Raw genomic sequence first — 144,179 nt, 5'->3', positions numbered from 1 at the left:
TACATCCAACACGAGCTGAGCGAAAATTATATTCAATATTAGAATCTTTTGTATGTCGGTTTGGATAAAAGCGTCTGCTAAGTGTAAATGTGAACTTTATCACTCGCAATTCTGACTTTATATTTGACCATTCTGAAAAAAAAGTCAGATTTGCGAGTTTAGTGTAATTCTGAGGGGGGGGGGGGGAGTCTGAATTTAGATAACAAGTAGCAATAAACTTTTTAAATGTTTTTATTCAATGGCGGAAACGGGCTTCCATATTCTAATCGAGTCTAAAATGTATGAAATATGAATCAAATGTTTCTCACCGTCACCGCTCCAACTCGTTAGATGGCGCTGATTCATTTATTCACCAACGCTTACTGCTAGCAAAGCATCTCGCGAAATAAACATTCACGTGTTGTTACGCTGTGAACACACTACCAAGTCAACAAAACACAGTGAAAATGCGGGATAAACAGAGTAAAGAGAAGAAACCGATAACCCATGACCCTGTGTCGGATTTTGAGAAATGGAAAAGTAAACACAACGTCAAAACGGAGCGAGTCAAACGAGATCGGAAGACCACTTTTAAACGCGACCATGAGGTGGAGAGAGAAAACATACAGAAGCTGTTGAAAAAATACTCGCAGGTGAGATATCATCAGGCTGATATATAAGCATTTATATACTTGTTTCCAGGGGTTACCACGTGTTTATTTGCCTGTTACGCATGTGTTGTTGAATCTGGCTTGACAGATCAGTCTTTTGACATTTAAAAGCAATGTTAGCCCTTTGAATATTGTGTGACAACATGATTGAAGTGTTGTTGATGATTGTTTGTGGTCAGAAAGTCTGTCAGCATAGGTCTTCGCATAAACATGATATTGTTTTGTTGGGGTTCAGTGGAACAGGCCACATAACAGATATGAATGTTTACATATCTAGGATTTGGGTGTTATACACCTTATATTTTATCTGTTGTTGTTTTAGAGATTCATAACAGTCCTGATATCCTTCATTAGACACCTAAAATCCCACTCTGAAGGTTTTGACACCTGTAACTGTTTTTCTAGATCAATCCCAAAGAGGCTGTGAAGTTCTCTGATTTTCCAATCTCAAAAAAGACTCTGCAAGGTGAGCAAACTTGATGATTGCATGCTAACATGTTCATTTATAGCTTATTAATCTTAATAATGATCTTGATGCTTTCATCAGGTCTTCGTGAGGCTCAGTACAGGCAGCCCACAGAGATTCAGAGGCAGACGATTGGCTTTGCTTTGCAGGGGAGAGATGTTCTTGGTGCTGCAAAGACGGGCTCTGGAAAGACTTTGGCCTTCCTCATCCCGGTAAGCAATAGAGCAGCGCTGATGTATTTTGTAGACCAAACTGGAATATAGCATCACCTTGGATCTCTTGGCAAAAGCCCAACTGTAATGGGTTTTTGACCAGAAACCCAACCAGAAACGTCATTGAATTCAGGACGATGGAACTGAAAGTGATACAATCTTAACTTATTTCAAAAGTTTATGGTCAGTAAGATGTATTTATATAAGCATGTATGTATTAAAAAAAATTAATAATAATATATAAATAAAATGTAATATTGAATTACAAAATATTTTGACCAAAAACCCATTGAGAAACCCAGTTGAATTCAGAATGATCAAACTGAAAGTGCTAAAATTGTCATTTATTTAAAACAGTTTGGGGATCATTTATTTATTTTATGTTATTAGCTTATTTATTATTTTGTTTTGTTTGCTTTTTTGTTTTGGAAAGAATTCAGAATTTATTAAAAAAATAAATAAAGCAATATAACAAAAACAATAATATTGTGAAGTATTACAAAATATTTAGTCCAAAAACCCATTCATTAACCCAACTGCATTTAGGAGACAAGACGTTTGGGTTCAGTAATTTTTAATTATTAACTTGTTTTTATTATCGTTTTGTTTTTTTTTGTTTTTTTTACATTTTATTTGCTTATTTTTATTGTATTTTATTATTTATTTGTTTTGTTTATTTGTTTTTGGAAAGGATTCTGCATTTATTTGATCAAAAATACATTAAAACAGTAATATTGTGAAGTATTACAAAATATTTTGTCCCCCCAAAAAAACACACTCAGAAACCCAACTGAATTAAGGATACAGGAAGTTTAAACTCAGTAATATTTAATTATTAGCTTGTTTTACTTTTATTTGGTTTTATTGTATTTATTTATATTTTGTTTATTTGTTTTTGGAAATAATTCTGCATTTATTTGATCAAAAAAAAAAAAAAAAACATTAAATCAGTAATGTTGTGAAGCATTACAAAATATTATGTCCAGAAACCTAATTGATTTTAGGAAGTTTGGGGTCAGTAATATTTAATCATAAACTTGTAATTATTTTATTTTTTACATTTTATTTGCTTATTTGAATTGCATTAATTTATTATTAATTTTTTGTTTGTTTGTTTTTGGAAAGAATTTTGCATTTATATTATTTGATCAAAAATACATTAAAAAAGTAATATTGTTGAATTCAGGATGATGGAATCGAAAGTGCTAAAATGTTAACTTAATTTTCGGGTTTTGGCCTCCAAAAATATGTCATCCTTGCAGCACTCTATACATTTCTGAGGTTTGTTGTAGTTTTTTTTTTTAAGAAGATTGGTGAGTTAATTGTATTTTGTGCTCTGTGCTTTATATTTCTTAGAATATGCAATATTTATAATATAGTATGATATCAATTGTTAGTTATATTTTATGTAAATATGTAATAAACCTTTTAGAGCAACAGAGGAGGTGGGAGCATAATTGATGACAGACTTTTTGACACTCTTTTGCTTTTAAATATTTAATCTGCAGGATTTTTCAAAATTCAAACATAATTTTGAAGCCTCTCTAATCTACTGTGACTGTCTCCAGGTTATGGAGTGCTTGTTTCGTCAACAGTGGACTGCGATGGATGGCCTTGGCGCTCTCATCATCTCTCCCACCCGAGAGCTGGCCTATCAGACCTTTGAGGTGTTGAGGAAGGTCGGCAAGAACCATGAATTTTCTGCTGGTCTTATAATTGGTGGAAAGGTGTGTGTCTCTAGTCTTTGATTAGTATGAATCTTGCTTAATATTTAATATTAAATTGTAAATAATTGTTTTTTTTTTTTTCAATGACTGCAGGATCTGAAAGAGGAAGCAGAGAGGATCCATCGGACAAATATCGTTATCTGCACCCCAGGACGTCTGCTGCAGCACATGGATGAGACGGTCACATTTCATGCTTTAGATCTGCACATGCTAGGTAAGAGGATGCTTAGAAAGTGTTTTAAAAACACCTTTTAGTTGTTTTGTTTTGTTTAATATACAGTTAAAATCAAAGGTTTACATAAGCTTTGCAGAATCTGAAAATGTACCAAAATAAGAGGGATCTTTCTAAAAATGCAGGTTATTTTTTATGTAGCACTGACCTGAATAAGATATTTTACATAAGACATTTACATACAGTTGCAATCAAAATTATTCAACCCCCCCAGAGACTGCAGTACTTTATAAATGTTTTTTGCTCTTTCTGAAGATCCAGGACTAAATTGCATCTACAACAGTTTTCTGGCATATTAAAAGTGATAATGTCAATATATAATGTAATATTTTTGAGTTATAGGATTTTTTAATAACACAGCTATGTCAGAATTATTCAACCCCTATTCAACATTGCTCTTTTAAGAGTTATTTTTATGGTAAGGAACAAAATTTTCTTAAATTGTCTTAAGCCTTTACAAACTTATTAAAAATGAAATTAGCTTGGGGTGTAAAACATAGTATACTCTTAGCCCATGCATGTGCTGAAGGTGAGTAGCAAATATGGTGAAGTCAACAAAGCTGACACCAAATCCATAGAGAAGAAATAGTTTGCTATATTAGAAAGTCTAAAACTACATGAAGATTTCTAAGACATTACATGTCCCTAGAGACACAGCTGGCAGCCGTATTCCTTAGATTAAAGTGTGTTGAACCAGAAAACCTTTGAGATTGTTGAACAAAAAAGCACAATATCGTAAAATGTTTGATCAGATCAACTGAGAAAAACTTGCAATGTACAGCCAAAGACTTGCAAGATGACCAGACGAAAGGAGGAGAAATATTTCAATGCTGTGTACAAGAGGAACACTAGACAAGTATGGCCTTCATGCTGAATCTTTCTGAATACCACTCTTGACCAAGAAGAACAAAAAGGCTGCCTTGAACATGCCAAAATTAATTTGGATAGACCTGTGGAGTGCTGGAAGAATGTTTTATGGAGTGATGTGTCCAAACTGGAACTTTTTGGATGTATGGATCAGTAGTATGTCTGGGTCAAAAAAGACAAAGCTTATAAGCAGAAGAACACTATCTCCATCGTCTAACACGGAGGTGGGCCAGTCCTGTTATGGGGTTGTTTTACTGTAGCAGGAAGTGGAAAACATGACCATACAAAGGATATCATTGATTTATTAAAGTATCAGACCATTCTGGCAAACATTGTGATGCCTTTTGTGCAAAGTCTGAAGCTAATAATCAATGGACTTTCCTGCAGGACAATCATCCCAAAGTATACATTCAAATCTACTTAAGCTTGGTTTAGTAATCAGTCATAGAATGTTTTTAAGTGGCCTGTTCAGTTTCCAGATTTAATTCTCATTGAAAATACATGGTTAAATTTGAAGCAAGCAGTGGCAAAGTAAAAACCAAAGATTATCAGTGATCTGAAAGCTTTTTCAGGGGAGGAATGGCCCAAGATTGCTGCAGAAAGGTGACAGAAGCATCTAAGCACTTCCAGGCAGTGTTTATTGGTGGTTTTAGAGAATAAAAGATTCTACACCAGATTTACTTTCAGGGGTTGAATAATTTTGAACATGAATGTTTAGAGCCAATTTGATTTTTTTTCCATTATTCACCAACTTACGTTCTCAGAATTACTCAAAAGTGCATTAATAAACTTTCTTTAATAGTTTATTGATGCCTTTGTTGAATTGTTTTCACAAAATGTTGTTCTCTGCAGCAAAATGTCTTGTAGGTCAAGGGGGTTGAATAATTTTGATTGCATCTGTATAGTCCACAAGAGAAAATAATAGTTGCATTTATAAATATGACCCTGTTCAAAAGTTTACATACACTTGATTCTTAACACGTAATACAAATTCTTTGGTTTTTCAGCATTTTTGAGTATTTGAACCCTTTGAACCCAATTATGACTGTATGATTTTGAGATCCATCTTTTCTCACTGAGGACTCATATGCAACTATTGCAGAAAGTTCAAACGCTCACTGATGCGTCAGAAGGAAACAGAATGCATTAAGGGCCTGGGGGTGAACATTTTTTGAATTTGAAGATCAGTGTAAATGTAACTTATTTTGTCTTCTTGGAAACATGCAAGTATCTTCTGTCACTTCTAAAGGGCAGTACTAAATGAAAAAATATGATAATTAGGCAAAATGTACACATCTTCATTCTGTTCAAAAGTTTTCACTCCCTAGCTCTTAATGCATCGTTTTTTCATTCTGCAGCATCAGTGAGCGTTTGAACTTAATTATGGCATATGAGTCCCTCAGTTGTCCTCAGTGTAAAAAGATTGATCTCAAAATTATATGGTCATTGTTGGAAAGTGTTCAAATACACAAAAATGCTGAAAAACAAAGACTTTGTGGGACCTAAAGAATTTTTCTGAAGTACAGCAGGCATTTAACTGTTCAGGACAAATGAGGGACTCATGAACAACTATCACTAAACAAAATGATGGCCAAGCTGAATTCTCAGCATCATTACTCTAGTCTTCAGTGTCACATGATCCTTTAGAAATCATTTTAATTTCCTAATTTGGTGCATAAGATGCATTTCTTATTATCAATGTTAAAACAGTGGTGCTGCTTATTATTTTTGTGGAAATCGTGGTATATTTTTGTCAGAATTCATCAATTAATAGAATCTGGCTGACCCCAAAGTTTTAAATTGGTTGCTCTTATTTTCATCCCCTTATTTTAAATAACATGACATATTTCCTCTTCTGTGGCAGTACTTGATGAAGCTGACAGAATTCTGGACATGGGTTTCGCCGACACACTCAACGCCATCATTGAAAACCTTCCAAAAACACGGCAGACCCTACTCTTTTCTGCCACTCAAACCAAGTCCGTCAAAGATCTGGCCAGACTGAGCCTGAAGAACCCAGAGTATGTGTGGGTCCATGAGCAAGCCAAGTTCAGGTAAGATAATGATTTTATAGTGATTTGTGTTGGGCATCTGTGCTAGTCAGTCTGCTCTTTAAGGATAAAGTTCAGTTCCAGAATTAAAATGTTTTGTGATAATTCACTCACTCCCATGTCATCCAAAATGTTCATGTCTTTTTTACTTCAGTCAAAAATAAATTAGGTTTTTTGAGGAAAACATTCAAGGATTTTTATCCATATAGTGGACTTCAATGGTGGCCAGTGAGTTGAAGATTTAAATTGCAGTTTCAATGCAGCTTCAATAGGCTCAGCACAATCCCAGCCGAGGAATATGTGTCTCATCTAGTGAAACATTTGGCCATTTTCAAAAAAAATAAAACAATGTATTCTTTTTAACCACAAATGCACTAATGACGTAGGTGGAAGAACCAACCCAGTGTTTACAAAGTGAACATGCAAAGAAAGTCAAATGCCCTTTACAAAACAAGGTAAAACAACAATGTTGGACAATTTTGAAGTTGGAGAAAATTTGATTAATTTTTCGCCCTACCCCACCTTTTTGTGTGACTTTTTCAATGTAAGAGCTAGTGCAATTGATGAGCATTTGTGGCTAAAAAGTTTGTGAATTTTTTTTAGAAAATTACCAATTGTTTCGCTAGGTAAGACCCTTATTCCTGGGCTGGGATCGTGTAGAGCCCTTTGAAGTTACATTGAAACTGCAATTTAGACCTTCAAATAGTTGGCCACCATTGAAATCCACCATATAGAAAAAGATCCTGGGATGTCTTCATAAAAAAACCTTAATTTCTTTTCGACTAAAGAAACAATTACATGAACATCTTGGAAGAAATGGGGGTAAGTATATTGTCAGAAAATTTTCATTATGGAAGTGAACTAATCTAATTAGAGCCATCTTTTCACACTGAGGACAACTGAGTAGAGCTGCATGATTCTGAATAAAATGAGAATCACAATTCTTTATTTTCACGTCTCTGTTCAAAAATGGGAGTAACAGTTAAGGGGTTAATGGATCGTCATGCTCATATATGGATCCATTGCTCTGCTGGTCCATAAATCTGGCACGATCAAAGTACTACTCTTTCAATATTCAAAGTGCTAATAGAGACCGAATTTTCCAAGCATGATACAGAGCTATCGACACAACTTATTATAGCCCACATACTAATAACAGCCTAGATATTTTATGTAGCCTAATTTGCGCGCATTGGGGAGTCGCTCTCTCAACGTGGGGTATTAAAATTGCTTTTGAATGGGTGTTTTACTTTTGGTTTCGTTTTAACGATCCCGCGAAACTCTCGACGGCACTGAGCGTGCATTCTACAATAAAAGAGATTACTTTAACAAAACCATTTGAAAGTGGGTGGACACCAACGGGATTTTAAAAAGCGTGTCCCCAGTGGAAATTACGCCGCTGCGTGAGTGGAACTCTTCCGCTGAGTTATCATTTGATGTGAATATAGTCCGCGTTGTACAGTATATTGAGACAGAGGCGCCATGAATTGCATCTGACAGAATGTGCGCTGAAGATGAAGTTTAAATGGTTATGTAATGTTGGAGAGAACGGCGAACCTGTCACTGCATCAGCTCACAGCAGTCTGTGCAGTAATTAGGCTAGCAAAAGTTTTGTAAAATATAAATAAAATATAATTGGCTGAATTGTATAAATGCTGGATTAAGATCGTGAAGGGGGTCGAATCGAGATCGCGATCTTTTAACGATTAATTGTGAAGCTCTACAACTGAGGGACACATATTCGGCTATAACAGAAGGTTCAAATGCTCACTGATGCTACAGAAGGAAAAACGTTGCATTAAGAGCTGGGGATTGGAAATTTTTAAACTGAATGAATGTGTACATTTATCTTATTTTGCCTAAATATCATATTTCTTTCTAATTTGTGTCCTCATTTAGTCAAACATGTTGTTCCAACCCTGTATGAATTTATTTCTTCTATTGAGCACAAAAAAGAACGTGTGTAACCAAACAGTTGCTGGTAGCCATTGACTTCCATAGTATGGAAAAAAGATCTGTGGAAGTCAAAGGCTACCAGCAATTGTTTGCTTACCCACATAATACTACAAAATGTCTTCTTATTTTTGTTCTAATACTCTGATCTTCTCTGCAGTACTCCAGCCACTCTGGAACAGAACTATGTTGTGTGTGAGCTGCACCAGAAAGTCAACATGCTCTTCTCGTTTTTGAGGAGTCACCTTAAGAAGAAGATCATAGTCTTTTTTGCCTGCTGCAAAGAGGTAACAACTCATATCATTTCTGATCTGTAGTAAATCTCAGGGTCTGTTTTCATAGAATGCAGTGTGGCTGAAAAGTCTGAAACCACTAGTTAAAAGTATATAGTATTACCTTTTTATGTGTGTTTGTGTGTGCAGGTCCAATATCTGTTCCGGGTCTTCTGCCGGTTGCGTCCGGGTATCTCTGTACTTGCTTTGCATGGCAAACAGCACCAGATGAAGAGGGTGGAGGTTTATAATGATTTTGTCCGCAAGACCTCAGCCGTCCTGTTTGCCACAGACATTGCTGCCAGAGGACTTGGTAATGGAAATTGATTCTGTTGACAAATGCACATATGTAACCCTTGACCCTTGACTTTTAAGTAGCAAAGGTATATTTGTCTCAATAGCCAAGAATACATTGTAAAGGTTAAAATTATTGATTTTTCTTTTATTTAAAAATCATGTTCCATGAAGATATTTAGCAAATTTCCTACTGTAAATATATCAAAACTTCATTTTTTATTAGTAATATGCATTGATAAGGACTTCATTTGGACAACTTTAAAGACGATATTCTCAATATTTTGATTGTTTTGCACCCTCAGATTCCAGATTTTCAAATATTGTCCTATCCTAACAAACCATACATCAATAAAACCTTATTTATTCGGCTTTCAGATCATGTATAAATCTCAATTTCAAAAAATTGACCCTTATGAATGGTTTTGTGGTCCGGGGTCACATACTGGCTTTCACTGACTGAAACTAGGATTGTCAGTTTAATATGTTATTTGAGAAATCTCAGCAAATGTTTTATTAATGAAGCATGCATTTTTGTTTGTGGTCCTAGACTTCCCTGCAGTGAACTGGGTTGTGCAGTTTGACTGTCCTGAAGATGCAAACACATACATCCACAGAGTTGGCAGAACAGCCAGGTAACACTGTTTTAATCTGTATTTAGTAATGCTTTGTATTACTAAAGCTTTGTAAAAAAATCTTAACAGGAATGTGACTTTCCACTAGAGTGTTTTATCTGTAACACTAGATGGCAAATTTGATCTGTTCCTCATCACTCCCATGTTTTGTGTACATATGGACCAATGTTGACATGGCTCTTACATAAAATCATATTTAACCACTGTACAGATTTGACTGATTCCACTGGATTCATGATAGATTAACAGCTGCTCAGCTATTGAGTTTTTCCATTTTTGGCTCTGGCTTGACTTGTTACGGTCTCACCTTGAGGGCAAGTATTAGGCCCTGCATAGCTACAGAAATATGTCAAGTTTCTCTGCGCTTAGAGCGAGACAGCACACACCTGCCATCCACCCAGCTGCCAGCCTCACTCTCTTTTTTTGTGCTACACTTGTCTTTTTAGTGTAGAATCGATATTCTCAGTAACTCCCCTTCATAGATCACCACCCTCAGCAGAAAGCTCATGAGCTTTAACACGAACACTCACAAAGCTGAGCGTTTAAAAAAAAAAGAAACGTTTGTGTGAGAGGCCTGTATTGCAGCAGACCACCTAGTGTGATCTTAAAGGGATATTTCACCTAAAAATGAAAATTCTGATTTTATGCACTCACTTTTGTAGTGAAATATTCCTTTAACACACACGTTCTCTCTTTCTCTGCAGGTATAAGGAGGGAGGTGAAGCTCTTCTTGTCCTATTGCCCCCAGAGGAGAAGGGCATGATTGCACAGCTTCAAGAGAAGAAAGTTCCCATTAACAAGATCAAGTGAGTGCATACCTCCCTTTACTTGTCTGTGTGACTGCATCAGTTGTGCAGTGAAAATAAGACGAGCTTGGAAATAATGTGTAGTTTTGTCAGTGCTTTAGTGTGTGAGACATGTGGCCTCTCTGGATGCTGGTTCATCAGTGTTTAGCACAGACTGTTTTCATATTGTGAAAAAATGGAGGAAGTCATATGCATGCTGAGAATGAAAGATGGCAGCTTAATGCAAGTGATCATATTAGATCATTATGATCAGTGATATCTGCTGTGAGAATGCAACTGCTGCAGTCACAGTCTCCACGGGCCTGATTTTATGTTTGCGGTTAGTCAGTGTTACTGTATTCACAGAAATATCCTAATTTAACCAGAATGCTCATTTAAACATTGGCTGGCTGAAATGGGCCAGAATTGGCATTTTTAAAAGCAGTATGTAATGATTTTAATTTACATTTCAATTAAAGGGATAGTATACCCAAAAATGAAAATTACCCCATGATTTACTCATACTCAAGCCATCCTAGGTATATATTTGACTTTCTTCTTTCAGATGAATACAATCAGAGTTATATTAAAAAATGTTCCGTCCAAGCTTTATAATGGAAGTGAATGACTTTTTAGATTTTGAAGTCCAATAAAGTGCATCCATCCATTATAAAAAGTACTCCACATGGCTACTAGGGGTTACGTCCTCCACAGGACGTAGATGTAGCATAAACTCCATTAAGAATATGCTAGTCTCGTGAGAACCACGTTTTGTTAACCGCAAAGGAAAACCAAACTCCTCTTGGGTTATATAGAAATCCTCTGACATTTTTCCTTAAAAATCCTCATTTCGTACAACACCTCTCTCCTATGAATGCGAGTATGACAGTTGGTTGGAACTATTATGGCAAAAATCATAATCAAGATTATTTTGGTCAATATTGTAATCACAATTATTTAACACGATTATGACTGGATCCAAAACTTTATATTAGTGATTTATTTAAAGATAGCAATACAACAGAAAAAAAAGAAACAAAAAAAAAAAAAAAAAACTGCTTTTTTGGGAAAAAAATATACTGAATACTTTTATGCAAGTCTAAAGTAGTCTAAAAGCCTACTACATTGAATGTGATTAGCGTCTTCACTGTAAGAATTAAACATGCTTTCTTATTAAAACTACAAAAGTCTTTCATTCAAGAGCAGTAAGTGATTTTTCTCTTTGTATTTTTACGTTTTATTAATATTAAGTACAGAGACGGCAGAAGGAATATTATTTATTGCTGCTTTAAGAGCCACACAGATCCAATATACTGTTACACACGCATTTTCATTCTCAACTGTTTATGATCATTTAAGACATAACTGACAAGGGTTTACATGAATAATCACCAAGCGGCTTATTTTGAAATATTTGTGCATGTATTTGACCGTTTAGCCGCGCACCTTGGGCTAAAAGATAACTTTACATGTCCGTGTTCCGCTCCGTCTCTGAGCGCATGCACAGAAATTAAAAACACAACATCAAAGAAACATTAATAAATCAAGCACGTCCTGTTTTTGAAAGTCACTTTACATGATTTTGCTGATTTGCATGTGAAATCCACTGGAAAGGGGGTGGAATGGGGCACAATAATCGTTTAATCTCGATTACTGTATTTTCATGATCGTTTAAAGCCGAAATCAAAACGGAATTTCGATTAATTGCACAGCCCTAGAATTTACGGTTTATAAAATTTTAAATATGGATGTTTTTCTTACACAAATGCATCAGTTAGCTTTAGAAGGCCTTTATTAATCCCCCGAAGCCATGTGAAGTATTTTTATGATGGATGGATGCACTTTATTGGGCGTACACATGGGGCTGGGCGACATGGGCAAAAAAAAAATCACAATACTTTTTTCATAGCAGTCGATATCGATAATTATCACAATAAATGTCAAATTTTTATTTCTTTCAAGTTTAAAGGCAGATTTTTTTCCTTCAAGATAAAAGCTGTAAAAACCAAATGGTTAATTGTGGTTTTAAACTATTCTTTATGGTCAGAACATGACAAACACTTCATTCTTTTGAATTCTTCACACTTTTCCAATCATTTTCCCTGACAAAATAAATAAAAAATAATAAGAAAAAAAATAATTTCTTAGTTCTACAACTTCTAATAAGTTATATTGTTTCAAATCAAGATAATATTAATAATAATATAAAAAAATGTCTCTTAGAAATACACATTTGATAGTAGCTTGAGTTACGATGCAGATGTAGATTTATGTTCACTATAAAAATCAGTAATATCGGTAAAAATTGTAGCAGCCTCATTTGTAAATGGTGAAATTTAATTGTTCTGATTGTTCAAGAGTTTTTTTAATTAACCATTGGTCTTTCACAGTAGCATACATTTAGTTCATGATAATCACAGTTAAAGCAACAAATATAGCAACTCAGTACCATGGTAAAAATGCAATATGTTTTCAATGTATTTATATTAAAAACAGTAGTCTAAATACATTTAGTATAACTGCATTAATGCTATAGCTTAAACAAAATTGTAATTATATTCCATTACTTCTTCAATGCATTTAATATATGTCTACATTAATAATATATAAAAATTCGACACAAATACCCACATTTCTGACACAATACCATGGTGCAGTTATTTCTGCACAGTAAATCTATGGTAAATGATGCTGATATGTAAATTAAAAAGTCTTCTGACTCTATCATTGCCCACAGTGTCTCTCCTGTTTGTCAGCACTGTATATATATATATATATATACATCTGCACTGACTGCTTGACAGATGCTAATACCAGGTGTAAACGAACCCATTGACTTGCTCATTTGTTTTAATTCGTTCACAGGGTGAACCCAGAGAAGTTGGTGTCCGTCCAGCAGAAGTTGGAAGCTTTCCTGGCAGAGGAGAAAGAGCAGAAGGAACGAGCACAGAGGGTAAGGCCGGAGGAGACCTGACTTCCTGTACAGTCTGTCACACCTCGTCTCAAACACAAAAGGTTGATTTTACTGTAGAGCCAGGCTTTTAGGATAATCTGATTGTGTGCCTCACGCTCAGGGCTGAGCTTTGTGAGGCTCATTATAGAGAGAAGAACAGCATGAAATGTAATCGGGCAAATTGCTGCCATGAAACGCCTGCTTGTGCACTCTCACTAATGTGTTTATCAGGGATAAGTTTTCAGATATTATCCTCTGTAATGCCTCTTCTTCTTTTCTTTTTTTCCCCCCTCCTCTCAACGGCAGTGTTTTGTGTCCTACCTCCGCTCCGTCTATCTGATGAAGAACAAAGACATTTTTGATGTTTTCCAGCTCAAACTCCCAGAATATGCCATGTGAGTGGACGCTGTGAAGTAATGCCCAGTACCAGCAGTCCTCTGAGTAAATGTGTTTGTGTGTGGCATGCGAGTCCACTTTGAACACATTTATGAGGACTTCAAATGATGTGTCATCGTTATGCAATTAAATCTTTCAAAAAGAAGCCATCACCATCTGTTTGAAACTGACACTGTTTAATATATTATTTTATTCATAATTCATTATAGTCTAGTGGTTAGTGTCCTGTCCATATTCTCGTCTGTATTTCTCTGTATCTTGTCCAAAAAAGTTACCTAAAAATTGTACAAAATCACTGCATATTCAGCAGTCATATTTATGATCATATTTGAACAGTTAATTTGTTATAAAGCAGCAACTTTTATTTAAAAATTTTCTTGTCTTCAAATGTCTCTATTAACAAAAACTAGCAAAAAAGAACTAAAATGGTAAAAAAAAATCTGTCACTATATATTCAGCAATCATATTTATAATCATATTGTTATTTATTATTTATAATCATATAAGTGTTTTATTTATATATGAATATACATTTTTTTATTATAGAATATACACTACCGTTCAACAGTTTGGGATCAGTAAGATTTTTATATTTCTTTAAAACGGTTTCTTATGCTCATCAAGGCTGCATTTATTTGATCAAAAATCCAGAAAAAATGGTAATATTGTGAAATATTATTTTAATGTAAATTAGATGTTTTCTATGTAAATAAGTTTTAACATGTAATTTATTCCTGTGATGCAAAGCTGAATTTTTAGCATCATTACTCCAGTCTTTATTGTCACATTATCCTTTAGAAATCATTCTAATATGCTGATATATTATCAATGTTGAAAACGGTTGTGCTGCTTAATATTTAATATTTTGTTGGAACCTGATACTTTAATAAATAAAGTTAAAAAGAACAGCATTTATTTAAAATAGATTTTTTGTAACAATGTAATCTACCGTTTGAAGGTTGTGGTCAGTCAATTTTTATTCTTTTTTTGAAATAAATTAATAATTTTATTCACCAAGGATGTGTTAAATTAATAGAAAGTAATAGCAAAGACTTATATTGTTAGAAAAGATTTATCTTTTGAATTCCTTAAATTTTAATGTTCAAAAAAATTAAGTAGTACAACTGTTGCCAACATTGATAATAAAAGTAATAAATCAGCATATTAGAATGATTTCTGAAGGGTCATGTGAGACTGAAGACTGGAGTAATGGCTGATGAAAATTCAACTTTGCATCACAGGAGTAATTTTTTTTAAATTTCACAATATTACTGTGTATGTGTTTTGAAGTAAATGCAGCCTTGAACGGTGGTGTATATTATAAATACATTTTTTTTTTTTATAAACCATTAGATTTTTTTTTTGTTTTGTTGCAACTCTTTATAAAAAGGGCTAAAATGTTTTTTTTTTTTTAAATGCATTTGACCATTAAAACTGATATGTTTGTATTACCTCATCACTGTCAGGTCACTGGGTTTGGCGGTGGTGCCGCGGGTCCGTTTTCTCAATAAGGCCCAGCAACAGAAGCGTGGAGCAGTGCAGGATGACAGCGGAGCTGCAGGACATGAGTCTGATGATGAGCTGAAGAGTTTCAAAGCTCAACTCAAAGGAGAGCAGTGTAAGTCTCAGTCCTCACAGTCTGAGGAGGAAGAGGATGAGAAGGAGGAGGAAGATGGTGATGAGGAGGAGGAGGAGGATGATGATGAGGAGGAGGAGGAGGAGGAGGATGATGATGATGAGGAGGAGGAGGATAAGGAGGAGGGGACGTCCAAGCCTGCAGCTCTGCTATGTGGCTCTAATGAAGAGGATGAGGATGATGACATACTGACTGTCAAACGTAAAGATGTGTTCAATGTCGGTGAAGAGAGCAAGGATGATGAGGTAAATAAACAGTACACATCTGGTGTAATTACAGTTATTGCACCTTTCTGATTAGCTGTGTTTTGTGAACACAGGAATTATTAGCGGTTAAGAGGTCCATTTCAATATAAATGGTTGCCGGAGGCAATTTCATGGCTGAATGTTTGATTTTAAGCACCTGCTAGTAATAAGAGTGACTAAAATAGGCCAAACTATTTATTTGAAAAAAAATGTCCTCACACTTAATAGTCACACATAACAGAGTAATAGTCACATTTTGCAGAACATTCCTGAATGCGTCATTTGCAGTTATTTTAACATAAAGCAGGACTAATCGAGATTACAGAATCACAAATAATCTATAAAAAGGTTTGAATACAAAATACACACTTCAGCTATATCCCAAACATGGAAAATAATTGATGCAGCTTATCTTTGTAACTGTGAGAAGAATGTGTCCCAGTGCAACTGTGGTGTTTAATAAATTGACATCTTTTCACAGCCATCTTAAATCTTTCTGCTAACGTCTTGGCTGCTGTGACCCATTGCACTGTAATTCAGAAAGGCTTATATTCAAATTCTGTGCACTTTGTGTTTCGAGCGCGTTGTTTTAATAGGCCTGCAGATATGAAGAGATGCTAAATTATGTAACACTCCTCTCAATATGCCTTTGAGACACAGTTAACATGACTCCTGTGCAGACCTGGCAAGTTTATGAGAGACGCGGACCTGTGAGTCATGTCAAAATTGCCTGATTTGTCTTGAGGCTCCACAGTCAAATACTGCAGCACAGTCAGATGTATATTTCTTAAGTAATTTCAAAACTTCCATACAGCTACTTTGCCAGAATAAGGGCTGTCAGTTAATTTAGTGATAATTTAGTTCTATAATTTAGTGTTATTATTAAAAAATTATTGATTATTAAACATTTAGTATTATTAGTAGTGTTTTAAAGGATAATGATTCTTTGAATTGGCTGAACGCGACAGTAGAGACATTTCTTAAAAACATTTATTTTTAAATAAATCCTGTTTTTTGAACTTTACATTCATCAGTCATGGTTTCCTCAAAACTGTAATATTTTGAGGGAAAAAGTCAGACTTACGATAATAAAGTTAAAAAAAATTGTGAAAAAAAAAAATTACAAATACAAGAATAAAGACAGAATTACGAGAATAAAGTCTAAATACTTTGAGAAAAAAATCTAAATATTATGAGAAAATAAGTCAAATGTACGAGAATAAAGTCAAAATTATGATAATAAAGTCACAATATTTTGAGAAAGTCAAAATTACAAGAAAAGAGTTTAAATATTTTAAGAAAAAAAGTATAAATATTTTGAGAAAGTCAAAATTACGAGAAAGTCTAAATATTTTGAAAAAAAAAAAGTCCAAAATATGATAATAAAGTCGAAATATTTTAAGAATAAATTCAAAATTACGAGAATACAGTCGAAATATTCTGAGAATAAAGTAAAAATTAGAGAATAAAATAAAAATATTTTGAGAATAGTAAAAATTACATAAATATTCTGAGAATAAAGTCAAAATTACGAGAATAATGTCAAAATATTTTGAGAAAAAAAATCAAAATTACAAGAATAATGTCTAAATATTCTGAGAATATAGTAAAAATTACGAGAATAAAGTTGAAATATTTTGAGAATAGTAAAAATTACGTAAATAAAGTTGAAATATTCTGAGAATAAAGTCAAAATTACTAGAATAAAGTCATAGCAATATGAGAATAAAGTCAAATATTTTGAGAATAAAATCAAAATTACAAAAATAAAGTCAAAATATTTTCAGAAAAAAGTCAAAAATATGAGAATAATGTCAAAATATTTTGAGAATAAAGTCAAAATTACAAGAATAAAGTAGCAATATGAGAAAAAAAGTCAAAATATTTTAAGGAAAAAAAAGTCTGGCAATAAAGTTGTAGCAGTGCGAGAATAAAAGCAAAATATTTTTTAAAAGTCTAAATTATGAGAAATCAAGTAAAAATTCTGAGAATAAAGTCAGTATTTTGAGAAAAAAAGTTAAAAAATAAGAGAATAAAGTTGTAGCAATACAAGAATAAAGTTGAAATATTTGGAAAAAAAAATAAATTACTAGAATAAAGTCGAAATTCTGAGAATTAAGTCGTAGATTGCTGTCAATCATGTTTTTAGCATTTTATACAAAGTTAATTTTAACCTTCAATATTATAGTAATGTACCAGCTGACAGTCATGTATATTTTACAGCATTAGTTGAGAGATTATTTTTCCTTAAGAAAAACTGTACCTGATATATATCCAAAAAAAATCTGAATCGAATTGCAAGCTTGTGAATCAGAATAGAATTGTGAAATTTGTGTCAAAACCCAACCATAATATAAAGATCTAAAGACATTTACATCAATTATTTACACAACACAATAATCAAATGTCTTTGAATTATCATCTTTTGGTGGCTTTTCTCTGTGATTGTGGATATATTGATTAGTGAACACCTTGTAAATGATTTGATTTTGATTTTTATAATCAATCAAGTCGACAGTCTTTGTTAAAATGCGATGTGCAAGAGCTAAAGGCTGTTATGGTCTAACTGACACATGACCGTTGAAGTGCAGATGAGCAAGTACCTTTTTTCGAGTTTGCAGAGTGTTAAGTGGAAAGTGGTTTTCCTCAAGATCTGAACCTTTTCACATCTCATCAGCAATTGACTTTAATGACTGCAACGGAGAAAGTAATATTGTGGAGTGGTGTTGGGCGTCTCAGTGTCCTGGTTGAATGACAGGATCGAATTAACTTAAGTTTCTGGAGCTCATTTATGAACTCTCTTTTTTAATCTTGGCCCCAGGGAGGTAAAAATGACAGCTTTTATAATTACATCTGCTTATGTAGAATACATTTTCTCTTTTCTTAGGGTGCAGAAGATAAGGCTAAGAATAAGAAACAAAAGGAATCGAAATTCAAAGGTGCAAAGAAAATACAGAAGAAGAACTTCAAAGTCAACACTAAGAAGATCTTCACTGAGGATGGAGAGGTTTGTATAATCAGAAACACATTACTGAGAGTCATAAAAAGCTGTGTATAGTCGTGTCCGAAAGTTTTGAGAATTACATAAATATTGGAAATTGGAAAAGTTGCTGCTTAAGTTTTTATAATAGCAATTTGCATATACTCCAGAATGTTATGAAGAGTGATCAGATGAATTGCATAGTCCTTCTTTGCCATGAAAATTAACTTATTCCCGAAAAAAACTTTTCATTGCTGTCATTAAAGGACCTGCTGAGATCATTTCAGTAATCGTCTTGTTAACTCGGGTGAGAATGTTGACGAGCACAACGCTGGAGATCATTATGTCAGGCTGATTGGGTTAGAATGGCAGACTTGACGTGTTAAAAGGAGGGTGATGCTTGAAATCATTGTTCTTCCATTGTTAACCATGGTGACCTGCAAAGAAATGCGTGCAGCCATCATTGCGTTGCATAAAAATGGCTTCACAGCCAAGGATATTGTGGCTACTAAGATTGCACCTAAATCAACAATTTATAGGATCATCAAGAACTTCAAGGAAAGAGGTTCAATTCTTGTTAAGAAGGTTTCAGGGCGTCCAAGAAAGTCCAGCAAGCGGCAGGATCGTCTCCTAAAGAGGATTCAGCTGTGGGATCGGAGTGCCACCAGTGCAGAGCTTGCTCAGGAATGGCAGCAGGCAGGTGTGAGCGCATCTGCACGCACAGTGAGGCCAAGACTTTTGGAAGATGGCCTGGTGTCAAGAAGGGCAGCAAAGAAGCCACTTCTCTCCAAAAAAAAACATCAGGGACAGATTGATCTTCTGCAAAAAGTATGGTGAATGGACTGCTGAGGACTGAGGCAAAGTCATATTCTCTGATGAAGCCTCTTTCTGATTGTTTGGGGCATCTGGAAAAAGGCTTGTCCGGAGAAGAAAAGGTGAGCGCTACCATCAGTCCTGTGTCATGCCAACAGTAAAGCATCCTGAGACCATTCATGTGTGGGGTTGCTTCTCATCCAAGGGAGTGGGCTCACTCACAATTTTGCCCAAAAACACAGCCATGAATAAAGAATGGTACCAAAACACCCTCCAACAGCAACTTCTTCCAACAATCCAACAACAGTTTGGTGAACAACAATGCATTTTCCAGCATGATGGAGCACCGTGCCATAAGGCAAAAGTGATAACTAAGTGGCTCGGGGGGGAAAACGTTAAAATTTTGTGTCCGTGGCCTGGAAACTCCCCAGATCTTAATCCCATTGAGAACTTGTGGTCAATCCTCAAGAGGCGGGTGGACAAACAAAAACCCACTAATTCTGACAAACTCCAAGAAGTGATTATGAAAGAATGGGTTGCTACCAGTCAGGATTTGGCCCAGAAGTTGATTGAGAGCATGCCCAGTCGAATTGCAGAGGTCCTGAAAAAGAAGGGCCAACACTGCAAATACTAACTCTTTGCATAAATGTCATGTAATTGTCGATAAAAGGCTTTGAAATGTATGAAGTGCTTGTAATTATATTTCAGTACATCACAGAAACAACTGAAACAAAGATCTAAAAGCAGTTTAGCAGCAAACTTTGTGAAAACTAATATTTGTGTCATTCTCAAAACTTTTGGCCACGACTGTACATTAACTGTGATGTATGTGTGCAGGTGGTGCAGCAGTGGCCTCCCTTGCAAAGGACCATGGTAGCAGATGAAGAGGAGGACGGGGAGATGTCTGGCATTAACATGGAAGCTGCCAAAGTGCGACTCCGCAAGGAAGACCAGGAGTTCGACAAGATAGAGTACCGTCGTAAAGTCAAGGAGAAACACAGGGTGAGAGCAACCGTTCAATCATATTTTCCATCCTCCTGGTTCATGCCAAGTCCATGTGAATCAAAAGTCTTTTTTAAATCACTTTATTTATTGTGTTCAGCTCCAGGTGTTCAGATTAAAGTAATATTGAAGGAGCTGAGGGCAACGGGCAATCGAGAAGACACTCTGGCCCTGTGGCTGGTGCTCTCGCAGGTTTGGGCAAATCGAAATAACTGAGATGCCTGTGCAGGCAGCGTGGCTTGAAGCTCCAGGCATCAGTGCTTAGATTGGGCCTCTGACTTATTACTCTAGTTCTGAGTATTGGACAAGCTTTTAAAGGATTGCTCTCCGGCAAAATCGCACCATTTGCGTCGTTCCAGTGCAGTGTTTTCTCCTTGCGAGTCAAGTATGCTGAAGTGCATCCCTAGTTTATGTCTGATGCAGTTTTCAGTTTGTTTGTTTTTAAATCGATCGCTGGGAGAGTGTAGCTCAATGAGAAAGCACAGAAGTAATGGGATCTATTTCTATAACTGGACACAGAGCCGATGAGCACCATGTTCTTTTTTTTATGTCCTGTTTTGTTGGCCCTTCTTCACTCCAGTTAAACTTAAGTTAGTTTTAGAACATTTTTGCTGTTTTCCACTTTTTTTTGTAATAGTAGTGAACAGAGGGCAGGAATTCACTTTGTACATGTGAAAAACATGGCTTAATATGACTTCTAACCAACATGTCAAACAGAAAAAATATACACTACCAGTCAAAAAGATTTTTAATGTTTTTAAAGAAGTCTCTTCTACTCACCAAGCCTGCATTTATTTGATCAAAATACAGCAAAAACAGTAATATTGTGAAATTACTATTTAAAATAACCATTTTCTATTTGAATATGTTGAAATGTAATTTATTCCTGTGATCAAAGCCATATTTTCAGCATCATTACTCCAGTCTTCAGTGTCACATGATCCTTCAGAAATCATTCCAATATGCTGATTTGCTCTTCAAGAAACATTTGTTATTATTATTATTATTATTATTATTATTATTATTATTATTATTATTATTATCAATATTTAAGAATTTTTTTCAGGATTCTTTGATAAATAGAAAGATCCAAAGATCAGCATGTATCTAAAATAATTTTTTTTTTTAACAATATACACCATACCATTCAAAGGGGTTATAGAAATTAATACTTTCATTTAGCAAGGATGCTTTAAATTGATCAGAAGTGATGATAAAGATATTTATAATGTTACAAAAGAGTTTCTATTTGAGATAAATGCTGTTCTTCTGAACTTTCTATTCATCAAAGAAACCTGAAAAATTGAATAACCTAGAAATGCATAAAATTCTGGAATTAAAATATTTTAGAAACTTAAAAGGTTAGTTTGTGCACCCAAAAATGAACATTCTGTCTTTAATTACTCACCCTCATGTCGTTCCAAACCCGTAAGACCTTCACCTTCAGAACACAAATTAAGATTTTTGATGAAATCCAAGAGCTTTCTGACCCTGCATAGACAGCAATGCAACTAAAATGTTTTATGCCCCAGAAAGGTAGTAAGGACATTGTTAAAATAGTCCATGTGACATCAGTGGTTCAACTGTAATTTTATGAAGCTACGAGAATACTTTTTGTACGCAAATAAACAAAAATAACAGTACCCTTGTGAACACACGTTGAAGACTGGCATGGAAGAGAGGAAATGGTTGAATAAAGTTGTTATTTTTATTTTCTTTGCACAGCATATAACATTACAGTTAAACCACTGATGTCACATGGACAATTTTGTCAATGTCTTTACTACCTTTCTGGGCCTTGAATGTGTCAGTTGCGTTGCTGTCTATGCAGAGTCAGAAAGCTCTCGGATTTCATCAAAAATATCTTAATTTCTGTTTAGAAGATAAAGGAAGGTCTTCAGGTTTAGAACGACATGAGGGTGAGTAATGTAATGACAGAATACAATTTTTGAGTAAACTATCCCTTTAATTCTCAAATTCAATATGAATATTTGGCCTTGGTTTTAACTGTTTTTTCGTAAACCGAAAGTTTGTTGTCCATGATAACCCAGCATAATACGTTGTATATCTTTCACTTCTCAGCCAAGCAAAAACTAAAATAAAATAAAACCTGCTGGTACCAGTTTCTCCTGCCAATTTCTCCTGCCAGTGCTGTCAAGTGCTGACATGCAGATTGGCATACAGTAAATGCTATTTTTTCCATTTTTCTCCTGAAAGACTCAAGGCAGAAGACATTGTCTTGCGTCTGTGAATGTTCCTGTGAAACGCCTAACCATCCTAATACATTCTGATTTTGTATTTCGTGCTGTCAGAGATTTTGAGAGGCAGCTACCCAGTAATCCATCAGATACGTGCACATGCTCATTAATCAGACATGCTGGGCTCTCTGGTGCCTTTGTGTTTCATATTCTTAAACAACGTTTCAGACATCATGCATAGGGGGATTTCTGTTCCTTTAAATGGCTGATGGGTTTTGCTGCATATGTGACGTGTGCCAAGTCAGCAACTCTGTGTGATCAAGACATGTCAGTGAAGTTTAACTTGAAGAGTAGGCTTAGTCCTTAGACCTCCTAAGCTATAATATCAAACTTCTGCATTTTTTAATGAGAAGGTAGTTTCATACAGTACCACAGTGTTCTTGTGAGGATGTGGGAGGATAATAACCTATTTATAGAGTTTTTAGATGGAAGAATGTTCTTGGCTTTTTCAAATATGCTCTGGTTAAACTCAATTAAATTTAATTATAACTTTTTTATTTATTAAAGAAATGAAAAAGCTGTTGTACACTGTCGTTCAAAAGTAGGATCAGAAAGATTTTTAATGTTTTTTTAAGTAGTTCCGTTTATTTGATCATAAATGCAGAAATAAGTAATATGAAATATTGTTGCAAATTGAAACAACCCGTTTTCTATTATAAATCACTTATTAACTTATTTTTTAGGATCCTTTGAATTAAAAGTTAAAAAGAACTACATTTATTCAAAATAGAAATCTTTTTAAGCAATGTAAGTCTTTACTATCACTTTTTAAAAAATCTATTTTAACACATGCTTGCTAAATGTATTTCTTTCAAACAAAAAAGAAAGAAAGAAAAAAATTACTGACCCCAAACTATTCTTTTTAATGTTTTATTCATCAAGGATCCTGAAAAAAGTATCACAGGTTCAAAAAAAATGGCGTTTTCAACATTGTTTAAAAAAATGAGCATATCAGCATGATTTCTGCAGGATCATGTGACACTGAAAACTGGAGTAATGATGCAAAAAAATTTGCTTTTCATCACAGGAATAAATTCTGTCTTAAAGTATATTAAAATAAAAACTACTATTTTAAATTGCAGTAATATTTCACAACATTACAATATTTTTCTATATTTTTAGTCAAATAAATGCAGAAAAATATTCTTTAAAAAACATTAAAAATCTTACTGATCCAAATCTTTTGAACGGCAGTTTTAGTTACCTAAAAGTAAAAGCAAAAAAAGTCACTTGAAACTAAAATAACACATGAAATATTTCTTAATAAATTACCAATTTTTAATTCTATAAGAGCATCCAGTGACATTGAAAATTGTAATATCTGCTCAAAGTATTTTGCTAAAAGAGGTCTCCATCTAAGATCTCCATCTTTAAAAACTGTTAGTTTAAATGTTTTATGCAACACAGGAAGACTCATTTAATGGCAGCCCACCACTGTCGCTGACTTTGATTTTGTGGCACTGATATTTATGCAATGACGTATCCAAGTGAACCGATGGATGCGTTTCCACATTTAGCATCATTTGACATTTCGAAAGTAATGAAAAGCCAATGAAATGCACTTGACATTGGTTTTATTACACTCTCAGCGCTCTGATTTCCATTCAACCCTCAACCCCTTAATATTTCCCTCTCCCAGACATCTGTGAGTCACTAGTGATGTGTATAGTTGCGTCTGGCAGTCCAGTCACCCCTTCATATAGAAAAGTGACACAAGACAAACATAAAGTCCTATTCATTCTCTCTCCAAAAGAAATGCAGAACACTGAAGTTAAATTGTGCTTTCTTTTCCCCTAGTCTGTATAATCATTTCAACCCTGGCTGTTTGACATGTTTATGAGATTGTGCCATGAGCAAACCTGTGTACCTGAGAACCTATTTATTAAGTCATTGCTTTTTTTCTTTTGTTTTCAACAGGAGAAAAGACTGAAGGATAAGGCAGCTCGAAATAAACATCGTCAAGAGGTACGTCAGCCTTAGCTCAAACTAATGAGAGCTGGTAATTTATGTGAATTAAAGCAACAGTACATTTAAAGAAATTTCAATGAGTTGAATGGTCCATAAAATGGTTTATGATTTGAAATGAGGAACTCTTGTCAGGAAGTCAGAGGGGAGAGATGCCCCTCAGTCTTTGGCCTTTCCCTCCCGCAGACATCGCATAATTCACAGGATGGCAGCTGTCATGTGTCCCGTCTCTCTCTGCCTGTCCTCGCTAGGGGATTGAGCTCTGCGCTTCCATATGGAAATGCAGCTGCTGCTCTCCTCTCGTTTGTCATCTGATCAATGCAGCAGCCTGTCCGAGAACGCGTGACTATTCATCACCACGCTAACAATGAATCTCAGCGCTCTTTTAGCGTTCACTCATTCCTTCAACTTAACAGCCCGACTGGTGGTTGATCTGTCCATCGTTACACATGGTCCAGATTAATTTAGAGAGCTATTGAATCGTCCTTTTGACAGCATGTGTTGTAACAGATAGCAGTGCTGCTTAATGTCCTGTCAGTTTCGCTTCTTTTGGGGCTCCTCTTAAGACATTTGAGAAAATAGATTGTCATTAATTGCTCACCCTCATGTTGTTATTTCTAGTTTGAAGTTCTCACTGTACTCCAGAGTCTTTCATACTGACCGGCGTTTATGGCTGTTCTCGTTTTCTGGCGTTATTCAGCGCACATAGACGCATCTGTTCAAAGCGCAGGTCTGTCAGCAGAATTCAAATGGGTCTTACAAAGCATGATTAGATTACAGCACAGGCAGAAGCACCGCTGAATACAGAGTACCCCGTACCTGAACAGACCCCATATCAGGTCCAAGCACAGATATACACGCCACCCCTAATCAAATCTTTGATGGAAAAAAGCTGTTTTACACTGTAGATTATTCAGACCAAGTACCACCCATTTAGACATGAAGACTTAGATGATTTTCATTTTGTCACCTTATCTGAAATACAGTTGAGGTCAAATTTTTACATATACTTTGCATACACCAAACATAAGGGATCATACAAAATGCATGTTATTTATTATTTAGTACTGACTTGAAAAAGATATTTCACATAAATGATGTTAAAAGACATATAGTCCACAAGAGAAAATAGTTGAATTTATGTTCAAAAGTTTTCATACACTTGTTTCTTAATACTGTGTTGCTACCTGAATGATCTACAGCTGTTTTCTTTTTTTTTTTTTCTTTTTTTGTTTAGTGATAGTTGTAGTGATGAGTCTCTTGTTTGTCCTGAACAGTTGCTGTTGTTCAAAAAAAATTCCACAAATTCTTAGATTTTTTTTTTTCAGCCATTTGTGTATTTGAAGCCTTTCCAACAATGACTGTGTTTTTGATACCCATCTTTTTACACTGAGGACAACTGAGGGACTCATATGCAACTATTACAGAAGGTTCAAATGCTCACTGATGCTCCAGAAGGAAAAACAAAGCATTAAGAGGCAGGGGTGAAAACTTTTGATCAGAATGAAGATGTGTAAATATCATTTTTGTTTTATTTAGTACTGCCCTTCAGAAGCTACAAAAGATACTTGGATGTCTCAGAGAAGACAAAATAAGTTACATTTGCCCTGCTCTGCAAATTCAAAAAGTTTTTACCCCCAGCTCTTAATGTATCAGTGAGCATTTGGAACTTCTGTAATAGTTGCATCAGTTGTCCCTCAGTTGTCCTCAGTGTGAAAAGATGGATCAGTCATTGTTGGAAAGGGTTCAAATACACACAAAATGCTAATAAACCAAAGAATTTGTGGGACCTGAAGGCTTTTTCTGAAGAACAGTAGACAGTTAAACTGTTCAGGACAAGCAAGGGACTTATGAACAACTATCACTAAATAAACAAACAGACAAAAACACAGATGTGTATCATTCTGGAAACAACACAGTATTAAGAATCAAGTGTAAACTTTTGAATGGGGATAGACTCATTTTTATAATTTCAACTATTATTTTCTCTTGTGGATTATATGTAAACATCTCTAATGAGGACTATCTTATTTAGGTCAGTACTAAATAAAAAATAACATGCATTTTGTATGATCCCTCTTATTTTGGTCCAATAGTTACAATTTTGCTGATTCTGCAAGGTGAGATCTGTTTAGATGTGCTTAGTACTGTAGATCTGTGAATTTACAAAGTGTAAATGTAGATGTATGGTGTTCTGTGTAAGAAACAAGGTCGAAAACTGCTTGGCCGCAGGCATTTGTTTTTTTTCCCTGTCTTAAACCAAAGAGAAAAAGGTCAGAACACGGGTCAGGCTGCACACAATAGACCAGACCAGGATTAAGAAGCTTGCCTGAGGGCACAGCAAGTCAGTCTGAAGGTGGCGCAGACCAGTGGGAAAATAAAGCTGGTTGTGACCAGCCCAAGGTCTGAGTTGTTAGGTTTTTGAAACTTTTAATGAACAAAGACAGGGCTGAAATCGATTCTTCACCACTATCGCTGGAGGAAACGGACACTCTTTGGTTGTAAATGATCAAAGAGCTGACATATTTAGAGAGATGGTGTCCATTGAGCAGGATGTGAAGGAGCTCTAATGGCCACAAGTATGTTTATAATACCTAGCGAGATCTATCCATTAACATTCTTAATGTCAGTTTCTCAGCTTGTGCACCTGAGAAATTTGTATCTTTAGGGGTTCAACAGTTCATCACAGGGGCAGTACCCTTAAAAGGACATCTTTGCACCTTATGTGTCTCAAAAAGGTTCATAGTAGTGCCTTAAAAGAATAGTTCACTCAAAAATTTAAATTCTGTCATTAATTACTCACCCTCATGTCGTTCCAAACCCATAGCTTAGTTCATCTTCAAGACACAAATTAAGATATTTTTGATGAAGTCTGAGAGCTTTTTGATCCTGCATAGACAGCAACGAATCTGACATGGGACATCTTCGAAGAAGACTGATACAGAAAAGAAGAAATTGTTGAATAAATTCATTATTTTTGTCTTTTTTTTTTTCTTTGTGAACAAAAAGTATTCTTGTAGCTTCGTAAAATTATGGTTGAACCTCTGATATCGCTATTTTAACAGTATCCTTACTACCTTTCTGGGCCTTGAATGTAGTACTTGCGTTGCTGTCTATGCAGGGTCAAAAAGCTTTCGGAATTCATCAAAAATATCTTAAATTGTGTTCTGAAGATTCTTTGGAACAACATTAGGGTGAGTATTTAATGACAGAATTTCAGAACTAACCCTTTAATTGCAAAAGCTGCCGCCATATAAGATATAATATAGATAATAGAGAATAGATCAGATAATCAGTATTACTGATGCACAGTATGTAATTTAATGTCTTCCCTCTGTCGCACAGGAGAAAAATGATGATGATGATGAAGAGGATGGGGAGGCGTATCTGTCAGGTGCGGATGAAGAATTTGACCCCAGCACACTTCCTGACCCGGACAAAATCCGCAACTCTGAATCCTCTGAAGAGGAAGAAGGGTAAGAGTAAAACTTTTGTGAACAGCATGAATGACTTTCACCACTTTCCAAGGTCATACAGCAATTTCGTCTCTCAAACCTCTGATTCATCTCAATAAAGACTGATTGAGTTTTTCACAAAAAGCTAGGAGCGTTAAAAATGCACAAGACGTGGCCCAAAGGATATTGATCGTCTAAAATACAAAGTTTCTAATTACGCAGAGCACAATTGAATGCCTATATTTGAGCGTTGGACCAAATATCATATTTTTCCCTTATCATTACATTGCGGAGGTATGCAGGGCTTTGTGTTAGTGGAAAACCATTACGCTAGTAAATCAAGCCAATCAGTTTGACACCATATCACGAGGCCGTAATTATTCCGAAATGAGGAATTGATTCTTCTGATACTTAATTACTGCCTCGGCTTTCTCAGCTCTCTCTGCTTGTATTGAGTTTGTAGTGTTCGATTAGGCTCAGGCATGCTGATCCGGTGTTCTTTTTGTACTGAGGTCTGCTGCAGAATTGCCTCTTGGAGGAGGTATCCCTCTACAGGGGAAAATGATTCATGATGATTCATTTTCCCCATGGCAGCATTAACCACAGATCCTTTAGTTGGCTGTAGATAATCTATAAAATGCATAATTACATCCAGATTTAAAGTAAGAGGCAGGACCATACGTTATCCGTTTTTTTTTTTTTCTCACTCTCGTTTTTCATCTTTCATTCAATCCTCTCTTGTAAAACCCTGATCACGTCCTCGGTTCTCATTCGCCATCGTCTTTCCATCTGTCGGCCCGTACCTTTATGTCTCTGTTTTTCTGTCATTCATTCATGTACGTGCATTAAGAACGCTCACTGACACACACAAACACTTTGGGTGTAGCAGTGCAGGTGAGACGGCATAGACAGCAGCAGTGGCTCTGATTAATGACTTGGTGCGGTGTGTTTACTGCATGGCTACACTTACTGAATGCAGGAGAGGCTCCTGCGTTGTAAATCTGATAAATCTCTCTTTCTTCCTCTTCCTTTGGCTCGCTCGCCCATTTTCTTTTCCGTCATATCGAAGGCTGGTGTTTGGGACGGGAGCCAGAGGCGTCACTAACCCTGAGCTCTTTCCTGTTGCGGTACCTGTCTTCCTGCTTTGCTGTCTTGACAGATACCCCCCTCCCATAAATCTAATGGGATCTTATTGGCCCTGCCTCACCTCTGCCCCTGCCAGCGCTTTGTGTCCAGAATAGCAAGATGCTGGGCAAATCTTTGGAAATATTCCTTAAAGGGAGAGTGCAGTTGCAATGAATGCTGAGTTACTGTAAAACGATTGAGTGGTCCATTTGTAAAGGTTCATGAGGTATCAATTTAGGTATCTGTCAATCCTGAATTATTCATTTACGACTCTCTTTGTAACTATTCTTTCTCAAGTTTAGTTAACTGGCTCATTGATTGACTTGCAGGAGTTAACAAATTACATTAGGGAATCCAACAATTGAAATGAAAACTGTTTTTGCGGTATATATTAGTGCGATTATTAAATCTTAAAAGCTGTGATTTAAATAAATATTTGCTGCATGTTTTAGAGCACTGTGTTTAAACTCAAACAGCTTGTGATCTGCACCGTTTTTAGGTAGCTTCAAATAAAATGGTTTTTGTCAACAAAAAATTTTAAGGACTCTGCACTAAGAAAATAATAGCTTGATGGTTTGTTGTTGAAAATAAAGAAATTAAGACGGCCATAAATATTAGTATTTTTATGTTACGATTAAACTGTAAAATTATTATTATTTTTAAAAAATATATAATTGTTATAAATATAAATATTATAATTTTACTAACATGAATGAACAATGAGCAATACATTTATTACACTATTCATCTTTGTTAATGTTAGTTAATAAAAATACAGTCGTTTTGTTCATGTTAGTTCACAGTGCATTAACTAATGTTAACAAACAACTTTTTTTAACATTAATTTTAATAATGCATTAGTAAATGCTGAAATTAAAATTTAACTAACATTATTAAATGTTGTAGAAGTATTGTTCGTTCTTAGGTAATGTTAACTAATGTAGTTAACTATGTTAACTAATGAACCTTATTGTAAAGTGTTGCGGAAATGTAAATATTAATAATTCTTGTTTTAATATTTTTATGCAGCCTATTGACTAATTTTTATAACACTGCCCAAAAACGTAAAATGCTTTATATAATAATTAAAATGTTTATGGCTTATACTGCTAACATTGTGTTTGCCATGTAAATAGCCTTAAAGGTCCACTGAAGTGCCTTGAAATAGAGACCTGCGCGGGACGGATTTTTCAGTCCCGCTCCCGCAAGATTGTGTCCCGCGCCCGCCCGCTCCCACGGAAATAAATGTTATCTCGTCCCGCTCCCGCCCTCGACATTCATGTTTTGTCCCGCTCCCGCCCGCAAAAGCCCTCTGTTGCATTGGGTCCCGCGGGATTGCAGGTCTCTACCTTGAAACACGCAGCGTTATTCTATGTGGTGACGTACTTTAACTGAAACAAAAACATATCGCCCAGCCCCGCCGACTTATTTTTAATAGCCAATAGCATTCCATTAATATCTGCTCGGGCTAGAGCCGTTAAGCTAGGTACAGCTGCATTTGTAAGCTTATGACAGCCACAGAGTAATAAATCACCCCACAGATTCAATATGAAACTCTTGCTAAAACAAAATAGTGATCATAATCATGCTGAGGCTGTGTAGTTTAATACATGCCGATCGCACATGAGCGCTTATGATCTGCTCCGGGTTATTGCGTCTCTGTGTAGGGGGCGGGACACTACGGACTCTAAAGAGCATTTGATTGGACAGAATGTTTGATGAGAAACTGAAGTGCACGGTGATATCATCAAAATCCTTGATACATATTGGCGGAAGTGACGAGACTGTAAGTTTTGAATGTCCATATCTTGTAAACGCGAATTTTGTCGTTGTTTTGAAGAACACTAGCTTATAGATAATCTTAAGACTAATATATTCATACTAAAAGCCAAAAAACTTTAATTTTGATTTCAGGGGGACTTTAATACTAACAAACCTTTAAAAAAATTTAATTAATTAACAAACAAACTATTAGTAGTAGTCATAGTAGTCATAGTCATATTGATATATAATCACAAAATGGTGGCAAAATTGTGCTGCCCTTCAACTAAGCACAGCAAACCTAGAGATTTAAACACACACACATTTTAAAGTGCCTCTATTTTGACATTTTTAAGGTTTCTAATATTGTTTTGAGAGTACAATAGTGTTATCAGGACGTGTCATTAATGGGCCATATTGGCAACACTGAATGTAAACTGAGACTTACATTTACATTTATTCATTTGACGGACGCTTTTATCCAAAGCGACTTACAATTGGGGAGAACAACAAGCGATTCATCCTAAGAGTCAGATCGAAGCGGGAAGTGCTCGAAAATACCATATATCAGGCATTGTTAGATGAGTACATGCTAGAAAGACAAGATCAAGAAAGTATTTATTTTTTTTTATTTTTTTTTTTTTTGGGTCAGATAGATTTGAAAAAGATGGGTTTTTAGCAGTCGTTTGAAAACTGTTAAGGAGGCAGCATTCCGGATAGGTGTGGGAAGATCGTTCCACCAGCCAGGAACAGTGACCGAGAATGTTCTGGAAAGTGATTTCATGCCTCTCTGTGGTGGTACAATGAGGCGTCTTTCACTAGAGGATCTCAGACTTCTGGAGGGAGTGTAGATGTGTAGTAGTGAACAGAGGTAGGCAGGTGAAGAGCCGGTGACTGTCCTATATGCCAGCATCAGTGTCTTGAATTTGATGCGAGCCGTAACCGATAGCCAGTGCAGGGATATAAAGAGAGGTGAGACATGGGCCTTTGTGGGCTCATTGAAGACCAGCCGTGCTGCTGCATTCTGAATCATTTGTAGAGGTTTGATTGTACATGCTGGAAGACCAGCTAAAAGAGCATTGCAGTAGTCCAGCCTGGAAATAACCAGGGCCTGGACGAGGAGTTGTGTAGCATGCTCTGTTAGGAAGGGCCTGATATTTCTGATGTTGTGCAATGCAAACCTGCAAGATCGAGCAGTCTTAGCTATGTAGTCTTTAAAAGTCAATTGGTCGTCAAAGATTACACCAAGATTTTTGGCTGAAGTTGATGGGGTAATTGTTGATGAACCTAACTGGATGGAGAAGTCATGCTGTAGAGTTGGAGTGGCAGGAAAGACAAGGAGCTCAGTCTTTGCCATATGGAGAAGAGGAGAGGTCCATGAACTGATCCCTGAGGAACCCCTGTGACCAGTTGATGAGTTTTAGATACCTCCCCTCCCCAGGCCGCCCTGAAAGACCTACCAGAGAGGTAGGATTTGAACCAGTGAAGTGGTGTCCCTGTGATGCCCAGCGATGAGACGGAGGACAGCAGGATCTGATGATTCACTGTGTCAAAAGCTGCAGATAGGTCCAACAAAATAAGTACTGATGATTTGGAATCAGCTTTTGCAGTCCGCAAGCTTCAGTGACAGACAGTAGCGCAGTCTTAGTTGAATGGCCGCTTCTGAAACCTGACTGGTTAGCATCCAGTAGGTTGTTCTGAGTGAGAAATAAAGATAGCTGGTTGAAGACAGTGTTTTTGCTATGAATGGAAGGAGGGAGACAGGTCTGTAGTTGTCAATGAGTGAAGTGTTAAGTGTAGGTTTTTTGAGCAGTGGGGTTACCCGGGCCTGCTTAAATCACTTATCAAAACATGACTTGCATATTTTGCTGATTATTGCTGTTGAAAATGGTCGATTATTGTCATGTTTTGGGCTGTACTAATTAGTCAGTCTGGAAAAACATTTGGAGTACTATTAGACTGCCAAAAGTTATAACAAATTAAGCATAAGAGTGCAAAGTGTCTGAAGAACAAAAGACTTATGTAATTGACCAAACTGAACCACGATTTCCAGGGCATTAATCTTGACAACGTTTCTGTTTGTTCTTATCATTTCCAGTCTGGTAGGTAAAATATTAGGCTAATGTCTTAATTAATACTGCTCGCACATATCTTTACCACCTATTAACTTTAGTTTGTCGAAATATTGTGCCCTTTCCTGCTTACTAAATCCTTCTCTGTATGATTTAGCATATTTCACATATATGATTTAGACAGTATAAATGAGCAGAACCAATGTATTCAGTAGTACATTAACCATGCAGTTCATGCTGTTGTTTACATCCGAGTATCACCAATATGGCCGCACATCCAGGTAACTGACCATATTGTGACGTAAGTGCAAACCCTCTATAGGTTTACAGCATGCAAGGTCTTTTTTGATTTAGATGGGGATTTCAGAGCGGGTTTGTGAGTCATTTAGTTTAGGTCGGAATTTTGCCTATCAATTTATTAGCGTATTTATCTTTTATATTTGCTTAATTTAAAAGATAAGATATTGTTTGATAAGTGAGATCACTGATTGAAGTCCTTGAAAATCAAAAAAGTAGTACTTGAGAAGTCCTTAAAAGTCTTCTGTATGAACCCTGATAAACTGTGTTCCTAAAGTACTCACCCTTATGTCATTCTGTACCTGTATGACTACATATTTGGTAAAAGTTTTAATACCCATTGACTTCTATTGTAGACTGTGACATGAGTATATGACCGAATTTAGATTTTTGCTGAGTTTACACTTTAATTTTGATATTTTTATCAGCAGTGCTTTATTTAGCTACTCCTTTTTGCACATTCCTAATCCTGAGTTATTGAGCTGGTCGAATATAGCCAGCGATTTGAAACTCAAAATAACCAGAAGCCCTTAACACCTTAATGATGTGTGCAACACTGACAACCCTGACTGCTATAGTGCAGAGGATGGATTTTCCCACCTTCAGGTGGTCTCTGGACAGAACTTTAATGACATTAGTTGTCCTGGATGAGTACACCATTCATGTCTTAACTCATTTAATTAAGTTAAGGCCATTTAGACCTTCTATCTTAATTAGATCCTGTGCTGATCTGTCATCCTTTCTGCTTTCTTGATGGTTTTATTATGTAAAAGAGCTGTGCAGCAACCACTTTAGATGAGATCCCTAATAAATAACTTCTGTCTACATATCTCATGACATATAAAACCTTATCTGTTGCAAAGAAGGCACAAAAAGCTCTCAATAAAACATGCTTTAAACAGTCTAGCACTTGAGATTTCTAGCACTCACAGTGTGTGCCAGAAAACCTGTAACTTTTCATAATTAAACAGCTTAAAATAAGTCCAAAACTCCAAAAATGGTGGAAGTCCAATAACTTTCCTTCCTTCAACAACTGAACTTTTGTTCTTGTTATAAATGTGACTCTTATAGACCAGAGGACAGCTTTTCACACCTCAGAGTCTCTTGACAGGACCTTAATAGTATTAGTTGCCCTGGATGTGCATGAATGCACCATTCCAGCCTCATTTAATTAAGTTAGGAATCGTCTGCATTGGCTATCAAGGTCACCCGCATGGGCCGGTACATTAAAAATCCCATTCACCTCAACTGGTGATAGGAATTGTCAACGCCTCCTAGATGTATCTCACATGATTGCTTTCGCAAGTGCTTTGGTGCATCAGTGGTCCTGTGGGAAATGATCAATGCCTTGTTTTGCAAATGCACGTTCTCCAAAGAAGTTTCAGACAGCTCAAGGAAAGTCCTTCCTAGCTCAGCGCATATCCTTGCTGCGTGATCTCAGATTGACAGCTGAAAGCTGCTGTTGTGTTTAGAGATGAAATAAAAGTAGCACATCACAGGATCTCTTGTGTTTACAAGTAGGGGATGGGATAGGATAGGCTGTGCCACTTTTTCTGAAGTTGTCCTCTAGGCAAAGGGAAATTAGATTCAGGTTCAACAAATATACCTAATTATATTTCAAGGTGTCTTATAAAGTTTTCTTCTCAAAAACCAGCATTTTTTCAAAGCAAGATGTTTTTTTAAGAATGATGAACATAATATAAAAAAACATTTCAATATTGCAGAATCCCATTTCACATTTTTATTTACATTTTCTTAAAGATATCCATGATACATCCTAGCAAGCTTTAATATTCAAAATATTAATGTAGCCTATTTATACAAACAAAAATATATAAGTGACCCTAGACCACAAAACCAGTCATAAAGTTTTTTTTTTATTGATATAAATTAATAATCTAAAATAATAAACTGAACGTTGAATAAATTACATTTCCATTTATGTATGGTTTGTTAGGATAGGACAATATTTGGCCAAGATACAACTATTTGAAAATCTGGAATCTGAAGGTGCAAAAAAATCTGAATATTGAGAAAATCGTAAATTTACATGGAACATGATCTTTACTTAATAACCTAATGATTTTTGGCATAAAAGCCAAAGGCATGCAATGTATTCTTGGCTATTGCTACAAATTTACCTGTACTACTTAAGACTGGTTTTGTGGTCAAGGATCACATATATTAGTTATTTTCACCTTTTAAATTAATTTGCTTATACTATATAATTTAAAAGTTTGAGGTCAGTATTTTTAAGTAAATTAATACTTTTAATTAGAAAGAATAAATTAAATTGTTAAAAAGTGATCATCAAAACATGTATTATGTTACAAGATTTCCATCTCAAATAATGCTGTTCTTTTCAACTTTGTTTGTCAAAGAGTCCTAAAAAATGTAACAATTTTCCACAAAAATATTAATCAGTTCAACTGGTTTTAACATTGGGGGGAAAAAATCAACGTTAACATTAATATATATTTTTTATTTTTCTCAGCTTATTACAATAATTTCTGAAGAATCATGTGACACTAAAGTCCGGAGTAATGATGCAGAAAATTAAAGGGATAGTTCACCCAAAAATGAAAATTTGATGTTTATCTGCTTACCCCCAGGGCATCCAAGGTGTAGGTGACTTTGTTTCCTCAGCAGAACACAAACGAAGATTTTTAACAAAAACCAGTGCAGTCTGCCAGCCAAACAATAGAGGTGGATGGGCACCAAACCTTTAAAAGTAAACAAAAACATGCACAGACAAATCCAAATTACACCCTGTGGCTCGTGACGATACATTGATGTCCTAAGACATGAAATGATCGTTTTTTGTGAGAAACTGAACAGTATTTATATCTTTTTTTACCTTTGATACACAGCCATGTCCATCTGTCCTGAGCACGAGCTCATCATCCGGCTCGTGACATGTGTATGCATAACCCCTCACACCCGGGTCCTACCACAACCGCTCCGAGCGGGTCTCGAACCCGGGTCTCCGGCACGGGAGGCGGACGCACTAACAAGGAGGCTAAAGGCTGCAACCTCTAGCGTCAGTCGCTAGTGCGTCTCTGGCCTCCATTACATATGCGCTCTGGCGTAGTATACGCAAACGCCGTAAGGGGAAATCGGTTAAAAGCCCTGGATGAGTTTGCGCAAGCAAATGTAATCTTTTAGCTTTAAATCGGTTTGAACAATCAGGATAAACGCAAGTAATTACCATTTTAAATAGCCGCTATATCCACAGTCTGTGTGCACTGTGTAAACAATGAGTGTCGTATACACGCGACAGATAGCTTCTGGCGTTTACGTATACTACGCCAGAGCGCGTTCACCTGTAACGAGCCGAAAGCTAAACTCGTGCTCAGGAGAGATGGACGTGGCTGTGTATCAAAGGTAAAAAATGATATAAATACTGTTCAGTTTCTCACAAAAACCGATCGTTTCCTGTCTTAGGACATCAGTGTATCATCACAAGCTGCAGGGCGTAATTTGTATTTGTCTGTGTATGTTTTTCTTTCCTCTAAAGATTTGGTAACCATTGACTGCCTTTATTTGACTGACAGACTGCACCGGTTTTTGTTAAAAATCTTCGTTTGTGTTCTGCTGAGGAAACAAAGTCACCTACATCTTGGATGCCCTGGGGGCAAGCAAATAAACATCAAATTATCATTTTTGGGTGAACTATCCCTTTAAATAAAATAAAAATCAATTCACATTTCCAATCACATAAGTAAATTGCATTTTTAAATATATTTAAGTAGAAATTTAATTTAAATTGTAATAGTATTTCACAATATTACTGTTTGTGCTATATTCATGATCAAATAAGCATTAGAGACTACTTTAAACATTTAAATATAAAAATATATATATATTTATTATTACTGATAATATTGTAAAATATACATTGAAATAGATTTTAATTGTGATGCAAAGCAGAATTTTCAGCATCAGTACTTCAGTCTTTAGGGGGTCACATGATCCTTCAGATATCAATCTAATATGCTGATTTATTATCAATGTTGGAAACGAAATTTAAGTGAAATTTCCTTTCCTAAATTCTTTGAACAGAAAGTTAAAAAGAACAACATTTATTTCAAATAGAAATCTTTTTTTTAACAATATAAACTACAGTTTAAAAATTTGGGGTTAGTAATTTTTTTTTTAATAAAATTTAATCTTTAATTCTGCAAGGCTGTTAAATTATTAAAACATGATAGTAAAGTCTTATATAGTTAAAGATTTAAATTTTGAAAAAATGCTGTTCTTTTTAAAGGAACACTCCACTTTTTTGGAAATAGGCTCATTCTCCAACTTCCCCCGAGTTAATAAGTTGAGTTTTACCGTTTTGAAATCCATTCAGGCGTTCTCCTGTTCTGGTGATATCACTTTTAGCATAGCTTAGCATAGATCATTGAATCCTATTAGACCAATAGCATCGCGTTCAAAAATGACCAACGAGTTTCGATATTTGTCCTATTTAAAACTTGACTCTTCTGTAGTTATATCGTGTACTAAGACCAACGGAAAATGTAAATCTGCGGTTTTCTAGGCCGATAAGATTAGGAACTACACTCCCATTCTGGTGTAATAGTCAAGCAAGTTTGCTGCCGTAATATGGACGCAGCAGGCGCAGTAATATCACACATCGCCTGAAATTCGGTCACAATTTCAAAAAGCCGGTCACATTAGAAGTTACCTAGCTGGGAATTCATTTCAGGTGCTGCGTGATATTACTGCACCTGCTGTGTCCATATTCCTTATTCACTTCCTTGACTATTACACCAGAATGGGAGTGTAGTTCCTAATCTTATCGGCCTAGAAAATTTTAATTTTTTTTTACATTTTCTGGCGGTCTTAGTACTCAATATAACTACAGAAGAGTCAAGTTTTAAATAGGACAAATATCGAAACTCGTTGTTCATTTTTGAACGCGATGCTATATTGGTCTCATAGGATTCAATGATCTATGCTAAGCTATGCTAAAAGTGATATCGCCAGAACAGGAGAATGGCTGAATGGATTTCAAAACGGTAAAACTCAATATCTAGCCTTTCTTCCCTATAACCCTTTTTCTGTCTTTGTCTTTGCAGCGATTCATCAGACCACGGCGGCAGGAAGAGAAGTTTCAGCAGCGACAGCAGTGAGGATGATGATAGTGATGATGAAGTACAGCAGACAAAGGTGGGCAGCAAGAAGCCCAGGAAGGAGTCCACAATAACTCCTCTGGACACTGGCCTCTCGCTGGCTGAAGACGAGGAGCTTGTGTTGCGTTTACTGGGCAGTCACAGCTAGTTCCTTTGGAAACAGGTTCCTTCACCTCCAGAGTTTCTTTTTCCTTGTACTTGTATATCGAGTTCATAAAATGCCCCTTGGCTAATAAAATTTCTCCTGATTGTGATGGCAACTTTAAGATTTATTGCCGCACATGTCTTTATGTGATTTATTGTGTGAGAGAGCAGGTTATAATTTCCTTTCCTGCCTCTTTCCTTCTTTACATCCACTCCTCCTCAAGACAGGAATTGAATTCTCATGCGGCGTCTTGCCAGACAGCCTCAAATTACCTAAAAACTCCTGTTTTGCAGTGAAGCAAAAAAGCAGCGCAGCTGATGTCAATCCTGATAGAGAACCACTGTGAAGTCCCAGGTGCCATCTATAACCTATTACTGTTAAACTGCTCTCATTATTTCTGGTTTGAATATTGCCTTCCTGTCACATTGAACCGTCACTTAATGTGTGATTTAGTCTCCCTCATTTCTGTGGCGGAAATAAAAATGGAGGGTTCTCGAAGAAAACTTTGGTTCGCTAATATTGCCTCTTATTCAACACAAATCCATCTTTCTGAATTGTCTGGTTGTCTGCACTTAGCTGGCTCATGTCAGGTGGGGGATTGGATTGGGTTTATATATAGACACCGTTTAGCACCAGCATAACTTCGCATTGTGCAACGGTGACCTTATCCAACCCTGTTTTTTTCAGATTCGTTAACAGCCTCTCGAAGTGTTTTCGAGATGTAATAATTCGCCCACTCTCATTTGACTGCTGGTTTTCCATAATGACATGGGTTTCAATGCACATTACAGTGTGTTATTAGAGCCACTGTTTAACATACACTGCCGTTCAAAAGTTTAGGATCAGTACGATTTTCAATATTTTTTTAAAGATTCTTGCTAATCAAGGCTGCATTTATTTGATCAAAAATACAGAAAAAACTGTTAAATTGTGAAATTATTGCAATCTAAAATAACAATTTTAATATACTTTAAAATATCATTTATTTCTGTGATCAAAGCTGGATTTTCAGCATCATTACTCCCAGTCTTCATTGTCACATGATCATTCAGAAATCAGTGTTGGAAACCTGTGATACCCTTTTCAGGATTCTTTGGTAATAAAAAAAATTACAAATATAAATATTTTCTATTAATATAGGTCTTTACTATCACTTTTTATCAACTGAACATTCTTTTTGAATAAAAGGATTAATTTCTTAAAAAAAAAAAATGAAAGAAAGAAAGAAAAAAGACCCCAAACCCTTGAACCAGTAAAGATTTCTGTTTAAATCTTTTTTTTTTTTTTTTTCATAAAATAATCCCGAAAAAGTATGTTCCAAAAAAAAAAAGGAATATTCGGTAGTACAACTGTTTTCAACATTGATAATAAATTATCTTAGAATGATTTCTGAAGAATCATGTGACACTAAAGACTGGAGTAATGATGTTGAAAATTTTGTTTTTCATCACAGGAATAAATTATATTTTAAAGTCTGTTAAAATAGAAAACTGTTATTTTAAATTGTAATAATATTTCACAATATTACAGCTTTGTCCTGTATTTTTGATCAAATAAATGCAGCCCTTTTAACAAACCTTATAGCTTTCGTTAGTAACATATATATTGGATTTATATTATTTTTATATGGATGACCCCACACCTCCACACAATAAGTAATGTATGGAACTATGAGCGCGCAATACACTACAAAATAGATAACGTTTTTTCAATCAAAATATGTTTATATATGATTTGGACATTTTTGTTTTTACATGATTGATATGTTGTTTCCAACATAATTTATGATCAGTTATAACACCCAAAAATTTCTATTTCCTCATTTTTAATTCTTAATTTAACTTTATCGTTACTTTGTTGATTAGTAAATATTATAAACTTCGTTTTACTTAAAACCATCAATTTGATTTCCACTGTATTCAGAAGCTCTTCCAAATTTTTTTCATCAGAAAACAAAACCATTTTTTTTTTTTTTTTTACTTTAGACACTTTACAAATCTTTATGTATAGTACAGATACTTTAGGGCCTAGCACCGAACCTTGCGGAACACCACAAGTAATTTTGTACAAGTAGTATTGATATCAGTCATCAAGGAAACTTTTTATCCAGGTGAAAGCTCTTATACCATATTTCTCTAGTTTCATCATTAATAAGCCAAAATCAGTAGTGTCAAAAGCTTTTTTTTAAATCTAGAAACATAAAACATAAAAATATCACAATAATCCACACAACTCCAGTCCAGTCCAAATGCAAGTTTATATCATGTAATTCTGTTTTTTTTCTTGCATTTGGCAGTTTATATCTTGCAGTTCTGACTTTTCTCACAATTATGAATTTGTATCTCGCAATTCTGACTTTTTTCTCGCAATTGTGAGTTTTTATCTTGCAAATTCTTGCAAATACAAGTTTATATTTCGCAATTCGGACTTTTTTCATGCAATGCGAGTTTATATCTCTCAATTCTGACTTTTTTTTCCACAATCTTGAGTTTATTTCATGCAATTATGACTTTTTTTCTTGCAAATACAAGTTTATCTTGCAATTCTGGCTTTTTTCGTTTCGAGTTTATCTCACAATTATGACTTTACTCACAATTGCGAGTTTATATCATGCAATTCTTTTTTTCTCACAATTGTTGTTGAGTTTATATCACAATTCTGACCTTTTTCTCACAAATACAAGTTTGTATCTCGCCATTCTGACTTATTTATCGCAAATAGAACAGAAAAAAAAAAGCTTTTATTTAAATCTAGGAACACCCCCACAGTACATTCATACAGCCTCAAGTCTTTTTGGGTACGATGGAACAATGTTCTGCCAAGAAAATTTTCTGCCATTTTTCTCTGCAGATCTGTCAGGTTAGATGGGGACCATCACTGGACAGCCATTTTCAGGTTTTTCCAGAGACCACTCAAGGGCATTAACAGAGCTATTTTAGCTGTGTGTTCAAGTTCATTGTCCTTTTGGAAGGTGAACCTTCTTCCCATTCTGAGGTTCTGAGGGTTTCATTAAGGATATATCTGTATTTTGCTGTTTTACACTATTTTCAATCAAATGAATGCAGTCTTGTAGAGATTTTATTCAACATACTTGTACTAAAAGCCAAGAAATGTCTAAATAAATTGACACTTTTATTGCACATTTAATTGTGATTTCCAGCATACTGGACATATATGATGGAGGATGTCTCTTTTCACAGTGGGCTTGTTTTTGCTCGCTCTGTGTAGTTTGGAGATGGCTTGTTTATTCGTCTTTGATTCTTATCACTTATCACCTTTACCGAACAACTGCAGGCAGGCGGTTCTCGTAGTGTTGTGGTGGATGTGACAGGCATGCACCTTGATGTATTGTGTTTGTATATGACTGGGTTGCATGGATTCTCTTTGTGTTCTGGGTTTGTGGGTGCAGAGTCATCCATCACAAACGTGAGTTTATTAGGCGCCTTCATCCTGCCTGGAAAGCTATTTCCCTTGGTGCTATTTCTCCCCTCTAATGACTGTTTCAGCACTGAGGAGTGTGTAGCCCTTCAGACTTTTCTCTGTAGCATTGTGCATCCAGACCTCAATGTACATGCACATGTTACTGGTAATACGAATTCAGATTGCAGCGAGTGTTTTGTCTAACAAGGAATGATTGGTAAAGAATTGCTTAACCCAAAATTGAAAATTGAAAATACTCATCATTTACTGTCTCAAGTCATTCTGGACTTCGTGCCTCTCTTCTTTAGAAGTTTAGCAGTTCTCCTCCATGCAGTAAAGGTGGATGAAGACCAAAAAAAAGACAAAAGGCACCATTGAAAGTGCATTAGATGATGTGTGGGCTGCCATAATGGTAGTCCATATATCTTGAGCACTATATTCCAAGTCTTTTGAAAGAGCACAATGGCTTTGTGTAGGAAACAGACAGAAATTTAAGTCATTATTCACAATGGTGCTTTGAAAAAGCTACCATTCATGTTGACTGTATAGAAGAGACAAGCTCAGACAGTCTGCTATAAATGTCGTCTTGTATGTTTCACAGGAGAAAGGATTGATCCTCTGTGGTGAATGGGTGCCGTCAGAATGCAAGTTCAAATAGCTGATAAAAACATCACAATAATCCACACGACTCCAGTCCAGTCCAAATGCAAGTTTATATCATGCAATTCAAATTTTTTTTCTTGCAATTGCGAGTTTATATCATGCACATTCTCGCAAATGTTTATTTCTTGCAATTCTGACTTTTTTCTTGCAAATACAAATTTATTTCTTGCAATTTTTGCTTTTTCGTGCAAATGCATGTTTATTTGCAGTTCTGACTTTTGTCACAAATACAATTTCGTATTTAGCAATTCTGACTTTTTCACCCAAATGTGAGTTTTTATCTCGTAATTCTGACTTTTTTCTTGCAATTGCAAGTTTATGTCTCAATTCTGACTTTTCTTGCAATTGCGAGTTTATATCATGCAATACTGACTTTTTTTCTCACAAATGCGAGTTTATATTGCAGTTCTCATTTTTTTTTTTGCAATTACAAGTTTGTATCTCGCAATTCTGACTTCACCTAAAAGTGAGTTTATATCTCGTAATTCTGCCTTTTTCTTGCAGTTGCCAGTATATATCTCACAATTCTGACTTCTCACAATTTTGAATTTATTCCATGCAATTCTGACACTTTTCTTGCAAATACAATTTTTTATCTTGCAATTCTGACGTTTTCACGCAAATGTGAGTTTCTCATCATTCTGACTTTATATCTATATATTTATATCTAATTTATATCTCACAGATCTGACTTTCCTCGCAATTGCGAGTTTATATCATGCAATTCTCACTTTTTTCCTCACAAATGTGACATTATATTGCAGTTCTGATTTTTTTTCTCGCAAATACAAGTTTGTATCTCACAATTTTGACTTAAAGCAAATGTGAGTTTATATCTCGCAATTCTGCTTTTTCCCCGCAATTGCAAGTTTATATGCAATTCTGACTTTTTCTCGCAATTGTGAGTTTATATCATGCAATTTTGACTTTTTTCAGAACTGTGTTTATATCGCACTTCTGACTTTTTTCTCACAAATATGAGTTTATCTCATAATTCTGACTTTTTTCTTGCAATTGTGAATTTATATCTCACAATTCTGACTTTTCTCACAATTGCGAGTTTATTTCATGCAATTCTGACTTTTTTCTCACAAATACAAGTTTATTTCTTGCAATTCTGGCTTTTTGTGCAAGTGCATGTTTATATGCAATTCTGACTTTTCTCGCAATTGTAAGTTTATATCATGCAATTCTGACTTTTTTTTCTCATAACTGTTTATATCGCAACTCTGACTTTATTCTCGCAAATACCATTTTTTATCTCGCAATTCTGACTCTTTCACGCAAATGCAAGTTTATCTCATAATTAATTCTGACATTTTTCTTGCTATTTTTTGAGTTAATATTTCACAATTCAGACTTTTCTCACAATTGCGAGTTTATTTCATGTAATTCTGACCTTTTTCTCACAAATACAGGTTTATTTCTTGCACTTCTGGCTTTTTTCGCACAAATGCAAGTTTATATCTCAGAATTCTGACTTTTCCCACAATTGCAAGTTTATATGCAATTCTGACTTTTTTTTCTTGCAATTGGGAGTTTATGTCATGCAATTCTGACTTTTTGCAAGTTTATATTGCAATTCTTACTTTTTTCTTGCAAATACACATTTGTATCTCGCAATACTGAATTTTTCAGATAAATGAGAGTTTGTATCCTCCTCCAACTTTCACATCGTCTGATGTTGTTTTACCTTTTAGGTTGTTTATTTGCACATTCGCTTTGTATTCTGATTAATTCTGACTTTTACAATTAATTCTACAATTTAACATCTTGTGAAGTGAAAATCTATGTGAAACTTTAAACTGTTGCGTCAATAATGCATAATAACGCTTCCTCAAGTGAAAAAGTCCAGTCACTGTTGTCCTCTCACATCAAAAACAACTGACATATTTTTTTTTACTTGTAAACAGTGCTTAATCTGTGCATGTTTCTTGAGCTCTTGGTTCAGAAACTTTGACTTTTTCACTGGAGAAAGCAATATTATGGATACTAATTTGAGGTAAAAAAAAAATAATTATTGTAATTAATAAATAATAATAAAATTAATGCTTCATAAGAAATATAGTTATGTTATAGTTGTGTGGATTACTTGTGGATTATTGTGATGTTTTTATCAGCTGTTTGGACTTCTGACGGCACCCATTCACTGCAGAGAATCCATTGATAAGCAAGTGATGTAATACTGAATTTCAACAAAGGGAGTGAGCAAATGTTCATTTCGGGGTGAATTATTTCTTTAAGACTTATAGAAGCAGATTTGAAAAGTATTTTATAGGTACAGTACATCCCAAAGATAATGATGCAAAGTGGTTGACTTGATTCCATGCAAGCTGTTATAAAGAATGGATCAGTTGCAGTGTCTTTTGGGAGAGTTGTCATTAGTGACAGAAAAACTTTTATTTTAGATTTACCACTTCTGGTGTCTCTGATCTGGTGAATATGTATGAGAGCAGCTCTCCATATGCTGTAGATTGTAACACTGTAGAACACTGAATATTATGATCCACAGCCTAGACTTAATGAGATGCCCAAGGTGCTGTTTATCTCTTTCTGTTTTCCCATGGTGACAGTATTGTTGTAAATCATGAGGATTATGTGAATTAAATTGGCCATTTTTTACTTACAATGTATATTGTGAATGGGGTGAATGGGTTCACATCTAATTATAGTGTATTGGGAAGTCATTGCAAAGCGGTTGCCAAGTTGTTTATTGGCTCTTGGTCAAGGTGAAGATTATAAGGCAATTTAGCTGTAGTTGTGTCCAGTGCTGACAGCTGAAGAAAAGATCGGCAGGACCACTAGAGATGAAATGTTGATAATCACAGGACCATTTTGGGTTTAAGGGTTAGCACCTTCACCATCTTTGAGGTTACAACTTTTAGAAGTTTCTTTCTGTGTGAAAATTGTATCAACGATGAAACCCAGTGTGGACAGTGAAGAGCCTGAGGTACAGATTAGATTGTATAGACATCAGCATATCTCTATCCATAATATTGCTTTCTCCCATGAAGAAGTAATCTTGTCTGAATCTGGAGCAGTTCTAAACTAATATATTGGAGGATTCTGATGGGATCGAGAAACAGGGAATGGACTTTTCATTTGAGGAAGCGTTATTAATTTACACACCCCCATGTCATCCTAGATGTTCATGTCTTTCTTTCTTTTTCTTTCTACTTCAAAAAGAAATGAAGGTTTTTTAGGAAAATGTTTCAGGATTTTTCTCCATATAGTGGACTGCTGTGGGTACTACTACAACGGGTTGAAGGTACAAATTGAAGTTTCAACGCAGCTTCAAAGGCCTCTACACAATCCCAGCCAAGGAATAAGGGTATAATATAATTCTATCATTTTTAACCACAAATGCACATCTTAAACTGGCTCTGTGATGCGAATCTACGACTTAATGCATTACGTATGTTGGACTAGTTACACGTGTTACAGAATTGCACGTTTACATCACGTTATTCAGATTTCTAACTTTTTCTTATAATTATGTGATACAATTGGCAAAATAGCGAGATACAAAGTCAGAATTGCAGGATATAAACTAGCAATTCTGCAAGTTAAAATTTTGCAATTCTGACTTTATTTTTTAGAATTGTGAGATATAAACTTGCAATTGAGTTTTTAATTTGTATTTGCAAGAAAAAAGTTGATTTGCATTGGATAAACAATTGTGAGAAAAGTCAGAATTGTCAGAATAATGAGATATAAATTCAATTCTAACGTTTTTTCGCATAGTTTGTATTTCACAATTCTGACTTTTCATGCAAATACAACTTTATTGATCTCACTATTCATTTTTCTTGCAAGTTTATCGTGCAATTCTGAATTTTTTAATTCTCAATATAAACTTGCAATTAAGAGTTTTAAAGTCACTCGCATTTGTCTTGCAATTCAGACTTTATTCTCACAATTGCGAATTTGCAAAAAACTCCAACTCATTTTCTTCTCCAACTTCAAAATCTTTGACAATGTTGTTTTACTTTTTATGGTAAGGCACGTTTCACTTTCTTTGCATGTTTGTTTTGTAAACACTGGGCAGTACCTTCAGCTACATCACACATAGTCTCGCGTAGCCAGGCCTTCAGACTGACGGCTGAAGGTCTGGAATTCATGGCAGCTTTAATTGGCCAAGGCCCGCCCATTAGGCCGTTTGACCGACATGTCAAACAACCAATCACAGTTCGTTTTGTTCAGTGTCACGTTTCGGGGCGTAGAAATGCCCCCACAACAACAGACTGGCATGCAACAAGTCAGTCATTGAAATAACCAGCATTGAAAGTTAACGAAGAGGAGGGAGAACAAGCAGTAAGTCAGTAATTTGTTCGCGAACGTCGCAAATGTGTATAACAACAACGGCGCCTGCATAAGCACCTTTTAGCAAAACGCTGAGTAAATCAGTCTGCGCTTTGTTTCCCGGCGGACCGAAAATAAACGCGACACTCGCGTGTTCCGGATATCCGATCAAATTCAACTAATCAGATCACGACTTCGACATTCCTGAAGTGTTTCCAGTTAAGTGTACCATATGCATCAGACGTTTAGCTGAGGCTGAGACTACGTCACACATGACCTTTTATTTTTGAGTACGTAATGCATGAAGTCAAGCTAGTGCAAGATGAGCATTTATGGTCAAAAAGTATATACATATTTTTTTTTTTTTTTTTTTATAAAATGACAGTTTTGCTAGATAAGACCCTTCCTCAGCTGGGATCATGTACAGCCCTTTAAAGCTGCGTTGAAACTGCAATTTGGACCCTCAACCCATTCGCTTCCATTGAAGTCAACTTTATGGAGAAAAATCCTGTAATGTTTTCCTCAAAAAATCTTGAAGAAAGAAAGACGTAAACATCTTGGATGACATGGGGGTGAGTACATTAAAATGAAATTCACTGTAACTTTTTTCAAAGACATTTTAGTGCAATTAGAATTTTTAAAACCCTGAAGAAATGTACATTCAAATTACCTGTTCAAAATGTAAAATACACGCAGATGTATGCATGTAATTTACAGCTACAGGATATTTTCAGCACCGGACAGCACCTTCTCTCCAGCTCTATCTTTCAGGGGATTTGTTATTGTTGGCCGTCGTCTCATTTACATGCATGTCCACGCGGTCCCTCTCTGTGAAGTGTTTACTGGAGCACTTCATTGATTCACTAGCCTTTGGTGCTCCAAATGTTCCTTCTCATGGGGTTTATTTGGCCGAGTGAGCAGTCTGAAGCTCATGCGTCATTAAAAATAAATGGCGAAAAATGATAGGGGAGCACGCACTGAATCCTGAGATTAATGAGAACGCTCTCTAGGGCTACTGTTTACCTCAAGTCTGAATTAAAAAACTCTTATAACACACCTAAATGACAAATTTAAGTTACTTCACAGCGTCTGCCAAAGATTTCACTTAAGTAAACTATGTTAGGCTATTCTTCAATATAAATGAAAGAGACTTTTTAATCGTCTGTCTGTGGTAGTAAAGCACTTTTACCTCAAACAGTAAAGTTTAATCTTTTTCAGTTTTCGTTTATCTCTTCATGCTGGTTTGTTATTGGTAAGCAATTTACTGTTAAACGTGTGTGACATAAACAACATATGTTTCGTTTTGTATAACGTGATAACGCAAGGGAACGTGCCTACAACCTCATAAAATTTTTGCAACGTTGTGAAAAAAAATTACAACGTCAAAAAAACACATCTGTCGTATTGCCCACTTACAATAAACATTAACAAAGGATTTTACAACGTGTAGTTGAGACGAAAGCTCGCAGAATACGTAATGAACACAGGTTACGTCAGACATCTGTGGGAAGTCATCTTTCCAAACCAACACCTTTTTTCCACAGCAATTCAGTGAACGGGACCGGGCTGTTATATCAGGTACGGATACAGATTTAATTAGCATTCCTAATTTACCAAAAGCAATTTTTGTTATCAGTTTATCGTTTTAAGTTTTAAAACACCCTCATTTTTTCTCCCCCTTGAATTATTTCCAGGGCTGTCACAAGAGATGGCTAACCGGCTGAAATAAATCCACCGACAAACGGATATTTCTAAGCAGCCCACTTGGAATTGTAAATCTGTGAATAATGAAGGCATCTGAGATTACGTGGGGCGCTTTTAACGGACCTGCTGAGATTAACGGGACGCTCACGGAGAAAGTTCAGCACGTACTTCAGCCTTTCTCATCCACCGTCGCTCTTCTGGTGCTGGGAATGGCCATTATCGGGATTATATTGCTGTCACTGACCACCTACCACTTTCACAAAAGCAAGATGAAGAAGAGGAAGATGCTGAAGGCGCAAGAGGAATATGAGCGGGATAACTGTGGCTCCTCTATCCCGGTCCGAGTGAAGCCCGCGCTGAGCCGCTGCGTGATTGCTCGCCCCGCTCCACCGCAACATCCACCGACAAACACTGAGGCGAAACACCGGGAGGGAGTCGTTTTGGACGGAGTTAACGCTACTGGCTCCTCATAACCAATGAAAACTGTGGCTTTTGTAAATATGTAAAATAAGCAGGCGTCTATAATCTCTTTATTCGCGTTGGGAAACCTATGGTGGACTTTACAAAGTATCTGAGTAATGACAGTCCTTTAATTTAATAACGCGTTCTAAGTGGAAATCAATGGATGGTGAAACACAACAGTGGACCAGTGCTTGAAAGGAATCTTGATTTGGGATTCTCTCAAGATGCTGTCCAAGGTGCTGATTGTTTTTCTCTACTCATTTAACCCATTTAATCCCTCAAATAACATGTACTTTTGAGTTTGAATGGTTTTAAACGAGTAGCTGAATAAATGAATCTAAAGATTGTTCTGATTTTATGTGAACATTTTTGTCACATGACTTCTCGTTTAATTTCATGTTTGGTTATTAAAATTTTAAAAAGATGCTGTTAATGTAGGATTTAAATTGCTTGTAATGTTAAAATTAAAATATAAAAAGTAACAATTTTATTATTTATTTTTATTAAATTTTATATATATATATATATATAAAATTTAATAAAAATAAATAATAAAATTATTACTTTTTATATTTTAATTTTAACATTACAAGCAATTTAAATTTATAGTAATATATAGTACTTTTAATGTTAAAATTAAAAGTTAAATAAAAAAGTTAAATTTTATGTTTTTGTTTTACATTTTATTTTTTGTTTAAATTTATTTATTTGTATTTATTTTTTATTAAATTTTTGTAATTATAATTATATATATATATATATATATATATATATATTAGTAAATAAAATTACAAAAAAAAAATATATATAGTATATAGTACACAGTAGTGTATATAGTACTTTTAATGTTTAAATTTAAACAATAAAAAGTTACATTTTATTATTTATTTGTATATTTATTTTTATTAAATTATTTAATTTATTTAATGTACTATTATTTATATATAGCAAATAAAATCAAAAATGAAATAAATAATGGAGTTCTTCTAAATGAAGTTCTTAGGAATGCATATTACTACTCAAAAAAAAGTTTTGATATATTTATGGTATACAATTTACAAAATATCTTCATGGAACATGAGCTTTAATTAATATCCTAATGATTTTTGGCATAAAAGAAAAACTCATAATTTTTTTTACAATGTCTTTTTGGCTATTGCTGGTAAGACTGGTTATATCTATATACATTTTTTGTTTGTTGTTATTAATTTTATTGGCCTATTCAAGGAGTGTAAAGCAAAATTTGGGATTAAATGGGTTAATTTTGTTTAATCATGAGGGTAATTAAAAGACTACGGCTTTACTATTCTACTGTTAGAATAGTATAAATATTATTATTAGACTGTATGTTTATTTGTAATTGAGATGAAATAATATTGCAGAGCTTATGAGCTTTTGGTTTAATATATGCAATTTATTTTGCCATATCCATAACCAAGCATTCAGCAGAATCATGTACTAATCATACCAGTATTAACACACATTGATCTGTCAGATCAGATTTATGATTCTTTTGTTATTAAAACATGTATTCTAATAGTTGTGATGATTTTCATGTAGATAATAAAGCTTATTTGACTACACATCCAGCATATAAACTGAACATTGTTGTGTTTTCCCACATTTCTTATGGGATCATATTCAAAATATTTGTGCAAGACTATTTTCTGTATTTCTGGAGTCTGTATCAGTGATGCATGCTTGGACTCTCATGAAAGCCTTTGTTTTTCCTCTGGCAAAGTTTCAGCGTAATGCACGCCAACCTGCAGATCATCTGCATCTTGTTATTGGAAAGCATGACAAAGCACAGTTTAAGACCATTTTTCAGACAGAAATCTGTTATTTTCTTATTAGCCTGGGTGTTTAATCTTTAAATGAGATCACTGTGCTTCACTGATCATGTGTTTATAAATGTATGAATCTGTACTATTCTAACATTTCATCAGTAATTTCAGAATTAGTTATCTGTATCTAAACAATGATTAAAAACAGGCTGATTTTCCATCTCAGTGGACTATGTCTCCAAAGATATTACCAAATACTTTTCATTTGTCTTTATCTGGATGCAGCTGAGTGTACAGTAGCATATAATTTTGTTAATGTTTAAAGAGACTGCTTCCTATTGTAACTGTTTATTTTAAAGGAAAATGTTGATTCCTGTAACTAAGATACAGCTCAACTGATTAAGTAACAGTGATAATAGCCTGACCCAGCATTACACTCTGGAAGCTGTTACAGCACGCTGCATACCTGTCAGCAATTTTGCGGCAGCTCCAATTTATCCTTTGGGTTAAAAAAAAGATATTTCACCTGCCTCTCACTGTCACAGCCATCTTGATTTATGACGGGCTCCTCTTACAGGCTTGTCAGCTCAGTAACACGAAATTCACAGTTTATCTCCTGTGCACGCTTGAATAAGACTAAACACGAATATAAAACAACTTTCAAAATGTCAGTCATATGATGCGCTCTTAAAACGTGTAAAGTCAAGGATGCATTCAGCTGATCAAAAGTGATAGTACAGATGTTTGTGATGTTGCAAAGGAAATTCAACTTTCTATCAAAGAATCCTGAACAAAAATGTAGCCCAGTTTCCACAAAAATATTAGCAGCACAACTGTTTTCAACATAATAAAAATAAAATGGTATCAAATTACTTTTAAAATGTCAAATAATCTATGTTGGGGAGTTACATGTAACTGCGTTACGTAATTTAATTACAAAATTAATGTGACTGTAATCCGTTACAGGTACTGAAGAACAAAGTTTAAAAATTAAATTACAGTTCCAAAGGAAAATGTTAACAATTACGAAGAAGGTTACATCTGAATATTTCATTATTCATTATATAATATTATGTAAGGAAAAAATAATGATGAGCCTTGAATTCTTAGAAAATAATGCACACCAGAGGTGGTGATTCGAATTTTCTAAGAACTCAATGGCCTGTCATCAATTATTCTGCTTATACTACTGTTATACCTTAAGAGATCGATCAGATGATATATTTCAAGACATTCGTCTGGTTTTTGTCCTTAAAAGGCTATTGTGAGTAGGATTATTTTTTTACGCAGCTCATCCCGCCTTCTTTGCTAATTCAAAAAGGTCATTTTATACCTAGTATCCACACTTGAGCCATTGATAGCAGCAACGTTGCCAAGTCCATGGTTTTCACGCAGAATTGGGCTACTTTTATACTGTTGTCGCGGGTTGTTTTTCATGTCTGTGGGTTGAAACCCCCTGGAACGCAATTTTTTTTTACCAGGGACCCCCCTCGAAAGGTGATTGGGTTACTTTTGGGCTACTTTTGAGTAGCAATTGGGCGGGTATTGTTGTGAAAACCTGGCAACCCTGGATAGCAGACTAAAGTCCCGTTTACACCAAGCACGATAACGATAATATAACTATTAAGATAACGTTCTAAAAATCCTTTCAAATGTAAGAGAATAGCAGTGTTCACACAACAACTATAACAATAAGGATACAGGGCAACGATATCGTTGAGATCACTTTTTTAGAATGATTTTTTTTTACAGCTGATGAACGATAAAACACTGACAGCTAATCAGACTTCATTCAAATTTAAAAGGGCTTGTGCATTTGAAATAGCAGGCGACATTGTAGAGAAGCAAAGAGACATTGCACAGCAAACAGAGTAACATAAAATATAAAATTACCTCAGGAATTCAGCGCTAGTTTGGACAACATTGTCTTGCCTCATTTGAAGTTGCAGTAGAAAAGAGTATGTATTGTTTTTATTCCACTACATTGACTGCGTTAGAGATCAGATAGTGATGCTACTGTATGTGTGTGCATCTGTGAGGGGGAGAGAGTGGGAGAAATAGAGTATGTGCTTTCCGTACATGATAAAACGTAATTTTGTTGCAAAAACATACAAACAATCTGTTGTTTTTATCCTATTGTTTACTGTATTTATTTGTTTGGCCAGTGTTGTTGTGAGTTTTGCTTATTTTGCATTTTTAGGCTATAAGGACCTTTAAAGTAACTAAAAATCGTGTTGCGAAGTGATATAGACATGTAATGCGGTCAAGACTCAAGAGTTGCCTGGAACTACGTTTGCTGTGCCTTTCCCTGAAAATAATGCACACATCATTAAAACATTCGTCGGCCAATCAGATTTAAGCATTCAACGCCCCGTAGTATAATATACAATAATAATGTTTACTATTTTTTGTTATTATTTTAAATCTGCATTTAACTTCAATACTCAAAGTAAAGAAAGATGTTAAAGTCTAATTTTGTGGTGGCTGTGCTTTAAAATTTAATTATAATCTTCATTCAAGTGATGATGGATTTTGAAAGTCTGACGGTAACTTAATCAGAGTTGAGTATTACTGTAAAGTTAACCCTTTTAACAGTTGAAAACATTAGAAATCTTAAAAAGTAACTCAAAAAGTAATCAAATGTAATCAGTTACATTAATAAAGTAATTGAAATAGTTACACTATTATATTTTAAATAGAGTAACTTGTAATCTGTAACCTATTACATTTACAAAGTAACTGTTTTTAGAATGTTATTAAACACTAGATAACCTTGAATGAACATTCTATAAATGTTAATTGAAGAATGTTTGTAGAATATCTTAAAAACAATAACTTTACAGAATGTTCTGTTAGCTGGAAAAGAATTCTGTTTCAAACACTGACAAAAATAATAAGACTACATGAATATAAACTGAGTTTGAAAATGTCAATCATCATATTGTACTTTAAATGTGCACAAAGTTGCTGGAGGGTTGTATTTCTCTCAATGCCACATACCAAGGCTGTTAAGCTATCTAAGACATGTTGGATAGAAATCAGTGCCTGCAGGGGGGACGCTTGCCTGTCTGTCCGCCGGGACAACAGCTACAGCAAACCTTTTTGGGCGGGCCTTCAAAGATCTGGGTATTTAAAGACAAAGTGTGATCGAGGCATTCTGACTGAGCACCAGGACTCCTCGGCAAAAACCTGGACCCCAGCTCTGAGTGCAAATATGACAGAGTCAAGCTTGCGTATCAGTGGGGGAGCCGTCAGATTTGGAGCCACCTATGGAGGCAACCGTCTGTTCTCTGGATCCAGGGGCAGTGGAGGCGCTAGCGCAGCTCTGTCCCGTTCGCTCGGCTTGGTGAGAGGAGGTGGAGCAGGAGCCGGTTTTGGCCTGGGAGGAGGTTTGGGTGCAGGTTTCGGGGCTGGAGCTGGTGCAGGAGCTGGATTGGGCCTCGGCGGAGGTGCTCTCGCTCTCGGTGGAGGCCTTGGCTTGGGTGCTGGTGGAGCCAGAGCAGCGGGGTTGAGGGCTGGTGTGGCTCCACTCAGAGCCCGTCTAGGGGGCAGAGTGTTTAAAATCGGAGGCTATGGTTTCAACCCATCCTTCATCAGCTCTACCACTACGGTGGATGCAGGTGCCGGTCCAATGCTAAGCATCGACCCAACACTCCCATCACTAGACACGGTGCAGGTCACGCGCTTAAAAGAAAAGGAGGAGCTGCAGGCCCTCAATGATAAATTTGCATCTTTCATTGATAAGGCGGGTGAAATTCTCATTTGGAATTATTTTCAAGCATTTTCACAAACATCATGCCATATCAGATTAATTTATGATCAATATTACGTTGTTTCACAGGCCAGGTCTCTGGAGCAGCACAACGCAGTACTCAAAGCCAAGATTTCCATGTTTACTAACCCAGAGCAAGGTGGACCTGCCAGCACCTCCATCCTTCTGACCTCTGCCATCGGAATGTATAAATCCCAGATTGACAGCCTCACCGCTACTAAAGAGGCCATCATCGCTGAGATTGAGCACTATAAAGGCATTATTGATGATGTTCAGGCCAGGTGAGTCCACAGAATGTCTAAAGAAACTATGGTGTGTGCACACCAAAACTTTTTAATTATATGCATGATAATTAAATGTGACTCAATCAACGTCTTCCGTGCAAGTAAAAAAGCTGAAAATTTGCATTACGCGTTGTCGCACAAGCCAATAAGCGAAAAGCTTATTGACACATCCAGACATGTGACAGAAAATGGAGAGCATTACACAATGTTTTTTTGTTTTGTTTTTTTTTGACACAAAGAACATCCCGCAAGTAATTTAGAGCAATAATGCGATGCAAATATTCACTACTCTTTTTGGTGTGAACACACCATTAGTGAACAAAAGAGACTAATATTTGATTATCTAAAGTCAAATTAGTCTACACACAAATATCTGAAGAAAGCCAATGTAATTATTCACACAATTAGATCAGACAATGTGAAGGCAAATGACATGAATTGTGAGACGCTATTGCACAAAAAAAAATAAAAAAAAAATGACGCATTGGCATGCAAGTCAATAGGCGAAAAGCTTATTGACACATCCGGTTTGACATGTCCGGTCGTATCAGAAAAAGGAGAGCATTATTAAATTTTTTTTTCATGCAAATGACACAAAATACATCCCACAAGTAATTTATTGATGTAAACGCACAATATATGCCTCAGTCGCATCTTCTGCGCAAGTTGAAAAATGTCAACTTAAGGAGAGACACTGCAGGCAAAAATGCAGTTTTTTCATGCACCTATCAAGTTTGAGATTTTGTGCTTTTTGGCTTTTAAGTGTTTTTTTTTCAGACTAGTGGAAAGAAAACAAAAAAAAAGTGTTTAATAGCACTTTATCTATTTGTGTCAATAGATTTTAATTAATGCATATTATTAAAGGCTATTTACTCAAAATATTTTTTTTCTTCTACACTGACCCATAAATCTCCACTTCAGTAGCACTTAAACACACCAAACTTTGCATTTTTATTCCTGTCTATATCCTGAAGGTTTTTACAGAGGGATTTGTATATATATAAGTAGTTTTTTTCTGAATTATGTGGTGACGAAATGTAATACCCAAAATCCCCTCTTTAAAATCATTTGAAACCGACTTCATCCAGTGTTTAGATTTTTGTACTAGAAATGTATGCAAATTAGTGCATATTTCATTAAACAATGCCTCGTTTGCATATTTAAATCTAACGTTTTAGAAAACTTGTAATACAAATTTTTTTTGCAATTATCAAAGTAATCAATCAACTGGGTAAGTAAGACAATAACTATTAGTTAATTTATTTACCCTATTTACCTGCAGTGTCTCGCCTTAAGCAGAAAATTCACCAAGCCAAAAGGTGAAGAGCGTATTGACATATCCAGTTTGACAAGTCCGGTTGTATCAGAAAAAGGAGAGCGTTATTCAATGATTTTTTTTTCGTGCGAGTGACACGAAATACATCCCACAAGTCCTTCATTTTCTGATACAGCTGGACACGTCAAGCTGGATGTGTCAAGCTGTTTGCGGCAATCGCGTCGCACAGCACAAATTTGCTTCATTGCATTGACTTTGTATGTGTACTACGCAAATAATTAAATTCGCTTTTGGTGTGCACACACCATTAGAATAATAATGCGATTTGAATATTTACATCACATTTGGTGTGCACACACCATTAAAAAGACACTTCTTTCAAAACCATTTAAAAACATAATGACCCCAAACTTTTCCAAGCTACTTGCATTAAAGAAACTTTACCTGACAGCTCATTTTAGAAGCACTTTTATCTTTCAATAAAGTTTTTCATTACATTTGAGTACACATTTGTAATTATGTTCTACTGCTGCTCGACAATATTAGTTCTGCCTTCTTATTGGCACTTTGTGGTTTGATTTTAATACTCTCTATATGAATTGCCGAAGTAATTCTACTATAATGAGTATGTAACGTTTCTCAAATTAAGTCTTTATATCTCTGACCACCTGCTTAGGAGATTGTCACAGATAAAATATGCACTTTGGGTAAGAACGGACCAGACAGGAGGACAATTACTAATGTACCTGCACATTCTCTCCTTCTTTATTGTCTCAGATATGATGAGGAAACTGCTCAGACCAAAACTCTGGAGCTTGACTGGACTGCACTGAAAGAGGTATGAAATATACATTATCAGGAAGGTTCTTATAATCTTACAGATGACTGACTCTCACAAATTCTTTTCCATTAGGAAGTGGATAATCTCTACCTTACCATCTTTGAGTTGCAAACCACCATCGGTGGTTTGGAGGACCAGATTGCTCTCTCCAAGCAGGTGTATGATGCTGTGAGTCTGCAGGATAGCTCTGTGCCTTTATTTCAACAGTGTTAAAATGGATTATTAATTTCCCAATGGTCTAAGCTTGTGTATGTCTGTCTGCATGCGTGTTAGAAAGTGAAAGAGGTGAGAAACATCGTGTCTGGTGGTGTGAAGTCAGCAGTGTCTATCTCCGTGAATAACGCAGCCCAGGCACAGGATCTGACCTCAGCGCTGACGGAAGTCAAAGCTCACTATGAAGTCCTGGCTCAACGCAGCAAGCAGGATGCCCTCCTCTCAGTGCAGGACAGTGTATGAAAACTTTGCTATTTATTGAGAAGACTGTACTAACTCCCATTTAGAACATTATGTACTGAAACACTTTGAAATAAGGTTGCCTATAATATTAGTTAATTATTTTTATTTATAAATATTTATATAGAGAGAATTTAAATGTATTTATAATTAATTTTTTTCACATAGAATTTGAAAAATTATCTATTTAATTTATTATATTATTTTAAAACAGCATTTATTCAATATATAATATATAAATATATTTTCTAACAGTGTAAGTCTTTACTATCACTTATCAATTTAACACATCCTTGCTGAATAAAAGTATTTATTTCTTTCAAAGAAAGAAAGAAAGAAAGAAATTACTGACCCCAAAATATTATAGGTAGTGTATATTGTTACAAAAGATTTATATTTTAAATAAATGCTGTTCTTTTTAATGTTTTATTCATCAAAGAATCCTGAAAAAAAAAGTATCACAGGTTCCAAAAAAAAATATTAAGGAGCACTGTTTCCAACATTGATAATAAATCAGCATATTAGAATGATTTTTGAAGGATCATGTGACTGGAGACCGGAGTAATGATGCTAAAAATTCAGCTTTAAATCATAGGAATAATTTATATTTTAAAATATAGTGAAAACGAAAACACTATTTTACATTGCAATAATATTTTACAATATTACAGTTTTTCCTGTTTTATAATGTGTTGTAATTAAACATAACATTAAAAAAATACAATTATATTACAATAGAATATTTATTATTATGTAGAATAATTTTACATAGTACTTTGATATAATTTTATTATTATTCTAATTGAATTGAATTATTTTATTGCATTTACTCTAATTAACATATACATTTAAATTGTGTTGTGTATCATAAATGCAATTATAATAGAATAAATATTTTACTTAATAATTTATTATTAATTGGGTGGGTTGGTGGATAAATATATATAGAAATATATATATATATATATATATATATGTGTGTGTGTGTGTGTGTGTGTGTGTGTGTGTGACCCTGGACCACAAAACCAGTCTTAAGTCGCTGGGGTATATTTGTAGCAATAGCCAAAAATACATTGTATGGGTCAAAATTATTGATTTTTCTTTTATGCCAAAAATCATTAGGAAATTAAGTAAAGATCATGTTCCATGAAGATATTTTGTAAATTTTCTACCATAAATATATCAAAATGTAATTTTTGATTAGTAATATGCATTGTTAAGAACTTAATTTGGAGAACTTTAAAGGTGATTTTCTCAGTATTTCGATTTTTTTGCACCCTCAGATTCCAGATTTTCAAATAGATGTATCTCGGCCAAATATTGTCCTATCCTAACAAACCATATATCATTAGAAAGCTTATTTATTGGGCTTCCATATGATGTATACATCTCAGTTTTGTAAAATTTAACCTTATGACTGGTTTTGTGGTCCAGGGTCACATATGTATATATGTATGGTTGTAAAGTTGTAAGTTATTAACATCTCAGTTTAATAATTTAATATAATTTTATTAGTTTATTCTAATTGAATTTATTCTAATTTATTAACACACACACACACACACACACACACACACACACACACATATATATATATATATATATATATATATATATATATATAAATTGTGTATCATAAAATGCAGTTATAATATATTATAATAGATATATTATAAAAAAAAAGATTAAATAAAGTAAAATAAACGAAGATTGATACAGAGAAAATTTACTTCACTAAAATTTGCCAAAACTTCAATTTCCAAAACTATTCTTCTTAATATTATGCAGTTTTAATATATATAACCTTGTTGTAATGTGATGCCAAAGACTAATATTTACATTATTTAAAACTTTCCAAATTAATAATAACTTTAATGCATCTTTGTACAACTTCATAGTGAAACTCATTTAATCTTTTACGAACTGCCTCCCCCAAGTGGCGAATCCTTGTAGTGCAAGTCTGAGGCTAAGGTCAACCCACAACCTTTTCTCTTTCTTTTTCGGGCCTATATAGCTCTCCATGATGTCTGTATCCTCTCAACCCGCTTCTCAAACACTCACTTCAGCCAAGGAAGAGCTCAGAGTTTACAAACTACAGATTGACTCTGTGCAGAGGGAAATCGACAGGCTCAAATCTCTGGTAAGAACAGAAAGGGTTAAACCCCCTTAGATTAAAGTTTACCTTTTTCTTGGCATCCATGTGGATAACTGTTGTCCTTTCCATTGACAGAACCTGCAGTTGGAGTCTCAGGTGGATGAGGCAGAGTGTCATTCCAACTCCCACACAGAGACGTACCAGGATCAGGTTCTTACTCTTAAGTCCCAGCTTGATGATCTCAGAAAGGTAATATATAAATCGATGAAGACTAAATGATAAACACATTACTTTCAATGAATAAAAAGTGAAATAACATAGGGTTTTTTCTTCAGCAAATTACTCATTACGGTCAAGAATATCAGGAGCTTCTTGCCAGCAAGATGTCACTGGATGTTGAAATCACAGCCTATAAGAAACTCCTGGACAGTGAGGAGAACAGGTGAGGAGGTTTAACATGAGTAGATAACATTTTGCTCACTCAGCAATCACATTGTATCTGTCTCGTGGACCAGGTTGAAATCTGGAGGTGGTGTCACCGTGCACATGTCGAAGACTGTAGTCGGAGGAGGAGGAGCAGCGGCTGGAGGAGGAGGTCTAGGCCTGGGTGCAGGAGGTGCAGGCTTTGGTGGAGGTGCAGGCCTGGGAGGAGGTGCCGGTCTAGGTCTTGGAGGTGGATTTGGGCTGGGCGGAGGCCTAGGAGGTGGTCTTGGGGGACTTGGGCTGGGACTCGGTCTCGGTGGAGGACTGGGCTATGGAGCAGGTGGAGGAAGTTCCTTCGGTGGAGGGAGCAGTTACTTGTCCTCCAGCCTGAGCAGCAGTGCCTGTAAGTAGACTATTCATAAATGCTTTCATGCACATACAAACTCTTTAGATGTCTTAGGCCAAAAACTGGGATTTAAAATCTAATTTAAAGCCAGAAATAAAATGAAAGTTCAAGAACATTATGAATATTTTGAAAGATGAATGGAAGATGAGTGAGAATTAATTGATTCTGTTTTATTGTTAGCCACTAATCATATAATAATAATAATAATAATAATAATATGCTTAAGCACCTATTGAGTCCATTGGTTTTCTTCTTCTTCCACTCTGGGAGTCTATGGCAGCCCATAGAACCGCTTACTGAAAAGATATGAAATTTGACACATCGATAGCAAATCTGGAGTCTCTAACTCAAACTCTGTAGTGCCACCGATAGGCCAAATTTGCACTAATATTTCTGCTAATAACTTTTAAAGCATGAGTTCTAGAAGCAAAATTTTCTACGCAGATTCTTTGATGTATACCAAAATAAAAATTTCTAGGTCCAAGATGTTTCAAATTTGAATTATGCAAAAAATCTACTTTTTAAAATATATTTTCTGAACAGTTTGACCAAAAATGATAAGACTGATCTCATTAGATTTGGAGTACCATACCGAATCAAATGACACTCAGTTTTTCTGTGTCACCATTTTGAGCATGGACCGTTTTGTATTTTGTAGTAAAATGCTGTATTTTTGAAACTCGTTTTGTATCGTTATGAATTTTATAGAATCACTTGCCAGAAAGTTATGAAATGTAACAGATAGAGGACAGTCTCATCATTAACCACAGCAAATTTAGAGTCTCGAACTCAAACTCTCTAGCGCCACCAGTAGACCAAATTTGCACTCATGTTTCTGCTAATAACTTTTGAACCATGAGGTCTAGAAGCAAAATAGAAGCAAAAAAGAAATATAAAAAAATGACATTTTTGTTTTTATTTTCTGAACAGTTTGACCAAAACTCATAAGACTGATCTCATTAGATTTGGAGTACCATACCGAATCAAGCGATACTCAATTTTTCTGTGTCACCATTTTGAGCGTGGACCGTTTTGTATTTTGTAGTAAAATGCTAGCCTAGAATCTAGACGCGCCCCTAGCGGCAGCAAATTACATTTGCTTCTGAGGGCAGTCTAGTTACTCTCAATGCACTTAAGATTTCGAAAAAAATCCAAGATGTACCGGGCCAATCACAAGTCAGTGGGCGGACTTAACATGATGACGACTGACCTGCGACCATAAATTCCGTCAGACATTCTCTGGTTCCGTGAATTACACGTGAAAAACTGAACAGTATTTATATCATTTTTTACCTTTGATACACAGCCACGTCCATCTGTCCTGAGCACAAGTTCAGCATCCGGCTCGTGACATGTGAACGCGCTCTGGTGTAGTTTTGCATGTATACAACACTCATTGTTTACACAGTGCACAGAGATTGTGGGTATAGCGGCTATTCAAAATGGTAATTACCTGCGCTTATCCTGGTTGTTCAAACCCATTTAAAGCTAAAAGATTACGTTTGCTTGCGCGAACTCATCCGGGACTTTTCACTGATTTCCCCTTACGGCGTTTGTGTATTCTACACCAGAGCGCGTTCACATGTAACGAGCCAGATGCTAAACTCGTGCTCATGACAGATGGACGTGGCTATGTATCGAAGGTAAAAAATTATATAAATACTGTTCAGTTTCTTGGAAAAAACGATCGTTTCGTGTCTTAGGACATCAATGTATCGTCACGAGCCGCAGGGTGTAATTTGGATTTGTCTGTGCATGTTTTTGTTTACTTTTAAAGGTCTGGTGCAAATCTATGTCCATTATTTGGCTGACAGACTGCACCGGTTTTCGTTAAAAATCTTCGTCGCTCTGACTACGTCACCTTCTTCGTTGCTCTGATTGGTTGTAGCGCTATCCTGTTGCGTGGAGAGGGAGTTTGAAAGACAACCGTTTATCCCACCGCTCCGGTTGAGCCCTGTCTATGGAGAGTGCCCAGACCCTACATTTATGTGGGTCTGGCTTGTCAGGCTAGTAAAATGCTGTATTTTTTAAACACTTTAATGTAATGTTATGAATCCTATAAATTTTATAGAATCGCTTGCGAGAAAGTTATAAAATTTAACAGATAGAGGACAGTCTCATCATTAACCACAGCAAATTTGGAGTCTCTAACACAAATTCTCTAGCACCACCAACAGGCCAAATTTGCACTGTTTCTGCTAATAACTAAATTATTTTTTTTCTTCTGATTCCTTGGCTCATACCAAGTTGAATAAATAATTTTAATTTCTATGGTCAAAGAGTTTTCATAATTTAGAATTTTCTGAAATATCTACTTTTTTTAAACTTTGGCTCAGAAATTGGCTCAGATCATATTCAGAGCAGTCTGGCAAATAGTTATCAAAAGCTTTTTGATATTTCAAATCATTTTCATGAAACGCACTAATGGATTTGACAAAATTCACACAAAAATGGACACGAGGCTATATCTTCAAAACGCTTTAACGGATTCAGACCAAACTTGGTACGTGTCACAACAAACCTGAGGGCACACTTACTGGTAAAAAGATATAACATTTGTTTTTATATTTTCTGAACAGAATCTACTTTTTCAAAATTGAACCATAAGGTCTAAAAGCAAAATCCTTTTTTCTTCCCATTCCTTGGCTCATACCGAGTCGAATGCATACCAATATTAAAATGTCTACAGTCCAAGATTTTTCGCAGTTTTGAACTTTGTGGAAAATCAATTATTTTGGTCAAAAAATATTTTTTTTTGACATTTTTGTTTATATTTTCTGAGCAGTTTGACCAAAAGTCATAAGAGTAATCTCATTAGATTTGGAGTAGCGTACCAAAATCAAATGATACCAAACTATATCATACGCTTTAAGGTATTGTTATGAATCTTATGAATTTTATAGAATCGCTTTCAAGAAAGTTATTAAATTTTACACACAAATAGAAGAGAGTCTTATCATTAACCACAGCAAATTTGGTGTCTCTAACTAGCTCTCTAGCGCCACCAACAGGCCAAATTTGCACTTATATTTCTGCTAATAATTTTTGAACCATAAGGTCTTAAAGCAAAATTATTTTTTTTAAGTTTGCAGCACTTCTTACTAGAGCTGGGCGATATGGCAAATTTTTTTCAGTCGATATTGATAATTATCACAATAAATGTCAAATCTTTATAATTATATCGATCAATTTTAAAGGCAGATTTTTACTCTCGACAGTTAATTATTATTTATGGTTTATTGTCAGAACAGGACAATACTTTCCTAACAATAATCAATTGAGGTAGAATATATAAAACGTTTTTATAAAAAATAAGAACTGTAAAATGATACAACACTTGTAACATGGCTCTGACTGTAAATGCAGAGTTAAAGTGATTAAGTATATTTATCACTCAACAAAAACAAGAATAGACAAATCTTTTCAGCATGCCAATCCCTTTGTGCAGCTGAATTAACACATTTTGTAAAATGTTTTAGCTGTCTGACAATATAAATAGTAAAAAATAATAATAATAATGGCTCAGGGCTCTACACTTACTTTTCTTGCTAGGAGCACTTGTGTTCCTAACTTAAATTTAGGAGCAGTCAAAATTTTAGGAGCACATTCTAAACAGTAATCGAAACTCTTATTAAAAAAATTAGCCTTCCTATTACGAGGTGATCTTTGATTCTTCAAAGTGATTTACAGGGGAATTTTGTTTTTTACCTTTTCATATGTTTAATGAGGCTCAGAGGTGAGTGCAATCAAAATCATAAATTCATGTTGAGATTAATGTAAAATCTATAATATAAACTTTTGAAAACAGAAATATTAAAGATTTAAATAACTGAACAGATCTGCCAGCAGGTGGCGGCAAGACACTGATTTAATTACTGAATCATATCAGTCATTTGATTCGTTTGAACGGATGGTTCATTCGGGAATAAAGCGAGTGACTGTCTTTATGAATGGGACATTGAATCGTTTCACTAGATTCGTTTAAAAACGCACGTTCATTCATAAACGAAACACCGCTGTGTTTGAATGGAGATGCGCGCAGTTGTGACTTGTTTCAGACTACTTTTGACGACGAAATAAAGCAAAATCAGGAATAGTGTTGTAGTCAGTCAATGTAAGTCACTTAATAATAACTTCTTGTTTATTTAACTGCTGTATTAGATCAATATCTCATTTACAAACCACCTTAAAATTATTAAAAGCTGTCACTCATCTTAGTTCGCGATATCACAAAGCTCTATTATAAACAACGACGCTCTCTTTACTGCACAATCAGTCTCTTATTTACACTCTCTCTACACTTTATGAAAGGATTCGTGAGATCTGTCTCTGTCTGTGATACATTACTCAATGTTGCAAAAACACGTAGAAACCTTTAAATCTCCGCTGAGCGCAAACACGAATATGCTGATCGGGTCAGTCGCACATGGTGCTCCTAAATATTTTTTTACAGTCGCACGTACTAACTTTTAGTCACAAATGCCAGTGAAATGGTTGCACTAGAGCCATGTGGCTGTAAACTAAATACTGCATGCGGCATCCGGAAGTGCAGGCTGCAAAATTACGCATAGTGCGTAAACATTATCGAGCACTTATCGAACTGTCATTATCGTTTTATCGGGGGGAAAAAAACTATATCGTGATAATTATCGTTATCGAATTATCGCCCAGCCCTACTTCTTACCAAACTTGGTATGTGTTATAATCAGCATGACCTGAGAGCACATAAGTAGTTTTGGCACAGTACCACCTACTGGTCAAAAGATATAAAATATTGACTTTTTCGCTCATAAATACTGACCAGCTTGGCCAAAAATCACAAGATTCTAAATGGCAGGTCGAATCGAACAGTGCCTTCCTATGTTGGCCTTTTTGGGTGCTGGACATTTTAAGTTTTGTAGTAAAATTCTGGAAAGCTATCATACTGCAGAGTTCAGCTTCAACCCTAATCCAACACACCTGGACCAACTAATCAAGGTGTTCAAGGTGGCACTTGAAATGTATAATATTTTCAGTTCATCTTTTCCTTCAAATTTGTGTTGAAATAGAAAAGCAATTTTACTACTGCTTTTAGACTTTAGGAGTCACACTAACATGCTGTGCGTCATTGAATCACATCTCGAATGGTGAAAATGACATTCACAAAGGAATATTTTGCAGTGAAATGTCACATTCGCTTGTAGTCACACTTTCCATTGTTTTCACTCAGTGTCATCCACTGTTTACTGAAGATTCACAGCCTCCACTCTTCAAGCCACAACAGAATGCTGAGCTTCCACATATGGGGCGGCGAGGACGCTTCATGAAGAACACCTCCAATAAAGTTCACACGTTATGACCGCAACATCACGAACATTTCAAATAAAAATGATGTTTAAAATAAATGACGTTCGATCTGTACCAATTTGAACACCAGATCAAAAGGTCTGTATTGTATTTCCATGCATCACTTCTTGCTACAATAAAAATAAAAGAAATTCCATTCTGGTTATTACCGAGGAAAAACACAGTGGTCTTTAATCTTTCCATGTAATAACATGAATCACATCACAGTTCTAATAAACATAAATTAAATTAAATGAATAATATTATTTTCAAAAAAGTCAATAACTTTTTATGATAACACTTTACAATAAGGTGTCATTTGTTAACATTAGTTAATATATTAACTAACATGTACGCACAATGGACAACACATTTATTAGACGTCTTATTAATTTTTTTAGTAGTTAGTTAATAAAAATAGTTGTTCATTATTTGTTCATGTTAGTTCACAGTGCATTAACTAATGTTAACACACCTTGTGATTTTAATAATGCATTAGTAAATGCTGAAATTAACATTTAACATTAACAAGAAGTATTGCTCATTCTTAGTTCATGTTAACTAATGAACCTTATTGTAAAGTCTTACCAGTTTTACAATAAAGTTAGTTAATGTTAATTAGTAACCATGAGCGATTACATTTTTGTTAACATTAGATAAAATAATTGACTGTTCATTATGAGTTCAGGTCCATTAAATAATATAACTTTTAAGTCTAATAATAAATTAGTAAATTGTTACTAAAATATCTATAGACATAATTAAATATAAATGTTTTCTACATATTGTTAAATAAATATAATTCATAAAAATATATCTAAGTTTTATATGAAACAGCAACAGATGGCCAATGTGCTTATCAACATAAATTCTAAAACAATAAAACCCAACATAAGACAAAGGATGTTAAACAGGGCATAAAAACAACAAACGACAGAGGACATCACAAGTTGTAGGCTAAAGAGAAACGATAACGATCTGTTCCAAAGCTTAGGTGCCTCTAGTCTAGATGGCTAGGTTTTATATTTGATTTGAAAAACTTTCATAAACTTTATAACATATTACATGGACTTTTATTTAGCTATGTGAAGGTCTTTGTCGACTGTTACACCATTGTTGTAGTAGAAAACAATTTTACAAGACGCTTAAAAAGCGGAAAACATACCCACACACCACCTACGGACTCAAATGTCATAAACCCGAAATAATGAAACACTATGCTCGAATTAAAACCTACGTCTTGCAACCATAAACTAGCCTTTATTAGCTGCAACAGACCTTCCAACGTATTAGTTCGTTATAAAATCAGACTCGGCCTTTGAAATCACATTTTGCTCCACTTGAAGAAATAACACCCAGATTCTTGTTTGCAACAGTTTGTCGCCAAATGCTAATTAAAGGGCTGCATTTCAAAGGTTTGACATTTTGTATGACAGTTAACGCATGTAGCGAGCAGACTTGAAGCAAAAGTTTTCACCTCTCTGTGTCTTATGTGTTGCTGTGGGTTTGTGGTGGTCTCTTCTTGGTGTCCGGCACGGTGTTGCACGGATGTGGTTAGATTCAGTTTGAAACAGGAAACACACGGGTTCATACTGCTCTCATTAGTCCTTCATCTCACTTCAAGCAATATCCATCACAATGGAGACGGACTGAGAGGCCTCGCTAAAGGTAACCGCTCACTTATTACCACTCCTCAGAAATCAGTGACTGACTGAAAACTGCGCAACGTTTATTGTATGAATTGCTTCGGAGCAGAAAGCTTTTTAATAACCGAAGTAATATGAGGAAAGCTGGTTTTAATGTCATCAGGTAATTCTTCACTATAAATAATCTGTTATGAATTAAAAAAAAATCGAAAGAAATAAAACAAAGCAAGAAACGTACGATAGTTAGTAACATGCATCCTGTGGTTCAGGTAGTTGCTGATGAAACAAAAAACTCAGGCTTCTCATACACTGAGAGACTATCACGTTGAATCATCTCACATACTAATAATTTCGCTTATCTTGTGCACTAATGCTTAGTGCCATTGTGTCACAGCGATAAGAGCTGTATTTGAGATTGTAGCCTATGTGTGAAGAGAATTGTATTTTCTATAAAACCTTTTTGAATCTTTTTGTTCAAGGCATGATTGAAGTCCAAAGCCAGCAAGGAGTTCTCCTTGCCATCGTTTCTGTGGCCTGCCTTGGTTGTATTTATGCTCTCTGTATGTGCTGCAAAAAGAGATCTTGTAAGTAATCTGACATTACGCTTTATTAATATGCACTATGTTTTTCATACAGTAGCTGTGGCTTTAGGTCATTGTCATCATGTCATCATATGCTGTTTTTTTTTTTTTTTAGTTATGCAACAAGAGGATAATGACCTGTATGACCAAGATGATTTGTAAGAAAAATGTTTGATATATTTGATATTTGTAAATGTTAATTAATAATTCATTTGCTAATTGTATATATATACACACACAGGACCCTGGACCACAAAACCAGTCATAAGTAGCACGGGTATATTGGGATATTAAGTAAAGATCATGTTCCATGAATATATTTTGTAAGTTTCCTAGTGTAAATATATCAAACTTAATTTTTGATTAGTAATATGCATTGCTAAGAACTTCATTTGGACAACTTTAAAGACGATTTTCTCACTATTTAGATTTTTTGCACCTTCCGATTCCAGATTTTCAAATAGTTGTATCTCGGGCCAAATATTGGCCTATCCTAACAAACCATACATCAATGGAAAACTTATTATATATTATTATTTAATGTATAATCTCATATTTAAAAAAAAAAAATCGACCCTTATGACCTTATGTTTTGTGGTTGAGAGTCACATACATGTAGTCAATAGTTTTCGAACAGTATGATTTTTTTTTTTTTTTAAAGAAGTCTCTTCTGCTCACCCAAGCCTGCATTTATGTGATCCAAAATACAGCAAAAGCATTAATATTGTGAAATATTATTACGATTTAAAAGAACTATTTTCTGTTTGAATTTATTTTAAAATGTAATTTAGTCCTGTGACCAAATCTAAATTTTCAGCATCATTTCAGAAATCATTCTAACATGCCGATTCGCTGTTCAAGAAACATTTATCATTACTAACAATATTTAAAACAGTTGAGTAATTTATTTATTTATTTTTTCGGGGGTGAAAGCCGCATATTAGTATGATTTATGAAGGATCATGTGACTGGAGTAATGATGCTAAAAATTCAGCTTATGATTAAATTACATTTTAAAATATATTCAAATAGAAAACTAAATAGTACAAATATTTCAAAATTGTACTGTTTTTGCTGTACTTCGGCTCAAATAAATGCAGGCTTGGTAAGCAGAAAAGACTCCTTTAAAAAACAAAAAAATCTTTCTGTTTAAAACGTTTTGACTGGTAGAGCGTGTGTGTGTGTGTGTAAAGATAACTTATTATTTTTGTGTTCAGCAATCAAGATTATGCGGAAAGCAGAAAACCTAAAACAGGTAAACTACGTCCACTTTTAACACATTCCGAAGGGGAAACTCGTCTCATTATAGACTTATGTTTAGTGTTTTACCTTCAGAATATTACAAAACACTTACTTTTACACACATTTTCTGTCAGAGAAAAGCTGACATTCAAAATGCGCTCGTCATTAGCCAAGAATGAGATTTTATTCATATCATGTCATTTTTTTAAGTGCTAAGACCAACCCAAAGAGAGACGTTGTCAACATCAAGGTAGGAACATTTAAGCAGCTATTTGTTATTATTAGTGTCATTTCCTGTTATAGTCATGCCACTTTATACTCTATTATTCTGGGTAGGGAAACTGAAACATAACTGAAAGCATTCAGAGGCTGTAATGATTAAATGAACAAAATGAAGTCTTCGCTGAATAGTCATAATAGAAAGATCAAAATTAAGGCGATGTTACAGGCGTGATGATTTTTTATTTTATTTTCACAGGCGATCTCCAATGAACACACTTATGAATAGTAAGAGTTTTTCTTTTGGAATTTGTTATGTTTAAGCTGTTATCTCTATGGTAACAATTTAGGATTTCTCTCTCTAAAATGTATTCAGTTTATTTTTTTTGACACTTTCCACGTAGGTGACCACGAGAGTTATCAAAACCTTCCAGATGGTAAGTGTCATCATTATTGTACTTGTAAGACATTACTTTTGATTAAAGTCATTTTAAATACAAACTTGTAACCGATAGTAATGCATGTATGTGTTTCTGCAATAGAAAATGGTATCTTGGAACCAACATATGTGTGAGTATTGTCTGCAAGATACTAATCAAAGTCTTAGACTTTGTCTTAGACAAAAGCGAAGTTTGTTAAAAATTATTCCACAATCTGTGTTTGATACTCATACTTTTTTTTTTTCATAGGGACCCAATTCCAAATTTTGTTTATGCAAACGAGGATAACCCAGGTAAATGTGTGCTGATAATGGTCATTGTCTATTGTAACCATTTCACAGTTCACTCTCTTCAGCTGTTCACACGAAAAAATGAGGTCAAGTGACTGAGTACCAAGAAACCTGTGAACGTCATAAAACTGTAGATGATAAATGCAGAGTGCAAAAGCTGCTGAACAAAAAGTGGCAACAAATCACACACAACTGAAAAATTGTTCACATGTGTGTGATTCATTGCACTAATAAACAAGGTGCTTAAAACAGTTCTTTTAATGAAATGCTTCATTCACATTCCAGATGCAGATCAAAATGGGGATACATACCAGAATTTCAACCCAAAAACAAATGTGCGACATGACTCAGGTTGGTGGTTATTAATTTATAAAATTACATTTGGCTTTACACACACACACACAGACAGCCGTTTGTGATCAGTAGGATTTTTACTTTTGTATTTTATCTGTAAACACACAGAAAGTGCTATTATGAAATATTTTTGCAATTTAAAATAAGTTATTTTTTTTAATATACCTTAAAATATAATTTATTTCTGTAATGCAAAGCTGAATTTTCATCAGCCATTACTCTTCAGTATCACACAATCTTTCAGAAATCTTTAATATGCTGATTTATCAATGTTGGAAACCGCTGTGCTGCTTAATATATTTTTTAGAACCTGTGAACCTTTTTTAGGATTCTTTGATGAATACAGCATTTATTCAAAACAGAAATCTTTTCTAACAATATAAGTCTTTACTATCATGTTTTATCAATTTAACACATCTTTGCAGGATAGAAGTATTAATTTCTTTCAAAAAAAAATATTTACCAACCCCAAACTTTGAACGGTAGTGTATATTGTTACAAATAATTTCCATTTTGAATAAATGCTGTTATTTGTAGTGTTTTATTCATCAAAGAATCCTAAAAAAGTATTACAGTTTCCAAAAAAAAAAAAAAAATTAAGCCACACAACTGTTTCCAACATTGATTATAAATCAGCATATTAGAATGATTTCTGAAGGATTGTGTGACACTGAAGACTGTAGTAATGATGCTGAATATTCAGCTTTTCATCACAGGAATAAATTTGGTTTAAAAGTATATTAAAACAGAAAACCACAACTTTAAATACCTATTATATTTAACAATATTACTGTGTTTTTCTATATATTTTTATCAAACGCAGCCTTGATAAGCAGTAAAGACTTCTTTAAAAAACATTCAATATTTTCAACAGTAGTGTGTGTGTGTGTGTGTATATATATATATATATATAGAGAGAGAGAGAGAGAGAGAGGACTGAAATATATGTAGTGTACAAGTATTTTTTCTTCAATTTTTTTAATTCAATTTTTTTTCAAATGTAATTTATGAATGTTTTTGAATATTTAAAATACATATACATTTAATACACTTTTTAAAAAAAAATTAAGAATTAAGAGCAATTTAAACTTTTTTTTACTTGACATGATTTTTATTTATTAAAAAAAAAAAAAAAAAAAAACTTTCTTTGCTTATTATTGTGTTTGACACAGTTTCTGCAGATAGCTATGATTATGAAAACTGGGACCAAAGACATGAGGAAGGTAATATGTTTATTATTAAACCAGTGGTTCTCAATTCCAGTCCTCGCGCCGCACCGCTCTGCATATTTTGTGTGTTTCACGTATCGCTTCAGACGTTTGTTCTATTCCAATGTTACTGCCCTTCGAAGTGGACACAGTTCCTGCACGGAGTTCACTTCTAACCAGCTGGTTATTTGAATCAGGTGTTAACTAAGAGAGACATGCAAAATATGCAGAGAGGTGGGGCGCAAGGACTGGAATTGAGAACCACTGTATTAAACCAATAACAGTGATAAAACATTTTTATGATTAATTTGAGATGGCGGTACTCACTTTTTTCCCCCTTTATACAGAGGAACCAGACTACGTGAATGAAATCACACAGTGAATAGGAACCATGTTCACATCAGAAAGAAATCTCCAACACGTTTTCCTTTTCACATTTTGATTTTGGTTTACTGTTATTAAATTAAAAGAATACTGTTTTGAATATTGTTTGAACTTTAAGTAGTCAAATAAGATTGAGTGTGAATGTGTGTAGAATTGTCATCTTTGTTGATCAATAAACAATTATTTAATTTATCGTCAATAAAGTGCTAGAAACTACAAGATGCCCTAAAATAATTTACGCATACAAAGGGCACTAAGCATGAAGGCTACATATTAAGAGAGCTGTGAACATTGTAGCCCATTTCAGAGGTGTGACAAATGAGTCAGATAAGTATCCTGCCCTTTTCATCACAAATGAAACAAAGCTATCAGGTTAAGAGTCAGATTTAGGTGGGGGAACATTATAGTCATAGTATAAGGTGTATGTTGGTGTCTGCATCTGCTGTTGCTAATGTGTTCCTCTCTTGCTTTAAAATTGTCATTGGCATCACTAGGTTGAAATTGAAACCTCTAGTTCTGCTAGACTATTTCTGACATATGGTATTCTCATTAGGTAAATGGAATTAGTTCTATGCTGCACTTTACGCGCCAAGAACTTTGAGACCAAAAACAGGTCCTCACTCACAAACATCAAAAGGATTTTGTACATTTTTATTACGGCAATTTGTTGTATTTTTACAACTATTATTTTTTTTCAAAATATAAAAGTCTTACTATATGTCCCGTAGATTAGGACAATGTGGCTGAAGTGTGATTATTTGATAACATCTCGTCTTTAGCTTGCATCAGGTGCAGCTGTCTTGCTGCACAGGCGACCCAGCAGCCCGGCCATTTGTAATAGAGAGTTCACCCCTTCTGCCACTTTCATATGCGTGTAGCCAATTTCCTGGGGAATCGAAAGTGTGAATAAAATAAACATGCAACTTCTTGTTTCTATTAAAGTAATTTAAACAATTATGTTATAACAGTAGGCAAGAGCAGGTCACCTTGTGGACCAACACGTTGAGACTATTTTATCTCTGTAACATCACTGATATAGAGTACTTTCACAAATGTGAGAACATTTGTGTGATGCTGCCTCTATTGTGTTACAGAATGGAAGTTTTAAAATTTAAAGGATTAGTTTACTACCAGAATAGAAATTTTCAGATAATTTATTCACCACCATGTCAATCCACGATGTTCATGTCTTTCTTTCTTTAGTTGAAAAGATATGAGGGTTTCTGAGGAAAACATTCCAGGGTTTTTCTCCATATAGTGGACTTTAATGGGGATCAACAGGTTGAAGGTCCAAATTGCAGTTTCAGTGCCGCTTCAAAGGACTCTACACAATCCCAGACGAGAAATAAGGGTCTCATCTAGTATAACGATCAGTCATTTTCTAAAAAAAAATAAAAGTTTATATAATTTTAACCATAAATGCTTGTCTTGCACTAGCTCTCCAATGCATATATGCGTTTTCACACATAATGTAATCACGCTGGAAAAGGTCTTTGTCTGCGTACTTTGGACCAAAAAGGTAGGGTAGGGCTCCAAAACTCCATTTAATATTCTCCTCTAACTTCAATATCATCTGACATCATTGTTTTACCTTTTTTGTAAAGGCCATCTGGCTTTGCACGTTCACTTTGTAAACACTGGGTCAACCACAAAATCATTCAACATAATTTAGGGATGCACCGAATATTCGGCCACAAAAGATTTTTATCACCGAAACAACACGGCCAAAACAGTATGTTGACGCAAACAAAACGCAGCCTGCACGTGCTTGTCTGAAGCAACACGTCTGCGGTGTGGACGTATTTCAGTTGATCTGAGAATGACCCACGGATAGCGATTTGCAAAACTTGTAATGCCGAAATTTCAAGAAGGGGGTGTGTCTGCAGTCGTGCTTGCAGTGATGAGAGCAGAGATCGAGACAGATGTAGCTTTCAGTGAGTGAAAAACAATGGCTTTACATTGGTGTTACGTCGCAATATTTTAAAGATATGTCTTTTCTATATATTGTATTTTTAAAAATATTTATGTTTTAAACCATGGAGGTGAGCCATTGGATATCACACAAGCAATGTGAAAACTGCGCAATATGTTAAAGTGAAAGTAAAAACTGACAGTGCTTTCAGCATCTGACGTGCATTTTCTCTGAGACAATGAGAGACGATTATACTTCGTATGCTGATATTAATTTAGTCCCCTATTTTTCTTGTGCCCTGAACATGGTGTGAAAAAAATAATAAAAAGAAACGTATTTTGTGTAAGGTTTGTTTTTGAAAGTGTTAAATAAAGCTCTTAATTTTCATTGATGACTGCAGTGTTATTAGGGGTTAAGGAAGTCTTAATTATGATTTCAGGTGGTCTTAAATGTGGGGACTGAAAGACAAGAATTGCGATGAAACTTTAATAAGTATGAATAAGTATGAGCGCTGCACATTTCAAAGTCATTTGCTGCGCTGTTTTGTGTACTACTAATCTGATAGCGCCACCTGTTTGAAGAGAAACACGTAAATTGTTGTAAATGTGAACTGATGGATCCACACGATAATGTGTTATAAAATTTAAACAATTTAAACAAAGGCAGTAAAATATACGTATATGTTATTTAAGTAATATAATATTTGATTGATAATAATTGTTTAAATTAATATAATTGATTTATTCTTTGAAACTTTAATATTAATTAATGCAATTGCAATGCCTTGATTTTAGTAGGATTAGTACACAGTCATAGCCATAAATGCAATGGTACTAATAATTGGCATAATTCTTTCGGTGTTTCGGTTTTCTGCCTTGGTTTCGGCCAAGAATTTTCATTTCGGTGCATCCCTAACATAATTGTAACATAATTAACCTTTTTTTGTAAAGTGCGTTTAACTTTCTTTGCACATTCAATACACTGGGTCGGTACTTCACGCACATGTCATTTCACTAGATAGGATCCTTATTCTTTTGAAGCTGCAATTTGGAACACCAACCCATTGGCTCCTATTAAAGTCCACTACATGGAAGAATGTTTTCCTCAAAAACCTTGAATCAAGAATGAAAGGCAAGGCAATTTGGATGACATGGGGAGTAAATTATCATTAATTTTTTATTCTAAAAGTAAACTAATCCTTCAAATCAAATGTAAATGCTACTTAGGGAGGTACTACAAAGGTAATACACACCTTAATATACTCCAGCTTCAAATATTCTGCCATCTGAAAGGTCTTACACACTCTAAAGATGTTTCCGATGATGTCCTCCGGTGAGTATCCGAGTGACCAAAGCTGCTCAATTACCTGGAGAGAGATGCATTTCAGTCTCATCCAGTGACTGTTATTTCTTAAACAGATTTCGAATAATTTTTAGGGCTAATGTTTAGTAATACCTTGTAGGCTTCATCAATGTTGGCGTTGACACAGTGTTCCAGCATGCTTTTAACCAGCAGAGGATGTGGCTCATCGCACACCTGCAGACACAACACTTTTAGTACTTTATCGCCAATACACTTTTTTTACTGAAATGATTTCCATGCATTAGAAAGAGACAAAAATAAAATGTATATCCAAAAATACCTTGAACACATTTTCACTGTTGATGTAACCAAATCCAGAATTTGTTGACTGCAAGTTATTCAGAGCCTATATTAAAAAAAAAAGTTAAAAAAAAAAAAAGTCTATCAACAATATTTTTTAAAAGTTATGTAGAGCCTAGATAAAAATACATTTAAAAAATTAAGTGAAACTAAAAAAAAAATAATACAAAAGACAATAAATTAACATAAAAAATACAAAAATAAAATAATTTTTTTTTAGGTTATTATTGTACAATTTCTAAAATGTTTATTTTTTTTTTCTTCTTTTTCCTATCTCTAATGTTAATTTTAAATTAACACGTACAGTACCAAAATTACCATTCTAGATAAACTAAATAATACTAATAATATAATTTATTTTTATTATAATTATTATTCATAATACACACAAAAATAGAAAAATATATTTTTCTGACCTGTCTCATGTCCCCTTGAGCAGTGAAGATAATGGCTTCTAGGCCATCATTGGTGACATGTAAGTTCTCCTTCTCAACCACCTCTGTCAGACGCATCATAATCTGGTCATCTCTAAGTTTACTGTAACGCAGCACTGCACAGCGGGACTGGATGGGCTCTGCAACCCAAAAATGAGAAAAAAATGAGAACTTTCTGTTTTGTGTATGCGCTGGCATGTACTTTAGTGTTACAGTTCATTTGAAGCACGTCAAAGATTTAAATGTCAATCTACTGTAAACAGCACTAGTGTTTTATGTGCCACGTCACTCACCTATGATCTTATCTGATGCATTACATGCCAGAGCAAAGCGTGTGGTTTTGGAGTAGATCTCCATTGTTCTTCTTAGAGCCTGCTGGGCTCCATCTGTCATGCTGTTTGAGAAATACAAAAACATTTGCATGAAGCACTTTATTTTATATACATATATTTTTTTTTAAAGGGAACCACAGGTATTAAGACTTGTATCACTTAATATAACGCAAACAATGTATCTTACTGAAATATGTAGTAGAAAACCCATGAAAGATTTACATTTTAAAAAATCCATACCATTCATACATATTTTGGACTATGGGGGCACCATTATTTCAATGACGTCAAATGGTTGCCTTCAGTGAGCTACTGGTGCTACCAGTTGCTATTTTAGGAAAGTAAAATACTAATACAATGCCACATTATGCGGCTTTCGGTTATAATTTTCAGTCAAAGGCCAAAAAGAGAAGCAATGTACGACTTCACTGCTTTCCTAGCGATAAGAAGAGGAGAAAACAATGGGAAGATGCCTGTCAACGAATAAAACTTCTTAAAGACCCACATTTTTGTTCTCTCCACTTTAGCGCTGATGCCTTTGAGACTTTTAGTCGACCACAACTATTGAAAGAGTTAATAAATGGCAGAGACAAGAAATGCTAGATGCCATTCTGGCAGGATGTAAACATGCAGACGCTTGTCATGATTAGGGATTCTCCGATCCGATATTCATATTGGGTATCGTCTCCAGTACTGCCATGCTTCGTCGGATCAGGTATCGGTCATAGAGGGCCGATCCAAATCCGATATTGTGCGTATTATTCTGTTACCATTAAGCCATATAAAAGCATTATAAAACAATAACATTTTTGTGCACTATATTTCAAGTCTTCTGAATCCATACTAGGGCTGTGCAATATATCGAACGATATTGTGAGGCGCGTTTAGTCAATGAAGCCGGTGCTTTGATTAGTAGTAAATCTCCATCACGTGCGTTACGCTCAGGTTCCGCTGGAGCGGCAATTGATACACAGAGACGTAAATCTCTGACAAGCTACGCCATATCGCGCTAAATATCGAATGCGATATTAAGCTCGATATGGCGTAGCTTGTCAGAGATTTACGTCTCTGTGTATCAATTGCCGCTCCAGCGGAACCTGAGCGGAACGAATTGCGTGTACAGAACGCTGACGGTAGTTCTGCCAGACAGGTTCAAGTTTACTTTCGGTTTCATTCTCTGCTATCTTCAGTGAGTGGTAAATGTGCGTGCATGAATGTAAATGAATGTATTTTTTTTTTACCCGTCACACTGCGATGATGTTACCACTGTATGTCTGATCGTTGTCATCAGTTCATGTTGTAGCTCAGTTCAACAGAATGTGGAGAAGCCATGCGCGTGTAATTCACGTGCATATGTTTAGCGCCATTTTATCTCATGGTAATTCTAATGAATTCAGATGTTACTGAGGTCAATGTTTATGTTTACTATATACAGACGGATTCTGAAATATCGTATTTAATTCAGCCTAAACCATATTTTACTACCTGTTATCATAATGACTGCAATGCTGGATAAAATAATGCTTACATTTCCTCAAAAGCAGCTACAAAGAACGAGCAAGAACATGTACATTATTAAAGTACTTCATCACTAATTAGTGTAGCCTTGTCTAATGCGAGTTGCACTTTAAAAAACACTCCGGTTATACTCAGTTAATCTATCTACACTACATGATGAATAAATCTCTTACCCATTTTCACTGCTCACGTTTGCTGCGCGTTAAGGCGATGCGACCACTCTATGCTTGTGTTTATACGGCGGCAAGTTTCTGAAGCATAGAACCGACTCTCTGCGCTGCATCGCTAAAGAGGCGCCTTTTTGACGGATAATAATAATAATTGTCTTGCTATCGTCAAAGGCATCCGCAAGAGGCAATATCTCTGACTATCGTCGATACACAATACTATCGTCTATCGGCACAACCCTAGTGCCCAATCTTGTTCCCGGAGATCTACCTACCTGCAGACTTTAGTTCCAGCCCGGCTGCAACACAGCTCTCTGTAATTATCAAGTGCTACCTAAGAGATTAATTAGCTGGTTCTGGTGTGTTTAATCAGGGTTGGAGCTGAACATTGCAGGATAGTAGATCTCCAGGAACAGGATTGGGCACCCCTGGTTTAAGCCAACGCTTGTATCCATCACCACCTGTAAGCCCTTTCAATTGCTGTGGTCATCGTATAACTACTTTATTTTCCGTGTTGTGGTAAAAGTAGCAACACGCTACTAGCTCACAGAGTGCAACCATTTCACGTCAAAATAATGGCACACCCCCACAGTCCAAAATATGTATAAATGGTGTGTGTGTTTTTTATTTTAAATAACGTAACTGTTTATAGGTTTTCTACTACATATATCAGTAAGAGACATCATTTACATTATATTAAGCCGTACAAGTCTTAATACCCAGAATTCCCTCTCATTTAAATTTATTTTTTAAAGAAATATTTCTAATACTACTAAATCACATACAAATATTTTCAATAATAAATACATGTTTTTAAGAAAACAATTATTCTTACCTGTCAGCCTCATCCAAGATTATGATCTTGTGACGACCTTTAGGGAGTGTGACCTTTTGCTGGGCAAACATTTTGATTTTGTTTCTCACAACATCAATCCCACTGAAATTAATAAGAGACAAACATTAATTAACAGTAATTAAAATGTGAATATGACCATCCAAAATATTGGATACACAGAAATCCTATTTGAAAACACTCATTACTTGTACAATCCCTTCCTCTTACCGGTCATTTGAGGCATTCAGCTCAAGCACAGCATCTTTCATAGCTGGACCAAGAAGAGCTCTAGCCAAACACAAAATGCTGGTTGTTTTCCCCGTGCCAGGAGGACCCTAAAAACAAACATTATCTACATTTTAACGCATAGTGACACGGTGACACCTAGTTCTGAAAGCACATTTTAACTTACAGCAATGATGATGTTGGGCACATTTCCTTCTCTTGCAAACACCTGCGGCAATAACAGGGCAAAAGAGAAAAAATTAGCTTTCCAGAAGCTCACTGACCACATAAGGCAAATCAGTAAGTTAGCCTATGTGCTATCTGTCATACCGACCTCCAGTCTGCTGACAGTTTCCTCATTTCCAACGATTTCATTCAACTTCAGAGGTCTGTATTTTTCAACCCTGTTAGAAATAACACATTTTAACCAGAATTACTTAATACAGCGAACATGCAGCTGCAGAGAAAAGAAAGTTTGGCAGTTTAGTTGCTGTAAACACAACTGCAGCCTCGCTATCTTTAGCGACATTAAAGTGATTGAAATAGCACAACAGCGCGCTTACAAACAGTCAAAAATCGTACCACGGTAGTTCATAAGCATTCGTTGATGGTTTCGGTGCAGTATCCTCCTTTTTAGGCGGTCCGTCGGCTTGACCTGGTTCACTGTCTGCCTCTTTCATTTCAACATCCATGTTGCCCGTGAGATGCGCGTATTCCCGCCACTACAGGAACAAAACAGAACTGAAATGACGCCACTTCCGGAAACGAGAGCTTGTGAGTTTTTATCCAGAGATTAATATTATTATTAAAAAATAAATACAATTCTAGTACTTAACAAACTAAAACGGAAAATTAAAAATCTAATTTTAAAAATAAAAATAATATTGTTTATCTTCGTCTTTGAGATAATTCGTTAAAGAAACACTAAAATGGTTTAAATTCTGTATTTTACACCAAAATGTTACAGAATTAGCACAATACTTGAATAGATTTAGCATCGAACATCGAGCAAATATTAAAAAAAGATTGGATTTATTTATTTATTTTATGAACTGACTGACTTACTGAATGAATGAATGAAAAAATCTGACTTGCTTTTAAGGTTTGGTGAAACTCCTAACCTTCAGAGCATCTGTTGGCCAATCTAAAGTTTCTTACACTGAAAAAATGTAGGACAATGATCCCTAAAGATACTGAAAACATGAAGATAATGGCTTTACTAGCTGCTCTGAATACACAATACCCGACCCAAAAACAAGAACTGTAGGTACCGATCGCAACAAGATCTGTGTCTGTGTCTGTGTCTAAGTAAAAGCTGAGGAGGCTGTGATATATAGTATGACTCAAACCAAGTGACTTTTTTTATTCATAAAACAAATAAACAATGAAATACTGTAGGCCATGAACACTAATATTGTTTCTAGACTACACCAAAATGTTACAGAATGAACACAATGCTAAAACAGTTAGCGGCCAACAAGCCTATAAAGTCAAAAACCATCTGACCCAGGTTTTAGATGCATAAAGCATCTATCCACCTCATTTTTCACGTAAGAGTGGCACACATTTTGTACATTTTATGGGTCTGACTTCCGGTCTCATCCACATCCAGCTATTTTTAGTTGTACAACAGCTTGTTTTGCTGCTTGATATTGCAAATTGTTGTTTTAATGTATTATCTTAATTATGAACACACTTTTTTGTAGTGTAAACAGTTCTACCATTTACCGCACATTGTTATTCTTCCTGTTATTTTCTATAGAGTGTTTTCACAACACATCATCAATCGTCCATATTGGCGGCACTGAGTGTAAACAATGGCACTAAACCGAACGAAATCGCATATTTAGCTGATTATTGCTGCTGAAAATTATTTATTATTGTCATGTTTTGGGCTGTACTAATCGGTTGGACCAGGAAAAACATTTGGAGTACTATAGACTGCCAAAAGTTTGTGGTTGGCCAAACTGAACCAGGATTTCCAGGGCAAGAATCTTGACAACATTTGTGTTTGTTCCCTGCTGAAAAAACAGCTAAAACCAGGTTGGTCTTAGCTGGTTTAAGCTAGAAGTACCTGGTTTTAGCTGGTCACGCAGCGCTGGAAAAGTGGCTAAAACCCCTCTAAAACCAGCCTGCTGACCAGCTAAAACCAGGCGGGGGCCGCCTAGGCTGGTTTTAGCTGTTTTTTCAGCAGGGTTCTTATCATTTCCGGTAGGTAGGTGAAATATTAGGCTAATATCTTAATTAATACTGCTTATATGCATCTTTATTACCTATTAACTTAAGTTTGTCAAAATATTGCGCCCTTTTCTGCTTACTAAGTCCTTCTCTATATGATTTTGCAGCTTCCACGTGTTTTTCCCGTGGTTTAGACAGCATAAATTAGCAGAACAATGTATTCAGTAGTACATAAGATTAGATTGAACTAATCATCTGATGGCCAAAGCTGTTTGAATTCTCAACCTTCAGAGCATCTGTCAGTAGACCAGAGGTTTCTCAGTAAATTTGTTTTAGCTGTGTAGCAGGATACACGACCTTGGTTTACTCAACATGATGCCTATCTGCTTGTTTTATGTGCTTCGTGGGCGTGGAAGGATCACAGACGTTTTCCTTTGGCATTGTGTACCATCAAGTGAGAAAAAACTTGTTCGCAGATTGGAACAATTCAAAAGACATTTATATGTGATCTTATTAAAGGGGATAGTTCACCCAAAAATGAAAATTCTGTCATCATTTACTCACCCTTGTGTCTTTCCAAACCCATAAGATGATTGTTCATCTTCGGAACACAAATTAGGATATTTTTGATGAAATCCAAGAGTTTTCTGACCCTGCATAAACATGCGGTTATATTTTGTTAGGTTTGTGAACATCTGTGATGTTTTGTTTTTTTTTTTCCTAAAAGATACAATAATTTGTATTGTGTCTCCAATTTGGATAACTCATAGAGCATATTATATAGTTTCAGATACATTTTTAAAAATGAGCAAAATACTTTTGCTAATATAGATTATACTTACATGAATGCATGTAAATACATTGTTTGCCTTTTTTTTTTTTTTTTTGCTGAATTGCATTTTCGGGAAAGAACTTTGTGTAAAATCTGCAGATGACCTTCACAGAGTCTGTTGGACAATCTGATGTTTCTCACACACGTCATTCGTATGGAGAAACTCCATGTATATAGGTCAGGGCAAATAATTCCTTTTTCACTCAACACGCTGAAAACATGAAGGGGGTCATTGCTGTTCTCCTGGCAGCTCTATGCTTCAAGGGACTCAATGCTGAGTGTCCCGACCCAGCCACACTGAAAGACGATTATGGAAGCAGGCTGTGTGCTCAGATGTTCGAGGACAGCAGCTACTACTATGATGAAAGCTGTACTGGCAAATTCTTGTACGTTTATCCTGATGAAGACAGCCCCATCATGTCATGGGCTTGGAATAACCGGATTTCGTCTATTGTGGTTGGCCGAGGCTGCTCTCTGACAGTGTGGTCGAAATCCAAGAAGGAAGGATACAAGAAGAAGTTTTCAGCTGGCATCGTGTACCACCTTAAGGAAGTGAAGAAAGGCCTGTTTGGAGACTGGAACGATTCCATCTCGGGATACTACTGCACATGCTAGACGAGAAGCATGAGGCTGAAAGGACATTAACATAATGTCAATAACACAAGAGTAAAGTTGTAACTCTGATAAATCTGTGTCTTCAGATGTTCTGCTCATTGTGATTCTGCTCAAGTGAAGTAAACACCACATGTTGCTGCAGAGGATCTCTGCAGGAACGTGATGCAGAAACATTCAAGATCTTGTGCATGATTCTTTTTTATTGAATTCAGTGTAATGAAACAATCTTACAGTTTCACAACTTTTTAGTAAGATGTCAAATCCGTTAACAAAACCAATATCAGTGCTTGAAATTGAAAGTGAAACATTTTAGTTTTATACATTGTTTTTCCTGCTTTCACTTCACTAAACTGCTCACAAAAACTCTTTAGCACTGTAATGATCTTTAAAGGTGCAAAAAAAATCTTTAATTTATGAAAGACAAATTACAGCATGTTTTCACAGGACAGTATTTACATAAAACTTTCAGCCATAATAGAGTCGTTTAGCCAACATGAAAAATTCTCACATCTCATACTTTCATGGATTTATTCTCTCTCTCTCTCTCTCTCTCTCTCTCTCTCTCTCTCTCTCTCTCTCTCTCTCTCTCTCTCTCTCTCTCTCTCTCTCTCTCTCTCTCTCTCTCTCTCTCTCTCTCTCTCATCACTTCAGTTTTGGAAAGGTATTAACAAGCAATAAGCATTTTTCTAAAAGTGATGTACATAAAAAAAATCATGGTATTTACAATAGAAAACATACAGTTGAGGTCAAAAGTTTACATACACCTTGCAGAATCTGCAAAATTTTACCAAAATAGGAGGGATCATACAAAATACATGCTATTTTTAATGTATTACTGACTTGAATAAGATATTTTAAATAAAAGATGTTTACAAATAAAAAAATAACAGTTACATTTATAAACATTTCTTAATACTGTGTTGCTATCTGTTTTTATTTTTATTTTGCTTGTTTGTTTGTTTAGTGATTGTTCATGAGTCCCTTCTTTGTCCTGACAAAAAAAATTAAACTGCTCAGTGCTCACTGTTCTTCAGAAAAATCCTTCAGGTCCCACAAATTCTTTGGTTTTTAAGCATTTTTGTGTATTTTAACACTCATATATATATTTTTTTATTTAGTACTGCCCTTTAGAAGCTACAGAAGCTACATGTTTCCCATAAGACAAAATACGTTAAATTTACCCTGATTTTCAAATTCAAAAAGGTTTTACCCCCCTTAATGCATCATGTTTCCTTCTGGAGCATTAGTCAGTGTTTGAACCTTCTGTAATAGTTGCATATGAGTCGTTCAGTTGTCCACAGTTTGAAAAGATGGATCTCAAAATCATACAGTCATTGTTAGAAAGGGTTTAACCCTTTTTTATTTATTTTACAGTCTTGATGTTTTAGAGTGTTACCACTTCACTGCTGTGAGCTTTTCTGCATTATGACTGAATTATTGAATGGATTTCACATATTCTCAAAACATTGTGTGATTGGATGTGTCTATATCACACTCCTGATCTTCACTCCTGAATGCCTTCACTACTGTGTACTTTTTAAGTTTTGTGTCCGATTTGTCGATTGTGCACACAAATATTCTCTGAATTGCTGTGTTTTTGTCTTTTTCCCATTCATTTCCTATGGTCAGTCATTTCTGACCAAAGACCAAGAGTGTTACTATTTTTTTACGCCCAATGTTCAAATCATGTCCTCAATTTTTTCTGTGTTCACATTCCGAGTGCCATAAAAGTCACTAAGTCTCATTGCATTCTGATGAAGCTGTGATTTTTAAAAATATAAAATGTAAAATTCTCCGGTCAAAAGTGACCGAAGACCGCACAAGGATTAAATACACAAAAATGCTGAAAAACCAATGAATTTGTGGGAACTTAAGGAATTTTCTGAAGAACAGCGGGCAGTTTAACTGTTTAGGACAAACAAGGGACTCATTAACGACTGTTAATAAAAAAAAATAAAAAAAAAACAGCTGTGGATCATTCAGATAACAACACAATATTATTATTTTCTCTTGTGGACTATTTGTAATGTCTTTTGTGAAATATCTTATTTAGGTCAGTGCTACATAAAAAATAACATGCATTTTGTATGATCCCTTTTATTTTGGTAAAGTTCAGTAACATCTAAAAGCAAAATATATGTACTTTAAAATTGTAAATTGTTTAAGCTAAAATTAGAACTTGTTTAAATGACGTTTCCCTACCTCATGTCCTTAAGTAATTTTTCTTTTTCTTGTTTTAAAAATACATCAAAACAAATTTTAGTAAGGTTTTTGTTTAAAACAACCTTAAGAGAAATAAAAATCCAGTGGGTTAAGAAAAATACAATTATATAAGTATGTTAGGGCATGTATTGTGCCCCTTTTCGCAATATGTAATACAAGTCTCAGGTGTCCCCAGAATCTGTCTGTGAAGTTTCAGCTCAAAATACCCCACACATTATTTATTACATCTTTTTGAGTGGAAGCAGAAACAAGCTCTTTAAATGCAAATGAGCTACTGTTCCCCGCCCCCTTCCCCACCTCGGATCTCAGATACACTAACAAAAAACATCTGTTTGGTTTTGTTATTGTGTCTATCATGTTGAAGTCATGCATTTTAAAGCCATATCAATTTAAAATTTGGTTTGCCTTTTGTAAACAGGTTTTTGCACTCTTCTCCTTGATTTGTTATATCCTTAGGCAGTCTATAGTACTCCAAATGTTTTTCCCGGTCCAGCCAATTAGTACAGCCCAAAACATGACAATAATTGACCACTTTCAGTAGCAACAATCAGCAAGTTTCACTCACTGCTCTTGAATAAATAATTTCTGTACCTCTAATAAGAACACATTTCTTACTTCAATGTTGACGTCATATTTTACAGTTTCTGCAAACGCTTGTTCTGAGACACTGCTTAAGATTTATGAAGATTAAAAAAAGGAGTGAGTGGATTTTATCATTGAAATGCACCTTACACAGAAATGACATGTGCAAACATTTTACTACAACCGCCAGAGGCGAGTTCTGAAATGCTTATCCAAATATACTAAGTCCTGTAGCTTTACAATATGGCACTGAGCCAAAGAGAATCAGGAAATGACTATGCAACTGTGTCTTTTTTTTTTTTTTGGACTGGAAGAGTGACATTTCTGCATATTAATGTATATCAAACATGAAACGAGTAGTAACTCTTTTCTTTTCTTTTCTTTTCTTTTCTTTTCTTTTCTTTTCTTTTCTTTTCTTTTCTTTTCTTTTCTTTTCTTTTCTTTTCTTTTCTTTTCTCTCCCTCACTCTCTGAGTGATCCACCAGTGCCATGATTAAATATTTAAATGCCAAAGCTGATTGTTCAGCACCTAATTCACAGCTGGATTTGGCTACATTTAGCTACATCTGCACTGAACATGTAGATCAATAAATCATGTCTGAAAACAGCTGCTAATGAGCCAGTTGACATTAAAGCCCTGGAGAAGAGCTTTGAGCCACCTGCGGCGAGTTTAACAACCAATCCTTCCCCAGGTATTAATGATGAGAACTGAAACACTTAACCACAGCTTCACTTTCTCTCCGGCTTTCACAGTCCTCAAGTGGAATTCATATCAGAAGAGACATTTTAATCAAGTGTGCAAATATTTATTACTCACAAATAATAAAAGATAAAAAAAAAATGCAATCACATGCAGGATAGCTATTAATATCCTTCTGTCTGTCTGTCTTTTCAGTTTGTTGGAGGTTTTATACTGCAAATACAAATAATAAAAATGATTCTCTATTTAAACCATCTTGCATTAATTATTTTATCTTTTTCAGTTAAATGAATGTTTTATATGTCTGTTGAAATGGCAGTTTTTTTATTGAACATAATAGCTCAGTGCAGCTCATTGTGGTGGCAGGTATCACTCATATGCTATTATGCATGACTGAGATATTCAGCTGAAGGTCACACCCCATGATGCCTGTGACTTGCCTCTTTAGCCCAATATAGGGGGAGGAATAAAAGCTAATTATGAGAGGTGGCAGCTTTTCCCATCTCTCCACTCCTTACTATCTCTTCATTCAGTCCTGGAGGTTGTAATGTGTACAACAAACAATCTACGATAACAAAAGTTGTCTTCTGCCAGCAGCATCACGGATAAATCTGGATCAGCAGTGGTAAGTCATTAAGATATATAAGCAGCATGCTTTATTAAATCTGGTTTTCTAAGTTTAGTTTTGGCTTAATATATAATTTTATATTTTTAATTAAAAGTATGCTTCAAATCTTAAAGAGCAACATGCATTTGTTAGTTAAATTAGGTAGTTTATTTTAAGTATTTGTTGTAAAAATATCTAGTATGGAGTGAAACATGTAATATAATATGACAAACAGTTATGTTACATTATATTTCATTGCTTTGCAGCTGCATAATTCAAATTTTGGTGCGCTTAGATTTCCATATGGAAATCTATGTTGCTAGTAACGAAATTTCCGTGTTCTAAATTTCTGAAGAAAAAAAATTAAATGCTCTTAAAACTGTTTGAAACTCATTTCAATAGAACATCTCAAACAACATATGTGACCCTGGATGACAAAACCAATCCTAAGTAGCATGGATATATTTTAATAGCCAAAAATACATTGTATGGGTCAAAATTGAAAAAAAAAAAAAAAAAACGTTTTTCTTTTATGCCAAAAATCATTAGGTTATTAAGTAAAGATTATGGTTCATAAGGATATTATGTAAATTTCCTACCATAAATATATCGAAACTTAATTTTTGATTAGTACCATGCATTACTAAAAACTTAATTTGGACAACTTTAAAGGCATTTTTTTTTTCAATATTTTCAATACAACACCCTCCGATTAAAATTTTCAAATTGTATCTGAGTGATATTTAAATCTCAATATCAAAACATTGACCCTTATGACTGGCTTTGTGGTCCAGGGTCACATACTGTTCAGCTGTTGAGCGAAAAGTATGAAATTGTGACTTTAATGTTAAAAGTGTGAAGCGCATACTATGACTTTATATTAATAAGTGAGCAGATTATTTGTGGTCTCCAGAGGATTTCTGCACTCCTCTGTTTCACCTCTCCCACTGAGCCTCATCCAAAACACAACCAGCTGAGACCCAGCAAAACAATTACTGCAATTCTGCAACAGAGATGTCTTTAATACCCTAGAGGAGCCAATAGCGTTGTCTTCTTAGGGAACTAAACCATCAGACATCTGTAGATCTAGAGGTGAGTTGTTATCTACCAGATGCATTTAGCTGGACTCTCCTGGGGTTTGTTTTTTTTGTGCTGTATTCCTGCAGGGTTAATTTGGGATCTTCAAAAGCAGAATGTCTAATAACATGGCCAAGATTGCAGATGCGCGGAAAACAGTGGAACAACTCAAACTGGAGGTGAACATTGATAGGATGATGGTAAGACAAATCTTTATAGATTTACTATTTAACATACACAATTCAGAAAAAAAGAAAATGCATATTTATGAAATGTATTTCTTTGCACAGGTATCTAAAGCAGCAGCTGAGCTGATGGCGTACTGTGAGTCCCATGCAAAAGAAGACCCCCTGGTGACCCCCGTACCATCCTCAGAAAACCCCTTCAGAGAGAAGAAAATTTTCTGCACGATTCTGTAGATGTTATTTATAGTCCACAATGTTTATTGTATTATTTTGAAGACATTCCAGAGCCAAATTTTTCATTGATTTCATAAATATTACGAATAAATGTGAATAATCTCCCTTTATGTTTTAGGCTACAAGAGCAGGTTTCTTTGTGTTTTGGAATTTTCATTCATCCAGGTTATTATAATTTAGTCTTTAGTAATTAATATATGTGACCCTGGACCACAAAACCAGTCTTAGCAATATGCAAAAATACATTGTATGGGTCAAAATTGACATTTTTTCCTTTATGGCAAAAATCATTAGGATAGTAAGCAAAGATCATGTTCAATGAAGGTATTTTGTACATTTCCTAGCGTAAATATATCAAATTTTAACTTTTGATTAGTAATATGCATTGCTAAGAACTTTATTTGGACAACTTTAAAGGCGATTTTCTTACTATTTAGATTTTTTTTGCACCCTCAGATTCCAGATTTTTAAACAATTGTATCTCCCCCAAATATCATTTTCCCTAACAAACCATACATCAATGGAAAACTTATTTATTCAGCTTTCAGATTTATAAATCTCAATTAAAAAAAAAAATTGACCCTTATGACCCTTATAATGTTTTTTGTGGTTCAGGGTCACATACTATTTTTTCCTCACGGTGGCGCTACGGTTTTAAAATGTTTGTTGATCTCCATTCATCCATACATTACAGCTGCTATGAGTGTTTGGTGAGGTGCTTAGCCCACACAACAGCAATAAAACAAGAGCGAACAAAGTTCATTCTGCATAAGGTTTGTTTGTTATGTGACTGACTATCAGCTTCCGTGAATAGTTTATATATTAACTTCCATGAACCTTTCCTGTACAAATTCATCGATACCTGCATACCTACATTTCTAAATTTGTATTTGTAACCATTTTTGTTTTTAAGATACTCTATACAACATTATGAACGCGAATAATTAAACACAAAAAAAGTATTTAATTATAATAATAAAGCAGCTCCGTATAGAAAAACGTAAAGTTGGCACTTAACCAGGAGCAGGTGGGCGGGTCTTCTATTCTAAATTGCACGTTGCTGCCATGGTTGCTGTCAGTCAAACTCATGAGGGGCGGGGTCATCTTTCATAACGCAAGACAGCAGGTGTGCTTTTTGAGAACAGGTAACTAGGATATTCCCATCACAAGACCCGTAGAGGAGCACTGGGCGCCCTGCCGTGACAACACAGGCCAGAGCCAAGGTAAAGTAAACAAACAAGATTACACCATTTAGAATTAAACTCTACATGGTCAGTATTTGCCTAGAATTAAATTATAGAAATACGGACCAGAGATTACTATTTTATGAACTATATGAATACGAATACTGCTTAGTTTTGAGCTCAAACAATCATTTTGTTTGTCTAGGGGTGATGTATATTAATTACATTTAGCATGGTAATCAAAGTTTTAATTAGTTTTAGTGTTACTAATGTAAAATTATCATAAATTACAAGTCTATTTCAAACAAGCAAGACATATTTTCGTCATTTTTTTATTTAGCCTATTTATTATTATTGTTTTGTATGAAGGTGGTCTCTATACGCAATTTTAATTGCAGTAACAATAACAACTATTTTAAGTATATTGTATCTGATATTGTTGTTACTAAGTCTCCTTGGAGGATTCTGCCTAGACTACTGAGATACAATAGTCAACTTGATTCCTTGCAAGACAATAAGCTCCCACACACGCGCGAGTAAATAAAAGCGCTTCTTACCAACCGGGAAAAACTTGATTTCCAACCTGATTGACGAAAGATGACTTGAAGCGTCAAGACAAAGGCGACAGCTGCAAGGAGAACTTCCTTAGATTCATAATATTTATATAAATTGAACTATATCTGATCTTTAGACAGAGCTTTGTTACTAATTGTTTACAGTTGATATGGATCCCAACCAGAGATTCACTGCCTTAATATTTCTAGTTAATATTTCTAACATTCCTATCAATGACATTTTTCATATCTATATATTTATTTCTTTACTTAATGATTATCAGAGAACTGCCTTTTGTTATTGCTTCAAGTAATAAAGGCTTATCATACTGAACTTTGGTTTGTATGACACGATGACTAATGTTCAGGTCCTATGAGAGCCAGGTTTAAACAGCTTTCCAGTTTCTGGAAGCTATTTTTATGTATTTTGTTGTAGCTGACATTGAAATGTTAAACGATTCACATTTTTAATAGTTCTCATTGGGTTTTTTTAAGGGGAAGGATGGCCAACTTCAAGGGACATGCATTACCTGGTACATTCTTCCTGCTGTTTGGCCTGTGGTGGTCGATAAAGTACCCATTCCGACAGATACAGAAGAAAAAAGACAGGCAACATGGAGACAGGGGCAGACAAATGCACACTGTACTCTTCAACCGCATAGATTTAATCGAAGGAGCTTTGAAGATCTTTTTTGCCTTTGTTGGTGAGCTGCAAATCATATTTACACACTTTACCCTGGTTTCATATCAGATTTCCTGTCATTGAAAAAGTATGAGAATGACATGAGGTAAAATAATCATTGTGCTAATAAAATGAACATTTATGGACATATACAGTTGCAGTCAAAAGTTTACGCGCATCTTGCAAAATGTTAATTATTTTACCAAAATAAGAGGGATCATACAAAATGCATGTTTTTTTAATTTATTTAGTACTGACCTGAATAAGATATTTCACATAAATGATGTTTTATTATAAAAGTCCCTTGTTTGTCCTGAACAATTAAACTGGCTGCTGTTCTTCATTAAAATCCTTCAGGTTTCACAAATTCTTCGGTTTCTCAACATTTTTGTGTATTTGAACCCTTTCCAACAATGATTTTGAGATCCATCTTTTCACACTGAGGACAACTGAGGGTTCAAACACTCTCTGATGCATCAGAAGAAAGCACAATGCATTTGGAGCTGGGGGTGAAAACTTTTGAACAGAATAAAGATGTGTACATTTTTCTTATTTTGCCTGAATATCATATTTTTCCATTTAGTACTGCCGTTTAGAAGCTACAGAAGATACATGTTTCCCAAAAAAATAGACAAAATATGTTACATTTACTCTAATCTTCAAATTCAAAAAGTTTTCACCCCCGGCTTTTAATGCATCGTGTTTCCATCCGACACATCAGTGAGCATTTGAACCTTCTGTAATAGTTGCTGAGCCCCTTATTTTCTTGTGGATTATATGTAAACATCTTTTATGTGAAATATCTTATTCAGACCATAAAAAAAATAACATGCATTTTGCATGATCCCTCTTATTTTGGTAAAATAATTAACATTTTGCAGATTCTACAAGGTGTATGTAAACTTTTGACTTCAACTGTATCTTGAAAATAGTTAATGAATAGGAAACACCAAAATAGACATTTAGCAGAATGTCCAAGCTACTCTCTGTACTAGAAAGTGAATGTAGACGAGATGATGTCAAGACAAAAAAATGCATCAAAATGGACTAAAGTTAATATTCACTGAAAATCCTGTTTTGGAAATGCCTGGTTGATTGAGGTCACTATTTACATATATTGTATGGAAGAGAGGAGCTTAGAAATTCTGTCATAAATTTCCCTTGTTCCTTATTTCAAACGTCAGGAGCACTGTATTTTACCATCCTGTTACTTATGTACATACTATGTACTTACATAGTAATTAAAATAACTAGCTAAAAAGGTACTAACCCTGAACCTATCCTTAAACCTAACCCTACCCCATAAAGTTTCTTAGGCAGGTACACTGTAAGTACACCCAAATGCAAGCCAAACCCAAAAATAAAGTGTTTTACACTGAAATCTCTCTCTAGGGATCATGGCAGAGCAGTTTGTACCCGATGGCCCTCATGCACATCTGTATCAGAATGGCTGGGTGAAGCTGATGAACTGGCAGCACAGCACCATGTACTTGTTCTTCGGTATCTCTGGCATTGCAGATGTTCTCAGCATGTCTTCTCGCCACGTGCCAGTTGGTCTTGACCGCCTCTCCCTTTCTTTAGCTCTCTTTGTGGAAGGTATCATGCAAAATGAGTCATTATTAAAGTAAATATATACAGTGGTAGCCAGCCATTGAGCTTCCTGAAATGTCATTCCCTCTCCTTTCCAGGGTTCCTTTTCTATTTCCATGTCCACAATCGTCCCACTCTGGACCAGCACATTCACTCTCTGCTTCTGTTTGCGGTGTTTGGTGGAGCCGCCAGCACATTGATGGAGGTGTTTAAGCGAGAAAACACAGTGCTGGAACTTCTCAGGTGCAGTTTGGCCATCCTACAAGGCACGTGGTTCTATCAGGTAAGGATCTTAAACTCGTAGAAGAAATTTCTGGTTTAAAAAGAAAATGTTGAGATATCTGTTGTCATTTCAGATTGGGTTTGTGCTGTATCCTCTAAATGGAGAAGAGTGGGATCTGGAAAGACATGACAACATCATGTTTGTCACCATGTGCTTCTGCTGGCACTACACTGTGGCTCTGCTGATCGTGGGCATTTGCTACTGTGGAGTTTTTTGGTGAGTGGACACCATTTTGGATGAATCCAAATGTTTCCACTGTTTCGTTTTGCTTATATTGTTCTCATGATGTTTCCAGTGCTTCAAAATGGTGTGAAGGAAGGCAGCTAGGCGACATGGAGATGGGCCTCAGAAAGTGCACTGTTTCAGATTCTAGCTCCCAGAAGGCTTTGCTCCAGGAATCAGATGAAGAGTAGTGATGACTCCCAAGACTTAATGCACTGAATCCAAAGCTTTTTACTATTTTCTCTTTCTATTGGACTACACTACCAGTCAAAAGTCTTTGAATAGAATGTTCAAGTTAATGTTTTTAAAGAAGTCACTTCTGCTCACCAAGCCTGCATTTATTTGATTCGAAGTACACCAAAAACAGTCAAATTTTTTAATATTTTTACCATTTAAAATAATCTTTCTATTTGAATATATTTAAAAAAAAATGTATTTATGATTTTTTTTACATGATCCTTCAGAAATCATTCTAATATATTAATTTGCTGCTCAAAAAATATTTATTATTATTTATTATTATTATTATTATCATCATCTTGAAAACAGCCAAGTAAATTTTTTCCAGGTTTCTTTGAATAGACAGTTCAGAAAAACAGCATGTATCTGAAATACAAATATTTTTGTAACATTATATTTATTTATCTTCACTTTTGAAGTCATCCTTGCTAAATAAAAGTATTCATATCTATAATTTCTTTTCTAAAAATTAAATTATACTGACTCTAAGCTACTGAATGGTCCAAAATTGTTACAAAATGTTACAAAAGCTTTTTGTGTCAAATAAATGCTGATCTTTGGATGTTTCTATTCATCAAAGAATCCTGAAAAAATACACTCAACTTTTAGAATTTAAATATTCTAAAAATAGGTTTTAAATATTGGTAATAATAATAATAAATGCTTCTTGAACAGCAAATCGGCTCATGTGAGGATCATGTGACACTGTAGACTGGAACAATGATGCTGAAAATGTAGCTTTGATCACATGAATATTCTTTTTTTTACATTTTAAAATATGTTACAACAGAAAAGTGTTATTTTAGAAAGTAAAAATATTTCAGAAATTGTACTAATTTTGCTGTACTTCGACTCAAATAAATGCAGGCTTGGTGAGCAGGAGAGACTTCTTTAAAAAACATTAAAAAAACTTACTGTTCAAAAACTTTTGACTGGTACTGTATATGAGTTTATGTTTGCATCATTTCACTGCAAAAGATTTAAAAGATTTCCTTGTGCTCATGCTGAAAATATCATATTCGAATAGACTTGTAAATAATGTGGTTGTCACAGGTGTCAGACGCACCTGGAAAACCCTGAGATTTGCCAAACTAGATGTATAAAATAGATCACGATATTCTTTTAGGATATCAAACACTTTGAATGATATTCACTCCAATATACCTAGTTGCATGACAATGCATTCAAATATTTTCTAATGAAATGTAAATAAAAAATATACTCGCTTGTAATTGTTGTCAGTTTGATTCATGTTACTGACCACATTATGTAAACAAAGTGGCCCAAACCAGGCAAATAGTTTTTTTACATATACACAATTTAAATGCCAGGTTAAGCCCTAGATTCGGTTTGGTTGAGTTAACATGACAGTTGTTTTGTTTTGATTTGTTTCGCTTAGCACAGTCATTTATTTATCATAACACAAACAGTGGCTACTGAATATAAACAGTACTTGTTAAATTACATTTCTTTCGAAGAACATAAGATATCAAAAGCACAAATAAACTTGCCTGTGTACATGTCAACAGCTTCTTGAGAAAGGCCATTCACTTTAACCAAGATCATAGACTGATATGACCCTTACAGTATATCAGCATCCAAATCCTACTTCCTTTTTTCAGGAACTTCAGCAATCAGCAAATAACTGAAATGCTGGGAACAAAGCTGCGTCAGGACAAGTACTTAGAATCTGACACTGCTTTGCCCATATCAAAATATCATGGGAAAGTAGAAGTTTTTTTTTTTTTTTTTTTTAGTTTTGAGGTATATGCTGCTTTTAATGATGTTTATGAAGAGGCTAGAGCTATGGCCTTTATCTACTGTAGGTCTCACTGAGGATCTGGGTTTGTCTTCGGCGAGGGTGCTGTAGAGACCACCACCGTCGACACTGTGGATTTCGGAGAGCTGGCGGCTGTGCGCTGTAGCTGCTGCGCCGGTACCGTCTGTATTCGAACCTGGGGCACAGAAACAAATTTGGTTTACTCACACGTATGGTTTGGCTTGTAAGGCCAGTTTTAGTTTGTTTAGGAGTGAGGTAGTGAAGTCTGATGAGTCAACCTGTGTGGCTTGTCCCTGCTGCTGTAGCTGCTGCAGCTGTTGAGCAGTCACAAAGCTGACAGGCTTGTTCCCAGCAATCAACTTGGTGCCTGCCGGCATGGTAGTCAGGATAATGTTCCTCCCCAGGTTGCTGATACTAAAAACAAAACACATATTTGCCATTTCAGCTAATAGGGAACTTTAATAAAAAAAGCCTACAATTTAAGATTGCCATTTGTTTACTAGGACTGGGCTCGATTCGATTCAATATAGATTACTTTGGATATATATAAGGGTACAGAAGATCGCAGATTTTAAGTAAAAAAAAAATCTCAACTAATGCTGTAAAAGGTACATGAGAGTCAGTTGGTTCTACATTAATACTGAAGGTTAAAATTATAATATTAAACAAAAAGTTGACTTTAAATTACATCATTACATGTCTAATCCAATTGTTTTTTAAAATATCTGTCCCTGGACCACAAAACTTGTCTTAAGTAGCACAGGTATATTTTTAGCAATAGCCAAAAACACACAGTGCATTATTCAAAATTGTTCGATTTTTCTTTTAAGCCAAAAATCATTAGGATATTAAGTAAAGATCATGCTCCATGAAGATATTTTGTAAATTTCCTACTGTAAATATAACAAAACTTAATTTTTGATTAGTAATATGCATTGCAAAAACTTCATTTGGACAACTTTAAAGGCGATTTTCTCAATATTTATATTTTTTTGCACCCTCAGATTCCAGATTTTCAAATAGTTGTATCTCAGTTAAATACTGTCATATCCTAACAAATCACACATTCCATTTTCAATGGAAAGCTTATTTATTCAACTTTCAGATTATGTAAAAATCTCAATTTTATAAAAAAAAAATTTACCCTTGTGACTGGTTTTGTGGTCCAGGGTCACATATAAACATTTAAATTGAGTCTGTCATAAAAACGTGACAGCCATATTAACAGCACTGAACGTAAACAATGCCACTGTCGCATATTTTGCTGATTATTGCTGCCGAAAATGGTCAGTTATTGTCATGTTTTGGGCTGTACTAATCGGTTGGACCGGGAAAAACATCTGGAGTACTATAGACTGCTAAAAGTTATAACAAATCAAGGAGAAGAGTGTAAAAAACAGGAACAAAAGGCGTTTGTGGTTGGCCAAACTAAACCAGGATTTCCAGGGCAAGAATCTTGACAACATTTGTGTTTGTTCTTATCATTTCCAGTCAGGTAGGTGAAATATTAGGCTAATATCTTAATACTGCTTGTGCTTATCTTTACCACCTATTAACTTTAATTTGTCAAAATATTGTGCCCTTTCCTGCTTACTAAGTCTTTTTTCTATATGATTTAGCAGCTTCCACATGTTTTTTCCATGGTTTAGACAGCATAAATTAGCAGAACGTGTTCAGTAGTACATTAACTATGCAAACCATGCTGTTGTTTACATCCGAGTATCACCAATATGACTGCGCACCCGGATAACTGACAAAATTGTAAATCCTCTATTGAAGCAACGGGACAATCAGTTTACACACGTTTCATGCTGCTGCTTCTTATGAACCGAGGTGCTACAACGATCTTTCACTCCACATTAAACATCGCCAAAATGGCATTTATTGTTTGAATACTGTGATAAAATGGACAGAATTTAAAATCTGAGACTTTGTTTCACATCAAAAGTTAACAAAGCACAAAGCTTATTGCCATTTATTGAATGGGAGGCGTGCTACAATGTTTCGGTAATTACCTAAAAGCTAGTCTCAGCCTCAGACGTCACGCCCACGGAACGTTGGCTAAACGTCTGATGCATATGGTACACTTAACTGGAAACACTTCAGGAATGTCGAAGTCGTCATCTGATTAGTTGAATCTGACCAGATTTCTGGGAGACACGAGTGTCGCGTTTATTTTCGGTCCGCCGGGAAACAAAGCGCAGACTGATTTACTCGGCGTTTTGCTAATAGGTGCTTATGCAGACACCATTGTTGTTATACACATATGCAACGTTCTCCGTCTTCTTCGTTATCTTTCAATGCTGGTTATTTCAATGACTGACTTGTTGCACGCCAGTCTGTTGTTGTGGGGGCGTTTCCACGCACCGAAACGTGACGCTGAACGAAACGAACTGTGATTGGTTGTTTGACATGTCGATCAAATGGTCTTATGGGCGGGCCTTGGCCAATGAAAGCTGCCATGAATTCCAGACCTTCAGCCGTCACTCTGAAGGTCTGGCTACGCGAGACTACCTAAAAGCAGACTAGACTAATCAGCTCTTGGGATTTAAGAATCAATATAGTTTCGTAAAAAAAAAAAAAGAATGGATTAAAATCGAGGAATCAATATTTTTATACCCATCCCTATTGTTTACTATTAAATGATGAAACAGAATGCTTACTTAGTGCTTATGTTCCCTTTAAGTATGGGAGTAGTAACCACACTCTTATTTTTCAAGGGTTGGCTGAGGACAGATAGAGGCACTGTGATCCTTGTGGGAAGTTTCCCCTGAAAAGAGCAAAGATTAGAGTTTCAATCATCATCATAACAGTTGTGCACAACAGACAGTAGCTCTGCTCCAAAGCCTAACTCCATCCTAACTGAAATTACATCCCAGATTTGCAACACTCTATAGTGTGTGAATGATGTGCTACCAGAATAGGCAGTACATTTTTGTGACTTTATTAGATTTATTTGTTTTATATTAAAGGGTTATTTCACTCAAAAATTTAAATTTTGTCATTGATTACCCACCCTCATGTTGTTTCAAACCTGTAAGACCTTCATTCATCTTCGTAACACAAATTAAGATATTTTCAATGAAACCAGAGAGCCTTCGGACTCTGCATAGACATCAATGCAACTGACATGTTTAAGGCCCAGAAAAGTAGAAAGGATCGATAAAATAGGCCATGTGACATCAGTGGTTCAACCGTAATGTTATGAAGCTACGAGAATACAAAAATAATGACTTTATTCAACAATATCTACTCTTCCGTGTCAGTCTTCGACGTGTGTTCCAGGAATACCACGACTGAACATGAACGCTTGTCGAAGACTGACATGGAAGAGAAGAAATTGTTGAATAAAGTCATTGTTTTTGTTTTCTTTGCACACAAAAAGTATTCTCGTAACTTTAAAAAAAATTTTTTATCAGTGTCCTTACTACCTTCCTGGGCCTTGAACAAGGTAGTTGCGTTGCTGTCTATGCAGGGTCAGAAAGCTCTCAGATTTTATGAAAAATATCTAAATTTGTGTTCCGCAGATGAACAAAGGTCTTATGGGATTGGAACGACATGGGTGAGTAATTAACGACAGAACTTTCACTTTTGGATAAACTAGCCCTTTAATACTATTCAGGATTCAGAGAAATAAATTACACTTTAAAATATATTAAAATAGAAAACAGTTTTTCGAAATAAATGCAGCCTTCTTTCGAAAGCATTAAAATATATTACCAACCCCAAAGTTTTAAACAGTTTTATAAATTTTTCTACTAAAAAGTGCTTTTTGAACAACCTTCTGTCACACCTATTAATTCTGAAAGGTGTTGATGAAATTAATCAGATACTGTACTAAAAGACAAACTTACAGCTTGTGTGGCTACAACAGTAGCAGTGACGGGCACCTGTCTGACTGTGGCCGCAGCAGTGCCCAAAGAAAGCGTTGATCCTGTGCCTGCAGGGCCCAGCGTCACGCCTTTGGCCCCTCCCACTCCACTGGTGGCTATGGTAACAGTGGCTGCCCCTGATGAAACCGTGACAGGCTTTGTACTTGTGCTGGTTGTGCTGATTGAGACAGTCTGACCTTGTTTCTGAGGGATTACCCCAAGGTTTGGCACTATTCGAATAGTGGTGCCCGCTTTCGAGTCGGACGAGGTGACGGTTGAGAATGTACGGGCCTTGGAATCAGCCATAGTGACGGCCAAGGCGGGCATGAGGCGGATGGCGGTGTCACAGGCAGCCTTCAGCTCCGGGTGAACCTTTACTAGGGTGGCCGGTGCTTTAGCAGCCAGGTTCTCAGCTGTCACGGATACAGCGGTGCTAGAGGCAGGAGGTGAGGGCTGAGGTTGAGACACGTGTAGTGTAGCAGAGATGCTCTTGCTGCCTGAGCTTGTAGCACTGCTCAGCATGTCTGGAGTGAGTTTGACAGTGGCCACTGGAGATTTAGTGAGGGTGGCCATCATGTCTGGGGTGATGCGAAGTACCGTTTGACCTTTGGCGTCGGTCGTAATTGAGGAGGGAGGTAAGCGGAGGACATCCTTCCCCTGAATGCGGAGGTTAGTGGCAGTGAGAGGGATCCCTGCCCCGCTTTGGGTCTTTACACCTAACTGACCAGTGATTGCAACCTGAAAAAAAACAAACAAAAGTGAGTGAGATTCAACATGGAAATAGATAGGTTAAAGTGATTTTCATGTCGTTTCAAACCCCTAAGTCCTTCGTTCATCTTCAGAACCAGAATTAAGATAGTTTTGATCAAATTTGTGAGCTTTCTGATGTCACATGGACTATTTTTTAATGATGTCCTTACTACCTTTATGGGCCGGGGAACATTTCAGTTGTGTTGCTGTTTGTGCAGGGTCAGAAAGCTCTCAGATTTCATCAAAAATATCTTAATTTGTGTTCTGAAGATGAACAAAGGTCTTACAAGTTTGGAACGACATGAGGGTTACAGAATTTTAATGTTTTTGCGTGAACTATCCCTTTAAGTAAGCATAAGATGACACCAAAGGTAATCTTAATGCAAAAACATTAAGATTCACATACACCTTGCAGAACCTGCAAAATGTTAATTATTTTACAAAAATAAGAGGGATCATACAAAATGCATGTTATTTTATTTAGTTCTGACCTGAATAAGATTTCACATTAAAGACATTTGTTCTTTTGTAGTCCACAAGAGAAAATAATAGTTGAATTTATAAAAATTACCCTGTTCAAAAGTTTACAAAAACCTGATTCTTAGTCATGTGTTGTTACCTGAATGATCCACAGCTTTGTTTTTGTTTAGTGATAGTTGTTCATGAGTCCCTTGTTTGTCCTGAAAACAATAAACTGCCTGCTGTTCTTCAAAAAAATCCTTCAGGTCTCACAGATTCTTTGTTTTTTTTTTTCAGCATTTTTGTGTATTTGACACAATATTGTATTTTAACAATGACTATAAGATTTTGAGATCCATCTTTTCACACTGAGGACAACTGAGGGACTCATATGCAACTATTACAGAAGTTTCAAATGCTCACTGATGCTTCAGAAACAAACACGATGCATTAAGAGTCTGGGGGTGAACATTTCTTGTATCTGAAGATCAGGGTAAGTGTAACTTATTTTGTCCTCTGGGAAACATGTAAGTATCTTGTATAGCTTCTGAAGGGCAGTACTAAATGAAAAATAATATGATATTTAGGCAAAACACAGCTGTGGATCATTTCAGGTAACAAGGTATTAAGAATCAAGTGTATGTAAACTTTTGAACTGGGTCATTTTTATAAATTCAACTATTATTTTCTTTTGTGGACTATATGTAAACATCTTTTATGTGAAGTATCTTATTCGGGTCAGCACAATATATCATGCATCCACAGCTTTACCTGGTGTAAACAGTGTCTAATGCACTTTAAGTCAGTGCATACCTGTTTGATAATATTCTGGCTGCTGACACCCTGCAACACTGCAGGTGAAGTTGGGTTGTGTGCCGGGCTGGCGGGTGAGCTAGTCTGAGGTTTGGTTACTGTAACCGCAGAGGCAAGACCTGGAACAGTAAGACTGGCCTGGCCCCGTGAAGCCTGCACCTGAATGGGACTTCCTGCAGACTGGCCTCTTAGTGGTAGAGTCACCACCGCCTGCTCAAAGACAGACAAACAAAAATGTAATAGAGCTGGACATGTTGTCTGTTTATACTACACTGAATGCACACGTTATTGTAATCTGAGATGCTACAGCGCACCTGTGTAATGTTCTTTCCATGGGCCACAGTGACCGGCACCCTGATGTGGTGAGGGCTCTGATGCACCAACGTGGCTGCTTGTCCCGCAGAGGACGTCTGAAGACCGGGCTGGGCGGTGACCACTCGCACCTGAGGCAGAGAACCAGTGGCAGCTGAGTGCGCCACTACCCGAGTCGCAGGCTGCGGAGAGGCCTGCTGGGAAACCTGTGGACTAGGCTGACTGGCAGATAGCAGCGTTCCTAACTGAGGCATGGAAGGAGGAGACACCAACAGGACACTGTGGGTAAAAAAAAAAAAAAGACATTATGATCATTAAAGTCAAATAATGAAGAATGGAGCATGTGAGTAATGATACAGCTGAATTTTAGCTTTGTGTTGCATTGTTACTTTGAAAATTTCCGCTGAATTTTTCCCTGAGATGCACTTCAAAGAAATAGTTCAACTAAAAAAGGAAACCATGTCATTTCCTCACCCTTATGTTGTTTTACACCTTCTTGACTTGAATAGAAAAGGAAAGACTTTCGGTAAACATTCTTTGGAATTTTGAATTTCCTCAGTGTTCCGCAGATGTCAGTCAGTCATATGGGTTTTGAAAATGACGTACTTTGAAGCTGAAAATAATTTGATTGAACTAACTGTAAAGGAACTGGTATTTGCCAGATTAGCTCCTAAAGAAAATTATTTCTAAATTGTTTATCAGCCACTGACCTGGGATTGGTTTTGACAGGTTCTGGGGCGCCTATTTTGGTTGGAGTAGCTGCTGTGGGAGGAAGTGGTGATTTAGGGGTTCCGGGTGTGCTTGGTGTGGGGGTAGTGGGAGGTTGAGCCAGACTGGCAGCTGCAATGGCTACTCCTTCACTCCCTGAGCTCTGACCAGCCTCTGCAGCACCGTTCTTACTTCCTGGTTCCTTGCCACCTGCCTTCTACATTACAAACAAACACACACAAACATAAACATATGCAACAGGTGATGCAAATCGGATGGATCAACAGTGACGCTTTACATGTCAAATTAGCGTGAGACACCAATGTCATGGATGAGGGTGGAGGAACTTACAGGTTTGGGTGCTGGTTTGGGCTTCTGCTGCAGAGCTTTCTTGGCTTTGGCAGCTGCAGCCTGGGCCTGGTGTATTCGCTCTGATTTAAGAGAGATATTCAGATTTAGTATCTGGACTATTTAACATTAAATTAAGCATGTAACTTTGCTCCTAGCTTTTATTTGCATTGTTATTTGAGAATCAGGAAAAACTCAGGAAGCATCTGGTGTGCAGGGCCATGTCTCTAAGCTGGGAATGTGTTGGTATTGATAACTAAAACTAAAATTAATACAAATAATTTTTTGGCATTGAAGTTACAAAATATATAAATACACTACAAGTCAAAAGTTTTTGAACAGTAAGATTTTTAATGTTTTTTCAAAGAAGTCTCTTACTCTCACCAAGCCTGCATTTATTTGATCCAAAGTAAAGCAAAAACAGCACTATTTTGAAATATTTTTTATATTAAAATACTGTTTATTGAAAGTTATTCATGTGATTTCAATGCTGATTTTTTAAAATCATTACTCCAGTCACACAATCCTTCAGAAATCATTCTAATATTCTGATTTGCTGCTCAAAAACATTTATTATTATTATTATTATTATTATTATGTTGAAAACAGCAGAGTAGAATTTTTTCAGGTTTCTTTGATAAATAGAAAGTTCAGAAGAACAGAATTTATCTGAAATTACAAATGTCTTTATCATAAATATTTAGTCAATATAAATCATCCTTGCTACATAAATAAATGACACTGATTCCAAGCTTTTGAATGCTACAGTGTATGTTACAAAAGCTTTTTATTTCAGATAAATGCTTATCTTTGGATATTTCTATTCATCAAAAAATCCTGATCAGCAAATCAGCATATTAAAATGATTTTAGAAAGATCATGTGACACTGAAGACTGGAGTAATGATGCTGAAAATTCAGCTTTGAAATCACAGGAATAAATTACATTTTAAAATATATTTAAATAGAAAACAGTTATTTTGAATAGTAAAAATATATCAAAGGTTCAGAGGTTTCTTTAAAAAAAAAACCATTAAAATTCTTACTGTTCAAAAACTTTTGACTGGTAGTGTATATATTTAAATATTTGATCAAAAATGTACTTTTTTAACTTATATTTTAGTTAGCTGCCAAGACAACATTTTTAAGTTTAAGCTGACTAAAACTAACAAAAATAAACAAATGCCAAATACAAATGTATATACATAACCAAAAACTAATGAATGACATAATTACTAACACTTAAACTGAAATTATCAAAATAAAAAGCTATTAATATATATTAAAACAAAATTAAAGTACATTTATAATACTAAAATTACACAGCTTTGGTATCATCCTGGAATGACTTTGCATGTTCATATTTACCAATAGCAGCATATAGAAACCTGATACAGCCTGCTATTTTCTGAGTACTAAACCTGTTCTACTTGTCAGGCAATATAAATGGGATTCATTAGTGAAGAGTGACAACAAGCACACGCAATGATCGATATTCTGCCTGTGGCGATGAAACCTTTTTGACTTTTTACGTAAATGCATTGGTTACAGGGCTGCTCACCAAACTCCTCCTGGCTCCGGTCTCTGTGGAGGTAGATCCACAGCTTGCGGCCGATGTCGTATTTCACGCAAGGGTCTTTTTCGTAGTGCAGGCGGTCGAGGGCACCGCTCACCACTGTGTTTACCTAAAAATGGACAAAATGTGAGTGTAAGAGTGACTAATGTGTTATAGTAGTAAACACGACAGCACAAAACATGTCTGACCTGAGCACTGGTGACATCAGGGGCTAAGAACTGGGAGTCTTTGAGTAGCTCACAGATTTCAGCTCTAGTGCCTTCTCCATTAGGAAGCCTGGCAGCAGCATCTCGCACTATTCATGCAAAAAGAAAACACATGCGTGCTCCTGTATTGAACCTCAATTCAAATCTGATTTCACTTTCTGAGAATAATAGTTCAGCATTCAAATGCTCATGTCAATCCAAACCCATTTGTGCTTCTTTCCACTGACTGTTCTTGTCATAATAAAGAAACTCAAATAGGATTGGAATGAGATTAGAGTGATTCATTCTTTTTTTTGAAACAGTTATTTTTTTAAGGAACTAACACCAGAAATGCTGAAGAAAAAGGAAGATCATAAATAATCCATGTCAATAAAATCCCTAACAGAACTGCAAAAAGAAAGAGAACACAGCGGTTACCAAGAGATAGTATGGTGACATAGGCCGGTCTGTCGGAGCGCAGTAGAGAATGCTCTCGTGCTTTATTGAGCGAAGTCTCCTTGTCAAAAACTCCCTTGACTGGTCCCACCACAGACTCAAAGCCGTGCATTCGGTAAGTAAAGGCTTTATGCGGTTGATCATAACGCTGCTGCTCCTAAAAAACACAAACATTTAAGTTATTGAAAGAATAATAACAGACTACATTCCAAAAGCGGTGCAACAATGTAAAAAACAATGCGTTTGACAGCACGCCTTCTTAGGGTAGGTGAGACCCAAGCACTAACCTGCTCTTGAAAAACATGCCTTTCCTCTCCTGTACTAGGCCTCACCACGTAGTCAGTCCACCTATACACAAAGTAGGGAAAAAAAAAAACAGTATGAAATGCATGCGTGTGTGCACCAGTCTTAGCTAAAAAGACAAAGGAGTTGTTGTTCAAGTATGACACTGGCTAAGTAAACAGGCCATAATCCACTGTCAAACTCACACTCTGGGTGTTGGAGGAGTGAGCTCTGCAGCTTCTTCTCCCTCTTGCTGTAAAATACATATAAAATCAAAAATTGCTGAGTATGCCATTACATCATTGTGAAAATACATATTAGGCATTTACTACCTTGACAATCACATGATCCTTTGACTCCAGCCATAACTGGCACAGGGCACTTAGATCTTTGTCTCCCTCCTGACTTGGACCTGCAAATATCAGTGTAAAGAAATGTACAATATAGGTCCCACAACCAAAAAACACATTTAAAAAGCAGTTAAGCACTCAAATCAAGATCCTTTTATTATCTATTGAAACCTATTATAATATTTAAAATATCAGTAAATAATTTTTGCATTTTATTCCATTGCCATTTTTAATAATATATATTTTAAATTTTCTTTTAAAGTGAAGTAAAAAAAAAAAAGATATTTTCTTTAACTTCACTTTCAAAAAAACTAAAATATATTATTAAAATGGCAATGGAATAAAATGCAAAAATTATTTCAGTATGATTTTCATAAGTTGAAATAAAGATATTTTCTTTTAAAACTTTATGTAAAAAATGTGTTTTAGTCCATTGACTGAGACTGATTTTCACTACATCCCTACATTTATGATCAGGAAATATTCATGTGTCCCTCTCTCTAACAGCAACATGGTGAGTAGATAGGCCACTTCATTTTAAGGTAAATGTGTTCAAAAGTATGAAAAATCTGTGTGTAACTTAGAGGAACGTCACTACTGTACACCATTTTTCTATAATTAAACACCCTTATTTGGGAGTTACTCCATAACATTTAGTTTTTATATGTTCAGAACTGTGCTAGCTAACCATGTGCTGATAAGCATTTTTGAGCTAGCTCCAAAAGTATCTAAAATTGTCACTACTGAGACCAAAACATACGGTAAAGTTTTGGTAGTGACATCTTTGTTTTTTTTAGGGTGTTGTCCCATAAAATTGTCACTACCATAACAGTCACGAATAAAGCATATCATTGTTTCGGTAGTGACAAAATTTACAAAAATATACAAAATTTTGTACAGTTATGCAAATTTCTTAGTATTTTTGTATGTTTTAGTAGTGTTTTAGTATGTGGGTTAAAATGCTGTAATGAATTTACACATGATCTAAAAACCCCTGGATCTGAACTACACCTTTTTTTAGATTAGTTTTATAGACAAATATAAATTGAATGCATTTACAAAAGTAACATTTTTTCAAAAACAACTGGAGTGTACATAACTGTTCAGTAAGATTTTTTAAAATACTTTTATTCAGCAAGAATTTTTTACATTTCATTACAGTCACTTTCGGTTGTGTACACTGTACTTCTCTTTGAAAATGGTTAGAATATTACTTTTGTAAAGGCATTCAATTTATATTTACCTATTAACTAAAACAGCAAGATACAATTAGAAAAAATTGGGGAGACCATCATACCTATCCACTTCCATTGCTGGGAAAGTTCCTTGAACTCCACAAAAGGTACAAAGCCTGTAGGCAGAGCCATTACACCAGCTGACAGAAAACAGAGATATCAAGCAAAAGCCTAAATATCAACATGCATCATTTAAAATATAAATCATAAACAAATAGCTGCAGGAATTTATCATAAAAAAAAAAACATTTATAAAATCAGGCACACCTTTGCTCTCTCCAGCGAGAAACTGTAGAGCGGGCACTGCCAACTCTGACCAGCAGGGGGCCATAGAGAACCAGGGGTTGAGTGTGCTGGCTGGAGATGACTGCCACTGTTGGACTTTCTCCTCCATCTGACAGCAACAGAAAAATGGAAAAACCACAATGCTTAGTTTAGGATGAGCAGCAAGGTCAGTGAAATATCTATTTCTGCAAACTTCAGGTATTTCAGATATTACTAAGTTTGGACACTCCCGACTGAATGTATACAGCATTTCTCATGATTACAAGACTTTTTTGGTCTAAAGGAAATGCAGAAATTAGTTTTTCTAATTTTAATTGAATTGACATTTTTTATTAAAATTGTATTCATTTACAATACTACAACTTTAAAATGTAATGTGCAAAAACTTGGCAACATATACTGGAAGTCCTTTAAAACAGCTTAAGGATCCCAGGATGCACCTTATGAAGAAGACTGTGCGTAACCAAAGTATGATGAATGTTATATATAAGAATTTTTCTATTATTTCACTGCTTAATTCCTATACCATATACCCTACTGTTCAAAAGTTTGGTAAGATTTTATTTGTGATCTTACGCTCACTAAGGCTGCATTTATTTGACTAATAACATAGTAAAATGTCAATATCATAATCATTTAAAATAACCGCTGTCTGTGTGAATACTTTTTAAAATGTCATTTATTCCTGTAATGGCAAAGCTAAATTTTCAGTGTCAGATGATCCTTCAGAAATACACTTATTTGTATCAAGATTTAAAGTCTTTGCTGTCATTTTTGATCAACTTTAACTTACTATTGAAATCTTACTTTGTATTACAACTAAATGGTAGTGTGTCTGCATATTACATAGGTGCTACTTGTACCACGGAGGATGTTGCTAGACTTTCCAGTCTGAGGACGTCCTCCAGCAAATGAAAAAAGCTCATGGCTATCTCTTCCACTGTGTCAGGGCTCCTCTGGGACTCATCCATGGGCCTTTGATACAAAGTGAAACAGATGAGTGTTTAGATATTTAAATGCTGAGAGTTTTGAACAAAGTATCTTATGCACAGTAGAAAGACCTACTCTTCTTTAACGCTTTGTGGAGGAGCAATGGGGACATCAGCAAGACCCGAGTTCACAGAAGGTGCTGACATCTGAACATCGCAGACCTCCTCCGATTCCATTTTTATAGGCCGCATCTTTTTCTTCCTCCTCTCTTCCTTTATTTTCTTCTTAGGTAAAGCCAGGTCAAAGACAGCTACAGGGCAAAAGCACAGACAACGAGTACATAGATTTCCACATGCTGCAATCACTCATGCAATTCATAGTCGGATAGTTCACCCATAAAATTAAGATTCTGTCATTAATTGCTAATGTGTCAGTTGCTTTGCTGTCTATGCAGGGTCAGAAAGCTCTTGGATTTCATCAAAAATATCTTAATTTGTGTTCTGAAAGTGAACAAAGCAGGTTTGGAATGACACGAGGGTGAGTAATTAATGACAGAATTTCCATTTTGGGTGAATTATTCCATTAATAGAAACAACTAAGCATATTATTCTCACTTGTAACAGATCCTTTTCTGCCGATGTTGACTCGTGACATGATATCACCAAGATGGAGGTCAGAGGTCATCAGGTCAGGGTGGTCCTAAAAATGACATCATTACTTATATCTATATTGTCTTTTAGTGCCATGATTTTCAATCTTGGGTCAATCTTGGCACACAATGTGTGTGTGTGTGTGTGTGTGTGTGTGTGTGTACCTGGTATTCATCACGTTGTGGTGACCAAATGTCCCCACAAGGATAGGAATACCAGTAGATTTTGACCTTGTGGGGACATTTCTCAGGTCCCCATGAGGAAACAGGCTTATAAATCATGCACAATGAGTTTTTTTGAGGAAGTAAAAGTTTGCACAATCTCCTGTGAGGGCTAGGTTTAGGTGTAGGGTAGGTGTAGGGCGATAGAAAGTACGGTTTGTACAGTATAAAAACCATTACGCCTATGGAATGTCCCCATAAAACATGTAAACCCAACATGTGTGTGTGTGTGTGTGTGTGTGTGTGTGTGTGTGTGTGTGTGTGTGTGTGTGTGTGTAAAATATTTGTTTATTCTAAAATAAACATCACAGAGTTTCTTAAAGGAGAAGTTCACTTGCAGAACTTTTTTTACAGATAATTTTCTCACCCCCTTGTCATCCAAAATATTCATGTCTTCTTTGCTTCAGTCCTAAAGAAAAAATTTCATGATTTTTCTCTATATAGTGGACTTCTATGGTGCCCAGAGTCCGGCTTCAAACGATCCCAAACGCGGTTGCAAATGAACCCAGACAAAGAAGAAGGGTTTTATATAGCAAAACGATTTTTTTATTTTTTATTACAATTTATATAATTTTTAACCTCAAATGCTCGTCTTGTCTTGCTCTACCTGAACTCTGTTTTTTTCCGATTAAAGACAGGTATGTCGCAAAACTCCCATCTAATTTTCTCCCTCCACTTCAAAATTGTCCTGCATCGCTGTTTTATCTTTTTAAGTGTGTTTGATCTTCTTTGCATGTTCACTTTGCAAACACTGGGTTGGTACTTCTGCAGCGATGTAGGATGATTTTGAAATGATTTTTGAAGTTGAGGGAGAAAATAAGATGGGAGTTTTTCGACATACCCTAACTGTCTTGAAACGGCAGAGCTAGACAAGATGAGCGTTTAAGGTTAAAAAGTATATAAATTGTAATTTAAAAAAAATTAAATAAATAACTGATTGTTTGGCTAAATAAGATCCATCTTCTTCAGCTGGGATTGTTTACAACCGCATTTGGGATAGTTTGAAGCCACATTTAAACTGCATTTTGGAAGTTCAAACTCCATAGAAGTCCACTATATTGAGAAAAATCCTGAAATGTTTTCCTCAAAAAACATAATTTCTTTACGACCGAAGAAAGACAGACAGGGGGTGAGTAAATTATATGTACATTTTTGTTCTGAAAAATTAACTTCTTCTTTAAAGGTGCAGCAGGAAAAACTAAACTAAAAATAACTAACATATAGCATTATTAATAATGATGAAGTGGTATTATCAATATTGTGGTATAGCAATATCATCGTGGTCACATGACAATAGGAAAAATAGGTCTTCCAAACAGTGTACATTAAAATATATGTAAAGTTTTTATTCTAACATTAAAAGGTTATTGTTGTGTTTTGGGCCATTATGCTTTGTCATGATGCTTTATTTTAGCGGCAGATGATTACAGCATTTGACTAGATTTGTAGTGAGACACGTTTTTGAATTGCTGTCAGCTAGCGGTTTAAATGGATAATGTTATTTGCAGTGCAAATTCAAAATATCTCTCTCAAGTGTTGAATGTAGGAAAGAAGTATTGTAATTTCCCTACCGTAGTGTAACGCAAAAATAATATAGCAATGAAAAATTCATTTAGATTTATTTTACAGTGAAATAGTTTTTACAATATATGACTATTACTGTCATAGAAATAACAATAATATAAAATTGTTATTATTATTATATTCTAATTTGTTTGACTTCTTAAAACACCAGTGTAAATGTAATTTAGACTGAGACAGTATATCACAAATAAAAAGATGGTTGAGTCCCCTTTAAAGTTCAGGTACAAGTCAATTCACTTTTTTCTGATTTAAGTTTCTTAGTTAAGAACATGGGTTGGAGCTCTTTTGAAATCTCTCAAAGTGCATTAGAATTTAACTTTAAAATGTACTTTTTTCCAAAGTCTTCATTTGTCTTTCTTTCTTTTTCTAAATATCGCAATAAAAATGGACTTCATATCAAGACATTATCGTATTGTGAGATTTTGATATTGTTATATCCCTAATTATTAACATAACTGGATGTTGGGTAGAACACAAACAATAAAGTAATAAAACAGTGACCCCTTTTGGCAACTTACTGGCTGTCGTTTTCTTTTCTCTCTGTGCCTGTGCAGCATGGCTCTTAGCTCCTTCTCACCCATCTCAGGCTTGTCTACATGGAAAATCATATTTAGCATCTTATAATGTCATAGAGCAATAAAGCTATAGTTTTAACTGACCTCTGGTTTTCATGTCCTGAGTAGAAAGGCTGGGAAGCACCCTGAGAGAGACAGTTGGAGTTGGGGAGGAGGGCGACTGAGGAACAGGCAACCAAGAGGCTGTATCTGCTTACACAAACACAAAATGATCATATGGATTACATGAACACATAAAGGTGCTGAAAAAGATAAGTTTTCACACTACATCAAACCCACCATCTTCATCAGATGACACATTACTGTCCCCACACTCTGTTTTCACATCCTTTAGTATATGACCCACTCGACGTCTCACTCTCTGCTCCAGCATCTCTTTATGAGACGGGGCAGGGTACCGCCGTTTTACAGCAAGCTCAGGTCCACTGCGAACTGCCAAATCCAACAATTCCTACATTACAAGAGAAACACATAAACCACGTGCATTTATTAGTAGTTGATTACTTCCAAAGTTTTAGATTTTTTTTTTTTAAGTTTTTGAAAAGCCTTTTATGCTCATCAAGGCTGCATTTATTTGATCAAAAACACAGTAAATAGATTATATTGTGAAATAGTATTGCCATTTAAAATAACTGTTTTCTATTTTAATATATTTCAAAATGCAATTTTTTTTTGTGATGGCAAAGCTGAATTTTCAGCATCATTACTCCAGTCTTTAGTGTGACATGATCCTTCAGAAATCATTCTAATATGCTGTTTTGCTGCTCAAAAATCATTTCTTAATATTTTCAATGTTAAAAAACAGTTGTGATGCTTAATATTTTTGTGGAAATCATGACAAATTTTCTCAGGGGTTCTTTGATCAATAGATTATTTAATTGAAACAAATGTTTTGTAACATATTAAATGTCTTTACACTCACTTTTGATTAATTTAATGCATCCTTGCTGAATAAATGTATTAAGGGGAGACACTGCAGGCAAAAACAGTTTTTTTATGCACCTGTCAAGATTGAGATTTTGGACTTTTTGGTTTTTCATTAAGTGTTTTTTCAGACTAGCGGAAAGAAAACATCCAAAAGACACCTTTAAGTGTTTCTTTTCTAGCACTTTATCTATTTGTGTCAATAGATCTCAATTACAATACATATTTTTACAAGCAGTTTTCTCAAAATGAGTTTTTCCTCCTACACTGAGCCATAATTCTCCACTTCAGTAGCATTTACACACACCAAAAGTTACATTTATATTCCTGTCTATATCCTGAAGCTTTTTACAGAGGGATTTGTTCATATAAAATTTGCCCCTCAAATTTGCTATTTTATTGTCCCTCAAAATTGTGAAAAATATCGTTTTCTGTGACAAAATGAGATACCCAAAATTCCCTCTGTAAAAACATTTGACTCTAATATGTCAAAAAAAAATTAAACAAGAATTTTGAAACTGACTTCACTGACTTCAATTTGCATATAAAAATCTAACATTTAAGAAAACTTGTAATACAAAAAAAAATGTTTGCAGTTATCAATGTAATCAATCAACTGGTTAAGTAAGGCAATGACTTTTAGTTATTTTTTTTGTTACGCTCTTCACCTGCGGTGTCTAAATTAGCTCTTCTGTGAGGTCTGTGATTTTTCTATACCTTTCTAGAAACCAGGATCTGCTTGAGTAGTTTGTGGTAGTACTGTTGAAGTGAGTAGACGTGCCTTTTTTTCTGCGATTTGGCACAAAGTTGTCTGTACTTGACCACCTCTGGGTTAAAGTAACCATCTAAGGAAAGATGAACAAATTAATATTCATGAAGTTGCATTTTAGAGAAGTTAACATTGTATTTTAGAATACACAGATTGAAAATAAAGACAAAAAGAGTGACCTCTGAACAGCTTCTGGGCAATGTGCAAGGGGTTTCCGAAGAAGAAATTCTGGTTGTTGAAAAGGTCACTGATGATGCTGTTCTGTTCGGAAATGTTATTCTCGGAGAACTGAGGCAGGAGTTGACGTAGATGTGTGCGCTGAGCATCTGTGAGCACATCTGTCCATGTGCTCTCACTCAAGGCTGAGAAGAATATCTCTGGCTGCTCTTACACAAAGACAAAAATGCACACGAGATAGAGGGGCTAGTTTATTTTTCACTCTCATGTTTTCATAAAATAATAAAAAAGAAGGATGATAACTCACGTCCTCCAGCAAATCTTCAGGAACCCGTACTCTACAGTTTCCCAACATGCACTCCTCCATCACACGTCCATCCTGGTCCATTCCAGACTCCAGTGGGTCTGTTAACATGTGATCTAATGCATCCATCTTTGCCTAACCGTTCACAGCAGCACAAACGGTATCTGTGGGTTTACAAAGTTAAATATTATCAACTAAAGAAGGTCTAAAGACATGAGGAAAGCAGTATTTTGTAAGACTTTTTAGTAATTAACTTGTCTTTTGAAAAAACACTACCAGTCAAAAGCGTTTGGACAGGAAGGTTTTTAATTTGTAATGTTAAAGAAGTCTCTTCTGCTTACCAAGCCTGCATTTATTTGATTCAAAATACAGCGAAAGCAGTAATATTGTGAAATATTTTTACTATTTAAAATAACTGCTTTCTATTTGAATATTTTTTAAAATGTAATTCATTCCTGTGATCAAAGCAAAATTTTCAGCATCATTAATCCATTAATCCTTCATTGTCACATGATCCTTCAGAAATATATTAGATTTTTAAATATATTCATATAGAAAACAGTTATTTTAAATAGAAAATAATTCAAAATGTTACAGTTTTTGCTGGCTTGGTGAGAAGAGACTTCTTTAAAACACATTAAAAATCTTAGTGTTCAAAAACTTTTGACTGGTAGTGGATATCATTATTAAATGGCTGCATTTTACACAATTGTATCTAACACAGCATTCGTGATAATGAGATATATGATATATTTTACTTATGAGGACAACAAACCAGACGAAACTAAAATAGAAAAACTATGAAACCGCCTATTATTTCCTGTATTAACAACTTGTACGTATGTATTTATGACAAAAGGCACATGTAATAACTATCTTTGATGTGTTGCTAATTATGCTACTAGCTAATACAACGAGCTAACAGTCTCGTTCAGCCTTTTAATCTATTTTGAAGTAATTACCAAAATCTATCGTTTTCGTTTATCTATTTTACGTATATCAGATAAACATTTAAAGCATCTTACCATGAATGTGGGTGGAAATTAGGAATGAATATGTTAGCTAGCTCCGCACAAGGGCGGTAGGAATAATAACATTGGTGCACATTTCCGGTCTGTCATCAACTTCCGTTCATTCTGCAAAAGAATGATTTCTCAAAAATATAAAATACTCACAAGTCTATATATTCGTGCATAAATAAATATATACTTAAACGTGCAAATAATGAATAAATGAATAAATAAATGAATACGAAAATGTTCAAGAAAAGGCGAATATTCCTATTTTTCTCTGTTGCAAAGACACAGCATCACACACAAGCAAACGTTTTCATCCAAACTTTAAGAATTCAGAATCATTTTATAATAGCTTTTGGATAAATAAATTAACAAAGTAAGTTCAACTATTCACATTATTTGCATAGGTTTCATCCTTCATAAGACAATACAAGTTTAGTTATGAATTTAATTCAATTTTAAATTCACAAATGCAAATAATAATTCCAAACCTTACACTACAATTAATAGAAATAGACAGAAATAAGGCATTGCGTAAATATCAATGAATAATATATAAACAAAAAGTAAGATACTTTTTAGATGATTAAAAGTATTCATAGATCTTGGGTTAACCTATTAACATGTTAAATTTGTTATATGTCACCCTGCTCCACAAAACCGGTATTTTTTTTTTAAATATTGAGACAATATTTGGCCAAGATACAGCTATTTAAAAATCTGGAATCTAAAAAAAAATCGCCTTTAAAGTTCTTAGTAAGGCATATTACTAATCAAAAATTAGGTTTTGATATATTTACGGTAGGAAATTGACAAAATATCTTCATGAAACATGACTAATTATCCTAATGAATTTTGGCATAAAAGAAAACTCTATAATTGTGACCCATACATTATATTTTTGGCTATGCTACTTAAGACTGGTTTTGTGGTCCAGGGTCACATATTTAAAATGCAGTTGTTGCAATTGTAATATTTTTCACAACTTTCTTAAAATATAGCATCAACTCCTGAATACACAACATGAAAGTAAGCAAATGCAAAGCAGATTAGAATTTACCTTTTAATGTTTATCAAAGAACCCACAGTATCAAGGCACATTATGGGAACGCCAATCCCCCAAGGAGGGCATTAACAAAAATAAAAATCTAACATTTTGAAACTAAATCACAGATACACAGTAAAACAAAAATGATGTAAACAAAATGCAAAAATAGAATCTAAAAAAAAATCACCACTTGTTTGAACAGAACATAAAAATGCTGATATTTTCATATTTCAAGTTTCAAAATTTTGATGGATGTAAAAGAAATCTAAGGAGCAAGAACACAGTCATCTATACACACACACACTTAGTCTGCTATCAACTAACATACAAAGCTTATAGAAATTATAGAATTTCATCAGCCCACATGTAAAAATAAAATGCCATTTCACAGGACATTAACTGTCCAGAATAAATGAAAACAATACAATTATTTCTTATTACTTAGCCATAAAAGACAAATGTGCACAGATCTGATCATGAATCATGAATTAATACATTATGCCAACATTTACATTACAAAAGTCCCTGACAACCACTCAAGACTTAATAAGCAAGGCAGCAAGAATACTTTTCCTCCACAGCAAGAGCAACATTTGAGCTCAAATACAGCACATACCACATAGGCAAAACACTCTTAAGTGTGTAAATACATGGAGAAATTGAAGATATTTATATTTACGGAAAATTAAAGTAAAAAAAATTAACTGTGGACATGTGGGCTGATTATAGGAATCTTTATGGCTTCTGAAATACAAATATAAATGCTTTAATTATCCTCAATAACTCTTAATACATTTTATGTTTTAGTCCATTTCTTGTCACGGTTGTGACATTATACCCCTGTCTTCTCTCTGATCCAGCTGCGGTATTCTGTGACCCGTGTGTAAACTCCAGGCTTGTTCCTGCGGCCGCAGCCATCTCCCCAACTCACCACTCCAACGAGAAACATGCGGCCACTGCTCTCAGTGGAAGTCATCGGACCGCCTGAGTCACCCTGGCAGAGGAATGAGGAATATATGTGTGTTACTAAGAAATGCAAGACTATGACATGTATCTGTATGTGAAAAAAACAGATCTTTCATTTCACCTGACATGCGTCTACACCTCCACTCAATACACCTGCACAGATCATGCGTGGTGTTATCCCATCATCCATCAGCCTGCTGCACACAGTGGTGTTAATAATGCGCACCTCGGCCTTCTGCAACACTGATGCAACATCTTCTGAAGCATGGAGAAGAAACATTTTCTTAGCTTACCAACAATTTTAATGTGTAATCTTTTTTTAAAAATATATAACTACCATTCAAAAGTTTGGGGCCAGTAATTTTTTTTCTTTCTTTATTTGTTTGAAAGAAATTAATACTTTTTTTCAGCAAGGATATGTTAAATTGACAAAAAGTGATAGTAAAGACTTGAAATAGTTTCTAACATTGATAATAAATCAGCATATTAGAATGATTCCTAAAAGATCATGTGACACTGAAGACTGGAGTAATGATGCTGAAAATGTATCTTAGACTTTTTTAAAAAACATTAAAAATCTTACTGATCCTAAACTTTTACATGGCAGTGTACAGTGAGGGAAAAATATTTGATCAGAGAAATGATCAAAGAAATGATCAGTCTATAAATTTAATGGTAGCTTTATTTTAACAGTGAAAGACAGAATAACAACAAAAAATACAGAAAAACACGCTTCAAAAAAGTTATAAATTGATTTGCATTTTAATGAGTGAAATAAGTATTTAACCCCCTATCAATCAGCAAGATTTCTGGCTCCCAGGTGTTTTTTTTTTTTTTTACAGGTAACAAGCTAAGATTAGGAGCACTCTCTTAAAGGGAATCCACTTACTCTCAGCTTGTTACCTGTGTAAAAGACACACCTGTCTACAGAAGCAATCATTCAATCAGATTCCAAACTCTCCTCCATGGCCAAGACCAAAGAGCTGTCCAAGGATGTCAGGGACAAGATTGTGGACCAACACAAGGCTGGAATGGGCTACAAGACCATCGCCAAGCAGCTTGATAAAAACGTGACAACAGTTGGTGTGATTATTTGCAAATGGATAAAACACAAAATAACTGTCAATCTCCCTCGGTCTGGGGCTCCATGCAAGATCTCACCTCGTAGAGTTTCAATGATCATGAGAACGGTGTGGAATCAGCCTAGAATTACACTGGTGGATCTTGTCAATGATCTCAAGGCAGCTGGGACCATAGTCTCCAAGAAAACAATTGATAACACACTACGCCGTAAAGGACTTAAATCCTGCAGTGCCCACAAGGTCCCTCTGCTCAAGAAAGCACATGTACAGACCCGTATGAAGTTTGCCTGTGAACATCTGAATGATTCAGAGGAGAACTGGGTGAAAGTGTTGTGTTCAGATGAGACCAAAATCAAGCTGTTTGGCATCAACTCAACTCGCCGTGTTTGGAGGAGGAGGAATGCAGCCTATGACCCCAAGAACACCATTCCCACTGTCAAACATGGAGGTGGAAACATTATGCTTTGGGGACGTTTTTCTGCTAAGGGGACAGGACAACTGCACTGCATCAAAGGGACAATGGAAAGGGCCATGTACCATCAAATCTTGAGTGAGAACCTCCTTCCCTGAGCCAGGGCAATGAAAATGGGTCGTGGATGGGTATTCCAGCATGACAATGAGCCAAAACACACGGCCAAGGCAACAAAGGAATTGCACAAGAAAAAGCACATTAAGGTCCTGGAGTGGCCTAGCCAGTCTCCAGACCTTAATTACATAGAAAATCTGTGGAGGGAGCTGAAGGTTTGAGTTGCCAAACATCAGCCTCGAAACCTTAATAACTTGGGGAGGATCTGCAACGAGGAGACAAAATCCCTCCTGAGATGTGTGCAAACCTGTTGGCCAACTACAAGAAACGTCTGACCTCTGTGATTGCCAACAAGGGTTTTGCCACCAAGTACTAAGTCTTGTCTTGTGAAGGGGTCAAATATTTATTTCACATTTAACTTTTTGGAAATGCTTTTTCTTTTACTGTTTAAATTTTGTTGTCAGTTGGCAAACATACAAAATCAGCAGGGGATAAAATATTTTTTCCCCTCACTGCAGGTTGTTACATTACTTACCAAGTTCCTCTCTCAGTTTGCCCCAGCCTGTGATCCAGACAGATCTGCCCACTGGGAAATCATGTGAGGCTTCCGGTAAGCAAACGGGCCAGATGCTCTGGCTGAGAGTTACAGGGCTGTCCAACTCCATCAGCGCAATGTCATTGTCGTAGCTCATGGGATCATACTGAGGGTGGGAAATGATGCGCTTCACATGTCTTAGGGTTGACTTACTAGTCTCACTCTGGTGATGTAGACCTAGATAGACTTCCCATTGGTCAGCCTGGGAATATCTAGCAAATAAAACAAACAATCATTTAGGGTCAGAGCTGGAGAAGTGAAGAGGGCCACGCAAGGTAGGAACTCACTTGTACTTTTCTTTGTCCTGCACGCAGTGAGCAGCAGTGACCAGCCAGTTTTTACTGATAACAGATGCCCCGCAGACGTGACCTTGTGTCTTCATGTGGAGGCTGACCTGCCAGGGCCATTCTCCCTCATCTGAGTCCTTTCCACCCACAATACGACTGGATTTATATGGCTTTACCCCGCATTCTACAGTGAATCAAACAGACATAAATACACATACTATTAATAGTTTTCATAGCATGAACGTATCTATTTTGAAACAGATCAGAAATACATATCAGACAAAAGACTTCTCTATCCAACAATTAAAATCATGTCAATTTTGAAATATTGTAATCTGATAAATTGATATTCAATTCGTTGAATATGAGCCATTTTACCGAACTGGTCCAAACTGCTGTCCCACAACCAAAAACAAATTTAAAAAGCATTTAAGCATTCAAATCTTAGACGTTTTTAAGATCCTAAATCTAAGATGCTTTTATTATCTATTGAAATTAACAATAATATTTAAAATAACATTTAGTGGGTACTTGCAATTTGGGAGGTTGCCCCTAACCCTAAACTCAAATAAAATATTTATCTTTTATTTTCTTTGTAAATTTTGAAACTTTATGTTTAAAAAAATGTGTCCCGCATTTTCATGTCACTACCGAGTGTATGTTTTTCATTGGCTGAGACTAATTTTAACTACACACCTACATTTATTAGGAAATATTTGTCACACTCTCCCATAGTTACATGGTGAGTAGATAGGCTCTATCATTTTAAGGTAAATGTGTTCAAAAGTATGAAACATATGTGTGTAACTTTAAAGAATGTCACCGAACACCATTTTTCTATAATTAAGCAATTTTTGGCGTGTTTTCCCATAATATTTAGTTTGTATATGTGTACAACTGTTCAGAACTGTGCTAGCTAAACCATGTGCTGATTAGCATCTTTGAGGTCAGCTCAAAAGTATCTAAAATTGTCACTACTGATAGTACTGAAACAGTCACGACCAAAACATTTGGTGAAGTTTAGGTAGTGACATCTTTGTTTTTGGGGTATAATCCCATTAAATTGTCACAACCAAAACAAGTCATCATTGTTTTGGTAGTGACAAAAGGGAACATATAATTCTTTCAAAATTTAGTACAGTTATGCAAATTTGTAATATTATAGTATCTTTTTGTAGTGTTTTAGTATGTGGGGTAAAATTCTGTAATGTGATTGCTATCAAAACTACCAAACTTGTGCTGTCATGACTAAACCATGGGATGTTTTGTCAAAAATATAAGTCTACTGAATTATAAACTAAGATATTATGATAGTGCTTGGTTCAATGGTTAGGTTATATTTAAACTAATAAATCCTTAACTTTGTATGATTTCAAAATAACTTTTTGCCTTTTACCTAGGAAAATTGGATTCAAAATACAACAAATCTCATAAATCACACTTGAAATATTGTTACAAGTGTAACTGTCATTGATTTACCTCTGGAAACATTATTTTATATATATATATATATATATATAAATAATATTTACAAGCAAAATTACTGTAATCAAAATTTTAATAGGTCAATATAACCCTTATTAATACATTATATATTACTGTGTTTCGGTAGTGACAAATTTGCAGAGGGGACAAATATTCCAAAACTTTCAGAAAATACAATATGAGAATCAACTGCACAGTTACTGTGTACCTTGGATATTATACAATTTGCATATGTACAAAATTTGTGGAAAATACATTTTTTCCAAGACGTTTCCATCTCTGACTTTGAACCAATTCTGTAGAATGGCTCATATAGAGTTTACAAAATATTAAAAATAATAAACATGTCTTTTTCATTTTTTTATTCCATATTTATTATAAAGATTCTATTTTACATCAATATTTTCTATTAAAATGTTCACTGATAATTGATAATAATAATATTTCCTAAACAAATCAGCATATTAGAATGATTTCTGAAGGATCAAGTGAAACTAAAGACTGGAGTAATGGCTGCTAAAAATTCAGCTTTGTCATCACAGGAATAAATGACAATTTAAAATATATAGAAACAGACATGCCACATGATTTCCCAGAGGAAAGACAGATAAATTCTGGACTTACTACATTCAGCTTCATCCGAACCATCCTCACAGTCAGTCTCTCCATCGCACATAGGGTTCAGCTTGCTAATGCACTGGTTATTCTTGCACTTATATGTGAGATCAGAGCAGTGAACAGCTATGGCTGGATACAAAAGAGGCAACTGAGTTGTCAGCAGGGATATTTATCAACCTCCAAGTTAAATTTTAGAGCTGGTAAATAACTACAGTAACTGTGAAAGTATATATAGATATATAACCAATAGAGGTATACATAATAATAATAATATAATTTACTATATATTAACTTTCAAAATCAAAATAAGGCCAAATATTGAAAAAAAAAAAACAGTCAACTGAACAGTTCTCACATTTCTGACACTGAGATTCATCTGAGCCATCGCCACAATCATTGTAGCCATTACACTTCTTATATGCCGGTATGCAACGGCCGCTTCGACATCTGAACTCGTGAGCATTGCAATTTCCTGCAGACCAAATCAAACAAAAAAAATGAAACTGCTTCCATCACTTTTGCTCCATAGTTCATGATTTTGAGTGGTTTCATCCTTACCACAGTTTTCCTCATCAGTGTTATCGCCACAATCGTTCACCCCATCACAGCGCCAGAAACTGGGCTTGCAGAAGCCGTTGTTGCATTTTATTTGAGTCTCATTACATGCTGTATGCAGGGGTAAAGAAAGTAATGCGACATCAATAACACTCTGACATTATAGTATCTTAAGACCTTGAAGAAGAAGTTCGCTTCCAGAATAAAAATTTTATGTTATTTACTCACCTCCATGTCATCCAAGATGTTTATGTCTTTCTTTCTTCAGTTGCAAAGAAATTAAGGTTTTTAAGGAAAACATTCCAGCTAAAGGGTTGAAGGTCCAAATGCAGTTTCAATGCAGCTTCAAAGGTCTCTACACGATCCCAGATGAAGAGATAAGGGTCTTGTCTAGTGAAATTATCATCTTTTTTTATAAAACAATACAAATGTATATACTTTTTAACCACAAATGCTCATGCACCAGCCCAACCTTGTGCATTACATAATGATGTTGAAAAGGTCACGCATGACATATGCAGAAGTACCAACCCTGTGTTTACAAAGCGAACATCCAAAGAAAGTCAAATACCCTTTACAGAAAAGGTAAAACAACACGGTTGGATTTTGAAGTTGGAGGAGAAAATTAGATGAAGATGGACACAGACGAAGAACAAACCAAATATTTTCAAATATTTGGAAATATTTGCAAATATTTTCCAATATGATTATGTAATAAGTGAAGACCTGCATTTGTAAGAGAAATGACCATCTGTGACCGTGTAGAGCCATTTGAAACTGCATTGCAACTGCAATTTGAACCTTCAAACTGTTGGCCACCACTGAAGTCCACTAACTGGAGAAAAATCCTTGAATGTTTTCCTCAAAAACCTTAATTTCTTTGAGACTGAAGAAAGAAAGACATGGACAATCTTGGATGACATGGGGGTGACTAAATTATCAGGAAATTTTTATTCTGGGAGTGAACTTTTCCTTTAAGAGAAACCAACTATACAAAGACTAGTCAGAAGTAAATATGGTATGAACTTACTGCAGCCCCTCTCGTCGCTCATATCTCCACAGTCATTGTAGCCATCACAATGTAGGCTAGGGGACACACACAGGTCATTGTCACACTGGAACCTCCCAGGACAGGCTGTGAAAAAGTGATATGAGATATTTTTGTCATGATTTACTGTTTTGAACATTGTGTTTTAATATCAGCGGGAAAAATTATGATTCTACTTACGATCAGTGGGTTCAAAGGCCTCAAACACTGCAGAAAAGCCTTCGCTTACGTTAGAAAGGTCAGAATGAAAGCTGATGGTGACTACGTTTGATTTGATAGTGTAGACAGTTTTGGGTGGCTTCTCTCCACATATCCTAAAAGTATTTCTAAAATAAAAATAACAGTTTTGGGTCAGTAAGATTTTTTAAAATGGCTTACCAAGGCTGCATACATAAAAAAAACTATTATTGTGAAATATTGCTGCAATTTATAACTACAACTGTTTTCTGTATCATTTAGAATGACATGTATTCCTGTAAAAAGCTGAATTTTCAGCAGTTATTACTCCACATTATCCTACAGAAATCATTCTAATTTGTTGATTTAATGCTAAAGTAATACTTTTATTATTGTCAATGCTGAAAACAGTTGTTCTGCTTAATATTTATATGAAAACCATGATACATTTCTTTCAGTATTCTGTGATTAACATATGGAATATATGAAAATGAAAAAAGGTTATTGCGACTTTCAGAATTGCATGATATAAACTCGCAATTTCGAGAAAAAAGTCAGAATTGTGAGATAAAAAGTCGCAATTGTGAGTTATTAAGTCAGAATTGTGTGATATAAACTATCTCCTCAGAACTTCTCTGGACTTCATAACTCGCAATTGCGAGTTTATATATCACAACTCTAAGAAACTCTGACTTTTCTTCTCAGAATTGTGTTAAACAAACTCGCAATTCTGACTTTTTTCTTAGAATTGTGAGATATAAAAACAATTGCGAGTTATAAAGTCAGAATCGCAAGATTTAAACTCACAATTGTGATAAAAAAGTCAGAATTGCGAGTTAATACATCAGAATTGCAAGCTCATATGACGCAATTCTGACTTTTTTCTTAGAATTGTGTGATATAAACACAATTGCGAGTTATAAAGTCAGAATTGCGAGACATAAACTCACAATTTAGAGAAATAAAGTCAGAATTGTGAGATATAAACTCGCAAATGCGATAAAAAAGTCAGAATTGCGAGTTAATACAAAATACAAAACATAAACTCACTAAATGATGATTACTCTTATGACACTTGTTATTGTCTAACCTGGAGTTTATCTCCAAGTAGTCTGCTGGACAGCTGATGGTGTTTTGATCAGGGCTGTGTATAGACAACTTGTCAAACTTCACCTTGATGTGCTTTCCTGATGGAACCTGTCAGAGAGAACATTTAAGAACTTACAATATTGTGCGAGGATTAAATGTTAGGAACTGATTAATGCTGAAGACGTTAAATGACACTCAAAGAAAATCATTTATACCTCAATGTTCCAGACACACTCAGACTTAGGTGGGTAATGGGAGGGATAGCCAGGTGAAGTGAAGGTACCGCGAAGCCCTGTCAGTTTTCCTCCGCAGTCTAAAGAATGTGACAAAACATTATTCACACAAATATAGGGCTTATGATGCTCATTTATTTGATCCAATGTACAGCACAAACAGTAAAATTTAGAAATATTTTTACTATTTAAAAGAACTGTTTTGTATTTTAATATATTTTAAAATGTAATTTATTCCTTGTTCCTTTCAAAGCTGGATTTTTAGCATTATTCTATATCATATCACATGATCCTACAGAAATCATTCTAATATTCTGATAAATGCTACTCTTTGAATATTTCTATTCATCAAAGAATCCTGAAAAAAAGATGTACTCAACTGTTTTAAATATTGATAATAATAATAATAATTTAAAAAAAATGTTTCTTGAATAGTAAATCAGCATATTAGAATGATTTCTGAAGGATCATGTGACACTAAAGACTGGAGTAATGATGCTGAAAATGTTGCTTTGATCACTGGAATAAATTACATTTTGAAATATATTCAAATAGATAGTTTTTTTTAATAGTAAAAATATTACAATATTACTGCTTTTGCTGTATTTTGGATCAAATAAATACAGGCTTGGTGAGCAGAAGAGACTTCTGTAAAGAGACTAACAGTAAAAATATTACTTTTGACTAGTGTATTTGTAAAAGAAAACACAATTTTTACCTCAGTTTATTTAGTTTTTCTTTACTGACAAACTCAGTGAGGTAATATACAGTATACACTGCCATTTAAAATTAAAAATAAAAATATAAAAAAATGGGGTTTTTTTTAAAGGAAATTGATCATTTTATTCAGCAAGGATGCATCAAATTGATCAAAAAAGCCAGTAGAAAACATTTATAATGTTTCTATTAATTTACTTTCTATTCATCAAAGAATTCTGAATAAAAAGTATCACAGTTACAAAAAATATACTGTAAAACTGTTTTTGACAATAATAATAATAATATTATTAATAATTTTTGTCAGCATCAAATCAGAATGTTTTAATGATATCTGAAGGATCATGTGACACTGAAGACTGTTGAGTAATGACTGTTGTAAATTCAGCTTTGCCATAACAAGAATAAATTACACTTTAAAAAATATTAAAATAGAAGTAATAATATTTATAATAATATAATAAGTTATTTTAAATTGTAATAATAGTTCATAATATTACTGTTTTACTGAATAACATAAAAAATTACCCTGGAAATCCAGAGGTCTCGTGAGAGCACAATTTGAATTGTCTCTGCAAGACACTCTGGCATCGAGCAATGATGCAGGTTACTGCATTATGTAAGCAGTTCTGGGAACCAATCAAATCGGTGTATCTGATGTAGGCGGGACAGAGGCGAGCTAATCTGATGACGACAGTGCTGCGACGTCCGGAAATTATCATTTAGTAAACACTGAAAGATGGCTACAGATGCGGCTTTGGCCGCTACAATGAACGAGTTAGACTTGGCTTTTCATATAAAAGAGGAACAGAAAACCGCGCTCGAATCGTTCCTTTGCAAGAAGGATGTTTTTGCTGTTTTGCCGACTGGATACGGTAAGAGTTTAATCTATCAGTTAGCTCCGCTGTGTGTGTATTGTTGTGATTGGTCGTGGCGTTATCCAATTGCGTGCAGTGAGAGTTTCAAATGCATGCTTGGTGCCGCCCCTCGAGTTAGGCTCTTTTCATTGCTCGATGCCAGACCCTTAATCTTAATAGATTAGGGTCTGGATTTTTTCCAGGCTAATAAAAAATAGCATATAATGGACATTTTTTAATAATAATAGTGCAAAATACAGTTTCATAACAAGTAAGAAATATTTACAAGTAACTGCCAAGTGTGTCAAAAAATGAACTTTGGCCCTTACTTAGGAGTTTATAATATACCAATAAACTCTACCTTGGATCTTGGCTGGAATCTGCGAATAAAATGCCCTGAAACCTGGGAAGTTTTTCTCTTCATTTGTAACCATTGTAACCAGCATGACATTCCCAGAGGAGAGGAAAATTAGCTTCTCATCAGGTAAGCGATATCCGCATTTCCTGCATGAACACATATGTTAGACAGACACGAAAACAGACATCTGTAACAATTATGAGACATCTCACACATGCACGTCATGAAGTGGATGACTGAGAGTGTATAAGCACTTACTCTGTTATGACTTGCTTCTCTGATGGTGCTAATGAGTCGTACACTTTGATGAAATCATTACGACAATCGTTCTCCAGGTCTAGGACGTCAAACTCCAACCTGATCCTGTGCTCTGGGTCGGCCCGAATCTGCCACTCGGTGTACAGGCTGGGAGGGTAGGCGGAATCTGGAAAACCTGGAGAACGGATAATCTCTGTCTGGTTCTGATGGGCATGATGAGACCTCTTATTCGAGCCTAAAAGACAGAATGAGTTGAATATGAGTCTAAGATATAGACACGTATAAATAGCTAAATGTAAGGTAAGTATTGTTAACTCACGTCTGAGGTTTGTGCCAGCTAACCGAGAATCCACAGCTGTAAAGTACAACAAAATATATAAATAAACGATACTCATATTTCTTTAAAGTTTCTGGTTAGATTACAAGAGGTGACAGACTGAAACTATGCCAGTAATATGAAACTCTCTTCCAGTAGATTTACCTCCTGACGTCATGCCGTCAATGATGAGGCTATTGTCAATCTTGCGACTAAATCCCCTCCGGGCTTTCTTTGCATTTTCCACCCCATCCAGGGATGCCATGGCCTCATCCACAGCAGATACTAGGGATTCCCGTACATTAAACTCAGACAGGTAATAAGCGATGATACCGTTATTACTGCCTTCACTGAATGGGAAAAAATGATAACGGAAGTTACGATACAAATAAACATCAATAAGACTCACAGTATAAAATGAGTCATGTTCGGCATGTTCTTTAATGCCTTTATGGATAGACAGTTTTGTTTCAAAAGAGATTTTGGAGTGAACTATTTAAGGTTGATGACAAAACTTGAAATTAAGACTTTAAATGAATCTTCACTTCTAATCTAACTGTCTAAATCATATATGTGATTTAAATATTTATGTATTTTTCAATCTCATTTTTGTTTCTGCATTTACACTACCAGTCAAAAGTTTTTCATGTTTTTTAAAGAAGTCTCTTTTGCTCACTAAGCCCGCATTTATTTGATTCAAAGTACAGCAAAACCAGTCAATTTTTTAAAATATTTTTACTATTTAAAACAACCGTTTTATTTGAGTATGTTTTAAAATATAAATTATTTATGTGATCAAAGCTCATTTTCTGCATCGTTACTCCAGTGTCACATTATCCTTCAGAAATCATTCTAATATGCTGATTTTCTGTTCAAGAAACATTTATTTTCATTATTATTATTATTATTATTATCAATATTTAAAACAGCTGAGTACATGTTGTTCAGAATTCTTTGATGAATAGAAAGATCTCTATAGATAGAAAAAAATATTTTGTAACATTATACACTAAGATGATAAAGACATTTATCATGTTACAAAAGATTTCTATTTGAGATAAATGTTGTTCTTTTCAACTTTCTATTCATTAAAGAAACCTGAACAAATTCTACTCAGCTGTTTCCAACATAATAATAATAAATGTTTTTGAGCAGCAAATCAGAATATTAGAATTATTTCTGAAAGGGTGACTGGAGTAATGATGCTAAAATATCAGCTTTGATATCACAGGAATAAATAAGATTTTAAAACATATTTAAAAAGAAAATTTTAAATAGTAAAAACATTACTAAATTTCACTGTTTTTGCTGTATCAATTAAATGAAGGCACAGTGAGCAGAGGAGACTTCTTTAAAAACGTTGAAAATCTTACTGTTCTAATACTCCATGCAGTCGGTTAATACGAGGTCATACAAGGTCAAATGAATATTTAATAACTAAACAAAAATTGGAATAAAAATGTAAATAATGACCCTTGTGATTGACCTTTCAGATCAACAACCCATAATTTTTTCAAATTATTTAAATTACCTGAAACCTTGCACATTGGATGCCATATAGTACCTCGACAGCACGCGCACTTGACCATATATACTTTTGAGCTAAAAGACAATGTACAAAAATGCAAAGTTTTAACCCAGACATAAAGAAAATTTAACAAATAAATAACTGAAAACATTACAAAGAAACATGACCATCTCACCTGCTTTGAGACCTTTAAGGCCAGTTCTTTATATTCAGTGGTGTTACTGTTTTCATAAGCGTCTGAGAACGTCTGACTGGAGATGGTCAAATAACCACTGAACATCTTCCTCACCCTCCCATTATACCTGTCTGTTACAATGAACATGATGGAGTTGTTGTTTTACCATAATCATTCAGATTTATAGTGTGCTGGTTATAATAAAACTGTGTTCGTTTACAAGTTAAATAACTTACAATGAAATTGCCACACTAGCAATCCAGTTACAACTGCAATGACTGCCAGGGCCGTGGGTATCCCGATTGCAATAATCGCCCTGCACGATACCCTTTTCTTCTGCAACTTCTTTGTATCTGATGCTGGAAGAAACTGCTCTGTCTGCTCCAATCCATGTTCCTACGGAAAAATGTAAAATACACTTGTTTATACACGTGACTGCTACAAAGAGAGTGAGTTACGCTCTATAACAACCCTAAGGACGCGCTGTACTGTACATGACTAATAAGCAATTTTGAACCACCCATGTCAAAACAGGCTATTCCTCTTAAGCAGTCCAAACTCACTGGTATGAGTATATGGCACAATGCAGTTGCAACTGTTTTCTAAATCCTGAACCAACACCTTGCTCATCAGCGTCAACAACCCACCCCAAACAAGTATGCATTGGCAAACGCGTGTGTGGGTCACATGACTCAAGCGCCAGTTTTTCTTAGTATTAGGAAAACAGGTTTTTTAGATGACAAATTCGCAACTTTTAATATGCCTCAGAAAGTTCAAGTACATTTAACATATAATCATTAATTTGTACAATATAAAACACAGTAAAACAAAACATACATATAATAATGTGCCTAAACTGTTTGGTAGTTATATTTTATATACATATACATATAGATGTTAGTTATGTATTATACAGTTATATAATATATTGTTACATATTGCAAAAAGCTATATATAGTCATACAGTTATATATATGTATATATGGCTGTATGTATGTATGTATATATATGTATGTATGTATGTGTGTGTGTGTGTGTGTGTGTGTGTGTGTGTGTGTGTGTGTATATATGGCTGTATGATTATATATCACTATTTTATATCACACACACATATATAAATACTGTAATATATATAATATATATTACAGTATTTATAAATAATAGAAATACTGAAGAATTCAGACACATAATTGTGTAACAACATCAACAGCACTGTACAGGACGTCACAGAAGATTAGTATCGGGAATTTTTTATAGCTGATAACGACGGAAACGTCGGATTAAAAGAAAAAAAGAAAGATATTCAGATTAAAACATACCGGAAATTTCGTCCCAGATTTGAGTGGCTCCATGTCATACGATGAATTTGTCAAATTGTCCGCTGTCAGTCCTCTGTGTTGCCGTTCATGTGTCATGCAGGCGGCCTTTTGTCCTCACCTACAGCGAAACTCACTGATATGCGCGGGCAGGTGTCTGCTGGAGAAACTGAAAGAAACTAGCCTTCCATCTTACTTTACATTATCCTTCAGCACTGAGAGGGTATAACCCCGTTGATTTGATTTTAATGCGGGTTCTGTATTTTATAAACGTACATATTTATTGCAAATCGTAAGGTTTCACTTCCCACCCAGTTTCGAGCTGCAGGTGAGTCTGTTTCAACCATCCTGTGCGGTAACCTACTTCCTGTAGGCACGAGAACACCGGCGTGACGTGAGAAAACCTGGGTATCTGTAAATCAAATTAATAAACGAGATAAAATTATTAAATGTGTCTATTTACTACCAGCACACTAATTTTAATTCGTGGTGTATTATAAACTTTTACAACTTTTTTAACAGTCGCTGAAGGTGTTTCACTTTTAAATATATAAAAAAAATACACAAAAATTAATTTTAGGGTGGCAAATTTAGCCTAAATTAAGACCACAGATGGTATCCCATCAACTAAAGAAAAGTCAAAAGTTTACACACACCTTGCAGAATCTGCAAAATGTTAATTATTTTACGAAAATAAGAGGGATTATACGGGATTATACAAAATACATGTTATTTTTGATTTAGTACTGACCTGAATAAGACATTTCACATAAAAGACGCTTACATATAGTACACAAGAGAAAATAATAGTTGAATTTATAGAAATGACCCCGTTCAAAAGTTTACATACACTTACTTTTTTTTTGTTTATTTAATGATAGTTGTTCATGAGTCCCAGATTCTTCGGTTTTTCAGCATTTTTGTGTATTTGAACTCTTTCCAACAATAACTGTATGATTTTGAGATCCGTCTCTTCACACCGAGGACAACTGAGGGACTCATGCAACTATTACAGACTATTACACTCACTGATGCTTTAGAAGGAAAACCGATGCATTAAGAGCCAGAGGGTGAAAACTTTTTGAATTTGAAGATCAGGGTAAATTTGACGTATTTTGTCTTCTGGGGAACATGTATCTTCTGTAGCTTCTGAGGGGCAAAACTAAATGAAAAAAAATATAGATTTAGGCAAAATAAGAAAAATTTGCACATCCTCATTGCGTTCAAATGTTTGTAATACAATGCTGGCTTGTAATACATTGTATTTCCTTCTGAAGCATTGGTGAGCATTTGAACCTTCTGTAATAGTTGCATATGAGTCTCACAGTTGTCCTCGGTGTGAAAAGATTGGAAAGGGTTCAAATACACAAAAATGCTGAGAAAACCAAAGACTCTGTTGGACCTGAAGGACTTTTCTGAAGAACAGTCCAGGACTCGTTAACAACTATCACAAAAAAAAAAAAAGAGTTGTGGATCAGTCAGGTATTAACACAGTATTAAGAATCAAGTGTATGTAAACTTTTAAACATGGTCATTTTTATAAATTTAACTATTATTTTCTCTTGAGAACTATGTAAACATCTTTTATGTGAAACATCTTATTCAGGTCAGTATTAAATAAACAATATGTATGATCCTTCTTATTTAGGTAAAATAATTAACATTTAGCAAACTTTTGACTTCAGCTGTATTTGTTGTGAGATTTATTTATTTATTTAGAATTACTTACTATGTTTGAAGGACTTTGAGAAATAAAGTCAACACTACAATGCGTGTTAAAAGTAAAACTTTTCATTTCTTTCATTCTGTAGAAATAGTGTTTTGATAAAGTTAACTGAGTATGAGTTCAATAGTGAGTTGGAATTGTGAAACCGTTGCAGTATTTTAATTGTTTGACATGTACTGTATGGAATGTTCCCAAGGTTAAATAACACGTTAATTATCACAATGTCATGATGATAGTGATGATGATGGACAGACTATCTTTAAGTAAACATTTAAGTAAAGAGACACAAGAGAGCAGCAAGAACACCCCTAAGATCAACATTAAAAGCCATCTCATTAAAAGTCATTAATTATTAAAAATGTTCTGCTATTTCAGACCTAAGGCAGCCCATGACACATGTCATCATGTAGTGGAAAAACAAGGCTTCTCTTCAGAGACAGTCTTTTTACTGAGGTCAAGTGCCAATTAAGAAAAATTACAGGTAATTCCCTTGATATGTCAATGTTTAGTAGTAACTGGATAAACTTAACCTAACTATCCTAACTAGCTACAGCAAGGGCTTTCACTGGTGGCTGTTAATTTCACTTCACATCAACTAACAAATAGATGTATTAAAAGTATTCATTCAAAAATTAAATTTGCTGAATATGTATTGACCATCAGGCCATCCAAGATGTAGATGAGTTTGTTTCTTCATCAAAACAGATTTGTAGAAATTTAGCATTACATCACTTCTTCATCAGTGGATCATCTGCAGTGAATGGGTGCCATCAGAATGATGTCCAAACTGCTGATAAAAACATTACAATAAACCACAAGTAATGCACATGACTCTAGTCCATCAATAATGTCCTATAAGTGAAAAGTGTGTTTTCATAAACAAATCCATTGTTAAAGCGTTTTTACTTTAAACGGTTTCTTCTGGCCAAAATGTAAATCCACAATCCATAGTGACGCTTCCTCCAGTTGTCCTCTCACATCAAAATCCACTTTTTAACTGGAGAAAGCAATGTTACAGGACTTAATTACAAATACACATTTAATACAGTTACAAATACAGGAGTTCATTGCAAATTCACTGTTTTTAACCTAAAAAAATGTTAACTGATGAACTAGAGTCATTTGGATTGCTTGCAGATTATTGAGATATTTTAATCAGCTGTTTGGACTCTCATTCTGATGGCACTCATTCACTGCAAATGATTTATTAGTGAGCAAGGAATGCAATGCGACATTTCTTTAAATCGGTTCAGATGAAGAAACAAACTCATCTACATCTAGATCTTTATTTTTGAGTGAAGTTGTTTATTATCTAATGTTAACAAAAAAGTAAGACTATTGTAATTGTATTGCTAATTGTTACCAAATAGTACGTAAAACTGAAAGCATATATGAATCTAAAGTATATGGGTCTATATGGGCCTGCTGAAAAAGGACCACTGAGCTATAGTTTATCGATATGGTATTTAAACAACTGGCCACTGGTTGTTTATACATGTTTAATCTTTGATTTGTGTGTCTCTGTTTTCGTATGCTCACAGGGAAGACTGCTTCATGTACACAGAGGCTTATATCCCCTAGGAAGCCATGTTTTCACAAACACAACACACTTGATAGACAGACTGATCATACATTATTCATACTTGTCATAATGAGGAGATCAGGGAGCAGTTTAAGACAGACTTCTCTCAGCTCTGCCTAAATAGTTGTCTGTGCTTCTATATTTTCAATATAGAGTTTAGCTAAATAATGGTAACACTTTACAGTAAGAGGTCATTTGTTACAATTAGTTAATATATTGACTAATATGAACAAAGAACAATACATTTATTAGACTATTTATTAATCTTTGTTAATGTTAGGTAATATAAATACAGTCATTCATTGTTTGTTCATGTTAGTTCACAGTGCATTAACTAATGTTAACAAACATAATTTGTTATTTTAATAATGCATTAGTAAATCCACAAATTAAAATCAACTAAGATTAATAAATGCTGTAGAAGTATTGCATATATAATGTCTAAAACCATAGTAAAACCACAGTTGAATTTAAAAGTTTACATACACCTCACGTAATCCTCAAAATGTTAATTATTTTACCAAAATAAGAGGGATCATACAAAATGCATGTTTTTTAATTTAGTACTGACCTGAATAAGATATTTCACATAAAAGATGTTTACATATAGTCCACAATAGAAAATAATAGTGGAATTTATAAAAATGACCCTGTTCAAAAGTTAAAACACGCTTGACTCTTAATACTGTGTTGTTATCCACAGCTGTGTTTTTTTAGTGATAGTCGATCATGAGCAGTTAAACTGCCACCTGTTCTTCAGAAAAGTCCTTTACAGTATTTGACTCCTTTCCAACAATGACTGTATGATTTTGAGATCCATCTTTTCACACTGAGGACAACTGAGGGACTCATATGCAACTATTACAGAAGGTTCAAACGCTCACTGATGCTTCAGAAAGAAACACAGTGCATTAAGCCGAGGAGGGAAAGATTTTTGAGTTTGAAGATCAGGGTAATATGAACTTATTTTGTTTTCTGGGGAACAACAGTAACTTCTGTAGCTTCTGAAGGGTTCCTCATTCCATTCAAAAGTTTTCACCCCTGGCTCTTAATGCATAATTTTTCCTTCTGAAGCATCAGTGAGCGTTTGAACCTTCTGTAACATGCTAACATGCTGAAAAACCAAAGAATTTGTCAGACCTGAAGGATTTTTGTGAAAAACAGCCAGCAGTTTAACTGTTCAGGGACTCATGAACAACTATCACAAAAACAAAACAAAAAAAAACAGCTGTGGATTATTCAGATAACAAAAGAGTATTAAGAATCAAGTGTATGTAAACTTTTGAACAGTCATTTTTATAAATTCAACTATTATTTTCTCTTGTGAACTATGTGTAAAAAAAAATATGTATGAAATATCTTATTCAGGTCAGGACTAAATAAAAAATAACATGCATTTTGTATAATCCCTCTTATTTTGGTCAAATAATGAACATTTTGCAGATTCTGCAAGGAGTATGTAAACTTTTGCCTTTAACCGTAATAAGACATTCTAAAATTCATGTACATTTTCAGTTCACTCTTATAATATTGTATTATATTACATAGATTTTTACTTTAAAATCCCACTGTATGTCACTCTAAGAATTACAACCCCCACCCACAAACACTTTTTTTCAATCTCTAATTCGTTCCATCCCTCTCATACTCTTACAGCTATATAAGACCACATTCTGGAGCAGATAGAAGGCTGATGTCCGACATATTCACAGCAGAAGGGCAACACATTTGTGTCTGAGGTCTGGATCATGAGACTAACTTCATGATTTACACTGTTCTCATCAGTATTATTTCTTGTCTTTCAGCTTATGGCGGGTTCCATGGCACAACTGGAGATGTGTCTTTCACTCATCAGCAAGTCTTTAAGCTGGATATGGATGCTGCCACCAGTACTAAAACTGCAGTGACTGTGTTAATGTTACAGAGGAGGCTTCCGCACCACCTCCTCCGCACCACCAGAGGGAACCCTCGCCAGAGTACTAATTTCGGTCTCATTCGGACTTCATTTCCCATAATCCCTCATACCTGGGACTGACACACCCCACACACACACCTGCACCTCATTACACACACAGTTATAACACACACACACACACACACACACACACACACTGGTTTACATGTTTTATGGGGACATTCCATAGGCGTAATGGTTTTTATACTGTACAAACCGTATTTTCTATCGCCCTACTACACCTACCCTACACCTAAACCTAGCCCTCACAGGAGATTGTGCAAACTTTTACTTCATCAAAAAACCTCATTGTGCATGATTTATAAACCTGTTTCCTCATGGGGACCTGAGAAATGTCCCCACAAGGTCAAAATCTACTGGTATTCCTATCCTTGTGGGGACATTTGGTCCCCACAACGTGATGAATACCAGGTACACACACACACACACACACACACACACACAACACCTCTCTGCGAAGTCTTGATTTGCCACGGCTGTCATTTCTGAGCATTTCTTTATCCTTGTATTGATCTTTCGTTACCGACCTTGGACTGTTTCCTGTTTTATGAACCTTCTCTGTGTGTTTTTTGGATCTGGACTGTTTATTGGATTTGCTGTATTGCTGCCTGCCCCTGAACCTTGCCAGCCTACTGTTTATGAGTTTGTATTCCCTTCGTGGACCCTGTTTGCCGTTGTTTGACCCACTCTGTTGTGACTACAAAATAAAGCTGCAAATGGATCCACACGCCTCTGACGATCTGTTATAGAAGACTTTGCCGGACAGTGATCCAGCAGCGGTAGCCCAACTTTCATCTGAGCTTTCTGCTCAAGCCACCCAGCTCGCACTGCACCACCACCAGCTCACCCGCTTAACGAACTTGACCGAGGAGCTTGTGAAAGCGCTGCAGGGCCTACAGATCGCGTCATCTACGGCAGCCCCCGCGCCCAGCCCGCCGCCTCCTGCTCCAGCTGCTTCGACGGTCAAGGATTCACCGGCCTCCATCAGCCCTCGACTCACTTTTCCAGAGAAATTCAACGGAGATCCCACCAAATGTTAGGGCTTTCTGCTTCAATGTTCGCTATTTGTAAACCAACAACCCGCTTTATATCCTACGGACTCTAGTTGCGTAGCGTTTGTCTGTTCGCTGTTGACCAGGAGGGCTTTAGACTGGGCGACTGCAGTATGGAGGGCCGACACTCCCACTCATGCCACTTTTGAGGAATTCTTGCAACATTTTCGCGAAGTCTTTGAACATCCAGCTGGAGGAAGAAGCGCCGGTGAGGAGCTGTTAAATCTCTCTCAGGGAAAGAGGACTGCAGCAGATTATGCTTTAACCTTCCGTACCCTTGCCGCTCAAACTACGTGGGTTGAGGACACATTAAAATTGCTCTTTCGTCGAGGACTCAATCAGGAGCTCCAGTCGGAGTTGGCATGCCGTGACGAGGGTCGTTCACTTAGTAACTTCATCGTTAGCCATCCAGGTCGACAACCTCATCCGCACTCGTTGCTCACCACGAACCACAACCCAATCTTTTCCTGAAGTAACCATTTCTCCTGAACCCATACAGATCGGCACCACCCATCTTACCTTAGAGGAAAGAGAGAGACGTATGCAAAATCACCTTTGTCTCTACTGTGGTCAAGCTGGTCATGTCAAGTCCACCTGCCCCATTAGACTGACTTGTGCGTTGAGTGTAAATAGTGCTTTAACCATTCAATTACCAGTAACCCTGTGTATCATGAATCAGATCATTCAAACTACTGCATTGATTGATTCCGGCGCTGCAGGGAACTTCATTTCTACTAACTTTGCTCGTCAGCATAACATCTCTCTCACCCAATCTTTCCTTCCTTTGACAGTGGAGGCGCTAGACGGCAGACCCCTCAGAGAGGGGAAGGTGCGGAACATCACAGAAGTGATCCAGATGCATGTCAGGGCTCTTCATAAGGAATCCATCCAGTTCTACACCATTCAGTCGGCTCACCACAATCTCATCCTAGGACTTCCCTGGCTACATAAGCATGACCCTCGCATTGCATGGAGAAAAAGAAAATTACTTCAATGGAGTGAACTTTGCCAGAACAATTGTATATGAACCATCCAACCCATTTCAAATGATTCACCCTCACTTCCTGATACCAACCTCGACACCGCCAAACTTCCTTCAGTTTATCAGGACCTAAAACTGGCGTTTAGTAAGGTGAAAGCGACTCAACTACCACCTCATTGCTCCGTTGACCACACCATTGAACTACTGCCAGGTCAGTCGTCCCCTAGGGGTCGTATTTTTCCTCTCTCCCAACCTGAGTCAGAAGCTATGAGCAATTACATAAAGGAGGAGCTAGCCAAAGGGTTTATATGCCCATCCACGTCACCGGCATCAGCAGGATTCTTCTTCGTGAAGAAAAAAAAAAGATGGAAGTCTCCAACCCTGTATTGACTATCGTGGGCTTAATGAGATAACTGTTAAATTTCGATACCCATTACCACTAGTCCCCGAAGCCCTAGAACAACTCCGTCAAAGCCAAGTATTATACTAAATTGGATCTTCGTAATGCTTACAATCTAATTCGTATCAGAGAAGGTGATGAGTGGAAGACTGCCTTTTCGACCACTAATGGGCACTATGAGTACCGGGTCATGCCCTTCATATTGTCCAACAGTCCATCTGTCTTTCATGCTTTCATGAATGATGTCTTTGAGACATGCTAGACAAATGGGTTATCGTGTACATAGACGATATTCTGATTTATTCCAACTCTATGCCTGAACACATCCAACACGTCAGATCTGTACTCAGACGTCTCATCCAGTTCCAGCTCTATGCCAAACTAGAAAAATGTGAGTTCCATCAGACATCAACGTCCTTCCTAGGATACATCATCAGCCAGGAGGGAGTCGCCATGGACAACAGGAAGGTAGAGGCAGTTCTAAAATGGCCTCAGCCCCAAACCCTTAAGGAGTTACAGCGCTTCATGGGGTTTGCTAATTTCTACAGACGCTTCATTCAAAACTTCAGCTCAGTGGCAGCACCCCTAACAGCCATGACTAAACGTCAAACGTCATGATTACACTGGAAACCTGAAGCTCAGCAAGCCTTTGATGTATTACGAGAACGGTTCATCACGGCACCCATTCTCCGCCATCCAGATCCGAATCAACCCTTCATCGTGGAGGTAGACGCATCGAACACTGGAGTTGGAGCTATACTCTCCCAGCAACATGGTAACCCAGCTAAAATTTACCCTTGTGCCTTTTTCTCCCGCAAGTTGACACCAGCTGAACGCAACTACGACGTGGGTAATCGGGAGCTGTTGGCTATGAAATTAACCTTGGAGGAGTGGCGGCACTGGCTGGAGGGAGCAAAACACCCATTCACTATACTTACAGATCACAAAAATCCTGAATACCTCAGAACAGCCAAATGGCCCAAGCCCCGACAGGCCAGAAGGGCTCTATTCTTCACCAGATTTCAATTCACCGTCACCTATCGTCCCGGCACCAAGAACACTAAGGCGGACGCTCTTTCTCGTCAGACTGAGATCTCAACCCATCCTGAACACCAAGAACCAATACTCCCTTTCACGCTCTTGTTGGCACCCGTCCACGGGGATATAATCAGGAAGATTGAGAACGCAAATCAGCACACACCTCCTCCTCCAGTGTGCCCACCAGGAAACTGTTCATACCAGAAGCTCTTAGAGAAGGAGTACTCACTCAAGTCCGCAGTGTACCCAGTTCTGGTCACCCTGGCATCAATGCCACCATCCAACTGCTCCGGAATCGCTTCTGGTGGCCAATCCTAGCTACTGAGTCCATCCACTTCATCAACAACTGTTCCAACTGTCAAGCCTCCAAAGCCTCCAAACATCTTCCAGCAGGACTGTTGCAACCATTACCATTGCCTCAGCGACCTTGGTCTCACATTGCCATAGATTTTATCACCGACCTACCAAATTCTCAGGGTAACACAGTGATCTTTACCATAGTCAACAGGTTTTCCAAGGCTTGCCGTCTCATCCCCCTTCCGAAACTCCCATCTGCATTTGAAGCAGCCGAACAACTCTGTAACCAGGTCTTTCGATTCTATGGCCTTCTGGAGGACATTGTTTCAGACCGCGGACCTCAATTCACTTCCAGACTCTGGTCATCTTTCTTCAAGTTGTTAAACGTCAAGGTCAGCCTAACCTCAGGATACCACCCGCAAGCCAACGTACAAACTGAACGCCTGAACCAGGAGATTATAAAATTCCTCAGAAGCTTTTGTCACAATAACCAATCTGAATGGAGCCGTTATCTCATGTGGGCCGAATATGCACAAAACTCTCTGGTTAAACCCTCCACTGGCATCACTCCTTTTCACTGCATCCTCGGCTTCCAACCCCCCATGTTCCCCTGGTCAGGCGAACCATCCGACCTACCTTCAGTTACCGACTGGCTACATCGCAGCGAGGATACTTGGAACCAGGCTCATACTCACCTCTCACATGCCGTCAGAAGACAAACCCAGAATGCCAACTTGCATCATAGCCCAGGTCCCGGCTATGCTCCTGGTCAATGGGTCTGGCTGTCTACCCGTGATCTACGACTAAAACTTCCATGCAGAAAACTCAGCCCCAGGTATGTTGGTCCATTCCAAATCACTAGACAAATAACTCCATTATCCTTTCGTCTTGCTTTACCTGCTAATTATCGTATCTCTCCCACTTTTCACATGTCATTGCAGAAACCCGCTGGGGGTCCTGGGGAGGCGTCGGGAAGCTGATTCACAGACCTCCCCCTTCCTGGTCTACGGCGAGGAAGCCTATCAGGTACATGAATTCCTGGATTCGAGGTGCCGGGGTGGCACACTTCAGTACCTGGTCGATTGGGAGGGGTGCGGTCCGGAAGAACGCTCTTGGGTCAACGCAGGAGATATCCTCGACCCTTCCCTCACTGATAAGTTTCAGCGGAGGTTCCCGGAGAAACCGGCCCCTCGACCTCGAGGTAGGCCCCGGCGCCGTGCGCTTCCTCACGTCAGGAGCCGCTCGCAGGGGGAGGGCACCACCAGAGGGAACCCTCGCCAGAGTACTAATTCGGTCTCATTCGGACTTCATTTCACATAATCCCTTATAACTGGGACTGACACACCCCACACACACACACCTGCACCTCATTACACACATAGTATATAACACACACACACACACACACACACACACACACACACACACACAACACCTCTCTGTGAAGTCTTGATTTGCCACGGCTGTCATTTCTGAGCGTTTCTTTATCCTAGTATTGATCTTTCGTAACCGACCTTGGACTGTTTCCCGTTTTGTGACCCTTCTCTGTGTGTTTTTTGGATCTGGACTGTTTATTGGATTTGCTGTATTGCCGCCTGCCCCTGAACCTCGCCTGCCAACTGTTAATGAGTTTGTATTCTCTTTGTGGACCCTGTTTGCCGTTGTTTGACCCACTCTGTTGTGACTACGAAATAAAGCTGCAAATGGATCCACACGCCTCTGACGATCTGTTACAGTTAACATCTGTTCTTCTTTGTTGTAAACTGTGTGATGCTCTTTGCTCTGAGAAGCAAGCGCATATTCTATGAGACGCCGCGTTATATTCTTTTTGGCCACATGCTTATGAATGACTCTGTGCTTTTGCTGATCACAACTGTTATGTATACACTAGCTCTCTGTTTTCTTCCAATACCTAAATCTGTTTGCACTCTGTTAGTTTTTATATCATACTGTACTTTCTTTAACGCTCCTCTGATGCTAGCACTGATGTCTCTGGAGCGGTACGTGGCGATCTGCTTCCCTTTGAGACACTGCAACATCGCCACACCAAAAAGGACTGGAATTGCCATAGGAATCATCTGGCTGCTTAGTTCTATAAACATTTTAGCCGACATTATTCTTGCTTTAATTGTCAACCCCAAATATTTAGCAGATATTGCATTCTGCACGCTAGAGAAATTGTTTATAGCCAAATGGCAGATAGATAAATCTCAAGGGTTTGATGTGCTTTCTTTTGTGTCTGTCGCATTGATTATTATTTTTACATATAATTTAGCATTATGATCACAGCCAGGTCTGTTTCCTCTGATAAAGATTCTGCTAAGAAAGCCCTTAAAACAGTGCTGTTGCACTTGATTCAGCTGGGACTGTGTCTCACCTCTTTCCTGTATGCTACAATAGAGAGAACACTATACACAGTGATTGGAAGCGGCTCTTCTCTCTTCATAAATCTAAGATATTTAAATTATCTTGTTGTTCTTATTCTACCACGCTGCCTGAGTCCTCTGATCTACGGTATGAGAGATGAAGCCGTGTGGCCCTTATTTAAATATTTTTTCTGCTATTGTTCAGGCAAAGTAAGGCCCTCTGCTATTATACATTGTATGGTATGAAAGGAAGTAAAATAGTAATATGATACACAAATGTTAATATTGAGCGGATGTTCATTAAATTATAAAGTTTAATTGGTTTATATATAAATATATTCCTATTGTTTTTATTATATACAATTTTATAAAATACTGTTATATAAATGCATAATATTTAAATTATATAACTATGTTAATTATAAAAAATCTTTCAAATGTCACAAAAGTACTGTGGATTAATACTGCATACAAATGCATTAAAGCTCACTCTAAAATATGACATGGTGATAAACAGGTTTTGGGTCCTTGTTGTTTTAAATTGTTATTGCCCTCAAGCAATTCTTAGAACTAAGAACTTTAAAGTACTTATTCTCAGTCAATATTTTTACGATTGTTGAAAGTGTCAGTGATATAGTATGTGCATAATTTAACATATATATTTTTTTATATTTGATTTATATTTTATTCTTTTTTTTTCATATTCTATCATATAGATGTCACGGGTGAGTAAGGGAGGTCTGGGTCCAAAAGCGGGTAAGAAATATATTTTAATTAAACACAAATAAACAAACAAAACAAAGGCCAACACGGCACAACAAACAGGATCTAGACTGGAGCAAAGAGAACAGAGACAAACCATCAGGAACGGGCACTATGAAAACAATGCAGACTCACCAGGGTAGTGGAAGTGTGGGATTATAAAGACACTGGTGATTGTGAACAGCTGGGGAATGACAGGTGACATAATCAGGACAAGTGAACGCTCAGGGAAGTGCAGTGCAGGGAAGGGAAAACAGCGACCCCAGGTGGCTGAGGGAAGACCCACAGCCCCGATCATGACAATAGAAGTGTTTGTTGACAAGTTTCAGCATGCCTGGCTGCACAAGGAAAAAATAATAATAATAAAAAAACATATATAGGAGTGCCATAAAAACACTTAACAGCTCACAAGAATTCTTGATCAAATTTTATACAATCTTTATAAAACATGCACAGTCTCTTTTATGCACTTGTACATTGTTCAAGCAAGACTTTTTAGGCTTTTTGTATCTATAAACTACACATATGTGTAGTTGATCATATATAAATAACCTACTCAAATCTGAGTTTATCTTTGTAATAAAAGCAGTGTGTCATATTTTTAACATATATGATCCTTAAAAAAGTTTAGCACTAATTTGTTGAATATTTAGGAATTTTGAGCTTACTCACAAAATATTCTCTGCACAACCTTGTATACTTTCCATTTGTTGCCTCTTTAATGTGTTTTCCTTTTGAATATAGATTTTCATGTAATCTGGGCAATTTGGTTTAGATATAAATAAGCTAAATGTCCTTAACTTGTTAATTCTAAAGTACAATAACTATAATAAAGCTTTCAAAATGTAGGTTAATCCTTACCTCTGTGTTTACCTGCCTAACAAAACTTTTATTATTTTACCTGTATAATAATAATAATAAAAAAGTGTCCATTAAAATGTAAAACACTCAGCCAAAGCAACAACAAACGCTACAACAGTAGTGGAGTAACATTATAATGTCTTGTGAAAGTATTCATACCCCTTTATTATTATTTTTTTTTTTACATTTTATGTTCCTGCCTTATGTTAAACTGCTTTAAATACCTTTTTTTCCACATAAATGTACACTCCATACACCATAATGGCAAAGTAAAAACAGGTTTTTAACATCTTTGTAAATTTATTAAAAATACAAACCTAAATGATTCCATTGCATAAGTATTCATAACCTTATCTGGGACAGTTGAGCTTTAGCCCAGGAGCATTTATATTTCTTGTAGAAGTTACTACACTTTGAATGAAGTTAACTAACCTGTGGCAAATTCAATCGAATGGGTATGATGTATAAAGGTACACGTCTTAACAAAAGATCTAACTGATTTGCTGAAAATCCATATCAGAGCAAAAACCAATCCCTGAGGTAAAGAAAAAAAAAACTCCTGTAGAGATCAGAGACAGAACTGCATCAAGCCACACATCTGGGGAAGAGTTCAGAAAAAAATCTGCTGCATTGAAGGTTCACAGAATCATATAGTCTCCGTTACCCTTAATGGAACAAGTTTAAAACAACCAGGACTCTTCCTAGAACTGGCCTCCTGGCCAAACTGAGCAAGTGATGAAGAAGGACCTTGGCTAGAGTGGTGAGCATGAACCTGATGGTCACTCTAGTTGAGCTCCATGATAATATATGCAGAATGGGCAGAAGATTCACCTTCCAACAGGACAATGAACCTAAGCACACAGCAAGAGTGGCTTATAGACAACTCTGTTAATGTCTTTGAGTGGACCAGGAAGAGCCTGGGCTTGAACCCAATCAAACATTTCTGGAGAAAGCTGAAAATGTCTGCCAGACCCCATCCAAGCAGACAGAGCTTGAGAGGTGAAGAAAGGCAGATAATTGCCGAATGTTGATGTGCAAATCTTGTTGCATCATACCCAGAAAGACTTGTAAAAGGCCCAAAAAGGCTGTAAAGGAGCTTCAGCAAATAACTGAGTTAAGGGTATGAATACTTATGCAATGTACTTATATCAGTTTTTATGAAGTTGTGACAGTTCTGTTTTTTGCTTTGCCATTATGGTGTATGGAGTGTAGATGGATGTGGAAAAGAAGTAATTTAAAACAGTTTAACATAAGACAGCAACATAACAAAACATGACAGAAATGAAAGGGGTATGAATACTTTCGCAAAGCACTGTATTTCATAAGCTATCTAAGGCATTTTAACATTAACATTAACTGAGATGCAAGATGGTGCCAGTTGCGTTTATACATGGGGAACCAGTGCTACATTCATTCTTTCACCCGCTTTGTTCAAAAACATTACGTTTATTGGTTCTGTCATTTTTTCACACATACGCACTCTTAAAAAATAAAACAAAAAAGCGTTATCAGAACTCATGTACATTATTTAAAGACATTAAAGAATGCCAATAAAAAACAATCCACACCGGTTTACCATTTGCATGGCGCTGCATCTAGTGTAGACAAAACTACAGATTATCATGATTTTTATAATCTTTAGTCACGTCTGATGTAGTCACGGTTTAAGTGTTTACATGTGGTTGGCTAAACTAAACCAGAATTTCCAGGGCAAAAATCTTGACCACATTTGTGCTTGTTCTTATCATTTCCAGTCAAGAAGCTGAAATATTACGCTAAAATCTTAATTAATACTTCTTGCACATATCTTTACCACCTATTGACTTTAGTTTGTCAAAATCTAGCTTTTTTCTGCTTACTAAGTTCCTCTATGTGATTTAGCAGTCTCCACATGTTTTTTTTTTATGGTTTAGACAGCATAAATTAGCAGAACAACAAATTCAGTAGTACATTAACCATACAATCAATGCTTTTTGTTTACATCCAAGTATCTCCAATATAACCGCACATCCGGATAACTGACCAAACCATGATGAGTCCAAACCATCTTTAACCAAAGCCACTTGAAAGCGTTGGCAAAAAACAAAACAGTGCTATGGTACGCAGATAAAGAAAGGCCAGTTTTTCTAATTAATGTCAGTGGAGAAGATTATATCATTCAATGAATCAACAGTCTATTGGCTAATCTTCAATGTTTGCCATCAAACATTAATTTTCAACAGTTTAGTGACAGGTTGGATTCAGTTTATTGCACTTATTTACTTTATTTCTGTAGAATCCACAAACCACACAGTGATTGACTGTTGCACAAA

General features: G+C 35.6%; 9 protein-coding genes and 1 pseudogene across 11 annotated transcripts; 7 read left to right on the top strand and 3 right to left on the bottom strand.

The window, feature by feature from the left end:
- The first annotated feature begins 385 nt into the window (after positions 1-385).
- Positions 386-38,506, top strand: LOC141292687 (probable ATP-dependent RNA helicase DDX10). The gene is made up of 18 exons (XM_073824722.1): positions 386-632; positions 1,056-1,116; positions 1,198-1,328; positions 2,897-3,055; positions 3,149-3,269; positions 6,019-6,208; positions 8,319-8,445; positions 8,581-8,743; positions 9,275-9,359; positions 10,064-10,165; positions 13,010-13,097; positions 13,404-13,492; positions 14,960-15,374; positions 18,262-18,381; positions 20,005-20,169; positions 24,345-24,392; positions 27,738-27,868; positions 38,187-38,506. The coding sequence occupies exons 1-18, from the start codon at positions 447-449 to the stop codon at positions 38,386-38,388; spliced, it is 2,583 nt and encodes an 860-aa protein (XP_073680823.1). The 5' UTR covers positions 386-446; the 3' UTR covers positions 38,389-38,506.
- Positions 38,507-53,919: 15,413 nt separating this feature from the next.
- Positions 53,920-65,775, top strand: LOC141292660 (thread biopolymer filament subunit alpha-like). The gene is made up of 10 exons (XM_073824694.1): positions 53,920-54,465; positions 54,562-54,773; positions 56,830-56,890; positions 56,966-57,061; positions 57,167-57,343; positions 59,361-59,486; positions 59,577-59,690; positions 59,777-59,883; positions 59,957-60,267; positions 65,480-65,775. Exons 1-10 carry the CDS (start codon positions 53,935-53,937, stop codon positions 65,497-65,499), a joined length of 1,755 nt encoding a protein of 584 aa, XP_073680795.1. The 5' UTR covers positions 53,920-53,934; the 3' UTR covers positions 65,500-65,775.
- A 1,944-nt stretch (positions 65,776-67,719) lies between these two features.
- LOC141292420 (uncharacterized) lies at positions 67,720-72,463 on the top strand. 2 transcript variants are annotated; one of them, XM_073824437.1, is made up of 11 exons: positions 67,720-67,825; positions 67,938-67,980; positions 69,040-69,077; positions 69,275-69,314; positions 69,543-69,571; positions 69,688-69,720; positions 69,826-69,853; positions 69,973-70,016; positions 70,299-70,364; positions 71,540-71,590; positions 71,923-72,463. In XM_073824437.1, exons 1-11 carry the CDS (start codon positions 67,723-67,725, stop codon positions 71,955-71,957), a joined length of 510 nt encoding a protein of 169 aa, XP_073680538.1. In that variant the 5' UTR covers positions 67,720-67,722; the 3' UTR covers positions 71,958-72,463. The 2 variants fall into 2 exon arrangements, with proteins under 2 accessions (XP_073680538.1, XP_073680537.1); XM_073824436.1 differs by having other exon boundaries at positions 71,540-72,463.
- A 126-nt stretch (positions 72,464-72,589) lies between these two features.
- Positions 72,590-79,757, bottom strand: LOC141292419 (replication factor C subunit 2-like). The gene is made up of 11 exons (XM_073824435.1): positions 79,627-79,757; positions 79,379-79,448; positions 79,232-79,273; positions 79,048-79,154; positions 78,820-78,921; positions 76,261-76,361; positions 75,950-76,107; positions 75,514-75,579; positions 75,327-75,407; positions 75,124-75,237; positions 72,590-72,845 (listed from the first exon to the last, which is right to left on the bottom strand). Exons 1-11 carry the CDS (start codon positions 79,734-79,736, stop codon positions 72,735-72,737), a joined length of 1,062 nt encoding a protein of 353 aa, XP_073680536.1. The 5' UTR covers positions 79,737-79,757; the 3' UTR covers positions 72,590-72,734.
- A 2,516-nt stretch (positions 79,758-82,273) lies between these two features.
- On the top strand, positions 82,274-82,847 carry LOC141293179 (syncollin-like). The gene has a single exon (XM_073825250.1). The coding sequence runs from the start codon at positions 82,274-82,276 to the stop codon at positions 82,667-82,669; it is 396 nt and encodes a 131-aa protein (XP_073681351.1). The 3' UTR covers positions 82,670-82,847.
- Positions 82,848-86,672: 3,825 nt separating this feature from the next.
- On the top strand, positions 86,673-89,037 carry LOC141292632 (guanine nucleotide-binding protein G(I)/G(S)/G(O) subunit gamma-8). The gene is made up of 3 exons (XM_073824667.1): positions 86,673-86,799; positions 87,948-88,058; positions 88,149-89,037. Exons 2-3 carry the CDS (start codon positions 87,975-87,977, stop codon positions 88,275-88,277), a joined length of 213 nt encoding a protein of 70 aa, XP_073680768.1. The 5' UTR covers positions 86,673-86,799; positions 87,948-87,974; the 3' UTR covers positions 88,278-89,037.
- Positions 89,038-89,360: 323 nt separating this feature from the next.
- On the top strand, positions 89,361-94,264 carry LOC141292380 (transmembrane protein 45B). The gene is made up of 6 exons (XM_073824389.1): positions 89,361-89,500; positions 90,511-90,719; positions 92,090-92,293; positions 92,386-92,570; positions 92,644-92,786; positions 92,866-94,264. The coding sequence occupies exons 2-6, from the start codon at positions 90,518-90,520 to the stop codon at positions 92,981-92,983; spliced, it is 852 nt and encodes a 283-aa protein (XP_073680490.1). The 5' UTR covers positions 89,361-89,500; positions 90,511-90,517; the 3' UTR covers positions 92,984-94,264.
- Positions 94,265-94,287: 23 nt separating this feature from the next.
- On the bottom strand, positions 94,288-113,677 carry LOC141292379 (nuclear factor related to kappa-B-binding protein-like). Its single transcript, XM_073824388.1, has 26 exons — positions 113,602-113,677; positions 112,580-112,740; positions 112,275-112,476; positions 112,044-112,171; positions 110,682-110,853; positions 110,487-110,591; positions 110,346-110,419; positions 107,987-108,071; positions 107,508-107,682; positions 107,306-107,417; positions 106,425-106,551; positions 106,220-106,297; positions 104,905-104,984; positions 104,779-104,825; positions 104,578-104,638; positions 104,273-104,447; positions 103,838-103,944; positions 103,635-103,758; positions 102,078-102,157; positions 101,729-101,943; positions 101,021-101,297; positions 100,707-100,916; positions 98,667-99,422; positions 97,476-97,582; positions 95,091-95,226; positions 94,288-94,987 (listed from the first exon to the last, which is right to left on the bottom strand). Exons 2-26 carry the CDS (start codon positions 112,703-112,705, stop codon positions 94,862-94,864), a joined length of 3,885 nt encoding a protein of 1,294 aa, XP_073680489.1. The 5' UTR covers positions 112,706-112,740; positions 113,602-113,677; the 3' UTR covers positions 94,288-94,861.
- Positions 113,678-114,641: 964 nt separating this feature from the next.
- Positions 114,642-129,173, bottom strand: LOC141291906 (suppressor of tumorigenicity 14 protein homolog). Of its 2 annotated transcripts, none has more exons than XM_073823906.1 (19): positions 128,830-129,173; positions 127,747-127,906; positions 127,511-127,641; positions 127,339-127,409; positions 125,973-126,157; positions 125,811-125,846; positions 125,492-125,726; positions 125,237-125,379; positions 123,284-123,381; positions 123,070-123,176; positions 121,983-122,128; positions 121,785-121,889; positions 120,758-120,865; positions 120,555-120,671; positions 120,206-120,328; positions 118,097-118,280; positions 117,750-118,021; positions 115,728-115,864; positions 114,642-115,634 (listed from the first exon to the last, which is right to left on the bottom strand). In XM_073823906.1, exons 1-19 carry the CDS (start codon positions 128,923-128,925, stop codon positions 115,473-115,475), a joined length of 2,616 nt encoding a protein of 871 aa, XP_073680007.1. In that variant the 5' UTR covers positions 128,926-129,173; the 3' UTR covers positions 114,642-115,472. The 2 variants fall into 2 exon arrangements, with proteins under 2 accessions (XP_073680007.1, XP_073680008.1); XM_073823907.1 differs by having other exon boundaries at positions 115,728-115,861.
- A 1,775-nt stretch (positions 129,174-130,948) lies between these two features.
- On the top strand, positions 130,949-140,490 carry LOC141292000 (odorant receptor 131-2-like; annotated as a pseudogene).
- The last annotated feature ends 3,689 nt before the right edge of the window (positions 140,491-144,179 follow it).

Source organism: Garra rufa, chromosome 19, assembly GCF_049309525.1.
Source record: "Garra rufa chromosome 19, GarRuf1.0, whole genome shotgun sequence".
Classification (NCBI taxonomy): domain Eukaryota; kingdom Metazoa; phylum Chordata; class Actinopteri; order Cypriniformes; family Cyprinidae; genus Garra; species Garra rufa.
Note: the sequence above shows the minus strand (reverse complement) of the source record. Positions and strands in the feature narration are given on the sequence as shown.

Coding starts and splice junctions, on each gene's coding strand:
- LOC141291906 (XM_073823906.1), bottom strand. CDS start 128,925: ATGACACATGAACGGCAACACAGAGGACTGACAGCGGACAATTTGACA. Junction 126,158..127,338: donor TCCAATGTGCAAGGTTTCAG/GTAATTTAAATA, acceptor TTTCCCATTCAG/TGAAGGCAGTAATAACGGTA. Junction 115,865..117,749: donor CAAACTGAGAGAGGAACTTG/GTAAGTAATGTA, acceptor TCCATGCTTCAG/AAGATGTTGCATCAGTGTTG.
- LOC141292419 (XM_073824435.1), bottom strand. CDS start 79,736: ATGGATGTTGAAATGAAAGAGGCAGACAGTGAACCAGGTCAAGCCGAC. Junction 76,108..76,260: donor TGCATCAGATAAGATCATAG/GTGAGTGACGTG, acceptor TTTGGGTTGCAG/AGCCCATCCAGTCCCGCTGT. Junction 75,408..75,513: donor ACAGTGAAAATGTGTTCAAG/GTATTTTTGGAT, acceptor TTGTGTCTGCAG/GTGTGCGATGAGCCACATCC.
- LOC141292632 (XM_073824667.1), top strand. CDS start 87,975: ATGTCTAATAACATGGCCAAGATTGCAGATGCGCGGAAAACAGTGGAA. Junction 88,059..88,148: donor TGAACATTGATAGGATGATG/GTAAGACAAATC, acceptor TTCTTTGCACAG/GTATCTAAAGCAGCAGCTGA.
- LOC141292660 (XM_073824694.1), top strand. CDS start 53,935: ATGACAGAGTCAAGCTTGCGTATCAGTGGGGGAGCCGTCAGATTTGGA. Junction 57,062..57,166: donor CCAAGCAGGTGTATGATGCT/GTGAGTCTGCAG, acceptor CATGCGTGTTAG/AAAGTGAAAGAGGTGAGAAA. Junction 59,691..59,776: donor AGCTTGATGATCTCAGAAAG/GTAATATATAAA, acceptor TTTTTTCTTCAG/CAAATTACTCATTACGGTCA.
- LOC141292420 (XM_073824436.1), top strand. CDS start 67,723: ATGATTGAAGTCCAAAGCCAGCAAGGAGTTCTCCTTGCCATCGTTTCT. Junction 67,826..67,937: donor GTGCTGCAAAAAGAGATCTT/GTAAGTAATCTG, acceptor TTTTTTTTTTAG/TTATGCAACAAGAGGATAAT. Junction 67,981..69,039: donor CTGTATGACCAAGATGATTT/GTAAGAAAAATG, acceptor TTTTGTGTTCAG/CAATCAAGATTATGCGGAAA.
- LOC141292380 (XM_073824389.1), top strand. CDS start 90,518: ATGGCCAACTTCAAGGGACATGCATTACCTGGTACATTCTTCCTGCTG. Junction 92,294..92,385: donor TTTAGCTCTCTTTGTGGAAG/GTATCATGCAAA, acceptor TCTCCTTTCCAG/GGTTCCTTTTCTATTTCCAT. Junction 92,571..92,643: donor AAGGCACGTGGTTCTATCAG/GTAAGGATCTTA, acceptor TTGTCATTTCAG/ATTGGGTTTGTGCTGTATCC.
- LOC141293179 (XM_073825250.1), top strand. CDS start 82,274: ATGAAGGGGGTCATTGCTGTTCTCCTGGCAGCTCTATGCTTCAAGGGA.
- LOC141292687 (XM_073824722.1), top strand. CDS start 447: ATGCGGGATAAACAGAGTAAAGAGAAGAAACCGATAACCCATGACCCT. Junction 3,056..3,148: donor GTCTTATAATTGGTGGAAAG/GTGTGTGTCTCT, acceptor CAATGACTGCAG/GATCTGAAAGAGGAAGCAGA. Junction 18,382..20,004: donor TCTTCACTGAGGATGGAGAG/GTTTGTATAATC, acceptor GTATGTGTGCAG/GTGGTGCAGCAGTGGCCTCC.
- LOC141292379 (XM_073824388.1), bottom strand. CDS start 112,705: ATGGATGCATTAGATCACATGTTAACAGACCCACTGGAGTCTGGAATG. Junction 104,985..106,219: donor CCAGCAATGGAAGTGGATAG/GTATGATGGTCT, acceptor TGATATTTGCAG/GTCCAAGTCAGGAGGGAGAC. Junction 101,298..101,728: donor CCTGTCAAAACCAATCCCAG/GTCAGTGGCTGA, acceptor TTTTACCCACAG/TGTCCTGTTGGTGTCTCCTC.